At 41.6% G+C, this 144,179-nt stretch overlaps 1 protein-coding gene across 1 annotated transcript; it reads right to left on the bottom strand.

Annotated features, from left to right (window-relative positions):
- Positions 1 to 25,510: 25,510 nt before the first annotated feature.
- On the bottom strand, positions 25,511 to 108,504 carry CNIH3 (cornichon family AMPA receptor auxiliary protein 3). Its single transcript, XM_063441522.1, has 6 exons — positions 107,618 to 108,504; positions 86,018 to 86,086; positions 74,219 to 74,266; positions 31,614 to 31,726; positions 29,975 to 30,118; positions 25,511 to 27,155 (listed from the first exon to the last, which is right to left on the bottom strand). The coding sequence occupies exons 1-6, from the start codon at positions 107,696 to 107,698 to the stop codon at positions 27,128 to 27,130; spliced, it is 483 nt and encodes a 160-aa protein (XP_063297592.1). The 5' UTR covers positions 107,699 to 108,504; the 3' UTR covers positions 25,511 to 27,127.
- Positions 108,505 to 144,179: the final 35,675 nt, after the last annotated feature.

The raw sequence follows: 144,179 nt of genomic DNA, 5'->3' as shown, positions 1-144,179 counted from the left end.
TCTCACAGGTAGAGGCAGGTTGTTCATTTTGCCACTAGGGCAACTTTTTCAACTTTGTAAACTAAAGCTTCCAGAGCAGATGGCTTGAATTTTCTTGCAAACTGCATATTTTGTTATTTGTCTTCAAAATATTTTTCAACTTAAAAACAATGTCACCTTAAAATAATTATGTTACAGCTTTAAATATTTCCCAATAAAGTATCACATGGAACAAACGTTCCATATATAGACTTTTTTTTATTCAAATGTATCTGTATTTTCTTGCTCAGCAATGTATATATGCGAATGCTGGTCATTGATTATGGGGATGTAGTGTATGCACCCCCACCACAAACCCACCTTAATAAACTTAATACGTTATATAATTCATTCTGCCGCTTTGTGCTAGAATGTAATTACTTTACCCACCACTGTGACATGTTAAAAGAGCTAAACTGGCTGTCGCTGGAATCCTGACGCACTCTTCATCTTTCCAGCCTTGTGCATAAGAGCATTTCTGGGAAGCTCCCACCCTATCTGAGTAGAATGCTCTCCCCGGCTGTTCCCACCTCCTATAACTTCCGATCCAGTACTAGCACGATATTTAGCATACCGCAATACAAAAATAAAGTGACTCGATCCTCATTTTCCTACAGAGCACCTCAATTATGGAATAACCTCAGGGACACAGTCAAATCTTCATTCAATCTAAAATCTTTTAAGAGATCTATGGCAACATACCTCAGCACAGAATGCACGTCATGGTTGGATATATTTATTACCTGTTATGTATTAAATTTATATATGTGTGCATGTATATATTTATAGTTTGTATATTGTATTTTTGTAATATTGTATCCTATTGTAACAATGCAATGTTTTGTGGACCCAGGAGAAATCTCAATGTATCCATCCTGGTAAAATATTTTATAAATAAATATGTTTATATGGTATGTCAGTTAGATCCTTGAGCTGCAGATAGTCAATTCATATCAGTTTTCTGATTATTAGTGTGTATTTGTGTAGTAATTAGTTAATTGGGGACAAGGAGATCCTGGAGCGGGTCTTGCAGAGTGATAAATGATGGTCCTGCTGTTTTCATTGCGTTGAAAGACCACCTCGCGTTTGAGTTCACACTGTGCAATAAAAAAAAAAGTTGTACAATACAACTTCATTATACAGCGCAATATCCCAATCCCTATCCTCTCCCACTGTTTCAAGCAAAACTGTTGGAAGAAATAAGCATTAAGATGTCATTAAAACAGCTTGAACACAGGGTCGGAAGCTGCACGATGGCTCGCACGTTTTATTAACATAATTTGATACACTGGCATTGTCTTTCTATAGCTCTGATAGCTAAACAACTCACAAGTGACATATTTATCCGGGCCCCTGTAAAGAGATTTAGGGTTGGTTTTAACACCTCTTACCAAAGAAAAACACATTTTACTCCATATGTCTCTGCTTTTAATTTTTTTTAACACTTCTGAGTCACGTTGAATTCTTCTTTAAAATGAGCAACTTGCCAATCTACTGCCATGAATCATTGCTAGCTGTCAAAATCTGACTACAATCGCAAACAGTCACAGCAAGCCTCCTCAACTTGCATGGCATCAGCAATGCGGATTTTGTGTAAGGTCAAAATCACCTCTACTTGCCCCCTACCTTGAGTTTGCCTACATTTGCTTTGTTGTTCTTTACGTCTTTGGGTAGGTAACTGTTTTTTGCTTTGTTTATTTATTTATTCATTTATTTTTATACATTTGCTACTGTCCAAGAGTAGTGGGAGTCTAAGTCAGGCGCTAATGTCTATGTTTTTGCTTTGCAGACAGGTTAGAACCCCCACGTTTAAATATTAAGAATGAAATTATTCACCAATCCTCCGGTTTTGCGTTACCCAGCCTTGTTACAGTAGCTTCTCCTAGTGTTCTCTCTACAATTAATTCATTTGTAGGATTTCATAAAATAGCTGATTTCTCCTTAAAGGAGATTTGTTGCTTTTAACTAAAAGCCGCAAGGTGATTTGTTAGAGTAGGACTCACCTGAGAGGTTTGCTTTGATCTTGACAGGTGAGATCACATTTTAATTAATATTGCCGTGTTACTAACAATATACATCCCAACAGTCCCGATTTAGGGAGTACAGTCCCAATTACGGAGTCCTGTATTGCCATCCAGATTTGGTTCTATGGTGTCCCGCATATGGCGACGCCATCCTGACACGCCCCATTCTGCCCTTTCTTTGTGGGAGCCGACCATTATGGGCATTGCCAGCGACACAAGTCACACCACCTGCAATGCCCCTCTCATGGCCCACTCACCTGTCCCAATCTCATACCTCCCAATGTTGGGAGATAAGTAAAACGCTGCTGTTTAAGTGAATGTCGTGTCTTGGTTTAGTTAATCTTTTGTTTATGTAAGAAAGTAGTGAGAGGTAATATAAATAGTGAGGGCATAATATCTAACAGAAACATGATCATTTACTAAAATTAGAATTCAAAGTTAAAGGGACACTGTAGACTCAGAAGGTATTATCTCCTGCTCTGTTAATAGCTTGCTAGACCCTGCAGCAGCCTCCTGTTTGTGATAAAAGCTCAAACTACAGATCAGGAAATTAAAACTTCTAAAGTAAGTTAACATATGTTTGAAACCAAAACTATTTTGTTTTCTTGAGGCTGTGTCAGTCACAGCCAGGAGAGGTGTGGCTGGGGGTGCATAAAAAGAAACAAAAGTGATTTGACTCCTAAATGGCAGAGAATTGAGCAGTGAGACTGCAGGGGCATGTTCTATACACCAAAACTGCTTCATTAAGCTAAAGTTGTTTTGGGGACTAGAGTGTCCCTTTAATCCCTTAAGGACCAAACTTCTGGAATAAAAGGGAATCATGACATGTCACACATGTCATGTGTCCTTAAGGGGTTATTCAAACTGTAGGCCAACGTAGCTAAATTGGAAGGATGGCTGTCTTACAGAATGTTTCCGTTTGGAAGTTTTGACCATAAGTTTGGAATTCACTTGGAATTATCACTTTAGTTAATAAACCTGGTAGTGTATGTGCAGCTTTCACTCGTTTCAGGTATCTCTTGGGGTCTAAATGCTATTATACAACCAGGGGCGGAACTAATGTAGAGAGGGCCAAGAAAGTGGTGCAAGAAAGTTTTTTGGACCCCCTCGGCTGCTAGAGTGGCCCCCTTGACCAGCTTCAGGGCGTGTGGCTAGCGGCAAGCAGTATTACTGAGTCCTGACAGAAAATACGCTCTGTCAAGACTCATGAATTAGGTGCTGGAGCCGTGAATGTCATGTTATATCCCCACCGGATGGCACACTGGATCTGCTCCTGGTCACACGCATGCTTACCACCTATGGCTCTAGAAGGGGGTTCTAATCTGGCATCCTGCCTAGAGACCTGGGCATCTTTCATCTGGCTCTGTCTGTGTTAAGGACATAGTACTAAGATTTAGTTATTTGTCCTGGAACTCTGCTGTCCTGGTAATTGTCCTTGATTTGTTTGTTAAAGGGTTAATCTGTCATTGTTTCTCAATATGAGTATAACACGGAGTATTCTGTAATAATTTGAAGCAATAATTTGTGGTTCTGATTGCAGGATACTTTAAACAAACATACACAGAGTTTTACCCTTCAACATTTACTTGCACAACAAATTCTCTGTTTCAGTGTGAGATCTTTGGGTAAATGGTACTCTGGGGAATAATCCTGGCGCGACTATAATTACGTTTAGCTCCATCTCGTCTAATTTGAGAAGGATCACGTCCACGGTCCATGCAACACCAAGATTTAGAGAGTGCCGCCCCCCTGCTGGCAGCAAGACAGTTGTTATTAGCATACTAAACTCACGAACGTCTAATACCAGAGATGACTAATTTTGGCACGGCAGACATTTTACGTTAAATGAGCATCTTGGGAAATGCAGTCCACAATTTCTTCAATCTGCAGTGCCAACTTTAGCCACCAACATCTATACACATTAACCCTATCAATATCAGTCTATCGCTAGGTTACCATGCACATTAACCCTATCAATGCCAGTCTATCGCTGAGTTACCACACACATTAACCCTATCAATGCCAGTCTATCGGTGAGGTACCACACACATTAACCCTATCAATGCCAGTCTATCGCTGAGTTACCACACACATTAACCCTATCAATGCCAGTCTATCTGTGAGGTACCACACACATTAACCCTAGCAATGCCAGCCTGTCGCAGACTTACCACAAACATTAACCCTATCAATGCCAGTGTATTGCTGAGTTACCACATCAGGCACTCAATAAATGTTATATTTTCTTCTAATGAAATTACTGAATGTTGTAAAAAATAATGTAATAAACTACTTGATACTCGTTCATACGTGCGTATGTATGTATGTATATTATTTCTTTTAGTGCATTAGGCCTGCCTCGTATCATATACATACATACATATAAATATACAGCACAATGAGACTTTCCTGACTTTTCTTATAAAAACTGATTTATTCTTGCTTCGCTATTACAAAGTCTGTTCTTACAGCACTATTCATGTTAAAATGATGATCAGCTGGTGTTATTTGCTGGACAATCGGTGTGTTTGGTGGAAACATCCTGCTCTTGATAGTCTGTGTCTCGTTGTCTCCTCTTACGTAGGGTTATGCAATGTATAATTAGAGCACCATAGTGTGATACAAAGGCAATGCTATTGATACACTATTCTCGTAGGCAATTCAAATAACCCTGTTAGATCATCCCGTGTTCAATGGACACTCAGAAATAGAAAAGAACTTGTAACACGTATTATTATCTGTTCATGTCACTCAAGATCAAATAATGCCTCTGTGTGAAATGCATGTAAGAAAAATTTACAAAAACTGAATGGGAACTGAACAGCACATAACAATCTTTAGTGCTATACCATCATAGTGGCTGACATATGGAGTTTATTGCCATGCTTACCTGTTCCCGGGGTTCTTCTCGCCACTTGTGGACGTCTGTTTATATGCGTTCGTGCCCACGTCCTAAAGGCGTTCACCAGAGCACCTATTCGGTGCACACGAACAAAGTCGCGAATGACGCAAAACCAGCAATTAGCCGTCCTCACGTCTTCTGACGCTCCTCTTTGACATTGCGCAACCTAAATAAAGCCACAGGTATTTAAAACCCGGCCTTTCTAGTCCCAATCGCCCAATAGTGCATCTCTGACATTTCTGATCTTCTGTTACTGACCTTGTTTACCGTTTATTCCATTCTATGTGTTCCCAATATGTGGTTTGTCTAATGTTTACTCTAATTTCTCCTACCCTTGACCTAGGCTATCTTTCTGACCATTCATACATTAAATCCGACTGTTCTAATGTCCGGTAATACGATATTACGGTAGTATATTCTCTTGTAGACTAGGGTCTGTGTGTTTGGGGTCTCTTACACATGCTGTGACATATATTTAAGGCTGTGTTTAAGAAACCTTCATTGGCGAAGCAGCATCTCACAATGCTACAGCGTCAATTAAATTCTCGCAGTCAACTTCGTCGGGGATGAAGTGATGATCAGATATATCTTTTAATCAGTACGTTTGCTAGTGATTTCACAAGCATAACATATTTGTTTGCCTGCGAGTGACCTTATCTTTATGCATATTTTCTAATGGCCTAAAACTTGGAATTCCTGACAAATTGCATGTTAGTTAGTGAGCAACCCCTTAATATATATATGCTGTAGAGACATGTCATAAGTTTAACCAGTACAAAAATTTACTGTATGAGGGGAAAAACCAGCAAATATGATCCTTCCATCATATTTTTCCTATTTGCGTTAACTCCCCAATGTCCAAATAATTCATGAAATTGCACGAATAAGCAAAAATAGTAAATAAAATGCAGATAGAAAATATCGCTCACAGTAGAGTGATAAAAGGACACTGTTAGTGTATTCCTATTGTAGGTTCATTCCAATAGTGATATTTACTGCTCACGGTAAATGTAAAACTCTGTTGCAGGTAAGCTATAAATTAATGTAGATAACGCAGTTCTGGATAATTTAGGAGCATATTGCTTAATAGACATTATGTACAATCCCAATAATTGCTGAAATCGTTAAATAAAGAGAATCTGATAAGGTGCACTTTGAAAATAATATCCAATGCGAATGAGTCAGATAATGGCTTCCCCCGGGCTACTGACAAAGGAATATATTGCTCTTGGTATATTAATGAAATACAGTCCAGCTTATGGTAATGACAGTGGTGAAAAGAGTCTCTCTCTTTAAAAGACCATTAACCCCTTGTGACATGTCATGATTCCCTTTTATTCCAGAAGTTTGGTCCTTTTAAAGTCACCAAGATCACTTTATCCCAATAAAATGGTCTGTGTGCAGTGTGCTCCTGTCCTTTTAACCCTACAATGTAAAACATTGCATTTTTTCAGGGTTAAAACCACCTCCAACAGTCGTTTTCCAGACAGCCACTATAGGCACTTCTACTGCAACAACATAATTAAACTAGTTTATGTGATTATGATTTCATAGGAAAGCAGTAGAATTGGATGCGCGTGGAGGGTGGGGGGACCTGCATATTATTATGGACAGGGACACATGTATTCCTGTAATGTACCTTTAATATCTGTAGAGCCATGGATAGACTTATATAATAATATTGAATTTTGCAGATAAAAAAAAAATGAATAAAAATTGAAAACGTGGGCTTGAGAAAGGCAGCAGTGTCTCCAACACATTGGGGTAGAGAGTTGGTGTATGCTTTTTGGTTCTCGATATTGCCATATCGTGATATTAACGGAACACTATAGTCACCTAAATTACTATAGCTAAATAAAGCAGTTTTAGTGTATAGATCATTCCCCTGCAATTTCACTGATCAATTCATTGTCATTTAGGAGTTAAATCACTTTGTTTCTGTTTATGCAGCCCTAGCCACACCTCCCCTGGCTATGATTGACAGAGCCTGCATGAAAAAAAAAACTAGTTTCACTTACAAACAGATGTAATTTACCTTAAATAATTGTATCTCAATCTCTAAATTGAATTTTAATCACATACAGGAGGCTCTTGCATGGTCTAGCAAGCTATTAACATAGCAGGGGATAAGAAAATCTTAATTAAACAGAACTTGCAATAAAGAAAGCCTAAATAGGACTCTCTTTACAGGAAGTGTTTATGGAAGGCTGTGCAAGTCACATGCAGGGAGGTGTGACTAGGGTTCTTAAACAAAGGGATTTAACTCCTAAATGGCAGAGGATTGAGCAGTGAGGCTGCAGGGGCATGATCTATACACCAAAACTGCTTCATTAAGCTAAAGTTGTTCAGGTGACTATAGTGTCCCTTTAATATAATTTAATTTATTTTGCACTGAATCTTGCTATCTTTTGGGATATTTTGTGATGTATAGTGTTTAGTATTTTTTTTGCGTATAAATTGTTGGTATGATTTAATAGAGGAATATTTTATCGTTTTTGTTTGCCGTTCTCTTTTTAGTAATGTTGATCTTTTTTTTTTTTTTTTTTAATATTTAAATTTTTATTGAATTTCATGCAATATAGCAGATATTCACTTCAGGGTATAGTATTCCAATTTGACAAATTCACAGCATTTGATAAGACATATTCCAACAATTGATAGTACTTATTCCAACATTTGATAAGACATATTACAATTAACACGGGTTTAGATATATTTTAAAACATCTTAATTGGCGTATAACTGGGCTCTATTCCTGTGCCTCACAAGTCATCTAGAACAAGGCGCTAGATCTGTGGATGCCTGTGTTGACCCCAGGTGGTAACCTGGACATGTATGTTTCCTTGTGTGGTCTCGTGGTTGGCTAGTAGGTATGTGAGTGTGTATGTGCATGGGTGTGTGCTTCTAACTGGGGTAGTGCTGCAGCGCGGAGAGCATTTAATTATATTATAGGTGTCCCCTGAGTTGTGTTAGAGTTTGGCTTAGTAACGTTCACATTTTGCAGGCTCCCAGTCTATATATCTTGGTCCCTGCTCGCAGTTTGCCTTCCTCAGTACGCCGCTTCTCCTTTTCTTTGCAGCTGTTCATGTTCACTTCGGTCGGTGTGGCTTCTTTGACTAGGCTCTGGAGTACTGTCTCAGGGTCATCCGCTGAGGTGATTATGGTGGTTGTTCCTCCGTTTGTTACAATCAACGCTCCGTCTGCTCCCCATCTGTACCGCATTGATCTGTCTCTTAGTTGTTTTGCCACTGGAGCCAGTTTCCTTCTTTCCAGCAGTGCAGTGAAGGGAATGTCGTTGAAGAATGAGATGACGGCTCCGTCCAACTCCGCACCCCCTAGCTCTCTGGAGCGGGCCATGATGGCTGTTCTGACAGCCGTGTCCCTGGTTACTAGTATTGCATCTCTCGGGGCTTCTTCTGGGGCTGTCGTTGCCTTCCTCACTCTGAAAACAGTGAGTATCATTCCAGGGTCTGCTTCCCCTGCGATGCCTATAGCTGTCAGTAGCCGGCGGGAGTATGGTAGCAGCTGCTCCCCCTTCACCTCTTCAGGTATACCCCGCAGGCGTATGTTGCGGCGCCTATGTCGGGTTTCCAGGGAAGCAACCGTGCGGGACAGATTCTGGACCTGCAGCGTGAGAGTGCCGACTTTGGTTTCGGTAGTTTGCAGCCGGGATTCTTTTGCCGCGTCTCTTCTCTCTACTTCTTGTAGCTTTGACCGCATGTCCCCCATGTCTCGTCGGATTTCCTGGAGATCCGTCCTCCACGTTCTTCGCATCTCCAGAAGCATTTGCTTTATATCTCCTCTGGTTGCTGGGGCCTGGTCACCCTCCGAGTCTTCTGCCCCATCAGAATCACCTTGTCTAGAGGATGTAAGTTCAGTTTCTTCTTCCTCCAGGGATTCCTCCGAGGTCTCGACTTGGCGGATCTCCGCGGACGCCATTTTGGAGGGCGCCGGCGGTGTAGGCCGCCCAAATGCCAGCCTTATATCTTTGGTGTTGGAGGTGCCTGGTCCCTGAGGTTTGCGGTTTTTGCGCCCCATGTTATATTTGGTGGGGTGAGGTTGTGGGTGGTCCGCTTCGGTAATTCTGTCAATGGTTTTTTGGGTTTAATTCTCTGGGTGAAGCGGAGCGCCGCAGAAACACGTCTTTTCAGTCTCGTGGTTGGCCACGCCCCCCAATGTTGATCTTTTTAACGATTAACTAATCTAATTGCTGTAACTGTAATTTGCATCTGAGAACATTACAATGAAAATGAGCAGAAATATGGCGAGAGACATTGAATACACCGTTATGTAAAACAAGCATTAAGCGACTGTGGCAGTTTTCGTGGTACAGATTAAAAATAGAAACCAATATATTAATCTCTGAGTAGATCATTTAGGAAATCTGTTTTCGGTGTCTGTATTTATATTTTCTGCTATTCTTCCCACAAGCATTGCATCAATTAAAGTTAAGTTCTTAATAAATGGAGCATTAGGAAAACTAAACTTAAAATATTTAGTTTTTTTGAGGCAATATTGGAAATGCTGAGTGGGTGATAAAAATGGGACATTAGTGATGAGATTTATTGTGATGCAAGGCACACGCCACTGCCCAAATATAAAAATATGTTTTGAATCACAATTTACGTAGTAGATATACTCCCGATGAAAACATGCACAAGATATCTTGTCTGCAGACTTTGCAAGTCCTCCCCTTCTAACCCTGCCCAGACTTTCTGTGGCTGTCCAATCACGGAATTCTTAACTCAGTTCAATGAGAAGACTTTGCAAGGCAGGTGCCCTGGCAATAGCTGCCTCTTGAGTTTAGCTTCTCTGAGCTAAACAACCAGGAAGTAACAGGACTGGTTCTCTAACAGCCTGGGGGTTTGTAACAAGGGTAATTTATAAAAATGCCAATTTCTATTGAAATCTGCAGTTTTTGTAAAATGGTAAAAAAAAGGACACGCTCTTCACACATTAAGAAGATAAGCTGCTTCAGGTGTTTGTAGTGTTGCTTTAAGTGTGTAGGATAAAATAAGCTTGTTAGAAGCCTTGTTTTTGGCACGGCTTAGTTTCTTTGTTTCTTTGTTGTAGCTGTTGTAGCTGTTTATGTTAGTGACACAATGGATGTCTCCCCCTCATCGGTGATTGTGTAAAGCTGCTATTGTCAGCACGGAGTCCCGTCATTACAACTGAATAAAAACTGAAATAAAATAGCCATGCGTGGAACCTTCGTATCTGCATTATCTTAACACCCCCTGTGACCATATGTTTCTTATTCCAACAATCCAACAGAGTTACAGGCTTGGCATAACTGGATCATTAAACTGCCATATGGTTTTAAAAGGTACAGTGAAAAACACAGTGTGTAATGTCAGATAACATTCTTTTTCTAAGTCCCGCAGGTTCTTTTGAGGAACATTTTTCTCATGAGAAACATTTAAATGTAGAAACACAATGACCATCTAGTATGTCCATTATGAGATCTCACATTGGTTTTACATATTTAGACCTTGATTTAAAGGAACGCTGTAGTTACCCAGACCACTTCAGCCAATTGAAGTGGTCTGGGTGCAAACTCCCATCACCCTTATCCCTGCAGTGGTAATTATTGCAGTTTTTTATAGCCACTAGAGGGACTTCAGGATTCTTAAACTACTTTTAGTCGTCTAAACGACGCTGGACGTTCTCACGCTATGCATGAGGACTTCCAGCATCAGTGGAATCCCCATAGGAAAGCACTGTATAATGCTTTCCTATGGGGAGATCCTAATGCGAGCGTGGTTATTGCCGCGCATGCGCGTTAGGTCTCCGCCAAACCCGTTGGCGGGGAGAGTAGCATGGGCGGAGCTCAGCCAGTGCTGAGGAACATCCCAGGACCCAGGTAAGTGACTGAAGGGGTTATTAACCCTTTCAGTGCCGTGGGATGGGGCCTTGACAGAAGGGGAAGCTACGAGTTGGTTTTCCTGGCACTATAGTTTCCCTTCTATATTTTTGGCTAAACCTTTAAAATTATTTAATACTTTAAAAAAATATTTTGACATTTTTTTTTTATATTATATACTTTTTAATGTATATATATATATATATTTTTACATTTGTGTTTTATTGGAGTTTCCAATTCCAAAAAGCATCTACGTCCAGATATAGTGGTACAATAACAAGTATATAACATATACAACTTCAACATACATCATACATCAATACATAGGTAGGCAGTGACATGTGTATATCAGTTTATGGCTGGGGCTTTGCACTGTAGCCTCTAGGGCTTTGCTCAGTAGTGCGCATATGAGATTAGGAGCAACAAGTGACTCTATAGTACAATGCACTAAAGAATATAACTGGGAATGTGTGAGAACTAATTGTTTATTAATCATCACAGATTGTTATGTGTGGTCTCATCAAGAGACACACTCGCTGGGTGTAGTGTGTAATGTCCCAGTAACTGTCTAAGATAGACTGCGCACAAATAGTGTATAACATGTGAGTATATTTATGGGGTGATAAATATTAAAAATAATATTTTCATAAAAATTATCAAAAATTAATTTAATTGTTATTATATCAAAATTGATATCTTGGCACGGTTCCCCGAATAATAAAGCTGAGAATTACTCACGGTTTTAATTCTCTTAGATCCTAGAGGAAGTTCATTAGAGGATTTGTACTTCACACAGTAAATCACAATATAATTATAAAAATATAATTTATTGTGACAATAATAATAATAATATGTAACATGCGTGACAATCAGTGAATAATTAGTATAACATAGTCATACCATATGGCAATGGTTTAAAAACAATACAGCGGCTAAAAGCGACCAGTTGTCAACAATTTAACAAGATTTATGATAGGGCACTGTTAAGAAATCACTTAAAACCAAATTCACAAAGAAGACAGAACTCCATAGAACACACAGCACAGCCTAAAGCAATACAACTTTGTCTAACCTTCAGATCACACAAAAGACAGCCTTATATCGGGCAGTTTCGGGGGCTCTGGGTACAGGAATCTCCTATGCTTCCTCCCCATGTTGTCAGCTGGTGGGAATTAATGAGAACGGGGTATCCATGGAGCATTTGCGTCTATTTTTAGTAATATATTGCCACTATAAGGTCGGACCTCTCTCGGAACACGTCTGTGTTGCTGCTCAGTGAGCCACACCCCCCCTACTTTTTGATATTTTAATATATTGAAAATAACATTTCAAAAGTTTATCCACAAATATTAAATCAAATAAAATTTTTATCCCAAAATATTAAATCAATGTCTTGGTCTGCAGGATTGACCTTTCTAGAGGACAAATTTCACTCCTTACAATTCCAAACTTGCCCTAATCCCGCATATGTCCTGTAAGTTTTCTTGTAATTGTCCTATTTATAGTTCAATCCCCCCTCTCATAATATTGTAAATCGCTACGGAATCTGTTGGCACTATATAAATGGCACACATAATTTAAGACACACAATTTAGCATAATTACTAATAAAAAAAGGATATATCGACGCTTGTTTATTTGATGATATTGATGCGCTCAGTTGTCCTAATTCATAATAAAGGACAATAAACAGAGAATGTCAATATAAAAATAACATAATTTTTAGCATTGTTTTACACTATTTAAAAAGTGAGGTCCAAACCTAGATCTGTATCAGCCTTGTTCAGTGTGTTATATAGCGGTAAGGAAACTTTGTATCCAGTTTTATACTAACAACCGGGCCAGATCTGAAACTGGTTTATGAAATTTTAATTGAAATCTTTATTTAAACTTTTATGCACTGAAAAATGTGTGGAATTTGTCAAAAACAGATTAACTCAATCCTTCAAGGCTGGTGGGTACAAAGTGTGAAATTGGGATCCAGTCGCACAGTAGGCGACCTACTAATGTTTTCAGTTAACTGCCACAGACAGTATTTGTTCACGTTCTGACCTGATTTCAGGGTTTGTCTGTCTCCCTTCAACACACAGGGACATTTCACACTCATTATTTGTTTTTTTTTTTGTTTTGTTTTTTTTTATAAATTCTTTATTTATAGAGTGCAACGAGATAACACAGTGTTTGGTAAGCCACAACAGCTTCCGCAAACAGAAAGCGAACATGACATTCAATACAGTTTTGTGGCATGCGCATACGTGGCACAATTTTTTAAGGTTTTATAGTACGCTTAGGGTATAGATTAAACAGCATATGTCTGGAAACATTAGTGGCTAAACTTTGCATGGTCAGAGACATGTTGTTGAAACTATGAAAGTAAGTAAAGCCTGAGGCTAAATGGTAGTGAAAACATGCTGTACGGTCTCATTAAACAGTATTGCTGTCTAAATAACAGCCGGAGATGAGTTTTAGGGATTATAACAGGCTTGGTCAACTATTCTGAGTACATGCAAGGAACAACACAATATGCATAGTCGTTAAGGTATGTCTAATGCTTTTCTATGCTTGAGTAGGATACATAATCAGAAGAGGGGCATAGAGGAGAACTTAAGATACAGGTTAGAGTATCTGACTATGTAGCTTTGACAGGTGAAAATTATCCGATGCCCATGCTGACAATTAGAGTCTCATAGTGAGACAGAGTCTCGGCAGACAAGACATAAATAAGAAAAACAAATCAAAACAATAACTCTGACACCTTTTATACAGCTTGGTACCAGTAGGCTGGATTATGGCCATAAGTCCTTGCTCGAGGGTATGTGGCACTGTCAGCCAATACCTCGGCTTGGTAAGACCCTTTCGTCCCCAGGATCTCTCGTGGGCACTTGGGTGGATCGTTGTGGCAATGCGAGGTGTGGTTTGTGCCCGGCGTCCCGCTTGTCCATGGCCTCACTGGAGTGTAGTATCGCTGTTACCCGGTTTTCTGGTATCTGTAATGGGCGTGGGTCTTTCCTCAGGTAGGTAGATTTTTTGGTCGCGTTCGGGGTTCCTTTCCCCATCTCCGGCTGCGGGTATGACCTCGCTTGTTGTCCCCTGTGTGGCTTCCGCTGTGCCGCTTTGTGTTTGGGTGCGTAGCGGTACTTGACCCGCCGCCATGTTGGGATTTTACCCGCTGGTAGAGTTGCCGGCTTGGGAGGGGGTCTCCGCGGTGTGTGGTGAGTAGTAGTCGCCGGTGGAGGGTCAGGACACTTCATCAGCCTTTCTAATCGCCGCCAAAAATTTGTGAAGTGCCGATCTAGTCTGGTGAGGATGTCCTCTTGGTGAGCGCTGGGTCGTGGAGGCCATGTGGCGTCCGCCATGTTAGGTGCTGTGTCGCTTTCCCCTGTCGCTTGGCGAGCTGCTGTGTGAGCTGAGTAGCCCTCCTGGGGCGGACCGGGATCACCCCCCCGGTCCATAAGGGGGGAGTAACGGGGCACTGGTATGTGGCTGGTGTCTTTCTGGCTTCTCCGGTCCAGGGGTTCGGCCGCATCCCCCGCCCGGCGTGCGCCAGGCCGCATCCGCCATTGTAGAGCTGTGGGTTTCCCGACTGCGTGGTGTCCGCTTCTCCTCTCAGTCTGTGAGTTGGAGGCACAGGGTTTCGCTTTCTTTGCCCGGTCTTGAGCTAAATTAGGCTTATACATGCTTTTAGCTGCTAGGCCATGGAGGAGCTGCTCCAAAGCACGTCTGCTCTCCATGGCAGTCAGGCCCCGCCCCCCTTCACACTCATTATTTTAATGTTCTTTAATAAAGAAATGTTCTGTTGATGACAGTGCCTTTTTTCTTTACTCCAATAGATCCTTTGACATGTCACTCGCAAGGGCAATGAGGACGAGGTAGGTATAAAGCAAACTTACATCTGCTTCACTTGCTCCTTTCTGGTTCTGACAGTTTCCTGAGATACTCTGCACTTGCGAATGTACAGATTCAATAAATATAACTGAAGTTTATTCTGAATCTGTGCAGGCTGTTGTGACTACATCCACCTGTTTTCACAGTTCCTATCAGTGGAGCTGGTCCATAAAGACAAGTCAGGTGGTCCTCCCCAGTTCATGTTGCAAAAAATAAAAAATCTATTGGCATTGTAAAGACTACTGATAAGTGTGTGTTACAAAACATTAAATTCCATTTTCAATTATCCACAATTGTTAGTTTAGGGAATAAACAGCGAATAGTTGTAGGATTTGCTGAATAGACTTGTTAAATTGCCAGTGAGTTTTAGTGAATATAAATTTACATAAATGACTTACCCAGCCCTACTTTTTCTACCATAAGCTAGGCACACTTCCAATTTCTGGTACGTGTAAAAATAAAGTTGCCTGTGTGCATTTATCATATGACAATAAATAGTTGTTTTCACTAAAATATTTAACCCTCTATGAAGAACATAATTTAGCAGATCATTGTTAAATCCTTTCATTACACGTTGATTCCCAACCCCATGTGCCGGCCCCCCAGTGCTGAAAAGGTTACATTTTCTAAATCGGAACATAGAGTAATTCATTTGTCTTCCAGTCATGATAATTCTTCATCGTGCTTCATTTGCCGGATATTCACTCTAATCGTGCATTTGTGTGAGCTCCGTGCTGTAGGATATCAGAGAAGCTCTCTGAGGGTAAATTGGCGAATATGACACAGAGCGCAGTATTTCCTGCAAGTAGAATCAAACTCCAAATGCTCAGTAATGTGTGCGGAAGGCAAGGTCATCGGTGCCCTCGCAGATTACAACGTTCTAGGCAAATTGGCGAATCTTTCTATTTGTCTTTAGGCCTCATGTCAGTTTTAATAGTAGAGATAATCCTCACATGGAAATAAATGAAGTGTAATTCATAGAGTTTAGAGAACTGTGTCTATAGCAATCGATCCACATTATTTAACATTACAGGCCGCAGGCCCTTAAACATATAGAAAATGGATGGAAAAGTTGAGATCTTGTCAATTCTCGCTTTCCCTGCACCATGTCCAGTATAATACGTTTTTTAAAAGATTACTTATCATTTTATCATTACATTGAAAAAATAAACCAGAGCACCTACCTAGTCTGTGCCCTGATATAATTAATATGTCACATCTACCACAGGTCAAACATAGGTTTACAGGTAATACCTGAGCCACGAATAGCAAGAAGCTAAACATTCCAAGTAATGTTGGGAACTACATGAATACTGCTGCCGATTTATCTTTTCATTCCAACCACGTCATAACATTAAAGCGACTCTGTCATTTAATTTTTTCTCTGGGCTCCCAGCCTCTCTTTTGCCCTCCTAAGCGCTCCATAGAGGTCTGTTTGGCAAGACCGATTTTACTTACAGATTTTAATGATCTGCTGGTCTCCTCCGTCCTATTCATGTCACTGCTCACGTCTGGCACCGAAACCCTGGCCGGACCACAGGACCTAATGAGGATTGCCAACCAACAAACCCTAAACAAACCTTTTATGTAACAAACAGATTAGCAACTACTTTCAACTAAAAGACATTTGATTATGATGAAATTTAATGTAGAAAAATGCAATGTTATGCACTTCGGGGTAAAGAATGCACAGGCACCTTATACCCTAAATGGTAGTAGTGAATTAGGGATAACAAAACACGAGAAGGATTTGGGAATTGTTATAGACAACAAACTAAAACTAGGCAACAATGTGCAATGTCAATCAGCAGTGGCTAAGGCCAGTAAGGTATTGTCATGCATGAAAAGGGCATTTATTCTCTGGATGAAAATATAATTTTGCCTCTTTATAAATTACTGGTAAGACCACATCTTGAATATGCTGTGCAATTTTGGACACCTGTTCTATAGAAAGATATTATGACACTGGAAAGAGTGCAGATGCGGTCTACAAAATTAATAAAAGGCATGGAACATTCTAGCTATGAAACGTTAACAAATTTAAACCTCTTTAGTTTAGAAAAACGTTGCCTTAGTGGGGATATGATAACATTATACAAATATATTCGGGGCCAATACAAACCATTGTGTTGAAATCTATTCACAAACCGGACTTTACATAGGACATGAGGTAATGCGTTTAGACTGGAAGAAAGAAGATTTAGTCTAAGGCAAAGGAAAGGTTTTTTTTTTACCGTAAGAACAATAAGGATATGGAATTTTCTGCCTTGCAAGTGCTTCAAACAGTTTTTTTTTGCCTTCTTTTGGATCAACAGCAAAAACAGATGTGTGGAAGGCTGTACTTGATGGACACATGTCTCTTTTCAGCCTATGTAACTATGCTAAAGTTGTTTTAGTGCTAACAGTGTTTCTTAAAGCTGAAGTATATGCACATATTACATGATGATATGTTTCAGATACGTTTTAAGGCTGGGGCATAGTAAGATTGGAAGTAGGATTTTGTCCCACTGCAATAACCATTCATCACAAACATAAGGGTCTATCACCCAAAAACCTGCACTACCCAAGTTGTCAGATTACGATTATAGCTGTTACCAACTATCAGAGCCAACTTCCACCATAACTGGTCAAACTGAAGCAATGCATGTTTTTTTTGGAGTGTATATCTACTAAATAGTGATTTATTTTAAACTATCATCGGTGGAATGTTCATTTAAGTACAAACGACACAATTGGAAAACATTTTGAAGTTCAGCTATCTTGGCTTCAATTTTGCAATTCCCTGGTCAATTCAATCCAAGTCATGACCACCTTGTAGACATTATACTCTGTGAGGACAACCTTGATTGGTCTCTCTTTCTGGGTGTAGTCCAAGTGTGGCCAATAGATGAATCGAATACATCGTCATGTTCCTTACCCATACATAATACCGCTACCTGTTTTGTTACATTGTTACATGGGCTGAAAAGAGACATGCATCTCTCAAATTAAACCTTTCTCGCATCTGCTTTTGCTGTTGATCCAAAAGACTAGCAACAAACTAGGCAAAAATTTCTTCTGGATCCCAGAATGCCAGTCACATATCTCTTTGGACCAAAAAGCTGTTACCTCACAGGTAATATATCTTAAAATACTACCTTGGAGGTCCTTTTTTCAGTTTACCTCCTAATTCCCTGAAAGCATTCTTTAGGATCCTCCATTTTCCACTGACTTTGTTAATGGACCATGACAGCCGAGTCATGCCCAGCTCCAATCAATAATCCATCCACTCTGTCAGTAACATGCTGGACCCGAGCTCCCAGGAGACAGCAAACTGTTAAGACGATCAGAGTGGAAGGTTGCCCTATCTACTCTCTTTATAATACAGGCCCCTCTCCCCCCACCACCACAAATTGTCTAGCCTTCCTAACATTCTTAGCACCACCCGTACTAGAGGGGCTGTTCCCTCGACTGTTAGAAGGAGCAGCTTCCTCCAGTATAGCTATTCCTGAGCGGATACTCCCAACATTTTCACTTAAACGGGCAAATCTTTAAAGGGACACTATAGTCACCAGAACAACTACAGCTTATTTCATATGTTCTGGTGAGTAGAATCATTACCTTCAGGCTTTTTGCTGTAAACACTGTCATTTCAGAGAAAATGCAGTGTTTACATTATAGCCTAGTGATAAATTCACTGACCACTCTCGAGATAGCTGTTAAAGATCCTTCCTGGCTCATGGCTGCCTAAAATGCATCCACACATTCAGTATCTCCTCCCTCTGCATGCAGACACTGAACTTTCCTCATAGAGATTCATTGATTCAATTCATCTCTATTATGAGGAGATGTTGATTGTCCAGGGCTGTGTTTGAATCATGCTGGCTCTGCCCCTGATCTGCCTCCTTGTCAGTCTCAGCCAATCCTATGGAAAAGCATTGTGGTTGGATCAGGCCACCACTTCTGATGATGTCAGCAGACAGGTTTTGACTATTGACTATGACTATTCTGAGTCAAACAGCATGCAGAGCTACAGCTTCAGGCTTGAATAAAAGTAAGATTTTGCTATTTTTAGGGAGGGGCCAAGGGGGGCTAGATGGTGTTTTTTTTTTTTTTTATTCTTTATTTTTGTTCTGCAGGTGGTTACAGGGTATCAACAGACGCCACAACAGCGTATTGCAGGATTTACGAAGTTAGGCAGTGGCATGAAAATTCGCACATTTTTCTATATTTTTATAGCAAGCTTGACTAAACGGTTATATTGTCAGAGTAAAAGTAAATAAAACTATTAATGCTTAACAATGCTAGATTAGCTATGTTAGTGTAGTTAGAGTAGGTTAAACATCAAGCTTCAAGATATGCTAAAACAGTTGATTTGCTGGATTTGTATCTATGACTTAATGCAGAACTAAATTAAATAAAAATAAATGATAGACAATGATAGGCTTAAGCTATGCAAGTGGTTTTAACTGTGTAAGTTGTTAAAAGAGAGCATCTGGTTGCATAGATGGCAAGAGTGACAGGAGCCATCCCCTATGACTGCAGCCCAGACATTGAGAGAGTCCCCCTGGCAGGTCATGCTCATCCAACCCCCGATCTGCAGAGTCGGTGGCATGGTAGGAGTGATTTCAGCGTGACTAGTGGTAAGAGGGGTGGGTGCACTCTCAGTGTTTGATCCCTTTTGCCTGCCCTATCCTCCACTGGATTCAGCTGAAATGCGAGGGTGTCGTGTAGGTCGGCAGGGTTAGCAGCGTTGCATAGTGATGGACCGGGTGGCAGGTCCCGACTGCACATTGCCGCAGGAGCAAGGGAATCCCCGTCTGTGGGTCAGGAAGTTGGTGACTTCGCTGTAGTGAAGGGCCACTCTGCTTTTCAACCGTCTGGACAGCCTCGAGGAATCAGATCTGTTGAGACCTGGTGGTCCCTGGTTGCGCCGCCATTTCAGGTTTGCCTGCTGCTTCTGCCATTTTGGTTGCGGGGAGCCCTCTCAGACCCAGGCATTACAGGTCGTGGAGACAGTCTCCTGGGAGCGGGATGACCCCCACCGGTCCAAAGGGGGGGAATACGGGGCCCTTACCGCGTGGCATCCGAGCTCCGAAGGGAAACCGCAGGACAGGATAGCGAGGCAGCGGCCATCCACCTCACTCATCGCTCGGGTAGGCCTCAGATGTAGCTGTGCTGATGTGCCTTCTCAGGGATCAAAACGCTTGTAATCTGAGTGGCCTCAGCTCCAGCACCTCTTTTCCTGCAGGATCGCTGCTGCTTAACTGCATATGGGTAGATTATTTGCTTTTTATAGCTATTAATGTCTTTAGTCTGCAGGAGCTTGTCTTGTATGCGACCTCTCAGCATGGCGGTCCAGCCCCGCCCCCCCTAGATGGTGGTTTTAACACTATAGGGTCAGAATACATGTTTGTGTTCCTGACCCTATAGTGATCCTTTAAAGGACCACTCTAGTGCCAGGAAAACACACTTGCCCCCACCCTCAGGGACCCCCTCCCGCCCGGCTCTGGAAAGGGGAAAGGGGTAAAAACTTACCTTTTTCCAGCGGTGGGCGGAGAGCTCTCCTCCTCCGATCCTCCTCTTCTCCTCCCCGTCGGCTGAATGCGCACGCGCGGCAAGAGCTGCGCGCGCATTCAGCCGGTCACATAGGAAAGCATTCATAATGCTTTCCTATGGACGCTTGCGTGCTCTCACTGTGATTTTCACAGTGAGAATCACGCAAGCGCCTCTAGCGGCTGTCAGTGAGACAGCCACTAGAGGAAATAGGGGAAGGCTTAACCCATTCACAAACATAGCAGTTTCTCTGAAACTGCTATGTTTATGAAAAAATGGGTTAACCCTAGAAGGACCTGGCACCCAGACCACTTCATTAAGCTGAAGTGGTCTGGGTGCCTAGAGTGGTCCTTTAAGGCTGCACAAAGTCAGGATTAGCTAAACCTTTCCTCTTCCCACCAAACCTGCTACCACATGATACTGTTACCCAGCTATGAGCCTGTTCCCCAGCTGTCTTATTTTCTCTCGTTCCACTAGAGGTCCACACTAAACTCTGCACAGTGAGCAGCAGATCACTTTCAAGACTATGAATCTGTCTCAATGTTGTAATTTGCTTCTCCAGATCTCCAATCCGAGCTTCCAGAGAAGCCACTTGCTCACACCTGCCACAGATTTATGGACCTCGGACGGATTTAACCAGGCATGTGTCTCGATAAAGAAGTTTATCAACAGTTAGAAAAGGCACATATTATTATCATGTGTGTTTACTTTTTGCACAGCTAACTTTAAACATCCCGTTTTGAAATCTAATTAAAATGATCTGTTTTTAGAGGTGTATGGCTATTTAAAGACAGTATATGATAATATTTCAGAACTTTAAACATGGTAAGTTGACAGCGTACTCTGGAGGTATGCATATTCTATTAGATACAAAGTTAATACACTTTTTTTAAATGTAAAATCCATTATGCATTATTTTATTGTCATGTTTATTCATAGATTTCATATTTGAAATTTAAAGCTGAAACATAGTGTCGAAATGTAACAGATGAAACTTCTGTCATATCATTCACAACTTAATCATCTAGAGACCTCGCAACACGATACACCGCAAATTTCTTGATAAATCATGCTATTTATTAAGTCAATGATAAAGAATTCATTGGTCAGTTGTATCAAGACTTACCAAAATTGATGGTATCCATTTGACCTTTGAAGCAAAAATTGTAATAATTGTAACATTTATGGCAAGTTCTTGGTTTTGATTTTAGGAATAAAGTCCAGTTTGGATGTAATCTATTTATTTTAAACAACAAATGCTCGCTGTGTCAGGGAGCTTGTTAGTGTATCTGGGTCCTCGGGAAATAGCAGCGGACCGAACCGGTACCAGCACCGCCGGGAGGAGCGAACCAAGCCCAGACACACCCGGTACCAGGATCTACCGCGGGTACCGAGCCCAGCCCTGGACTCACTGCCGGTACCGTATCCGATCTTACTATCCCAGATCCTGGTACCCCGACAGCAGCACCCAGTTCGAACTGTGGCTGTTTCTGCATCTTGAGAAAGTCCCGTGGGCGGGACGAAACGCGTCGATAAGCCACAGCTGTTAGCCCGACACCCTGATCAGCTGTTGCAGGAGGAGGTCGGGTGCAGGAATCCCCGTGAGTGCCAACTTGAAGCGTGTTTTGCTGCTGGCCGGTCTCCGTACACCGCGGTCTTTTTTGAAGGCACCGACCGTGGTGCAACGTGTTTTCCGTTGGAGTGCCTTTTCTACTTACCGCGGTCTTTTTAGAAGATACCGACCGCGGTCCAGCACTACACACCTCACACGTCGGACTTCGTCCTGCTCCCGAGTATTCCTCTTGCTTACACCTCGGTGGGGGCCCCCACCGAGGTAAGGTACTTTTATTGAGTTCTCTCATTTATATTTTGTTTCATTTTTTTATCATTGTGTGTCTTCTACATATCTAGATAGCTATATTATACCATTTATTATATTAATCTAATCAATTATAGATCTATCTAGCTATCTATTGATTTACCTTTTAGTAATAAATATATTTATATTTGTATAAATTTTGGTTATTTTTACAGTTTATTTAGGAGCGCACATGCATTCTATATCGTGAGCTTACACTCAAATTAAGTCGCTTGTATATGTATGTTGCTGCCCACTTAACTTTTTTGATATTAATTACACCGTGTTCTTTGATCTGTTACTTTTCAACAATTTAAGAATCACAGACAAATAGACAACTGGAATTTTTGTGGGACAGACATAGGGGGCTCACAGGAGAAAGACGGTGGTTTTAGAACATGTGACGAACACGGTTCCACTTACATAAACGTCTAACAGTACATTTAATGCTTCACAACAATGTGAGTTCCTCGTGGATTATTTCATAGGTAAAAAAAATCTCAGGACTGCCAAGATTAACCTCTTCGCCACCGAGCACTTTTAATTGAAAAAATATTAGCATAACCCGAGGCATAAATACAAACCACTGGGCCCTGGTGCGAAAATTTCCCTTGGCCCCCTCCATGCATCTCATTTCCCCCCAGGCTCCCCAGGTATCTCATTCACTCGCCCGCAGCCCCTCCATGTGTCCCACAAGAGGCCCCCATGTATCTCATTCCCTCCTCCCAAGCCCCTTCATGTGTCTTATTAAAGGAGGATATAAGGCTAAGGCTATCCTAACTATAAGATAAGACCAGGGACTAATGAAAGTATTTAAAAAATTGGCAGACTAGATGGGCCGAATGGTTCTTATCTGCCGTCACATTCTATGTTTCTATGTTTATTCCCTCCTCCCAAAGACCTTCCACATCTCTCATTCCCTCTGCCCCAAAAGCCGAATTTTATTTCCTTTTCCCCAGTCCCTCCATGTATCTCATTTAATCCTCCCCCTCTTCTCCATGTGCCCCATTTCTCTCTCCCCGCTCCTTGTGTCCCATTCCTCCCCCTCTTCCCTCTCCCCTCCATGTGTTTCATTCCTCCCTCTCTCCCCAATCCCTTCCTGTACCTGGTTACCGCTGCAATTCCTGTCAGAACGCTCAGCCACTCTACACACAGGCAGGAGGAGAGTAGCACAGCTCTCCCCTCCTGCCAGACACCCAGGAACCGTGGGCCTCGGCCCGTGTGGCTGTGCACCGGCCTAGAAGGTATGCCGGGCCCCCTGGATTGATAGGCCGGTCGCAGCGATGACCCTGCCCTGTGACCATGGTAGGTACGCCACTGAGCATAACATTTGTTTGAAGCAAGGGATGCACGGGTAGCATATAAAGATTTCATATCTGCATTTTTATGTGTAGATTGCTTTTCAGAGAAATGTAAAAATTAAATGTAAATTTACACAATTTTATTTTTCACTTATTTAGTCGTTTTTTGTTTTATTAAAAAAAAATATTTAGGAAGTTAAATGCTTTAGACAGTATAAAAAATGCTATATTTTTCACATAAAAGAGGTCTGACAAAAATAGATAAATAAAAATGTTTAAATACCTTGTTTAAGTATTTGCAAGGACCCTTAAGGCATTACTAGCAGCGTAGCATACTGAAAATTGCAACAGGATGTAAAAAACATTGTCTGCATTTGAGCATTGTGCCCACATACAATAAATACAGCTGAATCAAATATTTCTAAAATAAAGGTGTTTTAGGCTTCTATTGTAGTCTTTTACAATCTCTCAACTGCTAATGTAATGCTGACAGTAAAATGGTAAAAAAAAAAAACAGTTTTGACTGTAGTAATGATATGACCCATTGAAACATCCTGTACTTTTCAGAAGCAGAGGATCAGCCGACATTTAACCCCTTAAGGACCAAACTTCTGGAATAAAAGGGAATCATGACATGTCACACATGTCATGTGTCCTTAAGGGGTTAAAGTAACTTGCTGGCAGAGAAATGCATTCCTCTAAAGGCTGGTAAACATAACTAGAGTAAACATGAGGTTGTGAGAGCCTTTATGGACTAGATTTCATGTTTCAAAATACATGAGAATAAAGACATTTATGCTTGATTTTGGTAGTGAATGGCTTAACCATCACTCACTGCTTAGGGCATCAAATGACAATTATACCAACACTTTATCAAACATTCTAAACTTGCTATAGGGTTAATTTTCCATATGACTTTACTAGACCTCCACTCCTGGAAGTGATGTGCGTTTTCTGGATAAGAACACATAAAATCCATTCCCAGATCCATTAGCATTCTGAGCGCACAGCACAGAACAAAATATATGATAATTTAATATCAGACTCTAAGATTACTTAATTAAAACATGCAAGTTTTGACTCAAGCTGATGAATGGAAAATACACGGTAATCACTTGTGACAGGTACAGCAAATCTCGCTCTTCTTCAAAGACATTACCTGTCCATTTATAAAGCTCTCGTGCAAAGCGAGGCGCTCTGAATTAAGTGACATGTCAAGGTGAGCACTTTACAGACAGCGAATAGATATAGTATTTTTATTTAAGTGAAGCCGACTGTCTCATAAAGGCAAAGTGTTAACAGAAAAAAGAGGGTAAAGGACAAAAATATATCCAATAACTGCTGCAGAGTTTCAATACAACATCTTATTTTTTATTTAATATCGCAAAGAAAACAACAGGCAATTAGTAGTATATTCAAGTTTATGTTTCCATCCAACCCTTGTTATAAAATGTAACATTTTGTTTTAGAACAGGCGAATTGCAAAAAAAGACGGTTAAGATAGTGGTGTGAGCCACATTTCCCAAAATACTTTAGTGTGGATCATCATTGAGGGAAATTAAATCCACAAGTATGGCTATCCATAAATGGTCTATCAATATCAACAATTGCTAAACTGTTCCTCATTCAACCTTTGAGGCCTTTGCTTTATCAATAGTCTCTCTGGAACAGACTTGGGGAAAGGTGTGGAAGATGTTAGTCTAGGCCAAGAGATGGTCAAAAGGTAGATCCCTAGCGCTTGCAGAACTTTTATTAAGTTTCTTCTGCCTTAAAAGGAACTGTATGGAAACCATAACAACTTTAGTAAAATGAAGATGTTTTGATATCCAGATGACCCTGGCGCTTTCTTACCCAAAGTTAAACTGTTCATGGAAGGCTGTTCTCCAGTGCCAGATCTACCTTTTACTACTAGCATTTGTTTCTCCAATTCAGTTTGAGGAAACAAAGAGTGCAGCTGAGCAGGAACACCACTGATTGGCTTAGAGCAGGCATAGGCAACCTTCGGCATTGCAGAAGTTTTGGACTACACCTCCCATGATGCTTTACCAGCATTATGTGTGTTAGAGCATTATGGGGGATGTAGTCCACAACATCTGGAGTGCCGAAGGTTGCCTATCCCTGGCTTAGAGTGCCAGCTGGCCGCTCTAGCTCTAATCCTTTTGGGTAGGAATGCGCCAGGGTTCCCTTGGCACCATAACAAATTTGATTAGGTTGTTATGGTGCCTCGAGTGTTAATGGAGACATGGTAGCTGCAGGTTCTCCAATAGCCAAGGATCAGTCTTTTAATCACTTCGGCCCTAAGCAGGAAAAATAATATCAAAGTCCCCTCCAAAACAATTACTCTGCTGTTCCCTTCACTGTGCATCTATTATCAACTTCTATTATAAAGACTTACCTGTTACTTGTCACATCTCCCTCAATAGCTGGTATTCTAGGCATCTCAAACTCTGGTCTTCCTGATGTTACTGAACTACAACCCCCATGATTCTCTGGGCATGTTACATTCAAAATACTGTGGGAGTTGTATGCCATTAACATCTAGGGACACAGTTTGAGATCCTTGGGGTATTAAATCAAATCCCAAAGTATTTGCGACTCATCACACAACAGGTGACTTTGAAGGATGTATGGCGGCTTCTCCACTGGTAAACATAGTATCGAGAAAACAAGGATGAAAAAATATTTAATTTTACTCATTTCGCTTCAGACAGCAGTGAATAACCTCAGCTCAGCACTTACTTATACTACGTTTCCCATGATTCTCTGTAGCATCTGCAGGACCAAGCGTGACTCTCCCTGGCCCAATTAGTCTCATTTAATTGATAATGACGAAATTTATTGCAACTCTGATTTGTGCTATTAATAAAGTTTTGTAACAAAATGTGCATTCTTGCTCAATGACGCAACAAGATGTAGCTGTAATAACCAGCTTAATCACTCAACTGTCAATAAACAACGAACTGGGGATCAGTTAACGCCACAATCATTGATAGGAAACTAAAGAATTATGGCCCTGCGCTATCGAGTTTGTCCCATAAGATCATTCTAAGCACATTTATTGTAATAATATTGGATGCATCGTAGCGCTGCTAACAATTCAATTTTTTCATACACAAGCGCCTTTTCATGTGTAATTTAATATTATCACAATTCCTCTATTGCTAATTGAATGCAGCCCAGGTGAGCTAATGTTGAATGACGGCAGAATCTTCGGGTCCATTACTGACATTCCACAGAAACCTGCTTTTGGTTTTAATTGTAAATCACTATTGCTTTTCTCACATTTCCCTCAGCCAGCCTTTAGAAGGTAGGAAGTATAATCCACAATCCAGATGGTGGGAGAATAATGTTCAGTCACAGCTGTGCTGGGGTATTCGTACTTGTGGATCTAACACAATGTAACGTTTGGCATGTATTGAGAAGCTGAGCACGGCTACCCAGCACCCATTGCCTGTTCTTTGTTTTTCTAGTGAAGAAATGTGCTCTGCAGGTCACTGAATCAAGTACAAGTTACCAATTTTGAGTATTCTGCTCTTGTCGTCCACCATTTCCTGAGGATCATTGATATTGCACATTGTCCTAATCGTGTCACAGCTGGTGACCTTTGTCCAGCTTGAGGTCCACCATATTCATTACGGTCCACATGTACAGAAACGCCATAGCCTTCTCCATCACCCAGAAACAGTGTCCTCAGTAATCCAGTCATTAATACAAACACGGGTTTTCTTGGATATTCTCCTCCCTATGAGCTCATCAGCGTATATATCATGCTGCGGGTATGATAACAAAGTACAGTTAGATATCCAGTCCTGGAAAACCATAATTTATACAGATTATTAAATGAATCCATAGTGGGACAAACGCTAGCTTACTGAAAGCAGACAATTGTGTTAACAGTATCAGTATCAAAACATACCAGGTAAAGAAACACTATAGGGTCATTAATACAAATGTGTATTCCTGACGCTACAGTGATAAAAACAGTATTTAGGGTGCTGGCCACCCTTGCCATACTTAAATAAGATAAATACGATATCTTTATTTCTCTGTAAAAGCATTGGATTGGCTGGGATTGTCAATTCTGATGATTTAAGCCAAGGGGACGGCCAGGGGCGGAGACAAATGTCACGCTGGCCAATCAACATCTCCTTATAGAGATACACTGAATCAATGCATCTCTATGAGAAAAATTCAGTGTGTCCATGCAGAGAGTGGAGTGAATGTCAGACTATGCAGCACTGACCCAGTAAGCACCTCTAGTAGTGATATGAGGAGTGTAAAGGCTGTTAAGGCAGAGTTTACATTAAAAAGCCTGCAGAGACTGAATATACAAACCAGAAGAACTACATTCATGGCATACTATGGTGCCAGGAATACAAAGCTGTATTACTGCCACTAAAGCTCCCTCTGCCTCCCCCTCACTTGCACCCCACGCACCCACCCAGGTGAATAAAGGGTTTGAAACCCTTTTTTTACTTACCATTTCCCAGCGCCAATATCCCTCAGCGCTGGGTCCTGGTTCTGCCCCCTCTGACGTCCCGCGACAAGTGGGCCCTAATGCGCATGCGCACCAAATGCCGCGCGCATTAGACCTCCACGTAGGAAAGTACTGAATCAATGCTTTCCCATGGGAAGAAATCTGACGCTGGAGGTCCTCATGCAGAGTGTGAGGACATCCAGCGTCAGATAATGGTTCAAAGGTAGACAGCCACTGAGGGCAGACTTAAAGCTGCAATGTAAACATTGCACTTTCTCTGGAACTGCAATGTTTAGCATTGCAGCACTAGGTGCAAAAGGGACAGTGTACCCATACCACTGCAATTAGCTGAAGATGTCTGGGTGCCTACAGTGTTCCTTTAAGCTGTAGGTTTTCTGGTGACTATAGTGTCCCTTTAACCACTTTTCAGTGAAGCTGATGAAATTAATTTTTTTATAATCTTATGCAACGTATCAACGTTCATCCGAAAAGCGGAAACTTTTAGCAGAGAGGAATACAATGTAAATGTAGTAATCTGTGAAGATGAGTAAGAGAAGGCACTGGTCCATGTAGTCCTGTAGAATCTAATAGGGTTATTAACCAAAGTGAGAATTCAAAGTGAATTTCACATTTAAGGTCAAAATAGATCAAATGGAAAAATTATTTACGTTAGCTCTGCTTTCAGTTTGGCTACGCCAACGTTAAATTTCGAATTCACTTTAAATTCTCACCTTAGTAGATAAAAATGTTAACGTTCGCTATGGGTTGTGTCACGTTTGGTTAAAGTTCACAAACGTCTGTATTTTTTAATTTCTGTTTAATACCTAGCTGTCCTGGTGCAGTCAGAATAATATAATGACCACGCTGATGTTTGTGAGCCTACCAGGACAGCGTCCATATGGCGCTCTGTGAGTGGGATACTACTGGCGTGTGCAGCTACACTTCTAATCAGACAGAGATACATTATATTAAACAAAAAGCGGGATTAGATTTTCTATTACTCGCTTTCCCACTAGTGCCGGTGTGGACCCTTCCTCTGGGAGGTCAGTTTTAAATATAAGTTTTACTGTTGGATTTAATAAATATTAAACTATAAGGGTTATTCTGATGGTGTTTTATTCCAGACCAATCTAATTTTTAGAGAACACCATATAAATTAACTTTGTTCATAAAATACGTGTGCATGTCACAATGGAAGGAATGTCAAGTGTAAATGCATTTCTCAGCAGCTAGCTATGATCGCACCCAGAGCATCGTGGGCTGACAATGCTACCCTGGTCATAGTAGTGTTGCAAAGGTAAGTGTACTTTTTACTTAAAGGGACACTCCAGGCACCAATACAACATTAATGCAATTGATAGATTTGAGCCCTTATTACCGTAATATGCTGTATTGTTTGCATGTTCAAATCTTTATATTTTTTGCACCAAATAAATAAAGGTTTTGCAGAATTCTGCACTATATCCTGCCTCCTTAACCACGCCTCCTGATGCCAGAATGATGTCCTTAACAAAGGTATGCACAAAGTTTTAGCCCCAACAGAACTGAGTGAGCGGCTTTTAATTCACAACCTGGCTGCAGACAGTCAGAGAAACTACAAACAGGTAGTGATATCCTCACTATATAACTGCCTGGGTGTCCTCTCCTTCTAACGCAGATTGTTTTGTTGTTCAGATCATTCAGTACTGTTAGTGTCTGAGCTGTGTACGTACATTTGATAAGGAAGTATTTTTGTTGGAGTGAGGGGGCGTGGCTAAGGAGGCAGGGTTATGGTACAGAATTCTGCATCTCTGAACATAGAAACATCCCCGAACATAGATTAGCGAACTAGCGACTAGCGACTAGGGCTTATTTTCGAGGCAGTGCTTATATTACGAGCATCCATTAGCTAGAGCTTATTTTCGGGGCATGTCTAATTTTAAGGGGAAAACAGTATTCGAAAATCTTTCAAATCTGGTGTTACAGAGGCCATTAATCATCTAAGTTATATTGTCGTCAGTAATCAATTGCTGAGCAGCACTATTTAAAACCTTCCAAAACAAGGCACACCAGTGATTAAAAAAACATGTTTCACCGCGGAGTACATACATTTATAAGAGCTCTAAATCTTACCAATAAAGATAATAGAAAAACGAGAGGAGGTAAAAGGCTAGCTTGCACCAGGCTTCTTTCTGACAGTAACTCAGTGTATTGGCATTCATTACTACCGGGGGATCATAGGCTAATTCTGGGCTATCAGCGGGGCAGTGGAAATACCTGGAAATAGACGTAAAAATAATTACGTTAAATGAATGCGATAGTTTATTAACTTAGCCACCTCATACTTGATAAACAGTACTTATTTAATTTATTTTAGGAAATATAAATTAAGTGATTCATTAAATAAGCTATTAAAACCAAGAGCATGTTCAGTTTGAGATTAGGATATTTTAGATAAACATTTTTTTATATTATGCCTCATTTCATTGCTGTATCATCTGTTTGTTTTTTTTATGCTCCTGACGGATTAATATTTGTTATCTCAATTCTCAGTTCTGTTCTGTGTAATTTTTCCCCCCTACGTCCTCTGAAAAACTCAAGCCCTATCTCTGTGAAAGTAAATTTAAGGAGTAAAATTTCCATTTCTTTTTCGAGTGGCTAATCCTGCAAGTTTAAGGAAACAGATTAGATACAACCCGAACATAGGCGATGCTGGGGGAGGGGAGCTTTGGGGCTAGAGCCCCCCGGATTTTAGCTTATGATCTCTGCAGTTAGCGGAGAAGGCAGGGGAATATTGTTTTTTTTTTCTCAAAGCTGCCACTTATTACAAAATGAAAGATCATCATAAGGCGAGGGTTGATGCCCCCCAGGAGAACCTGAAATAGCTATAAATGAGATTAATGAATTTATAACAGGGGAAATGCAGTCCCATGACCATGAACTATTCTATGGGGATCTTTGGGAATTGGGATTATAATGCTGGGCTTTTTATCATATTTTGGCAGATGCTTTTTTATTTTCTATGTTTCATAGTAGGTAAAAAATATACACTATTTTGCTCCGATGTTTAAAGGGCAAATATAAAAATTTCTATTGAATGTTCATTATTTCAATATATGCTAGGACACCACATTTACCGCAGCTTGAGGCTGTGCTCCAAGACCAGTTCACAGAGGTAGAAAAGTGGCCTGCAAAAATTACTTTTTCTAAACACTGGCATAACTGTCTTGATCTTTGGAACAGTACCCAAATTATTTAGCATACCGCAATACAAAAATAAAGTGGCTCGATCCTCCTTTTCCTACAGAGCACAGCAATTATGGAATAACCTCCAGGACCCCAGCCTAAAATCCTTAAAAGAGATCCCTCTCTACATATCTCAAAACAGAACGCACCTGTAATCATTGTTGATTATATTTTGTACCTCTTCTGTGATAAATTTATATATGTGTTGTGTATTAATATTATATTGTATTTTTAATATTATATTGTACCCTATTGTAACGATGCAGTTTAGGGGTCTCAGCACATACTTGAAAACGAGAGAAATCTCAACGTATCCTTCCTGGTAAAATATTTAATAAATAAATCATATTTTGAATTGAAGCTGATTTGTACAATATTTTATTAATTTCGTCTGATGGGTACATGCCAACTTTGCTACTAACTAATGGTCATTCTAGGCGTGAGACGCCATGAGGTTATCTGTTACAAAACGTCACTTAGAGGGTTAATGCTTTGAATGTCGCACATATTAAAGGATGAGGCTTACCGCCAAATGTGATAGAATAGCAATGGTGCGTTCAGTCCGAGTGTTAACCATTCCTCTGCGCAGAGAAACATAATACAAAATAGGCTGTGGATGGAATATTCTGGTAGCACCAGCTGGAATTAAAGGAAGATAAGAAAAGAGAGAAAAACACGCAGGTTAATTCGCCGCGCAGTGATTGTCTTGAGTTCATCATTTCGCCCTCTGATTTAAAAAAATGTACATTATCAAACGGAGGGGCTATTATCACATGCAATGTATTTTTAGGTCTACTTTTTTACATAGTCAACATTATTATTATTTTTTTTTTTTAATTCTATATTTATGGATTATGCGACATAAGAGTGCTAATGTGCAGCATCACAAGTCGCGTACAGAATCATATATTAAACCATTTTTATGTCACAGTAATCATTATACAGCTAAGATCAGTCATCATTATACAGTTAAAGTAAAACGCGTTATCTTAACAACGTCATATCTAAAGTAACCCTTTAGTAGTTATATATTTCAGGGATTAAAGGTGATCTGTAAGGCCAATCTATCATTGCTTTGTTAGCAGTTTCCTTAAATGGACACACCACTGCCAAGTACAAAATAATTAAAAATCACTGTTTAGTAGATATGCCCCAGAAGAAAACTTGCATGCATTTAGTAATGCATTTTTTTAATTGAGGTTATATATAAAAACAGCTTGCAAAACCTGCAGATCTCTTGTCTGCTGCCTTTGCATGCCCTCCCCTTCTAACCCCGCCTAGACTTTCTGCGGCTGTCCAATCACAGACTTCCCAATGCAGCTCAATGAGAAGTCTTTGCAAGGCAGGTGCTCTGGGCAATTGCTGCCACTTGAGTTTAGCTCCACTGAGCTAAACGAACCAGGAAGTAACAGGATCGGTTGTCTTATTGTGGCAGCCAGGGGGAGTAACAAGGTTAATTTATAAAAGTGTCAATTCCTATTGAAATCTGAACATTTTGCTAAATAAAAAAAGAGGACACATTCTTCACACATAAAGGTTTTTTTAGCAAGCTAAAGTGCTTTAGTGCCCCTTTAATGGTATTTTTAGAATGAACAACAAAATGAATCATCCTAATTATTGGTGCATTATAATCACTATGCTGTCTTTTTTTATTTTACATTAATCTGCACACCCAGGGATAGGTTACTACAATGGTCTACAGGTATTCATTGGTGAAGGAATACCAACCCCTCCAAATTCTGCATGTGTAGGTGTAAAGTGGGACATGCGCACAATATACAGACCCCTTTTCTGATAAATAGAAATGACAGATGTGTCTGAATTATTTTGTTTACTTGTTTTATAGTGGCAAGTAATATAAAAATCACAATGTTAGGACTGTTAAATAAATGTAGCAGGTTTATGTATATGTCAATATTTCTGTTATTTAGTACATTTTCACCATGATATGAAATGTAATTTAATATACCTTCAGCACCATCAGCACTACATCTCCCTTGATGCTTTGCTAGTATTATGGCTGTATGAGCATTAAAGAAGATATAATCTCTGGCGTGCCGAAGGTTGCCTACCTCTTCCTTAGGGAAACTGTGATCCAGCAGTTGTCCAATGAAGGGTTCTTCCAAACCATCACTAAAAAGGCAACAACCCTGCTACCTCTAATTCTATGATTAAATACAATCTAAAAGATAGATTCCTTCCTCTAAGAACAAGTGTGGTGTCTAAAAGCAAAATAGATTTTAATATTTTTCATCCATTCTCAGGATACGTGATTGTGGAGACCTCTCAGTGGTAACGTTAGATATTAAAGCTGTGCTTGTGAGACCCCAGTTTTATCTGTTACAATTTACTGGGGTAGTCACTTGTGGAATAGTTTGTGAGCGTGCATTTTATTTTTGATACTAGAAGTGAAAATACTATGCAGTTACTTTGTTTTGTTTAGTTTATCCGTTTATGTTCGAGTACCTACATTAGATTTCCTAGACCCGTATGTTCAGAACTCAGTTGTACAAACCACCTGGGGAACAGTTTGTAAATTTGAATTACTTTGTAAACTAGAATTGGCCGATTCCCTAAATACTTGGTTTCATTGAGTCTATCCATTCTTTGTCTGACTATTTACACTAGACTCTCTGGGTCTGTATGCACAGATCCTCAGTTAGAAAATAAATTAGTTTTTGGAGGGTTATTACGCTTTTATGGACTGATTTGAGCAAACCAATCGGTTAGACTCATCTTTTTTTTATTCACGGATAATGTTCCAGAAGGTCCAAGGAATACTCTAGTTAATTAGTGTCCTACAAAAATTACCAATCTTCACGGTCATCAAACATGATATGGTCTTACCAGAGGCTATAATACAAACACTGATTTATAAATGGCATGAAATAGCAGTGGTGGTAGGCATTAGAAATTCTGATTAACACCTTGAAATTAAATATTACCGAGAGTCTCTAGACATAAACACAATCCTTGACATCCCACGCCAATCCCTTCTAGGATACGCGGTTACAGTTATAACCGATATGATAATATACTCTACTGTAACCTCACGCCAATTAGATAAATTTATCAGAAAGTGTCTCTTCGTTAATCAGCCATAAGGGAACGTGAAATATTCTCCCTCCACTGTATGAAGCAGACCGTATAAAATAAAATATTTATCTGCTCCCCGGGCATTAATAATTTGCTTTCAATGATAAGATAAAAATAAACACACCATAAAGACTCCATTAGACGCTGACCTTTCGTTACAACTTCCCCCTCGATTTTCTAGATGCTTAACTGATTAGCTTAGTAAATTCTGACCTTTACAATCTGCCAGTGTGATACATTTCACTGTTACACTCCCTGAAATAAATCGAGATAAGGAGAAAGTGGCCGCACACGTAGGAGTTTTGAGATTCAATCCTAAACAGTTTGGGAAAGTCACAATCGAATTAGAGCAGATTATTGAATCCTGCTTTTCCTAATGATATATATGAATAAAACATAGATTTCTAGTGCTCTAACTTCAAATTCTCGAGAGAAAAAAAGACTACAAAGAGAAATCTCATGAACGTTAGTTTGCTTATAAGCTAGAAATTAAGGCATAACTTAGAGAACTCTTTTGTTTCTTTAAAATTTGCCCAATATTTTTCACTTAAAGAAGCTGTATTCTTAGGAGTACATGTTTAGATACCCATAATTGTATATTTAGAGTTCTTAGTTTTTTTTTTTTTTTTTTTTTTTTTTTTTAATTCTTTATTTTTGAGTGCAGGTAGATTAATACATACACGCCAGTAAAGCCACAACAGCAATTACCGGCCATTCTTGGTTAACAGTAAGAAGGTATTGGATGATACTGCACATTTTTATATTAAGTAAGCGTAGCCTTAAGTAAAAACGTTACTGAGAGAGAAAAGATAAATGAAGAAGACAAAATGATAATGTCACCATACAATAACAATAACATCAGCCCCACAATTCTAAGGATAATGACATGTTTAGGCGTCTGTAGCGGAGGTATACACCTTTGAGTTTACTGGCGTAGCCGGCCTGTTGAGGCATTGCAGGTATATTGGTACATACCCGCCAGTAAAGCCGCGACAGCACTTATCAGCCGTTCTTGGTTAACTGAGAAGCGGTGTCAAGTGGTATTGCCCATGTTTATATTGAGTACACTTAACTTTAAGTAAAATCATTATTGAGAGGGAAAAGATTAATGAAGGAAACAAAATGAAGAAACCAAAATGATAATGTCAACATATAAGGACCTCAGCCCCACAATTCTGAGGATGATGATAAGTTTAGGAGACTGTAGCAGGGGTGTACACCTTTAGGTTTGCCGGCATAGCCGACCTGTTGAGTTATTGCAATATATGAGGGGAACTCCATTTTAGTAGCGCAGATGAACGCAATATATCAACTGACGTCGCAGCAGCGTATGTCAGGTTACATAGAAGTTAGATCGTGGCATAGTAATTAGCACAGTCTTTTATGTTTTACATGCTTAACTAAGCAGGAGGTTGGCAGAGTGGGATTGAATACAATAAAATAAATTAAAATCTAGGTGTTTGTTGCTGAACATTGCTTAAACACCTATGCTAGAGAAGGTATAACATGAACATGTATTGAGGCAGAGCAGTATCTAGCTATAAACGGGATGGCTTAACATTGCTTAGGTTTTTCACTTTAATTTTAGAGATATATAATAAGCAGCGTGATACCTTAAGAGGCGTAATGTGAATGAACACTTTATAAATGAACACTTTATAAATTCCTGGCACATAGAATTTAAATGCCTAGTATTTCCTATTATGTTACAGAAGACAATAGGTTATCGGCTGCACTACCATTGCTCAAAATGCTTGTAACACAATGTGGCTTTCCATAATTTCCACCGCTCCTCTGTAACCTATATAGTGCACCTGCCAGCGCTCCATAAAATCAAAATAATAAGGTACATTTTAAATCTTCCTGTCACAGCTCACAATACTATCGAGTAGCTAGACAGTACATCAACTAAACTTAATATGCTGAATTACGAGCACAAATAATAAATGAAGAACATTATAACATAATATGATAGTTCAACCTTAGAGTCTCTGGAGAGTTCCCCATTCTCTGTCACGCTAGATGTAAAATTAAGCAATCTAGGTGAGTAGTTCTGACATGTGCCCCGGTTCGCGTCTTCGTTGCTTGTGTCAGAGGTTGCCTGTCCTATTGGTCAGGGTTGCCCGCCTTGGGTGGCTGCGGGTTGCGGGTATGCTGTGGTCTGAGCAAGAGTCAAATGATAAATCGTAGACGTGTAAACAATAAGAATATAAACTTTTAGTGGGGAGTCACGGATGGGATCCTTGAACTTGGCAGTGTTGTATGGTTAGGCTTGGTGTCCCCGAGTCACCGTCTGGGCCTCAGGTACCCAGCGTGTTGCGGACGGCCCTCTGTGCTTTAAAGGCGGTAGGGGACGAGGTGGAGGCCCTGGAGGGCTGGAACGCTTGGACCTTGGCCATGTCCCAGGTGTGAGGGGGTTGTTGTCTCGGAGTTTGGCCGGTGCTAACCTGGTTCGTCGTTAGTCCCAGCGCGATCAGCACTGAGTCCATTTCCGCCGCCTCCGTTAGGCGGGTTGTTGCTCCCCCATGGGAGATGATCAGGCTCCTAGGGTATGCCCAGCGATACGGAATGGAGTGTTGACGGAGCTTGACTGTGAGTGGCTTTAGCCGGCTTCTCCACAGCACTGTGGGCCTGGACAGGTCTTGATAGAAGGATAGGGTAGCGTTTTCAAATGGGTGGTTTGCTTTGTTTCTCACGGCAGACATAAAGGTTAGCTGGGCTGCCCGTGTTCGGAGCTGTAGAATGACATCCCTTGGGGTGTCTGCTGGTGCTGTAGCGGCTCTCGGGATGCGGTAGGTCCCTTCTATCTCAGTTAGTTTTGTTTGCTGTGGTGAGAGCAGGGAGGCAAGCAGTCTCCCGGCGTAGTGTGTCAAGTCGCCTGGGGCTACAGTCTCCGGGATACCCCGGATTTTTACATTTCTGCTTCTGTGCTGGTCTTCTATTGCGTCCAGGCGGCTGGTGAGTTGGGACTGAGCGCGCCGCATCTCCATATTCTGGGCTTCCAGTTGTGTGCACCGGGCGGAGAGGTCTTTCGTTTCCCCCTCTGTTGTTTTAACGCGCCCCTCCACTGTTTGTATTTCTTCCCGCAGTATAGCCACATCTGCGGCAAACATTTCGCGGAGGTGGCGTAGCAAGGCTTTGATGTCCCCCTTCGTGGAGGGCAGCTCATTATCCTCGTCGGAAGACGGGAGGTGCAAGCCCCCTGAGCTTGGGAATACATCCAGTTCATCCATCGCTAGATCCTCGGAGGAGGCCGAGGCCGTGTCGCCATGTTTGTTATTAGGTGCGGCGTGGTTTGGGGCCTGTGCGGGTCGGAGGAGAAGATCCCCGATGTCTCGCGCCCCCGTCGGTCTCGGAACTCCTTGGTGCTTTGACTTCTTCCCCATCTCGCTATGACCCGTTAGGGGCTTAGGTTGGAGATTTTCGGGTGAGTAAGTTGCTGATTTCAGGCTTTTTTCTGCGGAGCTCTGCTTGCACACGTCTGCTCGTTATGGCTGCTGGCTCCGCCCCCCTAGAGTTCTTAGTTTTATACCAGTGACAACCAATTCATATTAAACATAAACAAGTATATTTAACATGAAATTAGAAATGCAAACCTTTTTCAGCAATTTGAGTTACACAAAATATAGATAGGTCTTTTTTTTTTTTTTTTTTTTTTTTAGCCTCTTTTGCTATATCTCACAATAGGCATACTTTAATACATGTGAGACAACGAGAGAATTTGTTGTGAATGCTTATGATCTGCTCTTTCTAATTCCTCTCTTGTTTAGGCATCAGCTGCTTTATGTCTCCTACAGACACTGCTATATTAAAATGATGCTCAGAGAACCATAGCAACTTCAATGTCATAAAGTTGCTTTGGTGCCCTGAGTGAAGCCCTTTAATGCTACTTCCAGTTGGAATTCACGTTTAACGTGTAAAAATCCACCCTGCTGTGTTTAGCTGTATTTTGGAATGGAATACTTCCATATTGGCTACTTGTAAATCATTGTTATAAGTTCATCCCTTTTCTGTTAATGAGCAGAGTATATGGGGGATGAGAATATTTTTATTTGTCCTACAATGCAATGTGTGCCCTGTCTGTGCTAGGACTGAACTGGATTGTGTTTACACTTGACTGGACCAATTTTCCCAAAACAGAAAATTTTTCGGGATGTCCGAATTTCAGCCGAATGTCGGTTTGGCTCAGCAAAGTTTCGGTACCAACAACCGTATGAAAGGAACTAAAAGGACAAGAAAATGGGACAATCAATGCACTGCTAAATATATACCTAATATAATATTATTTAAATATTTAGCTGAGTACTGAAGGGAGTGTTTTCCTGCCATTTGGTCCAGACCCCAGATAAAAGTGCACACACTGCACACATTTCTATCTCCATGCTACCTATCTAGAATTCTAGCATTCTACACATCACAAAGAATCAGGGGGTGGGATTGGAGCTGCGGCTTTGTTCAAACATCCCTTTTGGTGATTTGAATTATTAACTCCCAGGTTACCTCTTTTTTGTTTGTTTTATTAAAGTGTTATTTAAAGGGACACTATAGGCACTCAGACTACTTCAGCTCATTGAAGTGGTCTGGTTGCAATATCCCATGTCCCTTAACTCTACAGTGGTAATTAATGCAGTTTGCTGGTTTACTCTACCTTTGGTCCATTATCTGATGCAGGACGTCCTCATGCTGGGAGGGGGGGGGGCGCGAGGGAGGGGGGCACTGCAGGAGTCTATAGTGCCAGGAAAATGGCCTTTAGCATTCCAATAGGAGATGGAGCTATTTAGCCTGCCAAATATCTGCTTAATTCTGTAGATTTATTAGAAATCAGCAGACTCCCTCCAGAACAGAGATATGCCTTCACACAATAAGGAGATATTGATATTGGATGGGAGGAAAAGCAAACAAAATGAAATTTATTTTTATATATTTATAGAATATATATTTATTAAGTATAATTGGTTTACTGTTCCTCCCTTTTCCCTCTCTATGGCTCACTCAGGGCCGCCATCAGGGGGTGACAACCATGACGGTTGTCACGGGCCCGGCGGCCCGGCCACCCGGGCCCCACGTGAAGCGCCGAAACTGCCGCAGGTGCATCTGCACCGGTGCCCATCAGGTGGCCCACGCATTTAGGGCCACCCGATGAGCCCTATATCTTCAGGGGCCTGGTCAGCGCTGCAGCCGTTTAATAGCGTGACCGGGCCGCTTAAAAAAAAAATTGCAGCTGCACCGCAAGTGCTACGGGGAGGAAGTGACGGCTGGTCACTTCCTCCCAGCTTACTCTGCGCGGGGGAAGAGACAGCCGAGGAGAGGAGAAGTGAGGCATGCGCTCCCATCATCCCCAGCCACCCTTCTGCAATGAAAAGGTAAGGAAGAGGAGGGTGGCTGAAAAATGAGGTATGTGTGTGTATGTCAGTATGTATGTATGTATGTATGTATGTATGTATGTGTGTATGTATGTATATATCTATCAGTATGTATGTGTGTATCTATCTATGTATGTATGTATGTGTGTATGTATGTCTGTGTGTGTATGTCAGTATGTATGCCTGTATGTATATATCTATCAGTATGTATGTGTGTATGTATGTCAGTATGCATGTATGTCTGTGTGTGTGTATGTCTGTATGTATGTATGTATATATCTATCTGTATGTGTGTGTGTATGTCAGTATGTATGTATGTCTGTATGTATGTATATCAGTATGTATGTGTATGTATGCCTGTATGTATGTCAGTATGTATTTATGTGTATGTATGTTTGTATGCATGTCTGTTTGTCAGTATGCATGTCTGTATGTATTTATGTGTGTGTGTGTGTCAGTAAATTAGTATGTATGTACATATGTCAGTGTGTGTGTCTGTATGTCAGTATGTGTGTGTGTGTGTGTGTGTATCTGTATCTCCTTATGCATGTTTGTGTGTCTGTATGTGTCTATTTATGTGTGTGTGTCTGTTTCAGTATGTGTGTGTCAGTATTCCTGTATGTGTGTATGTCTGTTTCAGTATTTTTGTCTTTTTGGTGTGTATCTTTCTGTTTGTGTGTTTGTGTCCTTTTGTGTCTGTGTGTGTGTATTCCTTTGGATGGGATTTGGAGGCGGGGGCCCAGACCTTGAGCTGTGTTAGGAGCCCCAAAATTTCTGATGGCGGCCCTGGGCTCACTTGTCACTTTGATCTGTGAATAAAATCAGCATTTAGTCCACTAACCATCAATAATTTTTTGTCCCATAAGTTATCTCATTTTGTGGTGACAAAACATGCTTGACCCCTGCGCTCTTTGGTTGGTTCATGATTTGGGTGTATTTCGGCTCAGCGTTTGGGAAGTCAACAGATCACTCAAATGACCCAAGTACGATCATTTAACATACCGAGCATAGAAAAACAAACAAAGTACCATGTTATAAAAAGGTTAATAAAAGTTACAGGCGATTTTCAATGTTTTAATCAGCGGTGTGATGTCCAGAAAGGTGATGTTTTCTCTTTAAATACATTTTAATAGCTGACCGAATTTCACACCAAGGGCTATATTCCACAACCTCTCTGACTCCTACTTCTGAGAAATTAAGGTGGTCTTTCTTCCTTAAATCCCTGTGCAGTTAACTACTGCTTTTAATATCACTCTTGTAGTCTATCACAAGACCAGGGCCCCCGTATCACCAGAAACTCTTGTACAATATGCATATTTAGGCAATAAAGGTAATGTAAGGTAAAAGATATGTAGTGCACAAACCTAATCTACCGACAAAATAATAAACAGGGGTGTTTGCCATGGGATTCACACCCACGTACCCACACATGCATCATGAAGATTCTTCTATGACAATGTCTTAGCCCGTTCCTTCTCCTGGTACATCACGTATTAAATATTGATGACTTGTCAGAACAGCGACACATTTTGTGCACAGTTTATATCGTTTATATGAGATGCTCTACATTCCAATAATATATCCTAATGAATAAGTCATGAGTTAATGTCACCACCAGCTAGTTAGAGAAATTGCTGGCTCTCTAGATGCCCTCAGATGTTCATTTTAATTAGAGTTTACCCTTTTAATATAATCTTAACAAAAAGCAAAATATGTCCCAAGTGATCGTTTTAACTGGGTAATTGTTTACTCATCAGTGTAATGAGCAAAATGTAGAGCTTTTTAATAGAGAGAGACTTTCGGAGAGGTCGTTAGCTGCCTGTGTCATTTACTTGCAGTGATTTGATACACAGAGCGACATTAACCTTTGTATATTGGGGGCTATTGATGAAACCAAGTTAATGCAAGATCATCTTGAGATGTTACGTAATTGGCTATGCAGTCATGTAGAGGGAAGAGCTTATAGTACTTAAAAATGTTACAGATTTTTCCGTTAGTTATTTGAATTTACATACTGTGTATAAATGTGTTCGCCGCACTGCTAGCAGATGGAAATATAAATGGATCTATCCGGGTCTGAATTTCTAACTGACTTTAAATAAAAGTTGGATGAGGCCTATTTAAGATGGGACGATTAAAGTCTTAACATTCTGTCTCTATAGAATTGAAAACTAGTCTCTGTTCTATTACAAGCCATGTGTGATAAAATGTTACTTTGCATTCGTAAGAAATGTATCACGTTTTTTGAAATTTTTGGACCACACGCTTTTATATTTACCCTTCACTCACCAGACATAGTTGTGCGATAGATGGGACGAATGGCAGATCCCCTTCCCCAAAAGATAAATTATTCAAACTGACAACCCACCACACAGAGATTTTGTAAAGAAATGGCTGGGAAGCCATGTCAGACTACTAACTCTATTTTTTACCTTCACACTTTTTGCGTATAGTGCCAGGGAACTAGAGGGACAATATTGGTTTAACTCCTGGATTACATGGAGTCCAGGAGACTCCTGTTTTATAAATGTATTAACACAGATCAATCACAGATTTTGTATAGTATGAAGCCAGCCTTGCAAATACTAAAATGGGCAGAGCAGTAAAGTCCTGCAAAAATAATCCTCATTATTTAGTTGCTAGGGTACAAATAATTAAAGGACCACTCTAGGCACCCAGACGACTTCAGCTTAATGAAGTGGTCTGGGTGCCAGGTCCCTCTAGGATTAACCCTTTTTTTTTTTTTTTTTTATAAACATAGCAGTTTCAGAGAAACTCCAAATCTCCAAACTCCAAATCCTCTAGTGGCTGTCTCACTGACAGCCGCTAGAGGCGCTTGCGTGCTTCTCACTGTGAAAATCACAGTGAGAGCACGCAAGCGTCCATAGGAAAGCATTGTAAATGCTTTCCTATGCGACCGGCTGAATGCGAGTTCGGCTCCTGCCGCGCATGCGCATTCAGCCGATGACGTCGCGATCAAGATGGAGAGGAGGAGGAAAGCTCCCCGCCCGGCGCTGGAAAAAGAGGTAAGTTTAACCCCTTCCTCTCTCCAGAGCCCGGCGGGAGGGGGTCCCTGAGGGTGGGGGCACCCTCAGGGTACTCTAGTGCCAGGAAAACGAGTATGTTTTCCGGCACTAGAGTGGTCCTTTAACAATAATACCTTCAAGTAGGGGTGACCAGGAGGAACCCGCACAGCTTTTTTCCTATACCCAACATTGTCTGCGTTTTCCCCTAATAACCCTTCGTTCCCAATGGATTTATTAATGATAACAAGTGATGGGGTAAATGGAGATCCCTGTGGTCTCCCCAATCTAATTGCCATATGATCCAATAGTAAGTGATAAACACAGCCAGTCACCATGGTGAGACTGCTTGCTGTTCATGTTGGTTACAGCTCAATTTTCACAGTGACACTGGTGACCAGTGTGGATACATTGTACTTACAGCTTTTTGGAGTTAAATTTTAAAGATTTGCTTATTGGGCCTCTTTCTGTTAATCAAAGGAAGAGGTAGCATTACATAGGCTAAGAGGAATGGCAAATGTTATGGTATCCTGATTAATATGGGGGCACATTAAAGCGACGGGGGAATGGATATACCTTCTGTGTAATTCAAAACTCAAAAGTGGAGACCTTAGTATGCCCCACTCCTGACCCGATCCCTTGTGGATCACTGAACCCCATTCCACAGCCCATTGGATAAAGAAAGGAACAAGTAATTGAATGCTCCCCATGAAGTATCCTTGATTTATACTCCAGCAGAGATTGGGTAGGGGAATAAGCCAAATAAGGAGAATCATTTACAGATCTGTCTAAGGTTAATAAAAGTAACTGGAGTACTGCCACTTGCCTAATCAATCCCTCACATGGCACATGTGGTTTGTGGAACAGGGATGCCATAACACAGGTGCATTAATGGTTAGTAGAGCATGTGGGGTCCCTGCTTGCTTTCATTCATTTATTAACTATTTTTCAATTAATGGTTCTTCAAGGTTTGGTCATCAGGAACATCCATCTAAAATGATGAACTTGATGAGTCAAGCCATCTAGGATATTGTGAGTGGGTGCAGGAAGGATCTTTGTACACAGCCAACAAGGCATAATGAACAGCAAGTTGGCTTTCTGACTGTTCAGGTGGCCCTTTCTGTGAATCAGTAAGATCAGCAACTTCCAAATTGTTGTATTTATTAGTCATGGTCACACTGCACCTCGGCCAGGACACAAATATAATGACTTATAACAAATTACAGACAGACAGTAATCACTGTTATATAATGTAATTCTCGGAAAAAGCTCTCTACCTGTGGACGAGATAATTACTACTTTTAATGGGCAGCAGCTCTCTTACATTCGTAATAAAGAGGAAGGAATAATGCCTCCCATAATTAAACCATTACACAATAATTAGCAAGTTAATTTCTATGAGCTTCCTGTTACCATTAAATGCTACATTTACAACACATTTGGAAATATTGCTTAATTGAAATCATTTTAAAATGTTCATCACATAAACCTCTCAATCACAATAATAATAATTATATGGATGGATACTCTATTCTCCCTGTCATGTTGCATAATTCCATATTGCACAGTTGTGACATCACGTGTGTTTTATTCATCGTAATGCACGGTTTGACTAACACCCTAATGTTTACTAAATTGCAATGCAGCATAAAGTCTATATTCTGGCCAGCCTGTGATTAATAACTATCGGCAGCTGCCACCATTACATCATCTCCACTCCTGATACAGATGGATGTAAAGACGGATGGATGATAAATCTGTCTACAGTGGTACGGTTTGCCTGATTTGGTGGAATTCCCGTGGGATTAAACATAGATATGAGAAAGTACATAACATGGTCTGCTGGGGTGCTGGCAATGTTGGACAGATTATGTGCCCTAATAAAGGTAACATTAACACTAAAGTTATATATATATAGAGTCAGTGTGGAAAAAGTATGCGTGAATATATTAACTTTCCTGGATCTGCTATTCTGTATTAGTGATGTGGTGGTGCATCCTTACACATTTTGTGTACAAATTTGCTCTTAGTCATAGGTACCAAAGATAGTGCCTATGACTAAGTGCACACTGCACACATTTTTATCACCCTACACAGCCTTCACATCCCAAAGAATCGGGGTTTGAGTTGTAGCTCCTGTACAAGTCAAACATCACCTTTTGGTGATTTGAATTAGTAACTCCCAGGTTACCTCTTTTTGTTGGTTTCATTAAAGTGTTATTTAAGGTTCATTTAGCCTTTGGATATGCCCTAAATGCATAATTTAGCATTCCAATAGGAAATGGCTTATAGAGCGTATTTAGCCTGCCAAATATCTGCTTAATTCTGTAGATTTATTAGAAATCAGCAGACTCCCTCCAGAACAGAGATATGCCTTCACACAGTAAGGAGATATGGACATAATGCTCCTTTTTAATCAACTGTACTCATTTCATATCATTCTAAAAAGGATTTTAAAGAGATGCTGGGATTTTCAAACATCTGCTTTTTGGGTAATTATTGAAGTATACGTTAATGACTTGATGTAAACAGAGCGAAACAAGAATCTGGGTATCACAAAATATAGATGGAAAATCTGTTTTAAGTTTACTGGTTGTTTATGAAATTAACATTACGTGCCAATTTATAAAATCAAATAGGAGCTGCTTTGGGGATAAACCAAACTAGAGCTAAATTGTAAGATGCTCTGTACTAGTTTTTATACTGAGTGCGCCTTATTAATTGATTATGGGGATGTAGTGTATGCACCTGCATCGCAAACCCACCTTAATAAACTTACTATGTTGTATAACTCGTTCTACCACTTTGTGCTATAATGTAATTACTTTACCCACCACTGTGACCTGTTAAAAGAGCTAAACTGGCTGTCGCTGGAATCTCAACGCACTCTTCATCTTTCCAGCCTTGTGCATAAGAGCATTTCTGGGAAGCTCTACCTGCGCAAAATGCTCTCCCCGGCTTTTCCCACCTCCTATAACCTCCGATCCAGTACTAGCCCGATATTTAGGGTCTCAATCCTAATTTTCCTACAGAGCACCGCAATTATGGAATAGCCTCAGGGACACAGTCAAATCTTCATTCAATCTAAAATCTTTTAAGAGATCTATGGTAATATCCATCAGCACAGAATGCACCTGTCATGGTTGTATATATTTATCACCTGTTATGTATTAAATTTATATATGTGTGTATGTATGTATATATTGTTTGTATATTGTATTTTTTGTAATATTGTATCCTATTGTAACATTGCAATATTTTGTGGACCCAGGACATACTTGAAAACGAGAGAACTCTCCCTCCTTCCATGGCTCCCGAGAGCGATGTCAGGTGAGCTGCCAAAACAACACCCAACACTGAATGTCACAATGTCCATCTGGAGGAAACTGGCACTGCAAAAAGACATGGCTCCGGAGCTCTCACCTCTCTGTCCCGTATCGCACAACCCAAGATTCCCCCTGGCGGAGGACCCCCGCTACACTACGGCGCTGGGACTACCGACCCCCTGCAGGTTGAAGGACGTGTACAAACAGGGCTCAATCACGCCTCTGGGAGACCTGGTCCCGAATAACCCGCACACCTGGCCACTCCACTTCAAATACCACCAACTAACGAGGTTTCTGAAGACCACACCCGGACTGGACTCAGCAGCCCGTGCACTCACTACATTTGAGACGGTATGCACGAACCCTCCAAGCCCACCACACGCAATATCATTCCTCTACCGCATGCAGATCACACCAACCACCGACACACCTCTCCCCTACTTCACTAAATACTGGGAACGGGACCTAGGATACACATTACCAGCGGAACAATGGACCACAGTGTTTACGCTCATACACAAAGCATCCATAGCCACCAAATTCCAGGAAACTGGGTATAAAATGCTATCGCACTGGTACAGGACACCTGAGAAGCTATCCATAATGACAACCACCTGCGAACCCGAATGCTGGAGGTGCGGAAAGGAACTGGGATCCCTCTTCCACATCTGGTGGACTTGTCCACTTATTAAACCCTTTTGGACGGCGATCCACGCAGTAATAGTGACCATGACGGATGCGAACATACAACTCGTACCAGAAACCTACTTGCTCCAACTAACATCAATCCCCATATCCGGATTTAAAAGATCAGTGATACCACACCTCCTAAATGCGGCACGTAGTCTCATCCCGAAGCATTGGAAAAAACCCACGGCCCCGACACTGAGAGAATGGCTGGCCAGGGTGGAGGATATTAGGCAGATTGAGGAGCTGATCCTCTCGGCGGCGGGACGCACGCAGCGCTACCTTGACACATGGTACCACTGACTCCGATGGCTCGCCTCCCCAGCCGGTACCAGAGACGACACGCAGCCCCCCGGAACGGCCGAAAGGCCCCCCCCTCTGACAGGACCAAGCAGGAACAACGGAACACCAGAGACAGGTTCGGACGAACATGCATCTGCCGGCTCCGGGGGCGGGGGGGCTGGGACGCGGACCCGGCGCGGGCCCCTGAGGCCCACGCCTCACCTCTCACACCCCAGCCCACTCCAACCCTCTGCCACTCCCCACCATCACTGCTCCCCCTATCTACTACCCCATACCGCCCGTAACCCCCTACCAGAGCGACGACTCCAAGAAAGAGAGCCTCTCTGAATACCAGACACACATGACCCACTCCCTCACCTAGACGAGGCCAGCACATACCACATCCCAAGCGGCTCCCAGGGGCCCCGTCGGGGACCCCTGGCAAACACACACTACAGGCCTCCAGTGACGGACCCCCAGACACGCACCACAAAATGACCTACTACCCGAGGACCTCCGAGCCCACTCCCTCATGCGCCAAGCTAAGGCGACTGGAGGGATACCTCGACCCACATCTCCCTGCTGCCCACAGGCCGCCCCCCATTCGTTTTAGATGGAACTCACATTTTCGCCACAACTAGAACTGGCATACATAATGACATCACCTGACTAAATTTGGTGCTGTGAGCTTAGGGTATTCTCTGTTCTACAGTCATTTAATATGCTTGACCATGGAAATGTAAACCTACACATTATCCCTGAAGCACATATCTGCCTTCACTAATGTATGTACAAATACGCAACCAGGGCACTGTTCCCCACGGCTCACACTCGCTACAACCTAATTCGACCTTAGGCTGCTGTCTCTTTAATGATATAAGGCTACAGTTAAACCTGTTAACAATACTAGGAAACGTTTATATGACTAAAACATACGTAAGTTGTTTTCATGCCATAATTTTGTTCAAAACTCTGCGACCATCGCACCTGTTGAAGCTGTTGTGGCTATACAGGCAAAGTTGTAATCTTTTATGCACAACAAAAATAAAGGAACATTTGAATAATAAAAAAAAAAAATTAAAAAAAGAAAACGAGAGAAATGTCAAAGTATCCATCCTGGTAAAATATTTTATAATTAAATAAATGTATCCTTTTCCAAAAGAATAGCATCTGTTTTTGTCTGGATAAATCTCTTCCAATGTGTTGTCATGTTAGCAATTAATCATAGCTAGGAATACAGATTAAAGAATATATCATTTGACAAACTGGTATAAGAAGGTTGGAGTACCGTCAGTGGGATTAAAGCTAACATTTGTAGTACTTTTTATACTATCAAAAAGAAAAACATTTTTTTGCTTTTGTCACTAAAAGTAATATACTACATAAAAAAACAAGGTGCTTGTAAATATCAAAGCTGTGTAAATGTATTCACAAGTTAAACTATTGCAGCATGTTAACTGGCCGTACTATAAAAAAGAAAAACATTAAGGGGTTACTCAAGCACTATGACCACTTCAGTGTTTTCAAATGGTCATGGTGCAAGGCGCCTGTAAGCAGAGATCACTGCCAGGCAGGTGGCATAAACAATTCAAAACAAGTAATTTGCACCATTGGTAAATATGAGCAAAGAAGGATGTGAAAAAATGTCTTTATTGTTTAACCTTTTTTTTTTTTAATCTATTGTTCAAAAAATACTCTGCTCTCATGGATATCAAACAATTGCAAACACAAGACAAGTTTATCCCAAAATAAATAACATCTTTGTTAAATATATGCATATTGGTACCCTTTTAGTCAATACTTTGTGCCACCTCACTTTGCCAAGATATCAGCTCTAAGTCTTCTCGCATAATGCCCCAATGAGGTTGGAGAATACATTGCAAGGGATCTGAGACCATTCCTCCATACAGAATGTCTCCAGGTCCTTCAAATTCTAAAGTCGATGCTGGTGGACTCTCCTATTCAGTTCACCCCACAGGTTTTTATGGAATTCAAGTCAGGGGACTGGAATGGCAAATGCAAAACTCTGATTTTGGGGTCAGTACACTATTTTTGTTTTGATTTTGATGTATATTTTGGATCATTGTCCTGCAACATTTCCAGTTGACTGGAACTTATTGCCCTGATGTTAGAAATGGGAATTTTCAATGTGTTTGCTATTTTCTTATAGCCACTGACCATTTTCTGAATCTTTTTTTATTTATTTTTTTTACGAAGAGGAAAAAAACTGCCAAAAACAAAAGAAAAACAACATCCTAACTTCATTCATACTCCCATTCACACCATACAGTACTGCTACCTTTCTTTCCCCTTTTCTTTGCCCTTTTCTTTCTCTCTTTTCCTCTTCTCAGCTTTCTTATTTCTTGTGCCCTTCTTTTTATTTGTTTATCCTCTTTCCTTTCGTTTTTCTAACTTACTGCCAAGTGAGTTCTATCTCTAGTTTCTCCAAATTTTTGAGCCACTCTTCCCACTTATCAAGTTCTTTATACTGGATCTGGTATTTTAATTGCTGAATAAGCTGTATCTTTGTAAATATTTGTGTATTTTTCCAATTCCTAGCAATAATGATCTTTGCTGCTATTAAGGCATGTGTTGTCAAAATTTGGTTCATTCTACTAAGAGCGGGCCACCTTATATGTAGTAACATCATATCTGGATTGACTTTTATTCCTACTCCATTTAAACTGAGTAATAATGAATTAGTCATAGACCATATGGGAGTTACTTTTTTACACCTCCACCAAATGTGGAGATAATCTCCTCTCTCTTTTCCACATCTCCAGCAAAGATCATTATTGTTATTAAACATTTTTGAAGGGACCAGATACCAATTATTAATCACTTTAAAGTGAGTTTCCAACAGAGAGAGACAGTGTACATATTTATTTGTTTTTGATATAGCATCGTACCATTCCTCTAATTCTATAGTGCATTTCAGAGTTTTTTCCCAGCTTTTTATTGCCGTTGGGCGGTTCTCTGTTTGTATTGTATCGCATACTTTTGTACATTTAGCGAAAAGGTTTTTAAACTCTTTTTTAGAGAATATCACTTTTAAGACATTGTATGTTTCTCCGCTGTTTAAAAAAGTTTTATGCTTCATATAATTCCTAACTCTTAAATAAGAGAAAACCTCTCTATCTGGGAGGAGAAATATCCTTGTCAATATCTCAAAAGTTTTTAATTCACCATTCTGCATTAAATCTTCTACCTTCCCAATATCTACTTCTCTCCATGTTTTTACTTATGTCTATTTCAAGGCTCTCTATATTTTGGAACCCCAGAATCTTATTATTAATATCTGCTTTCTTCTTTATTTTTTCCCATGTAGGGATAATTTGATTCAGCACAAATGAAAGCGAATAGTCGTATGCTTTGTTATTCCATATGATATTAGATAAGTTTTTGGATTGACATACTTCTAATTCAATCTTCCCCCAAGCCTCCTTTAGACATATCTCCCTTTGTAACATTGCAGTGTGGTAGATTATTCCGGCTTCATAGAATTTTTCCATATCTGGGAAACCTAGTCCCCCTTTGTCTGTTACAACTCATTGTTTTTAATTTAATTCTAGGTTTTTTTTCCCTCCACACGAAATTAGCAAAAGAAGATTTAATCATTTTTATCCAAGGTTTAGGGATAGATAATGGTAGCATCCTAAATAGATAAATCCACTTAGGGAGCACATAATACTTCAGAGTATTCACTCTGCCCCACCATGATATCTCCACCTGACGCCATTCCTTTAAGTCTCTATTAGTGTTTTTCAAAAGATGGATAAAATTAGATTCCATGATTCTTTCTAATTTTTTATTTATTCTTATCCCCAAATAAGAAAATTCTTCTGGTTGGGCAAAGTTATATTTATTTTGTAGTTTGATTATCTTATCTGATGACACGTTCCTATACATTGCGGTAGATTTAGAGAGATTCAATTTATAATTAGATACTGTGCTATACTGTTCTATTTCTGTTATGACATGTGGGAGGGATTTTTCTGGATCGGCGATATACAATAGAGTGTCGTCCGCGTATAGAGAGATCTTTAAGTCCCCTTTTGAGATTGGTAGACCCTTGATTAGTATATTTTGTCTGATTTTTGAAGCAAAGATTTCTACTGTTATGACATACAAAATTGGTGACAAAGGGCACCCTTGCCTTGTGCCGTTTTCCAAACTAAACCAATTTGCACATATGTTTTGGCCTATGGATCTTGCCACTGGCTTCTTATACAGGGAACCTATCGCTTCATTTACCCATCCTTTTATATTAAAGGCCTTCAGAGCTTTAAACATGAATCCCCAACTGACCCTGTCAAACGCTTTTTCTGCGTCTAATGACAGGATCAGGAGGGGATTACATGTCTTATCAGACAGGTCCATTGAGTCTAATAGCCTTCTGACATTATTTCCTGAATTTCTACCAGGAACAAATCCAACCTGATCTGGGTTGATAATTTCAGGCAAAACTGTTTTTAATCTTTTTGCAATAATTGAAGCAAAGATCTTGACATCCACATTTATCAATGAGATCGGTCTGTAGCTTTTAACATCTGTTGCTATTTTGCCTGGTTTCAGAATTGGTAAGATGTTGGCTCTTAGCATCTCTTGTGGAAATGCTCCTTCTTTTACGGCTTCATTAAACGATCTTGTTAGTGGCTCAGCAATTATATCTTTCATTAACTTAAAAAACGTATTACTAAAACCATCAGGTCCTGGAGTTTTATAGTTCGCCAAGTTATTTATTGCCTCAATTACTTCTTCTTTTGAGATGTCCTTGTTTATTGAGTCTAGCTGATCTGGGGATATTTTTGGTAGTTCAAGATCTTTTATATAACTGTCTATGGATTCCTCCGTAGATCTGTCTGGTAAATTATAGAGTGATCTATAAAATTGGTTAAAGATCTCTCCAATTTCGTTTGGGGCTCTATATATATTTCCTTCATATACCATTTTATCTATGCGGTTATCTGCCATTCTCTTTTTCAGTTGATTTGATAAGATTTTATCTGCTTTATTTTGTCGATAATAATATCTGATTTTTAATTTGATCATTTTCTTTTCGATGTTTGCTAATATTTTTTTCTTAATAATTTGTTTGAGATTAGTGATCTTTAATTGTCCTTCTTTATCTGGATTTAATTTGTGTTCTCTGAAGACTTTGTACAACTGAATATATAATTCAGATAGACCCGGTCCGTCTTTTTTCCTAACTCTACTCTTAATGTTTATACATTGTCCCCTAATAAAGGCTTTGTATGCACACCAATTATTTAATTCTGAGGTGTCTTCAGGTCTATTGTCTTCTAGAAAATGTTGTGACCCTAATTTTAATGAGTTTAGGTTTTCGTTGTTATATAGTATTGAATCGTCTAATTTCCAAGTAGTTCTAGGATAGGGACGTATCCCATCCTTTATATCCATTATAACGCTATTATGATCTGACCAAATCATTATATTTATACGTATGTCTATTACTTTATCTATTATTTTTGGATCTCCTAGAAAAAAATCAATTCTTGAATGAGTATTATGCGGCCAAGAGTAGAATGTAAACTCCTTTGCGAGCGGGTTCCTGACCCTCCAAATATCATAGAGGTTATTTTTCTGAATTATATTCTGGAAGGAACTAGCGTTTCTCAAGGCATTTTTATCCACACAAATCTTGTTAATATTAGATTTATCCAACTCAAAGTCAAAAACACAGTTAAAATCTCCCCCTATTATCACACAGCCCATGGCTACTCTATCCGCTCTTTCTAATATGTGAGAGAACAATCTCATCGGATTTACATTCGGTAAGTATACATTAATCACTGTATATAGTTCCCCGTTAATTTCACAGATCAATATTATATATCTACCCTCTATATCGATATCCTTATGTTTGATTTCTACTTGAAGTGTTTTGGAAAAACCTATAGCCACACCAGCTTTTTTTTCCTCCTTCTTAGAGGCGGATACTATTAGAGGGAAGTTATTGCCAAGCCACCCAATACTGTCTCCTAACATCCAATGCGTCTCTTGTATCAAAAATACTTGTATTTTCTCTGTCGTTAAATACTCTCTGAAGGCCACTCTCTTATGTGGGATATTTAAGCCCTGTATGTTAATTGTAGCAAATCTTACCATACTCTATTCTGGTTCATTAACTCTTTGCCTTTTTCTCCGGAAGATTCTATAAACTCGTAGCAATACACCTTTCATATTCTTGCACCAGTCACACACATTCATACTAACTTTTATACTGGAGTCTCTAATTATAAGGGACTGTCTTCTGCACATACTTGGTTGCCTTATCAAGGCAATCACTAAGTTCTATTTAGAACTTATGGGCGAGCTGTGTTGGGCCACCGTGGTGGTGTGGGTAATGGAAGGAAAGAGGGGAGGGGAGAAAGAGAAAAAAAAAAAAACTAATTGATTCTATTACGTTTGTGATCAAGTGGTAATCTTCTTTAACTTCCTGTATTGCCTCTCTCCTTTAATAATTGATTCTATTTCAATTTTAGTCAAGTGATAATCTTTCTTAACTTCTTATAGTGCCTCTCTCCTTTTAACTTAATACTTAATTCTATTTCATTATTATTCAAGTGATAATCTTTCTTAACTTCTTGTGGTGCCTCTCTCCTTTTATTTAAGTGTGTCTTATTGGTTCAAATTACTCATACCTTCTTTCCATATATTAAGGCTGTTTCTTTTTATTATGTTGAGTGTTATAGTGTGGTGCCTCTTCCTTCCTTCATCTCCTTCTCTCTCTAATTGTGCTTACTAACTTACCTAATTTATAGGAGTACCAATAGCTTCTAATTGCCCTTGCTTCTATGTATTGGCTCGGTATCCTAGTGTAGTGATATTGGTTCTATATTATTCTATATACATGTGATTGTCTATATACATGTGGGCAAAAAAAAAAAATTAGATTATAGCTAATAGCGACTCTCATTTGTTATCCCTTCTTATTATCTCCACTCTCCCCTCCCACCTCCCCACCCTTCTTGCTTTATCCTATTCCGTCGGCTTCTTATCTTTTAACCATATAACAGCTTTTTCTACTGAGTCTAGGACCACTAGCTGATCTTGTATGTATATTCTTATTGCAGTGGGGATCCCCCATGTGTATTTGATCTTCTTAGCTCTCAAGGTTTCTGTAACAGGGGCGAATGCTTTCCTTTGCATTCTGGTGAGATAAGATAAATCTGAGAATACAGTTATATCGTTATATTCTTCCCCTCGCGGCTTCCTGACTCTGCTTGCTTTTAAGATTTCCTCTTTGAATTGGAATGATTGGAAGCAGCAGATTATATCTCTTGGTTTTGTTTCTGGAATATTTTTGGCTCTATACAGTCTATGACACCTTTCTAGGGAATGGGTGAATTTCTCTTTCTCTATCCCCCAGGCTTTCCATAAGTTATCCAGAAATTCTGGGATCTTATCCTGGGTGATTTTTTCTGGGATATTTCTTAGCCGCAGATTATTTCGTCTAGACCGATCCTCTAGATCTCCTACTTTTGTCTCCAAATTTTTTATTTTTTTTTCCATATGGGTTTGTTGATCTTTCAGTAATTTCTCTTGAAATTCCAGAAAATTTATTTTTTCTTCAGCCATATTTATTTTCTCAGTTAGGAGTTTCACTTGGTTCAGAATCTCCTCTGAATTTTGATTTATTTGCTTCATTAGTGTTTCTGACTGAGAATTTAGACATTTCTCCAGAAATTCTGCTGAAATTTGGTTATTCACACAGATTTCTGAACTGTTTAGTGTCTGGTCTGATCTTGAAGTTGTTAACACATCCTCTTCTGCTTTTTTTTTACTTTCTGGTGAGAAAAAATTAGTTACTTCTCTTCCCATTTTAAGGTTTTTCTTATCCCTTTTTACAGTGACTTTCTCCTGTGTTTTAGAGGCCATCTCTGCTTTAGACTTCTGCTATATAAATCTGCTATTTAGCTATTCCGCCAAAAAAATCCGCCAGAAAAGTGGGAAGAAGTTTTCAAAAAAAAAAAAAGAACTTGCCAACTTGTAGGAGAGGGAGGAAAATAATAGTTGAGGACTTTGTACAGCTTAAACAGGTTTAGGGGCCGGTCCACTCGTTCCTACTATAATAGGGCTATTTGGGTACTTCTTACAGCTTAGTGACTTCCAAGAGTGTTATACAGAGTGTTGTGACTCCTTCTATCCACTCTTTACAATATTTACAGTATTTTTCACTTATTGACTGCTCGGTGTTGCCGGGTACTGTTCACCGCGTAAGCCCTCTCCGAACTTCCCACCACTTCCACTAGCTATTCCGCCAGGAGATCCGTCAGAAAAGTGGGAAGATATTTCCAAAAAAAAACAAAAACTTGCCAGCTTGTAGTAGAGGAGGGAAAATATTAGTTGAGGAGTTTATACCACTTATACAGGTTTAGGGGGCGTCCCACTCGTTACTACTTTAGTAGATCTGTTTGGATACTACCTACGGTTTAGTGACTTCCAGTAGTGTTATTCAGAGTGTTATTGGTGTTATTAAAGTGCCGTTATAGTGCCGTTATAACTCCTTCTATACACTTTATACAATGGTATTTCACTTATCTGCTTATCTGCTTATCCGCTGACGTAGTGCTGCTGTTTTGCGCTTGTCCTCCCCCCTTCCTCTGTAGTTTTCCTCCGTGGTATGTCACCGAGTGCCGGGCACCCTCTCACCATTGACTGCTCGGCGTTCCTGGATACTGTTCCCCGCATAGATCCTCTCCGAACTTCCCGCCACGCTTACCCGCTATAGCCCGTCATAGCTCCGCCCTATCGAGCGCCCGTACGTAGTGTGCCTACGTCATCATCGCGCGCCCTTTCTCCTTTCTTTTTCTGAATCTTAACAACCCTTTGCCACAGATAACAGCTATATTCCTTGGTCTTACCCACTGTGATGAATGACTAAGGGAATGTCTTACCTCATATTTATAGCCTTGTGAAACAGGAAGTCATGGTTGAACAATTTCCTGTTCCTAGTCACCCAGGTGTACTAAAAATGTAATATATCAATGGGAATATAATTCAAATATATTTTTCTCATATAAATTTATAGGGGTGCCACACATATATTTAATAAATATTTTTTGGGTGGGGAGAATAAACGTGTTGTGTTTGCAATATCCATGAGAGCAGAGTATTTGTATGTTATTATTTTTAAACAAAAGATCAAAAGGTTAAACAATAAAGACAATTTTTAACAGCCTTCTTTCTCCTATTTACCAAGGGTGCCAATGTTAGTTAGTTAATTAGTTAGTAGTTAGTTAACGAGAGCACTGCACTTTAGAAAGATATACTCAGTCATGTAAACACTTCCTCCATTCTCCCTAACCTCAAAGAAACCTCTTTTACACTACAATACCACCCCTGCCCCCCTCCTCCAGTTCATTAATAAAACCAGTGATATTAATTAAAGGAATTCAGATACATAAATAGTGTATTGATATTCCCTTTAACTTAAACAGTTGTTGGTGTTATTTTTGTCTGTGGAGTCTGCAAAGGAAGGACCCCCATGGTGTTGCGATGCCATAATAATTTTATTTAAAGATCTAACTCTCCTGCCTCTTGTTATTTTGAAATACAGTATTAATTAGAGAACTGTGTATGGATCATAAAATATATCCGAGCACAAATCCAATTTCTTTTTATTATGATAATATCGAAGATGTTCTAGGATTTTGTAGTTTTGTAATATCTTTCAGACCATCGCCTGCGAAAACAATGTTTTATTTTTGTTTATTTGTATTGAATTGAACAGTACTACCATATACATATTCACATAGTGTATTTTATTATGTACATTCAATTTCCCAACCTTCAGGTTCCCAAAAAAAAGGTGAATTGTTGGGAACTCAAACTGAATGTTAAAATGTCAAACTCTGGGCCAAAATAGCCAAATTGGAAAATTCTCTTTGTCACTTATTTAAAGTTTAAAATGTACTTCCATAATATGGTAAATAACTCTTTGCATTCAGGAAGAGGAGACCTAAGATGCCATTGGTATACATAGATATAATAAGTAATGGTAACATTCTGAAATGCTGATCTTAGGAAGGGTGACCATCTTTGTATAATTATTTCACTTAGTTAGCTTATTCAACCTTTTATGGAAGCCAATTGGTCCAGCTACCCTCAGGATCAGCGATAAGAAGGGTGATAAGCTCACGTTGAGGAATGAATAATTACTAGACATGTGCAATTAGTTTTGTTCCGAATGTGAATTAGAAAGCATTTTGGGCAATTCCGACATTCGCATAATTCCGAATGTCCAAATAGCGGAATTGCCGAAGTTCCGAATTGCCTAAGTTCCAAAATTGCTGAATTTCCGAAGTTCCGAAGTTGCCAAAGTTCGGAAGTGCCAAAGTGTCGAAGTTCCGAAGTTGCCGAAGTTCCAAAGTGTCGAAGTGCTGAAGTTCTGAAGCACAGTATTGCCAAAGTACTAATATACCTACCCAGTGGAAGAATGAAGAATGTTACACTGTATACAAGTTTAAATAAAAAGTATACAAACATAGCCAGGATTCAGCTGTAAGCATTTGCAACACTTACAACAATCAAGTAACACAAATTCATATAAAATGTAAGTTACTTAGCCAGTCAATGGAATGACAGGAATGAGCAAGTACATAACTCCCTAATTCCCACGGTATTAGGGAGCTATCTACTAAAAGGCTGAAAGATCTAAATTGGTCAGGGGTGGGGGCCGGGGAGGAGTACTATAGGTCCCCCCCTTATTGGTTTTTAGGGCCCCCACCCACCACTCAGGGATGGGGGCTAGGGGGGAGGACAATAGGTCCCCCCCTTAATGGTATTTAGGGCCCCCACCCACCACTCAGGGGTGAGGACAATAGGTCACCCTGCTTATTCTAACTTAGGGCCCCCACCCAGCGCTTATGGTGAAAGTCGTGGGGGAGGACAATAGTTCCCCCCGCTTATTCTACTTTATGGCCTCCATCCGCCGCTCAGGGGGAGGGCAATACATCCCCCCTTCAGGTTAGAAGCCCACACTCGCGCGGCACAGGTGGGGGCTCGGGAGGGGGGAAACGTTTTTTTTTGTTCAGGCTGCTCACTGTTTAATAGACATGCCCGTACTCGCGGTATAGCGAGTAGGGGCAGAATTTACTAATACTAAGTAATTTTTACTTAGTATTAGTAGATTTGGCTGAAAGACCAATTAAGGTAGATAACAAATTGGCTGAAAGACCAATTTGGTAGATAACTCCCTAATACCGTGGGAATTAGGGAGATATCTACTAAGCGGCGGCAAGAGAAGTCCGAAGTGCTGAAGTCCCGAAGTTCCAAAATTCTGAAGTGCCGAAGTTTCGAAGTGTCAAAGTGCCGAAGTTCTGAAGTGCCGAACCGAAGTGCCGAACTCCCGAATTGCCGAAGTCCTGAATTTCGGAATGCCAAACCGAACCGAAAATTTTCCCCACGCACATCCCTATTAATTACACAGGGGACATGTAGGTACAAGGTGAATATTTTGCTGGGTGCATTTTTGCTGAGTTTATAATAGTTCAGTCCAAGTATCAATATCGCATCTTCAGAATGACTGTGATCAATGTGTCATTAAACTACAATAAATGTGTTTAGAAATCCATACGATACGTTGCTCTCGTTCTAAATTACTTTTTAGTTGCATAAATTGTTAAATATTTTGGGAACTTACACAAGGGACAGAGATAAAGGGTGCAAAGCATTGATCAATAGATGTAACTGTTTAAAGAGATGGTGAAATGTCTGTGTGGTTCTTTGAAGAAGAGAGTTTATCTCGACCTATACTTGGAGCAACGCTTTGCTGTATATCTGCTGAGTCCGGGAGTAAAACGTTATCCTGGTGAGATGATAAGTTGACATGGAGTGGATGAAGCTGTATAAATTGCATTGTAATGCAATGATAGCACAAAACTAATTAGCAAAATATGCCTTTCATATCTTTAGGGATGTATAAAGAAGATGACACTCTCTAAAATGAGATGCTGTAAAATCTTTAATTCCCTTAAAATAAACCACTACACGGTGAAAAGGTAAACGATGGGTACCTCCAATGATACAGGGATTTATTTTACCCATGCCCCCGATTAGGAATATTGGTGTGTGGATATACCTCTAAAAACTTGGTATACTGTATTATTTTAATGTGCACACTATTAATTAAAGGGGCAGTGCAATTAAGCAGTTTCAGTCATGTAACAGTATGAACTATCATTAATTCTGGTAGCAGATCAAGCACCGTGTCCACAGAGAATCCCCGGATCTTTCACTAGCCGTTACTTAAAGGGACATGCATCACTTTGAGATAACTGTCACATTCAAATATTTTAGCGTGAAAGGTTTGTTGGAAATTCTTATTCAAAATGTGGCTAGTTTCCTCTTGGTTAGGTGTGTCCCCTGGAGACAATGTATCCTATTATTTCCTTGCCTCCCCATAAGAGTTCAGCATTTGTGAAGGTACTTATATGTCCATCCTTGCTTTTAGTGTGGGTGATTTACTCTCAGCTGCTAAAGAAATGTTCTCTTTAACTTGCTTTATACCATGGACCTTGGGATAATCTATTTATCCGTGTCTGCCTCTTTTTTTTTTTTTTTGTCTTGTCTTTCTCTCTGTTTTTCTGTCTGTTTGTCTTTTTGTATGTCTGTCGTTCTGTCTGCTTTTCTCTCTGTCTGTTATTCTGTCTATCTGAACACATTGAGTTTATTAAATGACATTAGTTGTTTCCACATTGTGTCACAATGTAGCAGGTATGCAATTTGAAATTCAAATTTTAACTGCTTATCTAGGCCTGACATGTGAATGTCCAGTACTGTCTTCACATAAGGCATGTGATAAAGAACCATTTGAATTCATTGAAGACCAGTGGCATACACATGACCCATGGGGCCCCGGTGCGAAAATTGATCCGTGGGCCTCCCCACTCCCCCCCCCGCGCTTACTCGGCGCGGGCCAGGGCCGCAACACATGGCGGCGGGCACCTGGTCGCAGGGGTTGCAGGGCCGCGACACCGGTATGTACCCACTGTTGAAGACATTACATTTATTTAGATTATTTTAGTTCAACACCGGCACATACTGTGTTTTGTTGTCTCTACCCAAATATGTGGATGATAAAATTATTTTTTCATATATATAAAATGTTAGTATACATTGTGCTAGACAGATCCCCTGGAAATGTGGAAGATTCAGTCCAGAGCATTCCACAATCCAAAGCATGTACTTGATTTTGGGTGAACATATATCTCCCAGATTTGGCATGAAGTTAGTCAGGCTGCGGTTTGGATGGGCCCAGAGCAAGTGAGGAGACAATAATATGACGCTTGCAGCCATGACGAGTTGTATTATCTGAAAATACAACAGACAGCCTCACAAGGCTGACAACTAGACTGGGATTAAACTCTAAACTTGTTGTAGACAAGTTGTGCTATGTCCCAAATTTCCCCAATTTTGGTGGGAACCAGAAGTATTTATTTCATGGTCATAACGGTGTGAAAGGAAAAGATGCTTATAAGACGGAATCCCAGATCCAGTTCCTGCTTTAGGGAAATATATTAATATTAAATATTGGGCATATTAAACTTCTGCTAGATGATACCTCCTATTGAAATTCCCCACCACAACCACTTACACATCTAGGGTTAGGGGTAGAGTTAGGGGTACAGTTAGGGTAGAGATAGGGGTAGGGTTAGGGGTAAGGTTAGGGGTAGGGTTAGAGGTAGGGTTAGGTACCCGGACTGCCACCACAACCACTTAAACATCTATAGGGCTCCTAGTGCCAGGAATTAGCTGATTGGTCTAGATTCCTGTCATCATTCACGTAATTTTCCCTCCCTCTTTTGTTTTGACACTTTTCAGAAATGCGAAGCACTTCGGCGCTTCCAAAATTTGGCACTTCCGAAATTCGTCACTTCGGCAATTCAGTTCGGCACTTCCAAAATTAGCAAATTCGCCAATTCGGCACTTTGGCAATTCGGCACTTCTGAAATGCGGCAATGCGGAAGCATCCGAATGTCTAAATTGCCAAAATTCGCCCAAATTTACATTCGGAATGAAATGAATTGCACATGTCTATTACCAAATGTATTCCCGAATATAATTTTGACTCTACTTACAAAATAAAGTTCAGTAGTGAAAGTCATCGCAGCTCATACATTTTACCCGCTATACAAAATTACATAAATTCTCTTATCGAACAAGCACAGCACATAACATTTTAAAGTCTACATGAAAAATGACTCACTTGTCCATTCCTTGCAATTGCCAATTGGACACTTAACGGAAGACATTGAAATTCTCGCTCTTCTACAATTAAAATTTGCTATTTAATTCACAGAGCTTGGAAAGTATTAAAACAGGTTTTAGATGTTAATGAAAGGCTTTTCTGGAAGTAATACCAAACTGAAAAATGTGAACACGACTGAATATGCAGCAAATGAAAACCTACAACAAATACAATGTGAGAGCCTGCAACTTTGGAGAAGCTGGATCAGATGAGAGTCTGCACCCTCAGAGAATATGAAACAGACACAATGTGAGAGTCTGCACCCTCAGAGAAGCTGAAACAGATACAATGTGAGAGTCTGCACCCTCGGAGAAACTGAAACAGATACAATGTGAGAGTCTGCACCCTCAGAGAATCTGAAACAGATACAATGTGAGAGTCTGCACCCTCGGAGAATCTCAAACAGATACAATGTGAGAGTCTGCACCCTCGGAGAAACTGAAACAGATACAATGTGAGAGTCTGCACCCTTGGAGAATCTGAAACAGATACAATGTGAGAGTCTGCACCCTCGGAGAATCTGAAACAGATACAATGTGAGAGTCTGCACCCTAAGAGAATGTGAAACAGATACAATGTGAGAGTCTGCACCCTCGGAGAATCTCAAACAGATATCATGTGAGAGTCTGCACCCTCGGAGAATCTGAAACAGATACAATGTGAGAGTCTGCACCCGCAGAGAATCTGAAACAGATACAATGTGAGAGTCTGCACCCTCGGAGAATCTGAAACAGATACAATGTGAGAGTCTGCACCCTCGGAGAATCTGAAACAGATACAATGTGAGAGTCTGCACCCTCAGAGAATATGAAACAGACACAATGTGAGAGTCTGCACCCTCAGAGAAGCTGAAACAGATACAATGTGAGAGTCTGCACCCTCGGAGAAACTGAAACAGATACAATGTGAGAGTCTGCACCCTCAGAGAATCTGAAACAGATACAATGTGAGAGTCTGCACCCTCGGAGAATCTCAAACAGATACAATGTGAGAGTCTGCACCCTCGGAGAAACTGAAACAGATACAATGTGAGAGTCTGCACCCTTGGAGAATCTGAAACAGATACAATGTGAGAGTCTGCACCCTCGGAGAATCTGAAACAGATACAATGTGAGAGTCTGCACCCTAAGAGAATGTGAAACAGATACAATGTGAGAGTCTGCACCCTCGGAGAATCTGAAACAGATACAATGTGAGAGTCTGCACCCTCGGAGAATCTCAAACAGATATCATGTGAGAGTCTGCACCCTCGGAGAATCTGAAACAGATACAATGTGAGAGTCTGCACCCGCAGAGAATCTGAAACAGATACAATGTGAGAGTTTGCACCCTCGGAGAATCTGAAACAGATACAATGTGAGAGTCTGCACCCTCGGAGAATCTGAAACAGATACAATGTGAGAGTCTGCACCCTAAGAGAATGTGAAACAGATACAATGTGAGAGTCTGCACCCTCGGAGAATCTCAAACAGATATCATGTGAGAGTCTGCACCCTCGGAGAATCTGAAACAGATACAATGTGAGAGTCTGCACCCGCAGAGAATCTGAAACAGATACAATGTGAGAGTCTGCACCCTCGGAGAATCTCAAACAGATACAATGTGAGAGTCTGCACCCTCGGAGAATCTGAAACAGATACAATGTGAGAGTCTGCACCCTCGGAGAATCTGAAACAGATACAATGTGAGAGTCTGCACCCTCGGAGAATCTGAAACAGATACAATGTGAGAGTCTGCACCCTCGGAGAATCTGAAACAGATACAATGTGAGAGTCTGCACCCGCAGAGAATCTGAAACAGATACAATGTGAGAGTCTGCACCCTCGGAGAATCTCAAACAGATACAATGTGAGAGTCTGCACCCTCGGAGAATCTCAAACAGATACAATGTGAGAGTCTGCACCCTCGGAGAATCTCAAACAGATATCATGTGAGAGTCTGCACCCTCGGAGAATCTGAAACAGATACAATGTGAAAGTCTGCACCCTCGGAGAATCTGAAACAGATACAATGTGAGAGTCTGCACCCTCAGAGAAGCTGAAACAGATATAATGTGAGAGTCTGCACCCTCAGAGAATCTGAAACAGATATAATGTGAGAGTCTGCACCCTAAGAGAATCTGAAACAGATACAATGTGAGAGTCTGCACTCTCGGAGAAGCTGAAAAAGATACAATGTGAGAGTCTGCACCCTTGGAGAATCTGAAACAGATACAATGTGAGTGTCTGCACCCTCAGAGAATCTGAAACAGACACAATGTGAGAGTCTGCACCCTTGGAGAATCTGAAACAGATACAATGTGAGAGTCTGCACCCTAAGAGAATGTGAAACAGACACAATGGGAGAGTCTGCACCCTCAGAGAATCTGAAACAGATACAATGTGAGAGTCTGCACCCTCGGAGAATCGGAAAGAGACACAATGGGAGAGTCTGCACCCTCGGAGAATCTGAAACAGATACAATGTGAGAGTCTGCACCCTCGGAGAATCTGAAACAGATACAATGTGAGTGTCTGCACCCTCGGAGAATCTGAAACAGATACAATGTGAGAGTCTGCACCCTCAGAGAATCTGAAACAGATACAATGTGAGAGTCTGCACCCTCGGAGAATCTGAAACAGATACAATGGGAGAGTCTGCACCCTCAGAGAATCTGAAACAGATACAATGGGAGAGTCTGCACCCTCGGAGAATCTGAAACAGAAACAATGTGAGAGTCTGCACACTCGGAGAATCTGAAACAGATACAATGTGAGAGTCTGCACCCTCTGAGAATCTGAAACAGATATAATGGGAGAGTCTGCACCCTCGGAGAATCTGAAACAGAAACAATGTGAGAGTCTGCACACTCGTAGAATCTGAAACAGATGCAATGTGAGAGTCTGCACCCTAAGAGAATCTGAAACAGATACAATGTGAGAGTCTGCACTCTCGGAGAAGCTGAAAAAGATACAATGTGAGAGTCTGCACCCTCAGAGAATCTGAAACAGATACAATGTGAGAGTCTGCACCCTTGGAGAATCTGAAACAGATACAATGTAAGAGTCTGCACCCTCTGAGAATCTGAAACTGATACAATGCGAGATTCTGCAACTTCGGAGAATCTGAATCAGATATAATGTGAGAGTCTGCACCCTCGGAGAATCTGAAACAGATACAATGTGAGTGTCTGCACCCTCGGAGAATCTGAAACAGATACAATGTGAGAGTCTGCACCCTCGGAGAATCTGAAACAGATACAATGTGAGAGTCTGCACCCTCGGAGAATCTGAAACAGATACAATGTGAGAGTCTGCACCCTCGGAGAATCTCAAACAGATACAATGTGAGAGTCTGCACCCTCGGATAATCTGAAACAGATACAATGTGAGAGTCTGCACCCTAAGAGAATCTGAAACAGATACAATGTGAGAGTCTGCACCCTCGGAGAATCTGAAACAGATACAATGTGAGAGTCTGCACCCTCGGAGAATCTCAAACAGATACAATGTGAGAGTCTGCACCCTCGGAGAATCTGAAACAGATACAATGTGAGAGTCTGCACCCTAAGAGAATCTGAAACAGATACAATGTGAGAGTCTGCACCCTCAGAGAATCTGAAACAGATATAATGGGAGAGTCTGCACCCTCAGAGAATCTGAAACAGATACAATGTGAGAGTCTGCACCCTCAGAGAATCTGAAACAGATACAATGTGAGAGTCTGCACCCTAAGAGAATGTGAAACAGATACAATGTGAGAGTCTGCACCCTCGGAGAATCTGAAACAGATACAATGTGAGAGTCTGCACCCTCGGAGAATCTGAAACAGATACAATGTGAGAGTCTGCACCCTAAGAGAATCTGAAACAGATATAATGGGAGAGTCTGCATCCTCGGAGAATCTGAAACAGATACAATGTGAGAGTCTGCACCCTAAGAGAATGTGAAACAGATACAATGTGAGAGTCTGTACCCTCGGAGAATCTCAAACAGATACAATGTGAGTGTCTGCACCCTCGGAGAATCTCAAACAGATATAATGTGAGAGTCTGCACCCTCTGAGAATCTGAAACAGATACAATATGAGAGTCTGCACCCTCAGAGAATCTGGAACAGATACAATGCGAGATTCTGCACCCTCAGAGAATCTGAAACAGATACAATGTGAGAGTCTGCACCCTCGGAGAATCTGAAACAGATACAATATGAGAGTCTGCACCCTCGGAGAATCTGAAACAGATACAATGTGAGAGTCTGCACCCTCAGAGAATCTGAAACAGATACAATGTGAGAGTCTGCACCCTAAGAGAATGTGAAACAGATACAATGTGAGAGTCTGCACCCTAAGAGAATGTGAAACAGATACAATGTGAGAGTCTGCACCCTAAGAGAATCTGAAACAGATACAATGTGAGAGTCTGCACCCTAAGAGAATCTGAAACAGATACAATGTGAGAGTCTGCACCCTAAGAGAATCTGAAACAGATACAATGTGAGAGTCTGCACCCTAAGAGAATGTGAAACAGATACAATGTGAGAGTCTGCACCCTCAGAGAATCTGAAACAGATACAATGTGAGATTCTGCACCCTCAGAGAATCTGAAACAGATACAATGTGAGAGTCTGCACCCTCGGAGAATCTGAAACAGATACAATGTGAGAGTCTGCACCCTCGGAGAATCTGAAACAGATACAATGTGAGAGTCTGCACCCTAAGAGAATCTGAAACAGATACAATGGGAGAGTCTGCACCCTCGGAGAATCTGAAACAGATGCAATGTGAGAGTCTGCACCCTCGGAGAATCTGAAACAGATACAATGTGAGAGTCTGCACCCTCGGAGAATCTGAAACAGATACATTGTGAGAGTCTGCACCCTCGGAGAATCTGAAACAGATACAATGTGAGAGTCTGCACCCTAAGAGAATCTGAAACAGATACAATGTGAGAGTCTGCACCCTCGGAGAATCTGAAACAGATACAATGTGAGAGTCTGCACCCTAAGAGAATGTGAAACAGATACAATGTGAGAGTCTGCACCCTAAGAGAATGTGAAACAGATACAATGTGAGAGTCTGCACCCTAAGAGAATCTGAAACAGATACAATGTGAGAGTCTGCACCCTAAGAGAATCTGAAACAGATACAATGTGAGAGTCTGCACCCTAAGAGAATCTGAAACAGATACAATGTGAGAGTCTGCACCCTAAGAGAATGTGAAACAGATACAATGTGAGAGTCTGCACCCTAAGAGAATCTGAAACAGATACAATGTGAGAGTCTGCACCCTAAGAGAATCTGAAACAGATACAATGTGAGAGTCTGCACCCTAAGAGAATCTGAAACAGATACAATGTGAGAGTCTGCACCCTCGGAGAATCTGAAACAGATACAATGTGAGAGTCTGCACCCTCAGAGAATGTGAAACAGATATAATGTGAGAGTCTGCACCCTCGGAGAATCTGAAACAGATACAATGTGAGAGTCTGCACCCTAAGAGAATCTGAAACAGATATAATGGGAGAGTCTGCATCCTCGGAGAATCTGAAACAGATACAATGTGAGAGTCTGCACCCTAAGAGAATGTGAAACAGATACAATGTGAGAGTCTGTACCCTCGGAGAATCTCAAACAGATACAATGTGAGTGTCTGCACCCTCGGAGAATCTCAAACAGATATAATGTGAGAGTCTGCACCCTCTGAGAATCTGAAACAGATACAATATGAGAGTCTGCACCCTCAGAGAATCTGGAACAGATACAATGCGAGATTCTGCACCCTCAGAGAATCTGAAACAGATACAATGTGAGAGTCTGCACCCTCGGAGAATCTGAAACAGATACAATATGAGAGTCTGCACCCTCGGAGAATCTGAAACAGATACAATGTGAGAGTCTGCACCCTCAGAGAATCTGAAACAGATACAATGTGAGAGTCTGCACCCTAAGAGAATGTGAAACAGATACAATGTGAGAGTCTGCACCCTAAGAGAATGTGAAACAGATACAATGTGAGAGTCTGCACCCTAAGAGAATCTGAAACAGATACAATGTGAGAGTCTGCACCCTAAGAGAATCTGAAACAGATACAATGTGAGAGTCTGCACCCTAAGAGAATCTGAAACAGATACAATGTGAGAGTCTGCACCCTAAGAGAATGTGAAACAGATACAATGTGAGAGTCTGCACCCTCAGAGAATCTGAAACAGATACAATGTGAGATTCTGCACCCTCAGAGAATCTGAAACAGATACAATGTGAGAGTCTGCACCCTCGGAGAATCTGAAACAGATACAATGTGAGAGTCTGCACCCTCGGAGAATCTGAAACAGATACAATGTGAGAGTCTGCACCCTAAGAGAATCTGAAACAGATACAATGGGAGAGTCTGCACCCTCGGAGAATCTGAAACAGATGCAATGTGAGAGTCTGCACCCTCGGAGAATCTGAAACAGATACAATGTGAGAGTCTGCACCCTCGGAGAATCTGAAACAGATACATTGTGAGAGTCTGCACCCTCGGAGAATCTGAAACAGATACAATGTGAGAGTCTGCACCCTAAGAGAATCTGAAACAGATACAATGTGAGAGTCTGCACCCTCGGAGAATCTGAAACAGATACAATGTGAGAGTCTGCACCCTAAGAGAATGTGAAACAGATACAATGTGAGAGTCTGCACCCTAAGAGAATGTGAAACAGATACAATGTGAGAGTCTGCACCCTAAGAGAATCTGAAACAGATACAATGTGAGAGTCTGCACCCTAAGAGAATCTGAAACAGATACAATGTGAGAGTCTGCACCCTAAGAGAATCTGAAACAGATACAATGTGAGAGTCTGCACCCTAAGAGAATGTGAAACAGATACAATGTGAGAGTCTGCACCCTAAGAGAATCTGAAACAGATACAATGTGAGAGTCTGCACCCTAAGAGAATCTGAAACAGATACAATGTGAGAGTCTGCACCCTAAGAGAATCTGAAACAGATACAATGTGAGAGTCTGCACCCTCGGAGAATCTGAAACAGATACAATGTGAGAGTCTGCACCCTCAGAGAATGTGAAACAGATATAATGGGAGAGTCTGCACCCTCGGAGAATCTGAAACAGATACAATGTGAGAGTCTGCACCCTCTGAGAATCTGAAACAGATACAATGTGAGAGTCTGCACTCTCGGAGAATCTGAAACAGATACAATGTGAGAGTCTGCACCCTCGGAGAATCTGAAACAGATATAATGTGAGAGTCTGCACCCTCAGAGAATCTGAAACAGATACAATGTGAGAGTCTGCACCCTCAGAGAATGTGAAACAGATACAATGTGAGAGTCTGCACCCTCGGAGAATCTGAAACAGATACAATGTGAGAGTCTGCACCCTCGGAGAATCTGAAACAGATACAATGTGAGAGTCTGCACCCTCGGAGAATCTGAAACAGATACATTGTGAGAGTCTGCACCCTCGGAGAATCTGAAACAGATACAATGTGAGAGTCTGCACCCTAAGAGAATCTGAAACAGATACAATGTGAGAGTCTGCACTCTCGGAGAATCTGAAACAGATACATTGTGAGAGTCTGCACCCTCGGAGAATCTGAAACAGATACAATGTGAGAGTCTGCACTCTCGGAGAATCTGAAACAGATACAATGTGAGAGTCTGCACCCTCGGAGAATCTGAAACAGATATAATGTGAGAGTCTGCACCCTCAGAGAATCTGAAACAGATACAATGTGAGAGTCTGCACCCTCAGAGAATGTGAAACAGATACAATGTGAGAGTCTGCACCCTCGGAGAATCTGAAACAGATACAATGTGAGAGTCTGCACCCTCGGAGAATCTGAAACAGATACAATGTGAGAGTCTGCACCCTCGGAGAATCTGAAACAGATACATTGTGAGAGTCTGCACCCTCGGAGAATCTGAAACAGATACAATGTGAGAGTCTGCACCCTCGGAGAATCTGAAACAGATACATTGTGAGAGTCTGCACCCTCGGAGAATCTGAAACAGATACAATGTGAGAGTCTGCACCCTAAGAGAATCTGAAACAGATACAAAGTGAGAGTCTGCACCCTCGAAGAATCTGAAACAGATACAATGTGAGAGTCTGCACCCTAAGAGAATGTGAAACAGATACAATGTGAGAGTCTGCACCCTAAGAGAATGTGAAACAGATACAATGTGAGAGTCTGCACCCTAAGAGAATGTGAAACAGATACAATGTGAGAGTCTGCACCCTAAGAGAATCTGAAACAGATACAATGTGAGAGTCTGCACCCTAAGAGAATCTGAAACAGATACAATGTGAGAGTCTGCACCCTAAGAGAATGTGAAACAGATACAATGTGAGAGTCTGCACCCTAAGAGAATCTGAAACAGATACAATGTGAGAGTCTGCACCCTAAGAGAATCTGAAACAGATACAATGTGAGAGTCTGCACCCTAAGAGAATCTGAAACAGATACAATGTGAGAGTCTGCACCCTAAGAGAATGTGAAACAGATACAATGTGAGAGTCTGCACCCTAAGAGAATCTGAAACAGATACAATGTGAGAGTCTGCACCCTAAGAGAATCTGAAACAGATACAATGTGAGAGTCTGCACCCTCGGAGAATCTGAAACAGATACATTGTGAGAGTCTGCACCCTCGGAGAATCTGAAACAGATACAATGTGAGAGTCTGCACCCTAAGAGAATGTGAAACAGATACAATGTGAGAGTCTGCACCCTCGGAGAATCTGAAACAGATACAATGTGAGAGTCTGCACCCTAAGAGAATGTGAAACAGATACAATGTGAGAGTCTGCACCCTAAGAGAATGTGAAACAGATACAATGTGAGAGTCTGCACCCTAAGAGAATGTGAAACAGATACAATGTGAGAGTCTGCACCCTAAGAGAATCTGAAACAGATACAATGTGAGAGTCTGCACCCTAAGAGAATCTGAAACAGATACAATGTGAGAGTCTGCACCCTAAGAGAATGTGAAACAGATACAATGTGAGAGTCTGCACCCTAAGAGAATCTGAAACAGATACAATGTGAGAGTCTGCACCCTAAGAGAATCTGAAACAGATACAATGTGAGAGTCTGCACCCTCGGAGAATCTGAAACAGATACAATGTGAGAGTCTGCACCCTCAGAGAATGTGAAACAGATATAATGGGAGAGTCTGCACCCTCGGAGAATCTGAAACAGATACAATGTGAGAGTCTGCACCCTCAGAGAATGTGAAACAGATACAATGTGAGAGTCTGCACCCTCAGAGAATGTGAAACAGATACAATGTGAGAGTCTGCACCCTCAGAGAATGTGAAACAGATACAATGTGAGAGTCTGCACCCTCAGAGAATGTGAAACAGATACAATGTGAGAGTCTGCACCCTCAGAGAATGTGAAACAGATACAATGTGAGAGTCTGCACCCTAAGAGAATCTGAAACAGATACAATGTGAGAGTCTGCACCCTCAGAGAATGTGAAACAGATACAATGTGAGAGTCTGCACCCTCAGAGAATGTGAAACAGATACAATGTGAGAGTCTGCACCCTCAGAGAATGTGAAACAGATACAATGTGAGAGTCTGCACCCTCAGAGAATGTGAAACAGATACAATGTGAGAGTCTGCACCCTCGGAGAATCTGAAACAGATACAATGTGAGAGTCTGCACCCTCGGAGAATCTGAAACAGATATAATGTGAGAGTCTGCACCCTCAGAGAATCTGAAACAGATACAATGTGAGAGTCTGCACCCTCAGAGAATGTGAAACAGATACAATGTGAGAGTCTGCACCCTCGGAGAATCTGAAACAGATACAATGTGAGAGTCTGCACCCTCAGAGAATGTGAAACAGATACAATGTGAGAGTCTGCACCCTCGGAGAATCTGAAACAGATACAATGTGAGAGTCTGCACCCTCGGAGAATCTGAAACAGATATAATGTGAGAGTCTGCACCCTCAGAGAATCTGAAACAGATACAATGTGAGAGTCTGCACCCTCAGAGAATGTGAAACAGATACAATGTGAGAGTCTGCACCCTCGGAGAATCTGAAACAGATACAATGTGAGAGTCTGCACCCTCAGAGAATCTGAAACAGATACAATGTGAGAGTCTGCACCCTCAGAGAATCTGAAACAGATACAATGTGAGAGTCTGCACCCTCAGAGAATGTGAAACAGATACAATGTGAGAGTCTGCACCCTCAGAGAATCTGATACAGATACAATGTGAGAGTCTGCACCCTCGGAGAATCTGAAACAGATACAATGTGAGTGTCTGCACCCTCAGAGAATCTGAAACAGATACAATGTGAGAGTCTGCACCCTCGGAGAATCTGAAACAGATACAATGTGAGTGTCTGCACCCTCAGAGAATGTGAAACAGATACAATGTGAGAGTCTGCACCCTCGGAGAATCTCAAACAGATATAATGTGAGAGTCTGCACCCTCGGAGAATCTGAAACAGATACAATGTGAGAGTCTGCACCCTCGGAGAATCTGAAACAGATACAATGTGAGAGTCTGCACCCTCGGAGAATCTGAAACAGATACATTGTGAGAGTCTGCACCCTCGGAGAATCTGAAACAGATACAATGTGAGAGTCTGCACCCTAAGAGAATCTGAAACAGATACAATGTGAGAGTCTGCACCCTCAGAGAATGTGAAACAGATACAATGTGAGAGTCTGCACCCTCAGAGAATGTGAAACAGATACAATGTGAGAGTCTGCACCCTCGGAGAATCTGAAACAGATACAATGTGAGAGTCTGCACCCTCGGAGAATGTGAAACAGATACAATGTGAGAGTCTGCACCCTCGGAGAATCTGAAACAGATACAATGTGAGAGTCTGCACCCTAAGAGAATCTGAAACAGATACAATGGGAGAGTCTGCACCCTCGGAGAATCTGAAACAGATGCAATGTGAGAGTCTGCACCCTCGGAGAATCTGAAACAGATACAATGTGAGAGTCTGCACCCTCGGAGAATCTGAAACAGATACATTGTGAGAGTCTGCACCCTCGGAGAATCTGAAACAGATACAATGTGAGAGTCTGCACCCTAAGAGAATCTGAAACAGATACAATGGGAGAGTCTGCACCCTCGGAGAATCTGAAACAGATGCAATGTGAGAGTCTGCACCCTCGGAGAATCTGAAACAGATACAATGTGAGAGTCTGCACCCTCGGAGAATCTGAAACAGATACATTGTGAGAGTCTGCACCCTCGGAGAATCTGAAACAGATACAATGTGAGAGTCTGCACCCTAAGAGAATCTGAAACAGATACAATGTGAGAGTCTGCACCCTCGGAGAATCTGAAACAGATACAATGTGAGAGTCTGCACCCTAAGAGAATGTGAAACAGATACAATGTGAGAGTCTGCACCCTAAGAGAATGTGAAACAGATACAATGTGAGAGTCTGCACCCTAAGAGAATGTGAAACAGATACAATGTGAGAGTCTGCACCCTAAGAGAATCTGAAACAGATACAATGTGAGAGTCTGCACCCTAAGAGAATCTGAAACAGATACAATGTGAGAGTCTGCACCCTAAGAGAATGTGAAACAGATACAATGTGAGAGTCTGCACCCTAAGAGAATCTGAAACAGATACAATGTGAGAGTCTGCACCCTAAGAGAATCTGAAACAGATACAATGTGAGAGTCTGCACCCTAAGAGAATCTGAAACAGATACAATGTGAGAGTCTGCACCCTCGGAGAATCTGAAACAGATACAATGTGAGAGTCTGCACCCTCAGAGAATGTGAAACAGATATAATGGGAGAGTCTGCACCCTCGGAGAATCTGAAACAGATACAATGTGAGAGTCTGCACCCTCAGAGAATGTGAAACAGATACAATGTGAGAGTCTGCACCCTCAGAGAATGTGAAACAGATACAATGTGAGAGTCTGCACCCTCAGAGAATGTGAAACAGATACAATGTGAGAGTCTGCACCCTCAGAGAATGTGAAACAGATACAATGTGAGAGTCTGCACCCTCAGAGAATGTGAAACAGATACAATGTGAGAGTCTGCACCCTAAGAGAATCTGAAACAGATACAATGTGAGAGTCTGCACCCTCAGAGAATGTGAAACAGATACAATGTGAGAGTCTGCACCCTCGGAGAATGTGAAACAGATATAATGTGAGAGTCTGCTCTACGCCCTCGGAGAATCTGAAACAGATACAATGTGAGAGTCTGCACCCTCTGAGAATCTGAAACAGATACAATGTGAGAGTCTGCACCCTCGGAGAATGTGAAACAGATACAATGGGAGAGTCTGCACCCTCAGAGAATGTGAAACAGATACAATGTGAGAGTCTGCACCCTCAGAGAATGTGAAACAGATACAATGTGAGAGTCTGCACCCTCGGAGAATCTGAAACAGATACAATGTGAGAGTCTGCACCCTCGGAGAATCTGAAACAGATATAATGTGAGAGTCTGCACCCTCAGAGAATCTGAAACAGATACAATGTGAGAGTCTGCACCCTCAGAGAATGTGAAACAGATACAATGTGAGAGTCTGCACCCTCAGAGAATGTGAAACAGATACAATGTGAGAGTCTGCACCCTCGGAGAATCTGAAACAGATACAATGTGAGAGTCTGCACCCTCGGAGAATCTGAAACAGATATAATGTGAGAGTCTGCACCCTCAGAGAATCTGAAACAGATACAATGTGAGAGTCTGCACCCTCGGAGAATCTGAAACAGATACAATGTGAGAGTCTGCACCCTCGGAGAATCTGAAACAGATATAATGTGAGAGTCTGCACCCTCAGAGAATCTGAAACAGATACAATGTGAGAGTCTGCACCCTCAGAGAATCTGAAACAGATACAATGTGAGAGTCTGCACCCTCAGAGAATCTGAAACAGATACAATGTGAGAGTCTGCACCCTCAGAGAATCTGAAACAGATACAATGTGAGAGTCTGCACCCTAAGAGAATCTGAAACAGATACAATGTGAGAGTCTGCATTATCTGAGCAGTTGAAGCAGACATCGAGAAGCAGGAGCATCACATGTATGCTTCAATCTCTTCAAACAAAGTATTTTGGAAACACGATATAGTGCACTCACCTTTCTGAGCAGAAAGCAAATCCGTTCAATGTTTCTAAGGCGTTCCCGCTGTTAAAGAAAACAGAATATTTAGACAGCAAATTTTGAAAGGACAGATGAGCTACAAACACAAACATACGTTTGTTATCATAAAATGATGTGGGGACGAAATGTGTAATAACCGTATAAACAGAAATTTTCAATAATATCTCATATCTACTTATTTTTATTTTATCAAAATTAAGTTGTTATGGTGCCAGTAGGTCCCTGGTGCTGGCTTACTTTTAGGGATTAAACCATTCACATCACGGCTGAACCTCAAAGTATGTGCTCCCGCACCAGGGACCTCCTGGTACTATAACAACCTAATTTAACCCCTTAAGGACACATGACATGTGTGACATGTCATGATTCCCTTTTATTACAGAAGTTTGGTCCTTAAGGGGTTAAAGTTGTCATGGTGCCAAAACTGCTCCTTTAAATACAATGTTTTTTTGTTATACCGATTTAGTTCAATCCTCTGTTATCTTTGTTCGACAAGTCTGCTCCATGTTCTCTAGAAGGACGTACTGCAGAATGAGACTTTGTAACAATCCTAAGTCTTTGCACTTGAGGTCAGAAACTGAAATGTCAAACTGATTTAAAATTCATGATTTTGGATCGGGGGGGGGGGGGGGGGGGGGGGGGGGGTGTGATTTAATATCTCCTGAAATCCTCTTGCTGACCTTTCTACTTAAATCAGATCCCTTCTTTATTAACTGAGTGCCTCCATGTGTTGAATGAGATACAGTATTATTTAACTGGATACAAGGTTAGTTCTACTTGGATTTAAAGTTAATTTGAATTGTTTTGTCAAATAAATTTAAAAGTAAAAAAAATAAAAACATTTTATTTGAAAAACAGGTTTAGCAGCACTTGCTAAACAAAATCAGATATGGATCAGCGCTAGAATGCCACAAAAAGTAGTTAAATTGTAAATATTTAAGGCAGCACACCTGTAGGGAGAGGGGTCCCCTCTAGTCCCCACTAAGATAAACATAATAGAGAGAGAATAAATGCAATGAGGTAGTGCCTATAGAAGTGGAATATATACAATAGATCACTTTATATGGTAAGTACAGTGGTGTATCCTGGTTTTGTGCTGCCCTAGGCAGGACAAAACTCAGGCGTCTCCCCTTCCCCCACCCCCCCGACCCGCGCCACCCCCACCCAACCCTTCCCCCCCGTCCCGCCTTCTAAATACACACACACACACATTCACTGACAGATACGCATACACTAGCTAACAGACAAACACACTCACAGGCAAACACACTCACACTAACAGACACACACACAGTCAGACACATACACACTCACTAGCAGACACACACACACACTCACTAGCAGACACACACACACTCACTAGCAGACACACACACAGTCAGACACACACATATTAACAGACACACACATTAACAGACACACACACATTAACATACACACACACACATTAACAGACACACACACATTAACAGACACGAACACATTGACAGACACACACACCCAGTCAGACACACACACACACAGTCAGACACACACAGTCAGACACACACACACAGTCAGACACACACACACACTCACACACACACAGTCAGACGCACACACACACACAGTCAGACACACAGTCACACACACACACAGTCAGACAAACACACACACACAGTCAGACACACACACACAGTCAGACAAACACACACACACAGTCAGACACACACACACACACAGTCAGACAAACACACACACAGTCAGACAAACACACACATTAACATATATATATTTATTTATTTATATATATATATATATTTTTTTTTTTAATTTAACCTACCCCCCAGCCTCCTTACCTTTAGGAATGCTGGGGGGGTCTCTTTCTCCCTGGTGCTCCAGTGGCTGCCTCCAGTGGCTTACATTCTATAGGAGGTGGGGTGTAAAACACATTAGGACAGGAATTTGCAGTCAAATAAGGTGGGCTGCCCTTTAGGAGAGGGCAAGAGACAGGTATGTGAGGTAGGGGTTAGTCTTGGAGGCCATAAGCTTTCCTAAAGAGATGGGTTTTAAGGCACTTCTTAAAAGATGCAAGACTAGGGGAGAGCCTGATGGCGGTAGGCAGGCTATTCCATAGGAAGGGAGCCGCCCACGAGAAGTCCTGCAAGCGTGAGTTGGCCGTACGGGTGCGGACAACAGACAGGAGGTGGTCACGGGGAGAGTGGAGAGACCGAGGAGGGACATACCTATGGATCTGTGAGGAGATATAAGAGGGGCAAGAGTTGTTCAGTGCTTTATAGGTGTGAGTTAGTACCTTGAATTGACTCCTATAGCATACAGGAAGCCAATGTAAGGACTGGCAGAGGGGTGAGGTGTGAGAGAAATGACTAGAGAGGAAAATCAGTCTAGCAGCAGTGTTCATTACGGACTGTAGGGGTGCAGTACGGCTTTTGGGAAGACCAATCAGGAGAGGGTTACAATAATCCATGCGGGAAATTACTAGAGCATGGGCAAGCTCCTTGGTAGTATCTGGTGCAAGAAAGGGGCGGGTGCGGGCTATGTTTTTAAGATGGAATCTACAGGATTTGGCAACATGCTGGATGTGAGGCTCAAAGGTGAGACCATTGTCAAGTATGACGCCAAGACAGTGCGCGTGCAAGGATGGACTGATGTGGGTAGCACAAACTTGAAGGGAGAGCGAAAGAGGAGGATCAGTATTAGGAGGAGGAAAGACAAGGAGCTCAGTTTTAGAGAGATTGAGTTTCAGAAAGCGGGAGGACATCCAGTCAGAGATGGAAGAAAGGCAGGCAGTGACACGTTGCAGGACGGCAGGGGAGAGGTCCGGGGAGGAGAGATATAACTGGGTGTCATCGGCGTACAGATGGTAGCGGAATCCAAAAGAGGTAATAAGTTTGCCAAGAGAGGCAGTATAAAGAAAAAATAGAAGGGGACCAAGGACAGAGCCTTGGGGGACACCAACCGAGACAGGACGAGGCGAGGAGGTATCATTAGAAAAAGAGACACTGAACGAGCGTTAGGAGAGATAAGAGGAAAACCACGAGATGACAGAGTCACAGAGACCAAGCGATTGAAGAGTTTGAAGAAGGAGAGAGTGATCAACGGTGTCAAAGGCCGCTGAGAGGTCAAGAAGAATTAGTATGGAGTCGTGGCCTTTGGATTTAGCTGCGATTAGGTCGAGTGGAGAGGGCGGAAGCCAGATTGAAGGGGGTCAAGGAGAGAGTTGGAATTGAGGAAATGAGACACACTGGTAAAGACAAGTCTTTCCAGAAGCTTTGAGGAAAAAGGGAGCAGGGATATGGGACGGTAGTTAGAGGGGGTGGATGGGTCGAGATATTTTTTTTTAGTATAGGTACTACAGTGGCATGTTTAAGGTCAGCAGGGACGATGCCAGAAGAGAGAAAGCAGTTGAAGATGTGTGTTAAAGAAGGCACGAGACAAGTGGAGAGAGATCTGATAAGGTGAGATGGGACAGGATCGAGTGGGCAAGTGGTGGGGCGAGAGGAGCAAAGAAGAGCAGCCACCTCTTGGTCAGTAGCTGGGGAGAAAGTCTGAAGGTAGGAAAGGCATGATCTATGTGTGGTTGAGAAACAGAATGGCAAGGAGGGGAGAATTCTTTCCTTAGCTGTTTAATCTTGTCAGTGAAGTAACATGCAAAGTTATCAGCAGTAAGGTTAGTTTGGGGGGTGGCCACAGCAGGGCGAAGAAGACAATTAAAGGTGTCAAAGAGACGCCTGGGGTTGCGGGAGCATGAACTAATGAGAGAGGAAAAGTAGGACTGTTTGGCAAGGGCAAGGGCTGCACTGTATGGACACAATATGAATCCAGGGCCGGTGCAAGGATTTTTGCCGCCCTAGGCAAAAGTAAAGTTTGCCGCCCCCCCCCCCATATGACATCACAATGCCCCACCCATATGATCTGCCATGTTAACTAACGCAAGTGCTGCAGTGCCGCCATGTTTACATTAAAAGGCCTGCAGGGACAGGCTATAGACACCAGAACCACTACATTAAGCTGAAGTGGTTCTGGGGACTATAGTGTTTCTTTAATGTGAGGTAAATTAGAGATTATTGTCACGAATAATATACTAGATTGCCTACTTACAACCAGATGAGGATGATGATGGGCTCTAGCTGCAGTCTGGCTCCACTGGTCTGGTGTAGAACAGGCTCTCTGGAGGCTGTTTGTAACTGTGGTCACAAAAATCAATGTTCTGGGAGAACGGGAAGCAGCTCCATTTTTTTAACGCCCTTTACACAACTCAAGGTCTGGGTCCCAGGGTCCACCTTCATGTTCCACCAATGAGTTTGTTCACAGGAGGTGGAGTAGGGGATGTCCTGATGTGTGTAAGGAATGCATTGTGTGAATCTGTGTTTGTATGTGTAAGGGCTGCAAGGTGTGTTTCTGTGTATGTACGGGATGCAGTGTGTGCGTCTGTAAGGGGTGCATTGAGTGTGTGTAAGGGTTGCATTGCCTGTGTGTGTGTCTCGGTGTGTGTAATGCATTGTGTTTTTCTGTGTGCAAGGGGTGCATTGTCTTTGTGTGTAAGGGGTGCATTGTGTGTGTGTGATGGATGTCAATCTCTCCCCCCTCCCTTGTCACTCTCTTCTCCCCCTCTCCCTCCCTTGTCACTCTCTTCTCCCGCCCCCCCCTTGTCCCTCTCTTCTCCCCCTCCTTTGTCACTCTCTTCTCCCCTGCTTGTCCCTCTCTTCTCCCCCCTCCCTTGTCACTATCGTCTCCCCCGTTGTCACTCTCTTCTCCCCTCCCAACCCCGTCAATTCCCCTCCCTGTCAATGTCTTCCCCCCCACCTTGTCAATTTCTTTCCCCTCCCTTTCAATTTATTCCCCCCTTTCAATTTATTCCCCCCACCCTCCCTGTCAATTTATCCCCCCCTGTCAATTTATTACCCCCCCTCCCTGTCCATTTATTACCCCCCTTCCCTGTCAATTTATTACTTCCCCCTCCCTCCCTGTCAATTTATTCCCCCCACCCTGCCTGTAAATTTATCCCCCCCTCCCTGTCCATTTATTCCCCCCCCTGTCAATTTATTACCCCCCCTGTCCATTTATTACCCCCCTCCCTGTTCATTTATTACCCCCCGTCCATTTATTCCCCCTCACTCCCTGTCAATTTATTACTTCCCCCTCCCTCCCTGTCCATTTATTATCCCCCTCCCTGTCTATTTATTACCCCCTGTCATGTATTACCCCCCCGTCCATTTATTCCCCCTCCCTCCCTGTCAATTTATTACTTCCCCCTCCCTCCCTGTCAATTTATTACCCCCCTTCCATGTATTCCCCCCCTTTCCATTTACCCCCCCCCTCCCTTTCCATTTATTCCCCCCCACCCTCCCCTACCTATGTTGTAGCGTGGTCGAGCTCTGTATGGTCCGCGGGTACAGGGAGCTTTTGTTTCCTGTACCCAGCCGGACTAAAAGCACAATAAAGGACCATACATGGGCTCGGCCACGCTACAGTGAGGGAGTGACAGGAGGGAGCGCTGAGTGCTGAGCGCTTCCCTCCTGTCAGCCCCTCTCCTCATGCTGCGCCCGGGCGGTGCGCCCTCATGGACGCACCAGCCCGGGCAAAGCTGCAGCCGCCTGAGCCTCTCTGCAGAGCACTCGGGCGGCTGCAGCATGAGGGGGGCCGGCGCTCCTGGCGGCGCCCCTTCCCAAGGGGCACCCTAGGCGGCTGCCTAGTCCGCCTTACAGGTAGCACCGGCCCTGTATGAATCTATTATGGAGAAAGTCTGACTGGGTGCGAGACTTCCTCCAGGAGCGTTCAGCACAACGGGAGCATCTTTGCAGGTAGCGCGTTGATTTAGTATGTCATGGTTGGGGGCGGGTCCTCCTCGAGGTGCTTGTTTGGAGTGGCGCTGCAGCGTTCAAGGCAGATGTAAGAGTAGAATTATATGTGGAGATGGCCAGTGAAGGACAGGAGAGGGAAGGGATGGACAGCAGTCGTGAATCAATATCAGCTGACAACTGCTGGAGATCAAGAGAATTAAGGTCCCTCCTGAGTTGAGGGGGGTTAGGCTGAGATTGTTGGGTGAGGGGGTATGTGAGAGCAAATGATAAGAGGTGGTGATCAGAGAGTGGAAATGGAGTGTTGCAGATATTAGTTACTGTACATGCATAAGTGAAGATTAGGTCAACGGTATTGCCAGCTGCATGGGTGGGAGAATTTGCCCACTGCGATAGCCCGAGGGAGGAAGTAATTGAAAGTAGTTGAGTGGCTGCAGAGGTCAAAGGTGGGTTTATAGGAATATTGAAGTCCCCGAGTTCACTATATGAACCCTTGCAGGAGGCTCTGTTGAGCATGTGAGCTAGAGACACCTTCCTTTTTAAATATCCAACAAATAGATAATAATACAATATGCTCCTTTAGACTCAATAACCACAGACACAGAAAAGTAAACTAGTTAATTGCAAATGTCACTATTTTGCATCGCTTGTATAAATTGACTATTTGTCTGTATATAAAGAGCTGAGTCAAATTTTACTTCACCCACCAGGTATTCTATAAAAACTGTAAAGTAACAATGATGCTTTAATCTTCAACTGTTACAGTGCCGAACGCGTCGTCCAAACACACATCTGCACATTAGCTGTAATGATTACCCTTAATGCATTGAATGCAATACTTCCTATATATTGCGGTGAATTGATGTTATTTTGGTGAATTATGAGCTGGTTGTACTTTTGTTGCAACTTAATTTCACTATGTTAATGCCATTTTTAGTGGATTAGAGAATTTATGATGCTTGGTATATTTATTAATGGATGTTAGCAGGGGCTGACTGAGCACAGTGTTTAGAATATTAAATGTCGCTGGTGCGTGCTAATAACCCACACGAGTGTCTGCTATCACAAATTAATAAATATAAAACGTGCAGTTGTTTCTCAGAGAAGCAAGCTTTAACATTCTGTCATTTCAATCATTCAGCATAAATTGACTGAAATATTCCAAACAGATCAGACGTTGAAAGAAAAGATTAACACTAAAAAGAATAATAAATGGCTCTCCTAATAACTGCAGCGCTAATTAACAAACGATGCGCATACAACATACAAACAAATGAAACAGAGATATTACCACTTGCAGTTAGGAAGATACTTTTCAATAATAAAAAGGAGGAATATTGAAAGTGGAAAAAGTCTGCAAATCTCAACTTAATCCACTTTGCCGTCAACAATATATAAACATGATTGAGTTTTCCTTTTGTATTGAATTGCAAACTTAAATACACTTTCCTCGCCCTTTGCTCCTGTGTTGTTCCTCACCAATTAAAGAACACATTTTTCCTGTCAGTCTTTCTGTCTGATACAGTGGAATTGTAAGTGATGTAATTTCTCCCTTGCTCTGAATTGTACGACTCAGTCAGAGAAGAATTGGGGGGCTATAGGGAAGCACTGAGTGGGCTACTGCACATGCGCGGTAATCACGGTACTGCGCCCAGCAGCATGTCATCATAGAGATATATTATGGGGACTTATCAGCATCTGTCTGACAATCACTAAAGGTGTCCTGGGGAAGCAATGTAAATATTGACTTCTTTTTATAGAATGCCCCTTTTACATATTTTTGTTATTATTATTTGAAAATAATAAGTAGTTAAGGGGCCAGGAAACTGTGGCCAGTGATGACTCTATATATAAAAATAGAATCCAGTAAACATTAGAAAAGCACTCTATCAGGGTGCAAGAGCTATCCGGAATTCGGAATAACTAATCTACAATTTAAATGTAACGTTCTAAACATTTGGAGTTCAGAGGAAGAATCCATATGTTTTATGAATGTCTATTTACTGAGCAATGATCTGGTACTGTCAAAGTTAGAGCGACTCACCTGGATTCTGACAGAATTTGGTCCTGACAACTAAATCAAACTCCTATATGTAGTGAGTTCTCACTGTCTTTATATCTATTTGGATGAAAGATAAGAGGTAAAAGGGGGATCATCCCGCTTTAGTCATTATCGGGAATGTAATATAAATGATAGAATGTTAGTAAACATTATGCCTATTCACATTTAAAAGTAATATGTTCCTTTGACAATATTGCATTATCCTGGCTGCTTTTGATTAATGGGGGTTATAGCGTTGTTGCAATATCTGATTTACAGACTATATAGCCCCAGCTTTAATTCATTATCCACGGTGTGAGAAAACCACTATGTCTTCTAAATACTGTTGACGGTATCCATTAAAAAGTTTTATATAAAGATAAGTAACCTTGTTTCTTAGAATAGACTTGTTTTATTGTGATAATGGAATGTATTCAGCTCTTCCTGAGATTTTTAGCTTAATTCCCCAAGAGTCCAGTGGCACAAATACATTGAAAATATAACCTTAAAGATACACGTATACACTTCTAGAATAACAACCAAACGTACAAATTGTGTAATCTAAAAGTGATATGTAATCTATGGTAGGAACATACAAAATATATATATATATATATATATCATAATAATTACATGCCCTTTAATGTGTGCAGGGGAACCTTAAAAGAGAAATATTAACAAAAATGTGTTATATTATGTTTACGTCTTCCCTGTGTTTAAAAAAAAAACGTGTTTGTAAACAATAAATGATTAGATATTAGATAAATAGATATTCACACTACTGTATTTGGCTCAATCCTAGAACTGATGACGAATTCATGTCGCCTCAACCGTCAATCATTCTTAAAAGCTTTGCTCCGTTCTCTCATTGCACTTAGTATGTGAAGGTGAAGAGACAATGTTTAAACTTCTCCAATGCAAGATGTGCGATTAAATATCTAAATATATGCAGGGCTGGCCTTAGGCAATTAGGCGCCCTGTGCCAAAAATCTTTACATTGCCCCTCCCCCTCCTGTCATTCCTCTTCATCATGTATAGTGTGTGTGTATAGGGGTGCAGTGTTTGTATAGGGGATTTATTAAATTAATTATTATTTCAAAACAAATATTATTCCCCCTTCCCTGTTGGTACCTTGCAGATAGGGAGGCATGCTGATCTCTGGTGGTTCAATGAGCTGGGAATCTGTCACACACACATACAGGTGATACTCAAAACATTTGAATATTGTGCAAAAGTTCATTTATTTCAGTAATGCAACATAAAAGGGGAAACTAATATATGAGATAGACGCATTACATGCAAAGCAAGATAGTTCAAGCCGTGATTTGTCATAAGTGCGATGATTATGGCTTACACAGGAGGGGAAAAGGATTGCACAGGAGGGGAAAAGGGCTACATAAAGGGACAATAGGGGAGGGGGCTGAAGAGGGCACAGGAGGGGGGCTGCATAAGCGGACAGGAGGGGGGGTAAAGAGGGCATAGGGAGGGAGGTGGCTAAAGACGGCACATGAGGGGAGGGGGTAAAAGAGTGCAGAGGAAGGGAGGTGGCTAAAGAGGGCACACAATCGAAGGGGGCTAAAGAGTGCACATGGGGGAGAAGGGCTACATAAAGGGACAATAGGGGAGGGGGCTAAAGAGTTCACAGGAGGGGAGAAGGGCTAAATAAGGGGACAGGAGGGGAGAAAGGGTACATAGGGCACAGAAGGGGAGGGGGCTAAAGAGTGCACAGGAGGGGAGAAGGGCTACATAAGGGGACAGGAGGGGAGAAAGGGTACATAGGGCACAGAAGGGGAGGGGGCTAAAGAGTGCACAGGAGGGGAGAAGGGCTACATAAGGGGACAGGAGGGGAGAAAGGGTACATAGGGCACAGAAGGGGAGGGGGCTAAAGAGTGCACAGGAGGGGAGAAGGGCTACATAAGGGGACAGGAGGGGAGAAAGGGTACATAGGGCACAGAAGGGGAGGGGGCTAAAGAAACATACAGAGATATTGGGGGAAAAAGGCATACAGATGGGCTGAGATGGGACAAAGACACACAAAGAGGGGCTGAGTTGAGACATAGAGACAGACATAGGGGCTGGGGGCACAAAGAGACACATAGAAGGACTGGTGGGACAAATAGAAACATAGAAGCACGTGGGGGCAAAAAGACAGAGGGGCTGGGGAAGGGGAAAAAGAGACACAAAGGAGTTGGGGGAGAAACAGATGGACAAATTGGCTGACAAGCTCTCTGAGGAAAACAAATGTCACTAATAAGCAATTTTGGGACAACAATGACACTGGCCAGTGATTTGGGCACAAAATGGAACTGATAAGCTATTTGGACACAAAAGTGGCACTAATAAGATGGGGACAAAGATAATTTGAGACTAAGATGGCACTGATTAGCCATATTGGGACGGAGAGATGGCACAGATTAGCTATTTTGAGACAAAACTGGAACTGGGAAGCTGTATGGGGACGGAGGCGGCACTGGGAAGCTGGGCACAAATATGGCACTAATAAGCTTTTTGGGGGCAAAGCTGGCACTGTAGGAAGTCAGTGACATGTTCTGGGTTGGGGGTGGAGTGGTTTCCATAGAAATTGGGTGTGGTTAGAAGTGTTATGTTTGTAAAGAGGAGGGGTTAGCAATATAGCCACACCCACAAATAAAATAGTAGCACAACGCATTTCAATATGAAATGGGTCTTCCTCTGGTGCAAGTTTTCAGGTTAAACAGCATTGTGCTACTATTTTATTTGTTTTCTCCTATATGTATTAATAAATACTCACTTTTATAGTTCCTGATTTCAACAGTACTGAATTCCTGGAGTATCTATTACTGGAGAATTTATCCTGTGTCTCTGATGATATGCCTAGTAAGTTCAGAGCCAACTTCTAATAGCCTCTGAAAATTTTGATAATTTTTGTTACCAAAAAAATATATTGTAAGGTAAATAGAACCTTGTGCACAAACCACGTTATTCTGTTTTTAAAATGTCTGTTTAGTTTGATCAGTAGAAGAGTATAATACCTGATTCCAGTGACCGTACCTTCATGGTAGGCTACCCATGTTTCCAGAAAACCCTGCCTTTCATTATTTAAATATCCAGCGTCCCTCCCTTCAAGGTATGTCCTGATCTTTCTCACCTGGACCTATTCCTTAATATATTTTACTAATATCTCCTTCCTTCATAACAGAAAACCCTCTCTCTTCCATAACTTATATCCTTCATTATAAAACCTTCAATGACAGGTCTACCATTCCAGAAATAACTTCTTTCAATTGAGGTCCATCTCAAACATACCCAGATGTTGGGTTACAGGACAATATACCCTCACCTGAACAGCCAGAGCTATGACGGTGTAAGTTAAACTGGCTGCATACCGATGGATACAGCACGTGTGATGCCAGAACATGGTCACGGCACACGGACTGCTGTGGTCTGTCTGTAGCTGGGTCCACATGCATTATTATGGATTTGAAGACAAATGGAAAAAAAATACAGCGTTTATCAGGCAGAAGTAGCAGCTGTTTTTTGCCCCTGATGAATGTGTGGGATAGTCCATAGCTGCCCCTTTTGCCCTACCTTAAAGATGGCTCTGTTAAGCAACACTGAAAGTCACAATAGCGTTCTGTGTATATGAGAGTCTATCACAGAGCTCCACAGCAGTGAAACTCACAGTAATCTGTGTTTTAGACACGTTAAATGTGTTTGTAACGTAATCTGTCTAAATAGAAGGCTTTGGCCTTGAGTTAATATTTGAGAGTAAACTTAGTATAATAAAGATCAGAAGTCTGGCGTATATACCCCTCCAACTACTGAGTGGAGCTTTGAAAGTGTTAATAGTAATGGACAAACCTTTCTGATGGCTGCAACGTGTGTTATACTCAATTTACCAAAGAGCAGTACAACAGCTAACAGTGTAATAAATCATGTGATTGCGTTACTTACCGCGTGCGCAGGATTACACTGATCAATTGGGCTTTTGAAGTCTGTTCTTAATTCATCAAAGGCAATTATCTGAAAAAGAAACGATTAAGAAGAGCTAAATCGTGCATCTCTCGCTGCTGAGCATACCATTTGCAGGCATTTTAGGAAACTTTCCATTGAAAGGGGCTATTTTTAACCATCAAAGCATAACCCACACAGCTTCCGTGACCTCAATTCCTCAGGTTATTTCATAAGAAAACATCAATACTGAAACAAAGTCACTAATTTCAGGATACAACGGCGCTATCCCGCTGTAAATTGTCACCAAGGACCATTGTTGTAAAAACCAAGCTGATCTCATTGCCATTTAGTATTATTATTCCCAATCATTTGGGCAATTCATCCATATTAATTAAAGCGATTTTTCTAAATAAAAACAATATTTTTTTAATGCATTGTAAAGGTAATGATTTAACAAAATGCCTATGGGCACCGATCTGCTCCCATAAACCTCTCCACAGCTGGTGAGAAGCAGAATGCTGCATACATTCTGGAACCTTTTCTCTGTGTAAAGGAGAAAGCCAGAAACCTTTTCTCTCTGTAAAGGAGAGAGCTAGAACCTTTTCTCTCTGTATAGGAGAAAACTGGAACCTTTTCTCCCAGTAAAGGAGAGAGTTGGAACCTTTTCTCCCAGTAAAGGATAGAGCTGGAACCTTTTCTCTCTGTCTAGAAGAGAGCTGGAACATTTTCTCTCTGTCTAGGAGAGAGCTGGAACCTTTTCTCTCTGTCTTGGATAAAGCTGGAACCTTTTCTCTCTGTCTAGGAGAGAGTTGGAACCTTTTCTCCCAGTAAAGGAGAGAGCTGGAACCTTTTCTCTCTGTCTAGGAGAGAGCTGGAACCTTTTCTCTCTGTCTAGGAGGGAGCTGGAACCTTTTCTATCTGTCTTGGATAAAGCTGGAACATTTTTGCTATACTTAGGAGAGAGTTGGAACCTTTTCTCCTTGTATAGGAGAAAGCTGGAACCTTTTTTCTCTGTATAGGAGAGAGACGGAACCTTTTCTTCTGTGTAGGAGAAAGCTGGATCTTTTCTCTCTGTAAAGGAGAGAGCTGGAACCTTTTCTCTCTGTATATGAGAGAGCTGGAACATTTTCTCTCTGTCTAGGAGAGAGTCGGAACCTTTTCTCTCTGTCTTGGATAAAGCTGGAACCTTTTCTCTCTGTCTAGGAGAGAGCTGGAACCTTTTCTCTCTGTCTAGGAGGGAGCTGGAACCTTTTCTATCTGTCTTGGATAAAGCTGGAACATTTTTGCTATACTTAGGAGAGAGTTGGAACCTTTTCTCCTTGTATAGGAGAAAGCTGGAACCTTTTCTCTGTGTAAAGGAGAAAGCTGGAACTTTCTCTCTCTGTAAAGGAGAGAGCTAGAACCTTTTCTCTCTGTATAGGAGAAAACTGGAACCTTTTCTCCCAGTAAAGGAGAGAGTTGGAACCTTTTCTCCCAGTAAAGGATAGAGCTGGAACCTTTTCTCTCTGTCTAGAAGAGAGCTGGAACATTTTCTCTCTGTCTAGGAGAGAGCTGGAACCTTTTCTCTCTGTCTTGGATAAAGCTGGAACCTTTTCTCTCTGTCTAGGAGAGAGTTGGAACCTTTTCTCCCAGTAAAGGAGAGAGCTGGAACCTTTTCTCTCTGTCTAGGAGAGAGCTGGAACCTTTTCTCTCTGTCTAGGAGGGAGCTGGAACCTTTTCTATCTGTCTTGGATAAAGCTGGAACATTTTTGCTATACTTAGGAGAGAGTTGGAACCTTTTCTCCTTGTATAGGAGAAAGCTGGAACCTTTTTTCTCTGTATAGGAGAGAGACGGAACCTTTTCTTCTGTGTAGGAGAAAGCTGGATCTTTTCTCTCTGTAAAGGAGAGAGCTGGAACCTTTTCTCTCTGTATATGAGAGAGCTGGAACATTTTCTCTCTGTCTAGGAGAGAGTCGGAACCTTTTCTCTCTGTCTTGGATAAAGCTGGAACCTTTTCTCTCTGTCTAGGAGAGAGCTGGAACCTTTTCTCTCTGTCTAGGAGGGAGCTGGAACCTTTTCTATCTGTCTTGGATAAAGCTGGAACATTTTTGCTATACTTAGGAGAGAGTTGGAACCTTTTCTCCTTGTATAGGAGAAAGCTGGAACCTTTTCTCTGTGTAAAGGAGAAAGCTGGAACTTTCTCTCTCTGTAAAGGAGAGAGCTAGAACCTTTTCTCTCTGTATAGGAGAAAACTGGAACCTTTTCTCCCAGTAAAGGAGAGAGTTGGAACCTTTTCTCCCAGTAAAGGATAGAGCTGGAACCTTTTCTCTCTGTCTAGAAGAGAGCTGGAACATTTTCTCTCTGTCTAGGAGAGAGCTGGAACCTTTTCTCTCTGTCTTGGATAAAGCTGGAACCTTTTCTCTATGTCTAGGAGAGAGTTGGAACCTTTTCTCCCAGTAAAGGAGAGAGCTGGAACCTTTTCTCTCTGTCTAGGAGAGAGCTGGAACCTTTTCTCTCTGTCTAGGAGGGAGCTGGAACCTTTTCTATCTGTCTTGGATAAAGCTGGAACATTTTTGCTATACTTAGGAGAGAGTTGGAACCTTTTCTCCTTGTATAGGAGAAAGCTGGAACCTTTTTTCTCTGTATAGGAGAGAGCCGGAACCTTTTCTTCTGTGTAGGAGAAAGCTGGATCTTTTCTCTCTGTAAAGGAGAGAGCTGGAACCTTTTCTCTCTGTATATGAGAGAGCTGGAACATTTTCTCTCTATCTAGGAGAGAGTCGGAACCTTTTCTCCCTGTCTAGGATAAAGCTGGAACCTTTTCTCTCTGTCTAGGAGAGAGCTGGAACCTTTTCTTCTCTCTGTCTAGGAGAGAGTTGGAACCTTTTCTCTCTGTATAGGAGAAAGCTGGAACCTTTTCTCTCTGTATAGGAGAGAGACGGAACCTTTTCTCTCTGTGTAGGAGAAAGCCGGATCTTTTCTCTCTGTAAAGGAGAGAGCTGGAACCTTTTCTCTCTGTATAGGAGAAAGCTGGAACCTTTTCTCTGAGTATAGGACAGAGCTGGAACCTTTAATCTTTGTATAGGATAGAGCTGGAACCTTTTTGCTATGTAAAGGAGAGAGCTTGATCCTTTTCTCCCTGTATAGGAGAGAGCTGGAACATTTTCTCTCTGTATAGGAGAAAGCTGGAACCTTTTATCTGAGTATAGGACAGAGCTGGAACCTTTAATCTTTGTATAGGATAGAGCTGGAACCTTTTTGCTATGTAAAGGAGAGAGCTTGAACCTTTTCTCCCTGTATAGGAGAAAGCTGGAACCTTTTTTTCCCTGTATAGGAGAGAGCTGGAACCTTTTCTCTCTGTAAAGGAGAAAGCTGGAACCTTTTCTCTGTGTAAAGGAGAGAACTGGAACCTTTTCTATCTGTATAGGAGAAAGCTGGAACCTTTTCTCTGTGTAAAGGAGAAAGCTGGAACTTTTTCTCCCTGTATAGAAGAGAGCTGGAACCTTTTCTCTCTGTATAGGAGAAAGCTGGAACCTTTTCTCTGAGTATAGGACAGAGCTGGAACCTTTAATCTTTGTATAGGATAGAGCTGGAACCTTTTTGCTATGTATAGGATAAAGCTGTAACCTTTTTTTTCCCTGTATAGGAGAGAGCTGGAACATTTTCTCCCTGTATAGGAGAGAACTGGAACATTTTCTCTCTGTGTAGGAGAAAGCCGGATCTTTTCTCTCTGTAAAGGAGAGAGCTGGAACCTTTTCTCCCTGAATAGGAGAAATCTGTAACATTTTCTCTCTGTAAAGGAGAAAGCTGGAACCTTTTCTCTGTGTAAATGAGAAAGCTGGAACTTTTTCTCCCTGTATAGAAGAGAGCTGGAACATTTTCTCTCTGTATAGGAGAAAGCTGGAACCTTTTCTCTGTGTAAAGGAAAAAGCTGGAACTTTTTCTCCCTGTATAGAAGAGAGCTGGAACATTTTCTCTCTGTACAGGAGAAAGCTGGAACCTTTTCTCTGTGTAAAGGAGAAAGCTGGAAATTTTTCTCCCTGTATAGAAGAGAGCTGGAACCTTTTCTCTGAGTATAGGACAGAGCTAGAACCTTTAATCTTTGTATAGGATAGAGCTGGAACCTTTTTGCTATGTAAAGGAGAGAGCTTGAACCTTTTCTCCCTGTATAGGAGAAAGCTGGAACATTTTTTTCCCTGTATAGGAGAGAGCTGGAACATTTTTTTCCCTGTATAGGAGAGAACTGGAACCTTTTCTCTCTGTGTAGGAGAAAGCTGCATATTTTCTCTCTGTAAAGGAGAGAGCTGGAACCTTTTCTCCCTGTATAGGAGAAATCTGTAACATTTTCTATCTGTATAGGATAAAGCTGGAACCTTTTCTCTGTGTAAAGGAGAAAGCTGGAACTTTCTCTCTCTGTATAGGAGAGAGCTGGAACCTTTTCTCTCTGTATAGGAGAAAGCTGGAACCTTTTCTCCCAGTATAGGACAGAGCTGGAACCTTTTATCTTTGTATAGGATAGAGCTGGAACCTTTTTGCTATGTAAAGGAGAGAGCTGGAACCTTTTCTCCCTGTATAGGAGAAAGCTGGAACCTTTTCTCTATGTAAAGGAGAAAGCTGGAACCTTCTCTCCCTGTATAGGAGAGAACTGGAACCTTCTCTCCCTGTATGGGAGAGAACTGGAATCTTTTCTCCCTGTATAAGAGAGAGCTGGAACCTTTTCTCCATGTAAAGGAGAGAGACTGAACCTTTTCTCTCTGTGTAGGAGAAATCTGAAACCTTTTCTCTCTGTAAAGGAGAGAGCTGGAACCTTTTCTCTCTGTATAGGAGAGAGCTGGAACCATTTCTCTCTGTAAAGGAGAGAGACGGAATCTTTTCTCTCTGTATAGGAGAGAGCTGGAACCTTTTCTCTCTGTAAAGGAGAGAGCTGGAACCTTTTCTCTGTGTAAAGGAGAAAGCTGGAACTTTTTCTCCCTGTATAGAAGAGAGCTGGAACATTTTCTCTCTGAATAGGAGAAAGCTGGAACCTTTTCTCTGTGTAAAGGAGAAAGCTGGAAATTTTTCTCCCTGTATAGAAGAGAGCTGGAACATTTTCTCTCTGTATAGGAGAAAGCTGGAACCTTTTCTCTGTGTAAAGGAGAAAGCTGGAACTTTTTCTCCCTGTATAGAAGAGAGCTGGAACATTTTCTCTCTGAATAGGAGAAAGCTGGAACCTTTTCTCTGTGTAAAGGAGAAAGCTGGAAATTTTTCTCCCTGTATAGAAGAGAGCTGGAACCTTTTCTCTCTGTATAGGAGAAAGCTGGAACCTTTTCTCTGAGTATAGGACAGAGCTGGAACCTTTAATCTTTGTATAGGATAGAGCTGGAACCTTTTCTCTCTGTAAAGGAGAGAGCTGGAACCTTTTCTCTCTGTAAAGGAGAGAGCTGGAACATTTTCTCCCTGTATAGGAGAGAGCTGGAACCTTTTGTCTCTGTATAGGAGAGAGCTGGAACCTTTTCTCCCTGTATAGGAGAGAGCTGGAACCTTTTCTCTCTGTATAGGAGAGAGCTGGAACCTTTTGTCTCTGTATAGGAGAGAGCTGGAACCTTTTCTCTCTGTAAAGGAGAGAGCTGGAACCTTTTCTCCCTGTATAGGAGAGAGCTGGAACCTTTTGTCTCTGTATAGGAGAGAGCTGGAACCTTTTCTCCCTGTATAGGAGAGAGCTGGAACCTTTTCTATCTGTATAGGAGAGAGATGGAACATTTTCTCTCTGTATAGGAGAGAGCTGGAACCTTTTCTCTCTGTATAGGAGAGAGCTGGAACCTTTTCTCTCTGTATAGGAGAGAGCTGGAACCTTTTCTCCCTGTATAGGAGAGAGCTGGAACCTTTTCTCTCTGTATATGAGAGAGCTGGAACCTTTTCTCTCTGTATAGGAGAGAGCTGGAACCTTTTCTCTCTGTCTAGGAGAGAGCTGGAACCTTTTCTCTCTGTATAGGAGAGAGCTGGAACCTTTTCTCTCTGTATATGAGAGAGCTGGAACCTTTTCTCTCTGTATAGGAGAAAGCTGGAACCTTTTCTCTCTGTCTAGGAGAGAGCTGGAACCTTTTCTCTCTGTATAGGAGAAAGCTGGAACCTTTTCTCTCTGTATAGGAGACAGTCGAAATCGCTTGCTCCAGCTTTAATTTCACACCTTGGTTTAGCCCTATTCTTCTTGCCAAAAGGATTGATTTGTTTCTTATTTACTTTACCTCTATAACTGTCATATCATCAACACGTCTCCTTGGCATGATCTAAAAATATATATCGACATCTGCATTTAAGATCTCTAATGTAAACAAAACATTTCATAGAACAGCAAATAATTCTTTTACAGAAAAATTGTGTCAATATATATTTCAATGTTTTATTTATTTATTATAAAAGTTGTGTTTTGCTTCAAACAAAACAGTATTTGAACAATTCCTTAAAGGCATACCAAATATTTCCACCCCCGATTTTAGTATATAAGTGCTTTAATACACACAAACCAATAGTTTTGTGTTACATAAAGTGTGAATACATATATATAAAACATTTCAAGTGCAGCCAAACTGCAAAACACAACAAACTCTTCACACATAAAGCATTTTATAGGTAAGTGGCACCAAAAAAGTGCCAATGCAAAAACTATTAAAATATAAGTGTTATGCTTTGTTAATACTTGGCAATATATGGAAGTTCCACATGAATTTAGAAAGATACAAATAATAACATAATAGTGCAAACTGTGTAATACAATGAAATGATATATCGCAATATGCTTTAAAACCATATAAATTATAAAAATGTTACGAACCACTCACACATTCAAGAGCCAGAGATCAGGCTCAAATCAGAGCTGAATTCCAGGCTCTAGTCCATGTGAGTGAGCACCTAAAAGGGATAAACGTGAAGAATGAGCAAAAGAAGAAAATGGGGCACCGAGGAGAGAGAGAGATCCAGCTGTTCAAGTAAGCATATCTACCTTCCCCCTCTCTCCCAGTAGTATCCATTTAAGTAGACATGTCACACTGGGGAAGGCAAGAAATGCAAATATCCGACAAAAGACCCACCTTAAAATGTTACTCCAACCACCATGACCACTTCTGTGATTTGAAGTGGTTATAGTGGTAGAAGTATGTATTTGCAATGTATACAAAGCATTTACTGAAAACCAAAGGGAAGGCCTTCTCTGTAGTGCCCAATAGGGCATTTTACAGAGGAAAGGTCCCCCCCCCCTCCTCAGAAGGCTTGAAGTAGCCCTTTAAGACCGTGTGCACCATCTTGAATAGGTCTGCTATCTCAGTGCTGCCTCTGTGTGATGTAAGGATGATAACATCACCTCCATCAGTGATATATTCCACAATGCACACAGTGCTGTGAATGCACTCCATTCTTAAAGGTACACTATAGGCATCCAGACAACTTCAGCTCATTGAAGTAGTCTGTGTGCAGTGTTCCAGGTTCCTTAACTCTGAGCAGGTAGTTATTGCAGTTTTTTTAGAAACTTCAATAATTACCTTTATGGGTTAACTCATCATCTAGTGGCTATCTACCAGACAGCCACTAGAGGGACTTACGGGTCATTATGCGACTTTTGGTTGCATATTTGACGCTGGACATCCTCACGCTATGCATGACGTCCAGCATCACCCAAAACCCCACAGGAAAGCATTGAATAATACTTTCGTATGGAGAAATCCTAATACGAGCGCGGCCATTGCTACACATGCCTCCCCCAGGTCCCACAGGTCTCCCCCAGTGGCTGACTTCGGTGGGTGAGGATTATTACAGATCACAATGGCATGTAGCCTTTCTTACCACTTAATCAACTAGAATACCTAATATTATACAGTTACACCATCTGTGTATCAAGATACAAAGTGTATTTAGATTAAATACATGTTATTGTTGTTAGTAAGGTTCCCTAATTATGTTAATTAAATAAGTAAAGTTAGAATCAGGCCACCCTCACAACAAAGGAACACACCAAGAAAGGAAGGACAGAATTCAAAATGGCTTCCACATCCAAGTCAGTGCAACATCAGCATCCAACACCATCATTGCTGCTTCCAGTTACTGTGATACACCAGATCCCTTGCTCACCGTGGATCCTCATATCCACAGCCCGCTATATGTAATCAATCCAACTTGCTAGGGTGGTGGCCAGACAAGCAGTAAAGCCACTGCTGTCGCCCCCCCCTAAGTGGGCGCCCTACCTAGCCTATAGGACGTGCCGGCCCTGAACCTATTGGCCCGTATTTGTGCCACCCATTAGAAGGGCACAATATCATTATAAATCCCTCATTGTTGCTGGGGCCATCCTAATTCTATTAACCCTTTAAATATTCTAGATGTGAAAGAATTAACAGACACAAGTATCCAAAGTATGTCCAGATTCAGCGCTCTCTGCCACTGACATCATAAATAATTTTGCTAAATAAAAACATCTATCACAGCACATATCGATAAAACTAAAAGCCAGCACGGTCTGATAGCTGGAGACTGTAATGGTTTATAAATCCATTTTGTTTTGCGGTAACGTGCCTCCATTTAATTGACCACAACATAGTCATTAATACTAATGTGAGTTTTTTTTCCGACAGATTAATTTTATATGAAATGTTTTCCCCAGGGCGTGCAAAACAAACCAAAAAAAATAAAAAATTATCTGAGAATTCTAAAGTCCTCGTAACCTTGCGTCGCTTGTATAGAAAGAAAATAAAATATCCTCAAGCAGTCAAAATGTAAAACTTCTTGTAAACTTTCTGGCCTTTCAAAATGTTTTCATTTTCTTTTGCCTGAAATGTAATTTTATGCTTGGAGCAGTTGTGCATTTTGATTTTTTTTTTTTATGAATCCTAATTTGTTTAATCTCAATAATGTATTTGTCTTTTTTTGTTATATAAAATCTGCCGTTTTTATATGAGTTTGGTTTGCAGATTTCAAATAATGTCTGAAGTTTTATCTAACTTAACTATTTCGTAGATTTTTTTAGAGTTTTTATAAACCGTGGCAGAGATATGTGGTTTCATTTTCTTTAAGGATTTTCTAAATGGTTTTATAGCCTCTTAGATCTCCTTATTGCTCTATTCTGTGTCAATTACATACACCAAAACCTATCCAACGTATTTGGATAAAGTGCATAATGTATCCAGACAATTAAAGGGTTAAAGGACAAGTCACCTCAAAACTATTTTTTTAACATAATAATCCTTTCATCGAATTTTACAAGGAAATAGTTGTTTTTTTAAATTAAGTGGTGTAGGTAAATAAAATGTGAAAATCTCATCCCTATCTTGAGGATATGACAGGATCCTTCAGCCATATAAATGCAGTTAGTCTCTATGGTCTCCCTTGCTTTTGTGCAAGGAGTGAAGTAGGGAAAACCATAGAGACTTACTTTTGATTTTCAAACAATGTCTGATCCAAAGTCAGGGTCAGATTAAGAGCCCATTGGGCCTGGTGCTGACAATTATGATGGGCCTAATTACAGAATCTTATCGACCAAAAACACTAAAACCGTCATACCTCCAAAGCGTCATGTATCTGATGGAGATGGTGTTGGAGGGAAACTCAAAGGATGCAGCTATAAGAAAACACATACTCTATGCTAATCTCTCTCTAATTTATGCTTTCATCTTTCAAATAAATCCATACCCCCTAACAGCAGTGTCCAGTGAAGCAGGAAGTCAATGGGCGGGGTGGTGGGCCACTGATGCGAATCACGTGACCAGAACTGTGAAAAGGGGCAAACATGCCCCAAAAAAAGTGCATGTCTGTCCAAAGAATTGGAAGGCCAGTCTGGCATCAGTGTCCCTATGTATCACAGTGTCAGTGTCCCCACGTCGCCCAGTCCCCTAGTCTCCCAGTGTCTCAGTGTCCCCATGTCTCAGTGTGTCCCGTGTCACTAGGATACTAGGAGACACTGAGAGACATGGGGACACAGTGAGACCCGGGGACACTGAGACACTTGGGGACACAGACATTTGGGGACACTGGGAGAAATGGGGACACAGAGACATGGGGACACAGACACTGGGATACATGGGGACACTGGGACACTTGGGGACATGGGGCACTAGGGACACTGAGACACATGAGGACACTGAGACACTAGGGACACTGGCTGGGAGACATGGGGACACTGAGACACTAGGGACACTGGGAGCCATGGGGACACTGGAAGCCATGGGGAAATTGAGACACTAGGGACACTGAGAGACATGGGGACACAGACACTGGGAGACTAGGGGACACTGGGAGACATGGGACACAGACATTTGGGGACACTGGGAGACATGGGACACTGGGAGCCATGGGTACACTGACACACTAGGGACATGGGGGACACAGACACTGGGAGCCATGGGGACACTGAGACATTAGAGACACTGGCTGGGAGACATGGGGACACTGGAAGACATGGAGACACTGTGTCCCTAGTGTCTCTGTGTCCCAATGTGTCTCCCAATGTCCCTATGTCTCACAGCGTCCCCATGTCTCACAGTGTCCCCTAGTGTTTCAGTGTCCCCATGTCTCCCTGCCGCCTTTCCCCTCATCCCTCACTTCCCTGAGCTGAAGTCTGTCTCTGCACGCTGGGAGCTGCTGTCTGAATTCTCTGTGCTCTGTAGCTCCTCTCCCGTGGATCAGTGAGTAGAGAGAGGCAGTGAGCTAAAAGTGGTTCTGTCCCCAGATACGAATCCAGGGGGGGTTACCTGGGAAAATGACCCCCATGTCCTGGCTTCTTGGCTTCCACTGGCTTCTGCAGAGCTGGTGCTCGATGGATTCCATAGCCAGTGGAGAGATCAAAAATCACTCTTAGCAGCCAGGCTGCCCTGATGCCTGGGGTCGGAGGGGAAAATTTGGATGACCCTGCGGGGTTGGAAGTTGGAAGGAGCTGTATCCACCCGCCGGGGGTACAGACATGCTGCATCTCCCACTGAACCACCAGTGATCAGGACTCCCCTTCCCTGGCCCAGGTTAGGCCTCAGGGAGAGGTGAATAATCTTTACACCCTCCATAGGTAGAGGTATTCAGGAAGTCTATCTGTTTGTCTTTCCATCTGTCTATCAATCAATCTGTTCTCAAATAACCACAACTTGCTCTTTAGAGAAGAGACATGATAGACCCCAGCAAAGCTTAGTTCTGTGCAGTTATGTAATACAGAGAGATTGGCCTCTTTATCCTCCATTGTTTTCTGGTGAGATAGCTCAGTGGGCTGGTGCATCAGTAGAATCTTTTCAACCCTTGGGTCGCAGGTTCAAATCTCAGCCCTTCATCCTTCCGAGGTAGATAAAATGAGTACCATTAAATTGGGTAATTGGATGTTGGGCTAAGGTAACATCCCCAGGACGTACTTGAAAACCAGAGTAATCTGAATGTTCCTTTCCGTATTAAATACTTTATTATTATTATTATTTTCCCTCTGTCGGTTACTTCTTCTCAATTGACATGAGAATGTAGTACACTGATTGGCCAGTATTCACCTCATTGTTTTGGATAAAACTTTAATGGACCTATGTGTCTAGTGTCCAGCAGCAACGTTTCGACCCTAAGGTCTTTTTCAAGCTTGAAAAAGACCTTAGAGTTAAAACGTTGCTGCTGGACACTGTGGTTCTAATAAAAATGCCTATCTAACCCTTGGAGTGCCTGGACCTGTCTTTGATGACTATTAAAGGGACACTATAGTCACCTGAACAACTTTAGCTTAATGAAGCAGTTTTGGTGTATAGATCATACCCTGCAGCCTCACTGCTCAATCCTCTGCCCTTTAGGAGTTAAATCCCTTTGTTTATGAACCCTAGTCACACCTCCCTGCATGTGACTTGCACAGCCTTCCATAAACACTTCCTGTAAAGAGAGCCCTATTTAGGCTCTTTATTGCAAGTTCTGTTTAATTAAGATTTTCTTATTCCCTCCTATGTTAATAGCTTGCTAGACCCGGCAAGAGCCTCCTGTATGTGATTAAAGTTCAATTTAGAGATTGAGATACAATTATTTAAGGTAAATTACATCTGTTTGAAAGTGATACCAGTTTTTTTTTTCATGCAGGCTCTGTCAGTCATAGCCAGGGGAGGTGTGGCTAGGGCTGCATAAACAGAAACAAAGTGACTTAACTCCTAAATGACAGTGAATTGAGCAGTGAAATTGCAGGGGAATGATCTATACACTAAAACTGATTTATTTAGCTAAAGTAATTTAGGTGACTATAGTGTTCCTTTAACTATTTATTGGGCCTTGGAGCTGGCCCCTGGTTTGGTTGCACCCAGGTTTTTATTAATGGATTGAGTTCAGTTCCATATTTTGGTTTCTAGCACGCTTTCTCTAGCAGTCACAGCACATTCAGTCTGTATTTTCTACTTGCACTGGTTAGGAATCATAGTGCCATATCTAGTTAATGTCCAAAGTTTTACTAAACCATGAATGTCAAACATAAAGGAAAGCCTACAGAATCTTATTATTCATATATGCTCTTAGGTTGGATCCAAAATACACGTTTTTTTTGTCGTCTATGGAAAGGCTGGCTCAGCTTGATGGGAGCTGTAGTCCACACTGTATTGCCAAGGATTGTCTACCTCGATATGTGAGCGGTTTTCTCCAAAGCATGAGAGTATTTTTTCCTAAATTCCTCCAGCTGTCCCTTTCATTTTATCAGGTTTTTTTTCTCTTTGCCTAGAGTCATATTACAATAAAGCTATAATCCTGTCTTCTCTTGTCTGCAAACCTGCCTCTCTCTCGTTCCCTCTAACATTGCACAAGCTGGCTTCCTATAAAAATATAAAAGTCTATTTTCTCCCGTGAACACTATGCAAAGCTTCCTACAGTCCGAATGATTAAACAGCTCCTGCCAGCAAACAGGAATCTGCATTTTTATTTATTCATCTATCCAGGTTTATATTGGTCTTATAGATAGGGCATTTTTCATGATAATAACCGAAATTATCTGTTATAACAAAAAAACTAAAAAATAATACTAATATCCCTGCTACAGCTAGAAAGTGTAAAAAAAAAAAAAATCCTCATTTGGGAATTATAGTTTATGTATAAAGTCTAAAGAGCTAATAGTTAAGACAGTACAAAAAAAAAAAAAAGTAATACGGTACATTTTTTTTTTTAAAAAGTAATAATTTCAAAGTATAAGAACAGCAAATGTGCTCTTAGCTTGATTTTCAAACATGTCCTGGGGTCTAGATTATATGTGTGCACACAGGATGGGCCAGATGTGCCCACGCTCACCCTAATGCGACAGGCAACCTCACCCCCCTCAGCCACCACTACCAGTCCGACATGCACACACAAAACATTTTCTTTATCTCGTCCCTCTTATTTCGTCTGGTATTGCACTTATAGGGACACAAGAGACAAGTCACTTGTTAACGCATAACAAACGTGTCAGGGCAGAGCTCGTCAGCAGGGCTCTGTAAATTGGCTGCCCATTAGTTGCATCAAACAATACAACAAACCCTCTCTAACTGGCCAACCCTCTTGTGTTAGGTTGTTCTGCCTTTAGTTGCCTGGCCCTGGGTCAGGTATTTTGTCCCAGTACTGCCCTGGTAGCTAGGGAATTCATGGCCTGCACCTCAGGCAAGTGAAGATCACTGTGTGAGCTTCCTGGACCAGAAGGAGCTCTTTCAGTGATCTGTAACTGCAACCAGCTGACTTGCAGACCACAAGCTCCTCCGATGGAACCACCAGGGACCTGAATTGCAGGACTCATTGTCCCACTGGCCAACAGTGAGCAGCACCATTATAACAGCCCCATGGATCACCAGGGAGAAGCACCATTATAACAGCCCCATGGATCACCAGGGAGCAGGGCTATGACCACCAGACAATCAAGATTATAGATACCTAGGTCATACGAATGAGGGTCCAGAAAGGCATACATTCATTTTAATTTTTTTTACAATACCAATGTGAGTTCCTTTTCCCTCTCTGTGTTGTCTCTATTGCTCTTCAAGCCTCTGCACATCTCTGAGCTCAGTGTTGCAAAGATCTTCAAAGGCATGTGGCCGCGATATCAGTGCGGCCAGCTTTTTTCTCTTAAATTACTTTCAGGAGAGCCTGCCCGATTGTCCTCCCAACCAAACCCTCCAACATTGCCTTTACCTCAAGGCCAATGTCGAAAAGTTATCCTTCCAGAATCTGTGTAGCAATATAAAAACTAGTTTTTTTTTTCTGGTATGAAGCGAGGTATGGAAGGATTCTTTATTGCTGAGCAACTCATTCGCCATCATGGTATTATTATTATGTTATTATTTATAATATGTATAATAGTATATTTGACTGCTCTTCCGCAAGCAGTGCCATTGGGATGAATTGATCAGCCTTCTGCATCACATTACAGAGGCTACTATGTTCACTGTCTGCCATTAAAGGAGGCTACCTAACATCAATCATCGTGACTTTATTTTTCTTAAAAATCTGGATGGCTAAATGGACAGATGGATGGATGTAAATTCAGATTTAGCCTACAAAAAAAATAGCATTTTTTAAACTGACATAAATTACAAGAATTACTGTCCAAATGGGCTATTTTCTGCGAATTTGCTAGAGTTCACGGCACAGTAATTTCCTGGCATTGTAGACTTCAACATCATTTTAAACTGACATGACAGGACGATCCAATGATACTAAATTATCCAGCAGTGCAAATACCTTCTAAGAAATGGAGCCTCAAATGAAAACTTAGCATTAATTATTAATTACAAATGGTCTCCGAGGCCAGGCCATAAATGAAATGACAGGTGGTCATCGGCATAATGCAGAACCTGGCAGCGGCAGCAGGAAACGCGCCACCACTTAGCGCACAGATTTCAATGAAAAACTGATTGATTTGCACATGGTACACGACCCATGAATCACACAGCTGCTGTCTGACATGAAAATGAGAGAAGGTTTCCTTAATTGGTGAGTTTCCCCAGTGAGATATCAAAGAAAGTTATCCCATATCAGCTAACTAGATTCCGTCGGAACAGAGCCGTCCCAAGATAACTCAATAGGGCACGTTTTAAGGCTTTCAGAGCTGAATGAGCGTGAAATGGTTGCTGTTTACAGTACATTACACACAAATATCCCGCTTTCAGCCTTTATCTCCAGGTGGTCTTGGCATCATCATTGGATTTATCAGTTGGAAAAAAGAATTGACGACGTGAAGCGATGACATCTAGGTTGTGTGTCACATTGACTGGTCCCAAATCCAGTTCTAAAAGCACACTGACAGTCTAGGACTCTGGCATTTCCCAGTTTGGTTAAAATGAGTATACTGACAAACCCTGGACTGTTGATGTGCCTTAAGGACTTGGTTGGGTACCCCAAATCTCTACAACCGGGTACCCGGAGCTTGGGAATCAGTTGTAGCCTTTGGTCTGGGTAAAATTTCCTTCTCCATGAAGCTGAAAAATTCCAGATAGGGACATTTATCAAAGTGATCTGAAAAGAATATTTTATTGTTGGCCTTTCATCTGTTCATATTTGTTAAATTGTTCTAAAAATGGCCTTCAAAGTGCTGGCTTTCCTCTGCCTAAATTTCTCAATTTTTCCACAGAAAAGTAAACTTCAAAAAAGTCTGCTAAGTTGATAGTTGCCTACTGTCTCATGTTTGCCGGCTCCTGGGAACTGTCCCGAATGCCAAGCATCCAAAGTTGTTCTTCCATGGTGGGCTGTGGAGGGAGGAAGCGATTACACTTTACTTCCTCCTGGCACACAGTGAACTGTGCATTGGACACACTGTAACATGGACACCTCGTTTAATGCACTCTATCATGGAGCAAACGACCCTCCATATGGGGAATATTAATGTCCACCTTGTGCAGAGACAAGAGTTTGTTGTCACATTCTAATTAGAATGTCGGTAAAAACGCGTGTGTAAATATGTCACTGTAACTATCTGTGTGTACGTGTGTGTGTGTGTGTGTGTGTATTTTAGTGACTATATCTGTATGCACACATTTGAGATTTATTAAACCCAACTCAAACATACAGTCCCAACTCTTGTCTGTCTTTTATTTGTCCACATTTCCCCAAAAATTAACCTTGTTAGATGGTCATTATTTCTTAAATAACAAATAAGTAAACATAGAAATATCAAATGTGATGGCAGATAAGAACCATACAGTCTGCCCAATTTTCTAATACACAAAACAATCAATAAAATAATACCACACTCACAAACTATTGATGCTTAAAGATATATTCTGTATTTATTTCCCAAAACACTAAATAATAAAAAAAATCAAAAGTCACCCTTGCCAACAAAGTAGATTGTGATGTACAGCAATAAAGTGTTAATTCGATACTAACGGTGTATATACACCTTGTCAGTTAGCAAAATAAAAACAAACTTATGTTATAAGTACCCTAATTATAGTATAGTCCGAAGTCATGATGCTTAAAAAGTGAAAACCCAAATTTGATTTCAATTAAAGTAAAATAAAAACAGCAATGTATCGTTGCATAAATGGGAAATATATCCAGGCAGAGGAGAGAGATAGAAAGGGAAAGAAGAGGTGGGGGAAAAGAACAGAGGACCCATATAGGGCAGGGGGAACATGGTAAACAGAGAATGGTGGAGACACCGGAAAAAAAAAGAATATAGGAAAAAGAACCCTGGGGTGAGCACAATGGGGTGACAAATTGAATCTTTGCCTAGGGTGGAAAAAAAATCTTGCAATCAACAGAAAGTTCAGTACCTACTCCCCCCCCCCCCCCCCCTTCTCACACACACACTACCTTACCTACTTCCACAAATCTCATTTTCTATCCTCCCTCCCCCTGTATGATATATATTTAAAAATGATGGAGAGGGTGCATCAGGTGAAAACTGAATTATTTAATAAATGTAACCAAATATTTTCTCTCTGTAAAGTGCTGCAGAATATTGTTCGTGCTATATATAAATAATAAGAGGCTGACTTGGTATGGCTTTGTTTTATCACAGTTCTCTTGAAACATAGAATTTATCAAGCAGATACAACAGTGTTACAAATTTACTTTGAGGCATGTCAGATTTTCAGCCTGTGTCTCTCACTCGTCACTGTCTTCAGAGATGACACAAACAGGTCATCTCCAGCTGCGGGTATTAGGCCCACTTCTCTGCATGTGCCAAACATCATGAACTATTCATTTTTGTTTTCCATCATTTATTTCCAGACCCAAATCAGAACAGAGCGCGCGGCGCACTTCTCGTAACCTTGGCGTCTCAGAGATTGCACACGCTGCACACACTCTCTCTGTCCATTGTGAGGAAATCACACCAAAAGACCATTTCCCAGAGAGAGAAGCATTAAAGAAATATTTTGATTTTATTATTGCGTTCACGTTAAGCATTGAGCGCTGGTTACTATGGAGACTTCACATGTTATAGATGTCCTATTTATTGGCTAAAATGGTATGGTCCACAATTCTGATGTCAAGTGCAATTAGAGGCCCTGGCTCTTTCCTTTCCATTCCATCGTGTGTCTCATACAGTCCTTAGAAATTGTTTATAATAATGCACTAATATTTAATGTGACCACGTCTTATTTTTATATATACAAGAGAGGAGAAGATTCTCTCTACACTTATACACAATTTGTTAGTTCATTTATAAATGGCTTAGGGCATCTGGAAAGCTATATAGCAGGCTTCCCCAAACTCCGGCCCTCTGGATGTTGCTGAACTACAACTCCCATGATTCTCAGCCTATTTATTTCATTCATAGAACCATGGGAGTTGTAGTTCAGCAAAATCTGGAGGGCCAAAGTTTGTTGAAGCCTGCTATATAGCATCAAGCCCTTCTATATCCAGGTTTTTAAGATTTCTGGAAAAATGTGATATTTCACCCTGTATGTTAGTTTATCATAGTTAGAGTGACATTAACATTGACCAAGTTAGGAGTTCAGGTTAGGAGTCAGAGTTATGGTGAGGCGTTAGGATTTAGAATGAATGTAGGGTTTAAGCGTAGTGGTTAGTGGCTACGAGTTAAAGGAACACTCCTGGCACCATAACAACGTCATTGACGGTTTGATTAAGTTGATATGGTGCCCATAGTGTTCCTTTAAGAGTAAGGAGTCACTGGATAGGGTTAAGAGTCAAAATTAAGAATTAGAGCTGGAATTGGGAGCTGGGGTTGTTATAATGGTTATTAGTAAGATAAAAGGAATTATATAGTGTCAGGAATACAATTCTGTATTCCTAACACTATAGTCCCCTTTGTCCGCCCCTCCCTTGCGCCACCCTGGCAAACCCTTTATTTAATCACATGATGAGGGACAGTGGCACTGGGTCTGGTAGACAGCCACTAGTGGCAGTCTTAGTCCTGCAATGTCATTATTTAAGTGAATGTTTTACATTGCAGAATTAAAGGAGACAGGGACATTGCACCCAGACCACTTCAATGAGATGTGGAGGTCTGGGTGCCTATAGTGCCCCCTTTAAGACTGACACAGGGTTCTTCCCTAAAGTTAAAACTCCAGGTGAATTAAAAGTGAATATTAAATTCAAGGTAAAAATAGCCGAGCTTGAAATATTCTTTAAATGGGCTACGATTCCAGTCTGGCTACTTTGGCCTTAAGTCCTAGATTCACTATGAATTCTCTCTTTAGTAAGTAACTCTTAGTGAAGAATTCTTGTTAGGAGGTTAGGAACTGTGTTTAGCAATTTAGTTGACTGGGTTTAGGAGGTTCGAGTGAGGATTAGCTGTGATACAGATTGACAGTTAGACTTTACATTATGAAAGTGATGAAGCTCTGGACCACACAGTGAGCAGAGAAATTGTGATGAAAATTGTATATTGGAAGAAAGAGAGGAGGAATAATTGAAAAGGACGCTCTGCAGCTCGTTGGAGCAGCTAAGTGACCCTTCGGTTTAATGTTAAACCATTAGTTGCCAGGCGATTGGCTGACAGTACTGGTTACAAGTCAACACAGCATTCTCAGAACATCAGCACTGTCCAGATTGGAGGACATTGACATTGATATTGCACAACACCCAACACTCTAACACCTACATTTTACAGAAAACACCTTGGGGTTTATGGTGAACTATACAGGTTTTAGGCCAAACAAGCTCAGTTACAGATCTCAGATTACCTTTTTTTTATTAGATTTGCCACAACTCAACACTTACAGAATTAGTCACTGAATTCTGAATTGTAGTTAAAGGAACACTATAGTATCAGGAATACAAACAAGCATCTACTAACACTGTCTACAGCATTAGGTCCCTGGCCCCACTTTCTCCAGAGATTAAAGGTGATTTTATTCACTTTTTTTTCTCATGCCTCAGCTTGCGTGGCTGAGATCATCAACATTTCCCATAGGAAAACATTGAGTGGCTATTGCGCATGCGTGGCAAAATGCCATGGAGCATCAATCAGCATCTCCTCATAGAGATGCATCACATCAATGCACCTTTATGCAGAGAATATAAACCAAACAAAAGAGTTACGTGTGCACTATCCCAAATACCTATGCATATTTAAATAACTGGCTGATTTTTTTCAAATCACATGCAGAACATGGAGACACTGATCCAGGAAGCACCTCTAGTGACTGTCTGAGTGACTGCACCTAGAGGCCTAACTACCCAGCAATGTAAACACTGCCTTTTCTTGGAAAAGGCAGTGTTTACATTGCTAAGTCTGCAGGGATTGACTATAGACCCTAGAACAACTGTATTAACCTTTAATACAAATGGCAAATGTTAGGCAAACATAAACTATAGCTGAGATCAGTTATTTTCACGTAAGTGTTGGATTTCAGTACAATTTAGTGAATAATCTCTTTTAGTAAATAACCACCTACCCCATCCCATGTTTCAATACGGCTGTATGATCAGATAGAATGTAGCAGCTGTAAATTCTGCTTCTTCTCTGTGTCTTGCTGGTTAGTCTGTGTCTGTAAAGCCTTTGTCTGGGGCTGAGAAGGAATATTAAAAAAAGGAAAAGGCCATGCTTGCTTTAAACCGAATGTCATTTATTTCCTGGGGCTTTTCTGGGAGATTCAGGGGGAGATTTCAATATTCTTTTCCTATTCTGCAGTCGATGCTACAGGCTGTGATTCTTAAAAGAGGCATTCCTTCAATATTTATTATGCTCTGAGAGGTATAGGGACAGAAACAGCAGACACAGAGAAACACAGACAATACAGACAAATATAAAAACAGACATACAGACAGCCACCATTTAAATTTCCTGGGTCCCCTTGGCATGTGCCCAGCTGATGTAAAGTCATTTTGGCTGCCTAATTAATGGCAGTGTTTTGTAACATTTAGAAAACATGGAAACCCTATTAAAGTGTTGTTGTGATACTGTAGAATTTGGGCAGCCTGGTATTGATTTGTGATTTTAAGATACTTCAAACCAGGAAGAATATCAACTACGGCCCCTGATGTAATGATGGTACCTGAATTACAGATCTGCAGCACAAAAAGCTCTTCAGAACGCAGATCAGTTTTAATAAACAAGAATGAAAGAAGCCATGTAAACTCAGATCAGATAGAATACTCCATAACCTTGCAGGTAGGTGATGACTGGAATCAATTGGAACTGTATGTTGTATCCATTGAAACACCTGAGATCCCAGAATGAGACATCACTTGTTTTAATGAACATTTTTGGAAACTGTATCCAGGTAAGACTCAACTCACCTCAATACAGAGAATAAACAAACGTGTGCTGGTGAAGATATGCTGTACATCCCTCATCACTTTAATTCGTTTTTTTTTTATATAAAGTTAAAGCACATGTATGATATACATCAAGGGGGTTTCTGAAGACTCCCAGTGAGATTCCAACACAGTCAATGTGAGTATTTCATAAAGATCTGATTTTTGGTGTTGCTTTATAGAATGCCCCAAAGCTATGCCTCAAGGGGTGAAGAAAGCACTGCTCCCCACTCTGCAGGTGGATGGCATGAAGTACCAATGCCATATCCCTAATGTAAGCTGGCTCTTGTTCCATAAACTGGCACCCATTGAGTGCCAACGTGTTTAGTAACAGTAAAACAAAGGATTTAATGAGTTCTGCCAAGTGACAGGTTCTTGGTTAATAGGGTGAAACCTGAGCATCATGGATGGACAAAGCTGGGATCCCAGAAAACGCCCACCTCTGGTAATATATTAAGACATTAATTTAAACCCTGTAATGTCAATACCATCATTACATCCTCTGTTGGTTGTGACATGGGGCCCTGCTATTTGCCATTCCATCCATAATGACATCCAATATCATGCCATGTCTACCAACACCTGCCTGGTCGACCCCATGGAACTGATCTGTGCCCTCTCTTAGCTGCTACTAATGTCTCATCAAACCCATCCTACTACCCTGGAGTCCTAAATGATACCATCATTAATCAGCTGATGTCACTTGGACCATGCTACCTTCTGTGAGTCACATGCCACATGTAGTTGAAATTGTTAGCACTGTCTCCTTGATCTGATTAACATTTTCACAACTGAAATTGTATCCTTTTCTTAGGATAATTAATTTAAATAAATTAGTATTTCACCTTTCTGCGATTGAGACCACTATGGTACCTTTTCCCAGAGGGTCCCTACCAATAAACCTTTAATTAACCCTTCCACCAAGTAGAGACATTTTCATATGTCATATCCCCCTCTCAGCATACCATCCCCTTTACTCACATGCCATATGGCGAAGAAGATGAGAGCAGCACAAAGGACCAGAGACAGCATATAGCAGAAAGCAGCAAATGTGAAGGCCATTGCCAGAGCTGTGGGTGATGTGGACAACCAGGCAGGAGGAGACAGTGGTCCAAGTCAATGAGGCAAAACCTCTCAATGTCAGCCTGTGTGTGGTGGCTGGGGGGACCTTGGTCTAGTGCAGCAGAAGACACTTGGTGACAATCATTGTTGGATCCCCTGGAATTGACCTCCTGTCTGTGTCTCCAGAGGTCCCTCAAGATGTACAAGTTGAGATAAAGGATCAGATCCAGGAAAAGGTCCAGAAGGTAAAGCTCAGGAAGATGTCAAGGGAAAGGGGTCCTAGGAGTAGTCCAGGGAGGTCTAGAAGGCATAAGTTCAGGGTGGGATTATAAGAGAGGATCATGGAGAGGGATCTTAGGAGAGGTTCAGGTAGAGGGGTCCTAGGTGAGTATCAAGTTGAGGTCCTAGTAAGGATCAGGGAGAGGGGTTTTAGGATAGGTTCAGGGAGAGAGGTCCTAGCAAAGGTTCAGGGAGAGGGGTCTCAGGAGAGGTTCAGGGAGAGGGTCCTAGGAGGAGGTCCCGAAGGGAGAGGTGTCTTAGAAGAGGATCAGGGAGATTGGTCCTAACAGGGGTTAAGCGAGAGGTTCAGGGAGAGGGGTGCTAGGAGAGGATCGGGGAGAGGGGTCCTAGGAGAGGATAAAATAGAGGGGCCCTAGGTGAGGATTAGGGAGAGGTCCGGAAGGGAGAAATTCGGGGAGAGGTCCAGACAGATGTCCTTATTCCTTAGAAGTTTCCATCACATGAATGTGCTGCTCCCAGCTCTCTGTGAGATGCCCTGACAGTCCACACAAAGTGACTCACTCCGAGCACACCAGGGCTTCCAATGAGGAGAAGAGCTCACATGGCCGAGTCTGAGACGAGGGAGGGGGTCTCACATGGCTGAGGGTATTGTCAGAAGGGAAAGTCTCACATGGCTGAGGGTATTGTCAGAAGGGAAAGTCTCACATGGCTGAGGGTATTGTCAGAAGGGAAAGTCTCACATGGCTGAGGGTATTGTCAGAAGGGAGAGTCTCACATGGCTGAGGATCGTGTCAGAAGGTAGAGTCTCACATGGCTGAGGATCGTGTCAGAAGGGAAAGTCACACATGGCTGAGGATCCTGTCAGAAGGGAAAGTCTCACATGGCTGAGGGTCCTGTCAGAAGGGAAAGTCTCACATGGCTGAGGGTATTGTCAGAAGGGAGAGTCTCACATGGCTGAGGGTCCTGTCAGAAGGGAGAGTCTCTCATGGCTGAGGGTCGTGTCAGAAGGGAGAGTCTCTCATGGCTGAGGGTCGTGTCAGAAGGGAGAGTCTCTCATGGCTGAGGGTCGTGTCAGAAGGGAGAGCCTCTCATGGCTCAGGGTCGTTTCATTAGAATGGTCTTCAAATGGCTGAAGATAGTCTCAGAGAAGGGGGTCTCGCGATCTTGTGGCTGAAAGTGAGAATCTCATAAGTTTTAAAGTAAATGCCTCACCTGGCTGGCTGTCTGGGAGTAGTGAGAAGATGGAAGAGGGGGTCTTGCCTGGCTGGGAGTAGTGAGAAGATGGAAGAGGGGGTCTTGCCTGGCTGGGAGTAGTGAGAAGATCTTGGCTGGCTGGGAGTAGTGATGGTGTCTAGAAATAGAGGGATCTGCTGCTCTCCCCTCGCTGAGAGTAGTTTTTCTCACTTGGCTGAGATTCGTCTGAAATTCTCTCTGTCAGAGATGAGAACCTGCCTGTAAGACGGAGGATGCAGATGGGAGTGTGAGTCTGAGTCCCACCAACTGAAATAATTCACTCAATCACTTACTGCACTCTCTGATCCATTGGGTGTATGATATACTGCTCTCACTGCACGGGGGACAGGAACGAGTTAATCTCCGCCATCTGGAACATGACAGCTACGGGCTGCTCATCCACTGGCAAGCTCAGAGTTAATAGCACAGACCCAGTGTCTGTAGGATGCTGTCTGAGTCTGCTGAGAGAATTCAGAGAAAGAAGTCACTGGCTCACACAGGGGACTCAGGACCGTTTTCCCAGCTGTTCAGCTGCTGTGGACTACCCATCCCACTGTGCTCAGCCACCAACAGCGTTGATGGAACATTCTGCGTGTCCTTCAGTTGCCAGAGATTGCCTCTTTGCTCAGTTGCCTGTTGTGGCTTTTGTTTATAAACAGTAATTCTGGGGCAGCGTTCTAGAACGCAGCTGTAAGCGGTAACATTCCATTGTTTCCATGGTGACTGCTCCACTATTAGAACTTTGCCCCTGAGTCACTCTTTTTACGTAACCTCCATTGTCTTCATTCTGAATACAGAAAGACAGGGAACTCCATATTTGGACTGCTTCGTGTCAGAATGATGGGAGTTTCATTCATTAGAAGATGAACGGATACAGTCAGTCAATGTTTCCAGGCTCTGTGCTTTGTTCGGTTACTGGCTGGCTGGACATCATGGGGTTCGAAGACCTTAGCAGATGGTGTGTTGGACTTTTACTATTGCATTAGTGTTTACTGTGTAGCTGAGTCCAAGTTCGTTTGGGCAATTATGTCCTATTCCTACTGAGGAGGAGAAATGCATGTGTGCTAATTCTAGTATTCCCTCTGAGCAGCCCACCTGAAAAACATGGATTATAACACACTGCATCCAACTATACACCTGCATTCATACACACACACACTGCATCCAACTATACACCTGCATTCATACACACACACACACTGCATCCAACTATACACCTGCATTCATACACACACACACACACTACATCCAACTATACACCTGCATTCATACACACACACACACTGCATCCAACTATACACCTGCATTCATACACACACACACATTGCATACAAATATGCACCTGCATTCATACACACACACACTACATCCAAATATACACCTACATTCATACACACAGACATTGCATTCAAATATACACCTGCATTCATACACATACACTACATCTAAATATACACCTGCATTCATACACACACACTACATCAAAATATACACCTGCATTCATACACACACATATTGCACACAAATATACACCTGCATTCATACACATTGCATCCAACTATACACCAGCATTCATACACACACATTGCATTCAAATATACACCTGCATTCACACACACACTAAATCCAAATATACACCTGCATTCATTCATACACACACACACACACACACACACACACACACACACACACACACACACACACACACACATTGCATCCAACTATACACCTGCATTCATACACACACACACACATTGCATTCAAATATACACCTGCATTCATACACACACACACTACATCCAAATATACACCTGCATTCATACACACACACACACACACTGCATCCAACGATACACCTGCATTCATACACACACACATTGCATTCAAATATACACCTGCATTCATACACACACACACACTACATGCAAACATACACTTACATTCATACACACACATCTTGCACACAATAATACACCTGCATTCATACACACACATCTTGCACACAATAATACACCTGCATTCATACACACACACACTGCATTCAACTATACACCTGCATTCATACACACACAAACATTGCATTCAAATATACACCTGCATTCATACACATACACTACATCTAAATATACACCTACATTCATACACACACACTGCATCCAAATATACACCTGAATTCATACACGCACATTGCATCCAAATATATACACACACACAGCATCCAAATATACACCTGCATTCATACACACACTGCATCCAAATATACTCCTGCATTCATACACACACACTGCATACAAATATACACCTGCATTCATACACACACTGCATCAAAATATACAACGGCTTTCATACACACACACACACACACACACTGCATACAAATATATATCTACATTCATACTTTATGCAAATAAAATGCTGCACATGCAAACACTGACATTACACACAAATATATTTCTACATTAACAACCCTTGCCTTCACCAAACCTGAATTCACCCTACATTCACATTTTGCACACACAGGTGTATTACTAGCACATAAAAAAAAACAACAACAAATAATCGACAAACTAATGCAAAGAAGGGACACTGCAAGGAGGTAAAAAAAACTTGAGCCTAAGGGTAAATATTAATGTCTCTAATTATAAATTGATGTAACCCACTCCTAAAACCCCACCCTACACCATAGCATGCGTACTACCCGAAACCTTAACACGTTCTATGAATCTTGTTATGAAAACAAGACTTTAAATAAATTCAGAGTATTTTTTATACATTTGTGCTTCTTAACCCCAAACCTGCTATATTAACCCCACACCTGCTGTATTAACCTCACACCTGCTGTATTAACCCAACACCATGCTGTATTAACCCCACACATGCTGTATTAACCCTACATCTGTGTTTCACTCTGAGCCAGGAACATTAACCCCAAACTTGTAGCATTACACATGCATTTTAGATTGTAAACTCAGTTGAGCTTTGCACTCTTTACCTATTGTTCCCATTTGCCAATCAGATTTTGTCTCCTTTAACCTATTGTACAGCACAATCTACAACCTACACAAGCTACCTCATGTCTAATACAATCCTTACCATTTGTGTCACTATACCCACTCTCTCTAGCATGTAAGCTCATTGAGCAGGCCCTCAATCCCTCTGTTACTGTGTCACTATACCCCACTCCCTCTAGCATGTAAACTCACTGAGCAGGGCCCTCAATCCCTATGTTACTGTGTCACTATATACCCAATCCCTCTAGCATGTAAACTCACTGAGCAGGGCCCTCAATCCCTCTGTTACTGTGTCACTATACCCCACTCCCTCTAACATGTAAACTCATTGAGCAGGCCCTCAATCCCTCTGTTACTGTGCCACTCCCTCTAGCATGTAAACTCACTGAGCAGGGCCCTCAATCCCTCTGTTACTGTGTCACTATATCCCACTCCCTCTAACATGTAAAGTCACTGAGCAGACTCTTAATCCCTCTGTTACTGTGTCACTATACCCCACTCCCTCTAGCATGTAAACTCACTGAGCAGGCCCTCAATCCCTATGTTACTGTGTCACTATATACCCAATCCCTCTAGCATGTAAACTCACTGAGCAGGGCCCTCAATCCCTCTGTTACTGTGTCACTATACCCCACTCCCTCTAACATGTAAACTCATTGAGCAGGCCCTCAATCCCTCTGTTACTGTCACTATACCCCACTCCCTCTAGAATGTAAGCTCATTGAGCAGGCCCTCATCAACCCCTCTGTTACTGTGTCACTATACCCCACTCCCTCTAGCATGTAAACTCACTGAGCAGGGCCCTAAACCCCTCTGTTACTGTGTCACTATACCCCACTCCCTCTAACATGTAAGCTCACTGAGCAGGGCCCTCAATCCCTCTGTTACTGTGCCACTCCCTCTAGCATGTAAACTCACTGAGCAGGCCCTCAATCCCTCTGTTACTGTGTCACTATATCCCACTCCCTCTATCATGTAAACTCATTGAGCAGGCCCTCAACCCCTCTGTTACTGTGTCACTATACCCCACTCCCTCTAGCATGTAAACTCACTGAGCAGGGCCCTAAACCCCTCTGTTACTGTGTCACTATACCCCACTCCCTCTAACATGTAAGCTCACTGAGCAGGGCCCTCAATCCCTCTGTTACTGTGCCACTCCCTCTAGCATGTAAACTCACTGAGCAGGCCCTCAATCCCTCTGTTACTGTGTCACTATATCCCACTCCCTCTATCATGTAAACTCACTGAGCAGGGCCCTCAATCCCTCTGTTACTGTGTCACTATACCCCACTCCTTCTAGCATGTAAACTCACTGAGCAGGGCCCTCAATCCCTCTGTTACTGTGTCACTATACCCCACTCCCTCTAGCATGTAAACTCACTGAGCAGGGCCCTCAATCCCTCTGTTACTGTGTCACTATATTCCACTCCCTCTAGCATGTAAACTCACTGAGCAGGCCCTCAATCCCTCTGTTACTGTGTCACTTTACCCCACTCCCTCTAGCATGTAAACTCACTGAGCAGGGCCCTCAACCCCTCTGTTACTGTGTCACTATACCCCACTCCCTCTAACATGTAAACTCACCGAGCAGTGCCCTTAATCCCTCTGTTACTTTGTCACTATACCCCACTCCCTCTAGCATGTAAACTCACTGAGCGGGGCCCTCAATCCCTCTGTTACTGTGTCATTATACCCCACTCCCTCTAACATGTAAACTCACTGAGCAGGGCCCTCAATCCCTCTGTTACTGTGTCACTATACCCCACTCCCTCTAGCATGTAAGCTCACTGAGCAGGGCCTCAATCCCTCTGTTACTGTGTCACTATACCCCACTCCCTCTAGCATGTAAACTCACTGAGCAGGGCCCTCAATCCCTCTGTTATTGTGTCACTATACCCCACTCCCTCTAACATGTAAGCTCACTGAGCAGGGCCCTCAATCCCTCTGTTACTTTGTCACTATACCCCACTCCCTCTAGCATGTAAACTCACTGAGCAGGGCCCTCAATCCCTCTGTTACTGTGTCAATATACCCCACTCCCTCTAGCATGTAAACTCACTGAGCAGGGCCTCAATCCCTCTGTTACTGTGTCACTATACCCCACTCCCTCTAGCATGTAAACTCACTGAGCGGGGCCCTCAATCCCTCTGTTACTGTGTCACTATATCCCACTCCCTCTAACATGTAAACTCACTGAGCAGGCCCTCAATCCCCCTGTTACTGTGTCACTATACCCCACTCCCTCTAACATGTAAACTCACTGAGCAGGTCCTCAATCCCTCTGTTACTGTGTCACTATACCCCACTGCCTCTAGCATGTAAACTCACTGAGCAGGGCCCTCAACCCCTCTGTTCCTGTGTGTCCAACTTGTCTGGTTACAACTACATGTCTGTTTGTCCACCCACTGTAAAGCGCTGCGGAATTTGTTGGCGCTATATAAATAATAACTGAAAAACAAGGGAGGTGTACCAGAGAGGGACTTTGATAAATAGGATGCATACACAAATTAATTGATTCATTGAACTGGGATTTGTGAAATTTGCCACTTATTTTTATATTGCAAGCTAATATCGCTAAACTGAAAAACAAAACAAAAAAAACAACTCCACTTCCAGGTCAAGTATTGTGACCTAAATGTTTAATTTCTCTGATAATGCTCCAATGTGTGTTAAACAGCCTCAGGGTTTATTCAGAGAGCAGATACTTGTAGTGAACCGAGAGTCTTGAAATGCAAGCTGAAATAGACAAACTGTGATGGGAGCAGACCTGGAGAAATTTTACAAATCAGCTATTTTGACCTAAATGTTTCAATTAAAATTTAAAATTATTACAAGTGAACCTTTCAGCGACTAATTCTGTGAGTATTTGTGGGTGCGTATATTTGACATGAGGACCTAAGTTTGTCAAGAGGGCCCAGAATGTACAGAGGTATTTTAGAAACAAAAGGGAAAATACTGCAGCGTAGAACGAGAAAGGGGGTAGAGAAAAAGTAACTATGTAAAAAAATAAAACTAAAGATGAAAAAAGCCAAGCAAGTCAATACTGCATCTAAAATGCATGGGAACCTGGAATGCCCCTTCAAGGGATTGAGCCCAAGGTTGAGTGCCCCTTTAAGGGATTGAGCCGAAGGTTGAGTGCCCCTTTAAGGGATTAAGCCCAAGGTTGTGTGTCCCTTTAAGGGACTGAGCCCAAGGCTGGGGACTACTGTGATAGAATCTCTGCTTTCCTGACATTTCTCAGTTACTCTGTTTCAGCACCATAGTCAGCTACCACAAACCAGCTCAATGTGTGTCCACTGGCAAACTGAGTTCATCCATCATCCAGCAAAATATGTGTGTCCAGGCCAGTAAAATGTGTCCACATTTCCAAATATTCCTACAAATTTGGCTCATGAACAGAGCCACTGTTATAGGATCAATGCTGGCAAACTCATTAAATAATATCCGCACACTTTCCTTGTACTAACTTCACAATGTGTCTGGCCAGTGAAAGTGGTCCATTATTCCATTTTTTTTCAATTAACAGTTTCATTTTTGACATTGAAAGAATACACGTTAGCATGGTAAAAGTTACAATATAAGGAAGACGCAATCAGTGCAAAACAGATTTTTTTTTTTTGAATGATAAAAAATTCTGTAAAAATCACCAGGAAAAAAAGTTTTTTTTTGTTTTTTTGTAAGAATATATTAGATAAGATAACAGGATCCTGAGGAAATCAAAGAAAATAATTGGTGTTTCAATATATGACTATTTAATGTAGTGCATTAACATAAATATTTCCTTTACAAAACAAAGTATTTTATGTCAGATTAATTTTAGTAATAATAAAAAAAATTACTGTGAATTATGAAAATTCACAATTTTCTATTCCACTCACACCTGTCAATCCTTACATTGGCTTCCTGTACCCTGTAGGATTTCATTCAAAATACTAACCCTTACCTATAAAGCTCTAAACAAAGCATGCCCCTTCTCAGTCTCTATGCTCTGCCGGCAGGGCCGGACTGGGAAAAAAATTCGGCCCAGGCATTTTTCAATCACAGCGGCCTGATGAAAGTCCACAAGATGGACTGAAACATTGATCTGTTTTAGAAATTGGAATAAAACTTATATTTTTAATGGAAATCCGAGAGTGCAACCAACTATTTTTCTGTTTGGATGTTTAAGCCCTGGTGCTGCACCCGGTTTGGCAAAGTTTGGAGCCTAGGTGCAAGGTACAGTTTAACCTTTTTTTTAATATATATATATATATATATATATATATATATTTGGACGTATTATATGTGTGAAGGGCGCAGTGTGTTGTGTGTGCTGTGTGTATGTGTGAAGGGTGCAGCATGTGTGTGAGGATTGCAGTGTGTGCGTAAGAGGGGTGCTGTGTGTGTGAGGGTGTTCTTATCTACTGTCACATTCTATGTTTCTAATTTTTTTTGTCTGTTAACTTACTGAGGGTTATTTTATATATTATGCATACGTGTGTGTGTGAGAGTGTGAGAGTGTGCTGTCTGTGTGTGAGTGTGTTGTGTGACTGAAGGTGATGTGTGTGTCTGAGGGTGCTGTGTGACTGAAGGTGGTGTGTGTGTCTGAGGGTGCTGTGTGTGTGTGCTGTCTGTGTCTGAGGGTGATGTTAGTATGAGTGAGCTGTGTGTGTCTGAGGGTGATGTTAGGATGAGTGTGCTGTGTGTGTCTGAGGGTGATGCTAGTATGAGTGTGCTGTGTGTGTCTGAGGGTGATGCTAGTATGAGTGTGCTGTGTGTGTCTGAGGGTGATGTTAGTATGAGTGTGCTGTGTGTGTCTGAGGGTGATGTTAGTATGAGTGTGCTGTGCGAGTCTGAGGGTGATGTTAGTATGAGTGTGCTGTGTGTGTGAGAGGGTGTTGTTAGTATGAGTGTGCTGTGTGTGTCTGAGGTTGATGTTAGTATGAGTGTGCTGTGTGTGTCTGAGGGTGATGTTAGTATGAGTGTGCTGTGTGTGTCTGAGGGTGATGTTAGTATGAGTGTGCTGTGTGAGTCTGAGGGTGATGTTAGTATGAGTGTGCTGTGTGTGTCTGAGGGTGATGTTAGTATGAGTGTGCTGTGTGTGTCTGAGGGTGATGTTAGTATGAGTGTGCTGTGTGTGTCTGAAGGTGATGTTAGTATGAGTGTGCTGTGTGTGTCTGTGTCTTGTACATATAGAAAGTAAAATTAAATTATTTAATCTTCTCTGTCACAAATGTCTGGGTTTAGAATTTATTCTATTCCATTAGCAATTAGACAGTCTCTTATCACTTGGTTTGTTTATACTATGCATTCCTTTAGCTCTGGCAAAGTGGTTAGTTTTACAGAAAGGATAGAAATTTTGTGTCTCTTTGTTAACTTGAAAATAACAAAATGGAGTCTGGTCTGTTCAGAGTGAATATACATTTTTAATTTCTATCATAGCACAAAATGTCTGCCGATATAAATACCCTGACAGCTCAGACCTCGCTCAGACCTCGCGAGAGGACCCGGCGGAGCTGCTGGCTAGAGCTCCACCGGGTCCTCTCTCCTCTCCCTCCCCAGCAAGTGGCCGCATCTCAGTGCCTGTGGGCCGGTGAGGGAGATCTTTGATCTCCCCACCGGCCCATGGAGGCACACAGCAGGGCCGACGCTCGGATAGTGCTGGCCCTGCAGGGCCCAGCCGGGGAGATCCTGTGATCTCCCCTGCCGGCCTCGGCCCATGTCCATCGCGGCCCACCGGGTATTTGCCCGGTGTGCCCAATGGCCAGTTGGGGCCTGTCTGCCGGTGACCTTAACCTGTCTGCTGTTTGCATCCTTACTGCGAACGCGCTACTTTTTTATTTGGAACAGCCTGCCTACCCCCATCTCTCCTAGTCTTCACTCATTTAAAGGGATACTATAGTGCCAGGAATACAAAGCTGAATTCCTGGCGCTATAGCTTCCTCTGTGGTGGTCAATAAAAGATTAATAAAGGGTTACTTACATTACCCCTCCTCGTCCTTCGTCGATGCTTTCCTGTGAGGAAAAAATCTGTCTCTGGGTGTCCTCATGTAAAGTGTGAGGACGTCCGGCGTCAGATACCAGAGCAAAGGTCTGTTTGGATGCAGGAAGCGCCTCCAGTGTCTGTCTGGTAGATAGCCACTAGAGGTTGACTTAGTACTGCAATGTAAACACTGCAGTTACTCTCTGGAATTGCAATGTTTAATATTGCAGCACTAAGGGCAATAGGGACACTGCACCCAGACCACTTCAAAAAGCTGAAGTGACTTGGGCGCCTGTAGTATCACTTTAAGAAGTCCCTCAAATATAATCTGTTCAGAAATGCTTATGGCCTCCCAGAGTAACCTCTATCTCACAAACCTGTCTCTTGCTCTCTCTTAAAGGGCCACACTCCACTCTCACCTCCAGTCCTGCTACTTTCCCTCCTTCTCGCTTAGTTGCGGTCCCCCTCAATGCCCTTCTTGTTGTGTTTTTATAACCACCTCCTCTAGATTGTAAGCTTGTTTGAGCAGATCCATCTGCCTATTGTTCTTCTAACATTTTGTAATTGCCTCATTTATTGTTAAATTTCCTCTTTGGTGATTACTTCTTCAGAATTCCTCTGAAATACTCTTTTTAGGTTCCACTCTTTCCCTATTTGATAGATTTGTGTTTGATCAATTTCAAGACTTTTTACCAGAGTTTATAAATTGATTTCCTTTCCAGTTCACAGTGAAACCCAGTTCCTGTATTATTATTATATCGTTTACCTATTGGACTGAGTCTGCAGACTTAAAGAAACACTATAGGATCAGAAACACAAACATGTATTCCTGACCCTACAGTGTTAAAACCACCATCAACACCTCATTAAATATAGTAAAATCTTACTTGTAATCAAGTCTGCAGCTGCTGCCTCTGCCCCTGGTCTGCCTGCTTGGCTGACATCATCAGATGTCATTCTGTGAGCCAATCACAATGCTTCCCCATAGGATTGGCTGAGACTGACAAGGAGGCAGATCAGGGGCACAGCCAACACAAGTCAAACACAGCCCTGGCCAATCAAAATATCCTCAGAGAGGGGGGGCGGGGCCTGACCGCCGATCGGATCAGACGTGCTTCGTCTGAGCTCCTGCACCCGGACCAGAATATCGGAGCTAACTTCGTGCCGTAAGCAGATACAGCCCTAAATCGGCGCCCATACTACTCACCTGCAGACGGTGAACACGGAGATACCCGGCATCAAAGTAACCCGATTGAGGCCTGAGGCCTAGGAAAGCTTGAGCTGGGGTGAGACGGCCTCTCCCCACAGTTCTCCGACCGGCGCTTTGCCCCCCCCCCCCCAGACCGGCGGGGGTCATCCCGGTCTCCGCGACGGACCACCACTACACTCGCCTGGGAATTACTACCTGCCATTCCGAGAATCATGGGCTGGGAGATGTACCCCAAGATGGCTGCTTACCAACTGCCTCGTGCTCACTATGGCGCGGAAACAGAACAGAATCAGAGTGTGCAACAGCACATGGCGAAGGCGTGCAACAACCTCTGGAACAAGCTCTTTGCCCACCTAGAAGCACCTAAAGCACCGACCCCGGGGAATAAATGGTTGGGAGGAGAGCAGGAGATGTTCAAGACCCCCCTGGGTGCTCCCCCCACGACACCCCACATAATGGGCCCACCCGGGCTGAAGGCCACCGGGGACACACACACGGGGCGCCGGCCATCACCGCTGAAGATCTGATGCCGCAGGCGGCGATCACCCACCGGGATCCAAAGCAGGCCCCTGCAGGGGAAGACCTCGGCCTCCCACGTGAGTGACCAAGTACAAAACCCAGAAGCGCAGGCCTTCACGACGGCTCGGGGCTGTGGGGAGGAATTGCTTGGACTCTGCCTCCTATCCACACACCACCCCCTAAGCCTGAGACCGAACTGGGGCATAGGCTGAGCCAGTACCTTGCAACTCAAGCACAGACAGCCGGCGGAATTGCCCGCACGATGGACTACCTCCCTACAAGCGACATGTCTGCCCTGTGCCTGATTCCGCTGCCGGAGAACTTTGCCACCCAGATCTTGGACGCTTGAGTATCACCCATGCCCACAAGTCAATACTGTATAAATACGTATGTTTGTTAAGGCAATAACCCTTTTTTAAGTTCAGCAATGAGCGCTAGGGCAGCCTAGTTAAACGTGTTATCAATCCTGTTATTATTACCTGATGACCCACTCCTGATATGGCTTCAGAGTAGCGGTGCATTAGGTTTATCTTTACATGTCGAAACTCACGCAATCCAACCCATTAAGACAGGCATAAAACCTTTCATAGCCTAGTATTATTCTTGCCAATCACATACCTGACCGGCACTCACCACTGAGACCAAGCATTGTGCAGCCTGTTTATTTTGACCTTATTCAGCATTAAGATGCCATAGCCTAGTACTAGCTTGTATTTAAATAATCTGCAACTGAATAATCGCTTTACTTTGACTTATGTATATAAATGTTTGAGCCGCTACTAGCCTGGGACAACGCAATCTTCCCTGCATATATACTTAATCATCTGGAAGCACCTGGCGTTAAGTTAAGCTTGTGACTAATAACCTGTTAGGGGTTAAAATTGCGCAGATACTCGTGCCATGGTTAGACTTGTTAATATCTATGTTTACGCAGTTGTAACACATTATGTGACTCAAAAAATGAAAAAATGTGCATGTCTCTCATGTAACCCAATGTAGAACCTGCAAATGAAACGCTAGAGGATTGCCTCTGGGGTACCTCATAAGCGGATGTTAATTGCTTATGCACAACAAAAATAAAAAATTCAAAAAAAAAAAATATCCTCAGAGAGATCCATTGAATCAATGCATCTCTATGAGTAAAGTTCAGTGTCTGCATGCAGAGGGAGGAGACACTGAATATTTGGATGCATTTTAGGCAGCCATGACCCAGGAAGGACCTCTAACAGCCATCTGAGGAGTGGCCAGTGAAGTTATCACTAGACTGTAATGTAAACACTGCATTTTCTCTAAAAAGACAGTGTTTACAGCAAAAAGCCTGAAGGTAATGATTCTACTCACCAGAACAAACTCAGTAGCTGTAGTTGTTCTGGTGACTATAGTGTCCTTTTTTAATGTCTTATTGTTTATGTTGCAGTCCCAAAACTCCCTAAATAGAAACAAAAGCTTAAATGATCACAGCAAGTCTAAATAACATAATATTACTCATTTATTGGGCACAGATCATATCAAATCAATGTTTCCATGTAGAAGACAATGTTTTTTTCAAAAAAAATTTAGTCTAAAATTGGGAGTTGTCTTATACACGGAATGTCACTGCAGGGGTTAAAAAAAAACACTTGCGCGCGGGGCCTAAGTTAAGATGGCGCCTGACGTGTTTCCGTGTGCCATGGCCCACACACATACCTGGCCTCCATCCCACCGATCCCCTTCTGAATGCAAGGAGGAAGAGGTCCCTATATGTGTTGGTAGACATCAGCACTTACCACCAATAGAGCTCCAGATACGTGCCAAACCATAAAAGGATCAGCCATATTAAGGTTTACTCCACCTCAGTTGGCTCTTGCTTTCTGATTTATATTTATGGGGAGGAGATGGGGATCAGGGAGCAGAGGGAATACTTCTGTGATGTCCCAGCATGCCCTCACACCACCTGCTGTATTGTGGGAGCTGTGGTTTCCCAGCATGCACTATAGAGCTATTAACTTAAGAGTACCATAGCACAGAGGAGGCATGAGAATCAGAAGTGTGTTGTTCTCCTCAGAAGTCACCTCTAAAATATCAAAGTTGTTCTTTTTGATGTTTAAAATATGGTGTAACGGACCGTTTCACTTACAGGAGGATAAAACCCAGTTTAGGCGATAATCCCCTTTCCAGATGCACAGGCAGCTACTGCAAACACCATTCTCCCGACTGGAACCACACGAACACTGGAACAGCTGAACAAGAAAAGCAGACATCGGCTTACACTCTTGGCAGTCAGCATACAATCCCATTCCCCCAAAGACCGAGACGACACATCGCTTTGAGGGTTAAACAAGAACTGTGGACTGGGACACCCAGTCTGGCTTTTATTACAACCAAGTACATACAGGACACTCCCAGGGGGAGGATGAATTTAACCAATCACATGGATGTACCTCCCACACATTTCCTCCCCTTAGATTAGCACTTAACATAATTATACCGTACACCTTTTTCCCCAATTCCTGGATGTACCCCAAATACATATGCTACACCTCCAAAACAGGTATCCCCTGATAGCCCTTATTCAGGGGGACAACATATTCAAGAATCAGGTCATTCGGATGAATGGTTCGGGAGATATGAGGTTCCAAAGATTTGACCGACCGCATGGGTAAAGTATCCGAAAACAGTTCCATGCATTTTGGCCCTGCGGTCGGTCACAAACAAGTGAATGAAACAGACGAATTACTTGGGTTATAGAGACTAAGGGGGATTCGCATGAATCCCCTAGTTCGTATGTTTCTTTCTACCGAACGGCGGGTCATTCGGTAGTTTCTATATGAATTTCTGGGAGTATGGAGGTCTCAGCGGTGTTTGCCTAGTCAAGTGTCCGATTTCAGTTCCAGACACTCGACGACAAAACACCGCTGTTCGGTAGTTTAAGATGGCCGCCGCCACGTGTTTGTTTCCCGAATGGCGGCCACCCAGAGGACAAAGAATACATTACATGGATTGCCAATTACCTGTTTGCAACATTGTTGCAAACTGTAATTGGAGGCACACTTATTCCTGGGTGGTCTGGTTGTTCGGTAGTTTCACTCAATATAATGAATGGAGTGATTCTACCGAACAATCAGATGAATGCTGCATACATATCACCCAGGTTAAACTTAACACATGAATACATATACAATATACAGGCAGTACAATAGAATATGCTTCACAGTCTTAAAGGGACAGTAGTCCCAAAATGTCCATCGCTGATTTTAAAGGGCCAGTAGCAGCAATATAAATTATTACATGCCCAATTATAGTTTTGAAAGTGCAATATGTCCAGGGGCCATAGTCAGCGGGCAGGAGGCTAGCAACCAGGCCTCTCCAGTTCACAGTGGCGAAGCTGGTTTCGCCACATATGGATCTCCTAATATTTGGTTTAAAAATAGGGGTAGTCATATACATGGGGATATTGTTCACAAATCTGTCTAAATCTGTGTTAGTGAGCATGTCTCCTTTGTCGAGATAATCCATCTACCTCACAGGTGTGGCATATCACGATGCTGACAGCATGATTATTGCACAGGTGTGCCTTAGGCTGGCCACAATAAAAGGCCACTCTAAAATGTGCAGTTTTACTGTATTGAGAGGGCCCGGGGGGGTCAGAAAACCAGTCAGTATCTGGTGTGACCACCATTTGCCTCACGCAGTGGAACAAATCTCCTTTGCATAGAGTTGATCAGGTTGTTGAATGTGGCCTGTGGAATGTTGGTCCACTCCTCTTTAATGCCTGTGCGAATTTGCTGGATATTGGCAGGACCTGGAACACGCTGTCGTATACGCCGATCCAGAGTGTCCCAAACATGCTCAGTGGGTGACATGTCTGGTGAGTATGCTTGCCATGCAAGAACTGGGATGTTTTCAGCTTCCAGGAATTGTGTACAGATCCTTGCAACATGGGGCCGTCATTACCATGCTGCAACATGAGGTGATGGTCGTGGATGAATGGCACAACAATGGGCCTTGGGATCTCGTCACCTTTATCAATGTATTTTATATGTATAGGGAGAGTGTATGCCAAAATCCACTACATTTTTTGAATGCATACAATGCATTATCATCTTAAAACAATTTGTATTAACAAATGTTTGCGTAAAGATCTTCAAAATATCTTTTTTTCTTTCTCATCAAAGTTGCAACATTATCAACAACAGCAAAATATTTCTGAATCCAGGGTTATGTATCTAGTGGAATTCCCTCTGCCACTATCCATTCCTTTTCTCTTGGTCACAAAGAGCATTCTAAGATATCAGTAACAAAGCATTGGTTCTCCCATTGTGTTATCTCGAGTGTCAGTTGAAACTGCAGGTTTGATTTTTGAAAGTTTTTTGTCCCTGCGTTTGGTAAAATTGGCGCCATTCAATTGGGTTACAAAAACCTTCAGATCGCAGAACACAACTGGAAACCAGTGAAAGCTATATGTAGCCTACCTGTTGTCACGATTCGGGAACCAAACACGCTAACAGGTCACAGAAGGAAAGGGTGCAATACCGGTCCTTAGAGTGGCCGGGTTAAGCACACTAAGAATAGTCAGGAGACAAGCCAAGTAAAGGGAGCCAGAAAACAGGAGAACGAGAAACAAGCCGAGGTCAAAGGAATGGAGAATACGGGAAAGTCGGAATAAAAAGCCAAATAATCGGTAACCAGAGAGAGACGTACGAGCAAACTGCAATACAGGTATCATAAGACCACAACAGGGCACTGAGAGACAGGAACGGTGAGTATATAACTCCTGTGCTTAATTCTGATTGGATAATTTCCAATCAGAATTAACAATCACACATGGGAGGTATTTACCCCTCCCACTGTGATTATTGTGCTGTTGCTTTAACGCCGGGTCATGTGAGTGACCCCGGCATTCGGATAAATGTGCCGGTTCCCAGCGTGCAGCGTTATACATGCTGCCGCTGGGAGGAGAGGAGGAGGACACGAGTGGCGCGTCAAGCAGAGAGGACGCCGCTCGCTGATATAACCCCCCCTCGAGGACCGCCTGGAGGGCAGGAAGCCAAAGGCTTCAAAGGAAACTGCGCATGAAAGGAGCGGATCAAAGAGGGCGCGTCCAAATCAGAGACAGAAACCCAAGACCGCTCCTCAGGGCCGTAACCCTTCCAATCAACCAGATACTGTAACCGACCTTGAGAGAAACGAGAATCAAGGAGAGCAGCCACCTCGTAGACGTCATCAGAGACCGCGCGGAGGGCATCGGAACGCCTGAGAGACCCAGAGAACCGATTACAGAGCAAGGGCTTCAAAAGGGAGGTGTGAAAAGTGTTAGGAGCCCTGACACCTGTCTAAAATCAGTGTATTATTCTTCATGCCGCTACAAGTGGTACTACTCGTGTCCTTCTTGTGATAACACGTAAAACGCAAAAGTTGTGTGATGAATTCTGATCTATTAAATAAATGGATAAAGACTGAAATGTTTCCAGCATTCAATTATTTACATATTAATTAAGCGCTTTCCATGCTTTGCAGACAACACAGAGAATCAATCTATTTTGTAAATGACACAGTGTGAATCAGTCAGGCTCTTTATTACATTATGCAGTGTGTGCACGACCCGGTTATTGCTGTCCCGTTGCAGACAGCTGTGGTTATTACGCATGATGTAATTAATAGAAAAACACCCGGCTTTTATTGGTGGAAATTGCTAAATCTGCGTTTTGGGTTTTGTTTGGAATTTACAAAGCATCTTGCAGGACAAAAGCGTTTGAGATAAGTCGGTTATGAATATTTACCTTGCGGCAGCGCAGTCCACAATTCATTGAAAGAAATAATTTAATGTTGTGACGCACCGCCGTCACGGAGTACCATGCCCACATGTGCCCCCTTTGTTCGCAAATCATGTTTGGGCTGATTAGAAGGTTGTGCTTGTCCCATTCTGAATGTAATAGAAATGAGGCTGTTATTAATCTGTGGGTAAGTGTTGGTGTCTCTGGAACTCAGCTATAATATAGAGTGATATATAGTGATACGGAGTGCTATAATACAGTGTGATACAGTATGCTATAATCCAGTGTGATATATAGTGATACAGAGTGGTATAATCCAGTATGATACAGTATGCTATAATACAGTGCGATACCGTATGCTATAATACAGTGTGATATATAGTGATTCAGAGTGCTATAATACAGTGTGATACAGTATGCTATAATACAGTGTGATATATAGTGATACAGTATGCTGTAATACAGTGTGATACAGTATGCTATAATACAGTGTGATATATAGTGATACAGTATGCTGTAATACAGTGTGATACAGTATGCTATAATACAGTGTGATATATCGTGATTCAGAGTGCTATAATACAGTGTGATACAGTATGCTGTAATACAGTCAGGGCCGGTGCAAGGATTTTTGGGTACATAGGCGAAGATGTATTTTTCCACCCCCTCCCCCCCACCCAAAAAAAATAACATCTTCACCTATGTGCCTCTTAACCAGCCCCTCTCCTCCCCGTCCATTAGTGGTCCCCTCTTTTCCCTGTCTCTTGGTGTTTCTCTCCCCTCCCTGTCCCTTGGTACGCTCCCCACCCCCTTAGTGGTCACACTCCCCTTCCTGTTGTGCCTCCTACCTCTCTTGTAGCATTGCCGAGCGGAGCAGATCCCCTACAGGAGCTTCAGTTTTCTGTACCCGGCCGGACTGACAGGGAGTGCTCTCTCAGTCAGCACCTCCTGTCAGTCTGGGTGGGTACAGGAAACAGAAGCTCCTGTACCGCGCTCCACCACGCTACACTTAGTGGTGTATACACTCTGACAGTCACACACACTCAATGACAAACACACAGACGTCACTGACAGACACAGACTCACTGATCTGACACACACTCATTCATTGACACACACACACACACTGACAAGACACACACTGATTGACATTCATTGACAGACACACTGATAGTCATACACAGACTCAATGACAAACATACTCTCACTGATTTGACAGACACTCACAAACACACACTGACAGACACACACATACACTGACAGACACACCCCTACACTCACATATACACTCACATGCACACACACTCATACAATCACTCACAGACACACTCACTCACACACACACACATACACTCAGTTACTCACAGACACACATACACTCACAGACACACACACTCACTCACACATACACATCACATACACTCACTAATTATTATTTTTAAAAATAAACATTTTCCACCCAGCCTTCCTACCTGGAGAGCTGGGGTGGAACTTTCCCTGTGGTCCAGTGGGGCTGTTGCGCGGAGTGCGGCAGTGGTATGATCAGAGGCGGCGAGGGAGCTCTAATCTGTCCACTCTGCTCCCTCGCGAGTTGTTGACGGACAGCCAGACAGACACTGTCTCTATATGACAGTGCACGAGGGAGCAGAGCAGGGAGATTAGAGCTCCCTCGCCGCCTCTGATCATACCACTGCCGCATGTCACGCCAGGGGTCCAGAAGGTGGCCTGGCAGGAGAGAGAGCTTCCCTCCTGCCGGTCACTGAAATCTTGCGCCCCCAGAGCCGGTGCGCCCTAAGGCGGCTGCCTGTGCTGCCTTATGGTAGCGCCGGCCCTGAATACAGTGTGATATATAATGATACAGAGTGCTATAATACAGTATGCTGTAATACAGTGTGATATATAGTGATACAGTATGTTATAATATAGTGAGATACAGAGTGATACAGGATGATGCAAAATAATATCATCCAGTGTGATATATAGTGATACAGAGTGCTATAATACAGTGTGATACAGTATGCTATAATAGTGTAATACAGAGTGCTATAATACAGTGTGATACAGTATGCTATAATAGTGTAATACAGAGTGCTATAATACAGTGTGATACAGTATGCTATAATAGTGTAATACAGAGTGCTATAATACAGTGTGATACAGTATGCTATAATAGTGTAATACAGAGTGCTATAATACAGTGTGATACAGTATGCTATAATAGTGTAATACAGTATGTTATAATACAGTGAGATACAGAGTGATACAGGATGATACAGAATCATATCATACAGTGTGATATAGAGTTATAGTGAATGCTATAATACAGTACAGTGTGGTACTATATAATGCAGAGCATACTGTGATATGGAATTCTATTGTACAATGTAATTCTGGAAGGCTAAAGATCATTAACATTTCAAAGAAATTAACTCATCAATTAAGTGGTACAGGCCATATGGCTGAAGGCATTTAGTTTACATTAACTGGAACTAGAAAGCCTGTGTAGAGGGTGTAGAATTTCACACCTTGCAGAGGCTTTGATTAATCGAAGGATCAATCCATATTGTAAACAGTCTGCCCCCCTTCACATTCAAATTGGCCCCTTTTGAAAATGTATTTTTGGAGTGTCTCAGAATATTGTACATTTTTCTGTAGAGGATACTGGGATTGAAACCCATGTTGTCTTGTATTGTAAACCCCTTGTAGGGGACTGGGCATAAAAGCTGTGTGTGTTCCAATAAACCTCAGTAGAGTTGTACTCCCAGAACTGTGTGTCGTCCGGTTACTGGGGGAAAGGGATGCCTGTTTATTTTAAGGGTTCCAGAGTGGCTGAGGGAAGGAATTAGCGGAGGTAACTGGCTGGGTTACCCGTGGTCCGCTACAGATGTCATTCAACTTTTTCCTTTTTTTTTTTTTCTCACTGTAACTCTTTACTTAGGTCAGTTTTCTTTTTACGACCTCTTCCAATTTGCGTACAAGTCCAATTTGTCTATATAGAGTGGATTGACTTAGGGTTACACCAGGTTCTAATGATCCAGTAGTACCAGGACTGGTTGCCCCCTTCATCTCGATACATTTATTATCATACTATTATACTCTGGATTTGCTTTTCTGGTTTTCATTTGCTGAATGTATTCTACTCATGTGCTTCTTCTCAAATACTAGAATGATAAATAATTAAGTACAGCAGGAATGTGGCAATTGGTCACTTTGTGTTTTGGGTCGGTCAGCCCTAATAAAATACAAGAAAATGTGGAGCGTCATGATTGTAATGAACAATGTTGGCGGCATTAATACACTGATAACATCAAACATGTTGTGAAATGTATGCTATGTATCAACCAAACATCTATTCCTGCAAACTGTATACACTTAACCCTAAACCAAACTGTTTACTGTCAGGATCGGGACAGGGATCCAACACGCAGAGTACAAACAGGAGAAGTTACGTATACCGGACCTTAGAATGGCCGGACTAACGTAAGGAGTAAGCAAAGAATGGTCTAGAGACAAGCCGTGGTCGAGGGAACGAGAGAGCAGGTAAACGAGAGACAAGCCGGGTCAAAATGGTATTAGAGGTAAGCAGGGTAGAATAATACAAGCCGGGTCAGAACCAAAGAGACAAATAGAAATAAGAGCGCTGAGTGACTAGACTAGCTAGAACCACGACAGGGCAATGAACCAATACACAAAACCTTATTTTATACCCTGGTTCTAAATAGATGATCACGCCCCCGACGAGTCCTGATTCGTGCTCAGGACTTGATTGACAGGTCGGAACGGATAGTCGTCATGACGTCGGCTACTAGAGCCGCGTCATAAAAGGAGGCGGATCAGAGGCGTCCGGCGTGTAAACGGCCGAGAGGACTGCGAGGAACGAGTGAGTCAGCCCCTCTGAGAGGGCGGAATTCTAAGTGTCTCACCTCCTCTGAGGTAGAGACAACAGGTACCCTGACATTTACTTAACCCTAACCTTTACCCTAACTCTACAGCTATCTCTGACTCTATCCATAGACCTAGCTCTCTCCCAACCCCTAGCACCAGAATCATCAAACGTAGGTAGTGGGGCCGGTTCGCCCCAAGTGATAGACAGCAGGAGTTTGCACAGGGGGGTCTGCAGGACAGGTGCAATGCGGGGGTACTCTGTGGCTGCTGCCTGATCTTCCTCTGTCCTGTGGCTGCGGAGGAGGAGATGAAGAAGTTGCTGAGATTTTAACATTCTGAGTCCAGCTCCCTTCAGGGCCCTGAACTAATGCTGGAGCCAGGATGTGACAATACCCCAGCTCCGACATCAGTACGGAGCAGAAGGGAGCTGGGAAATCAGTACAGAGACTCCACTCCAGCTTCCTTTCAATGTAATGCACACAAAATGGGGAAAAAAAATCTCTATTGCATGTAATGGAAATAAGTATTACATATAATCTTGGGCAGACAAAGAACTTACAACACACTTTATTCACCAAAGATGCAGCCATGAGCAGACGGGACATTGCGCTGATGGTCCCTGGGCTGTTACTGAGCCATTGAGTTTTATGGTTTAGTAGAGTGACAGCAGTTCTAAGAGTAACTGTGTATCAGCTCCCATAATGACCTGTTACACCAGGGATGGCTGAAAAGGACATGATATTAATTAAATGTTTAACCATTTTTTTAGCAGTTCAGCACGGAAAGAGGGTCCCTGGATTTTCATACTTCGCCCACACTGGAGGCGTAGCTAAGTCAGAGATTACACACTTCCTTCTAACCATACCACTTCATACCATGTCAGGGTATTTATATCGGCAGACATTTTGTACTATGATAGAAATTAAAGTGTATATTGCCTAAATCATTCTGAACAGAGCAGACTCCATTTTGTTATTTTCAAACTAACAAAAGACACAAGATTTCTATCCCTTCTGTAAAACTAACCACTTCGCTAGAAGCTAAGGAATGCTTATGATATACAAACCAAATTGATAAGAAATGAGAACGGGGGATGGACAGACTGTCTAAATGCTAATGGAATATAATCAATTCTAAACCCAGACATTTGTGACAGAGAAGATTAAATAATTTAATTTTACTTTCGATATTGTATGACGTCCCATTGTAAGTTTAGGGGTCATACATTTAGTTATAACTGTCCTATTAGAAATTATAGCAGAACACATAGTCTGAAGAAAGCCCAAAGAAACTCTTTGATCTGACAGTAAACTTAAATTATAGACAACTATAAAGATAAGGTAAATGACGTCAAAATAGCCACCAGGAAAAGTTAACTCTTTCCTGAATAGGAATGTTTAGTGGGACGAGACTGCCCTCTATAGACCAAATACTTAAATTGCTATCTGGAAGTAAACCACACCTCCAGTTTTCTATTGGTCTATCACCTAGTGACGAACAGAGAATTTTTCCCTTTAAAAGTTAAGACAAAGGGAAGAGAGAGGTATGCAAAGGAATGCAAAGGAAGCAAAGAAGCAAGGAGGTGAGCAGTCGGAAGCAGGCTAAGTCAGGAGACAGAGAAAGAGACCCATGACATTCAAATTCCAAAGAATACCTAAGAACATCTGATGAGAACATCTCTTTAACTGGTACTTATACTGGTTTCATTGAATTAATCTAAATTAATTAAAATTTTCTAATAGCATGATGTATGACTGGATAAATCACGATCAGATTTCGATATTTAGAAATCTTAGTTATTAAAGAATATATAATTAAGCATTCTATTCTGCAGATGGAATTACAATAATTATGTATTTATGTGACATATCACATGTTAGCATATCGTGATATTTATCCAGGTGTATTGATTTGCCCTAAAATAAGATAAAATATCTATTTAGGCAAGTTAAGATTCTGCTTATAGAACATGGTAGATTACTCTTATTGGATGGTTCCAGGAAATGACTAATGAGCTGGTTTAAATGTTATTTTATTTAAAATTACATGAGAATAGGTCCTTGGAGGTCTAGCCAGCATTGAAAGGGTTATTCTAACTGTTAGCTAAGTTTTATGGCCTTAAGCTGCAAGCTCTGTGTGTGTAAGTTTCACTTTCTTTCTGTGAACTACCGTCATAAATCATTGTCTTGACAATTGCTATGTTAACCATTGGAACGTGTTTTAGCATTGCCATTTGTATTGCATACTCATGTTATACTAAATATTCATTGATTATTATCACGCATGTTACTTATTATTATTATTTAAATTGTCACAATAAATTGTATCTATTTTTATAATAAATTGTGATTTTTATGTATATGGAATACATTTCACTTACACGATAACGATCTTTGGGATCTGAGAATTTAAATAGTGGGCAATTCTCAACTGTTTACTATTATTATCCCATAAATATCCCCACAACCAGCAATGGGCACTTAGATAGGCTGAAGAGGTCACCCATTGAGACTGAAAGAAAGGTGTTTCCACTTAAAGTAGAGGAAAGGGTTCTTTATATAAGGAGAAATCTGATTGGCATTGTAGAGTGAAGAAGGATTTTTTGGGCGGAAATGGCTACAATTGTTTTTTTTTTTTTTTGCCTTCTTTTGGATCAGCAGCACAGAAGAATGGGTTTCAAGGCTGAACATGATAGACTTTGGCCTATGTGACTATGTAACTGTAGGTTTTAGCACTATCGTGGCTCTACGGAACCTTTTTAGCACTTTTTAGCTGTAGTACGTTTACAAACAGCACTTTATCTGTGTCTCTACCCAATACCAGCATCTTACAGAAGTGCAATTAGGAAATGTGGTCATTCTGTGGAAACTTGTAGATTGCTAACTATTGACTAAGTGTAAATGTCATTTGTGCTATATGATTTAGTATATTATATATTATATTGTGTCACTGGATGTACCCGTCCATGGTCCATACCTCTGTGATGGTTGTGTGCGAGTGGCTTCTCTGGAAGCTCAGATTGGAGATCTTGAGAAGCAAATCGCAACTTTGAGGGAGATCGACAATCTTGAGAGGAGTCTGCTGCTGACTGAGCAGAGTTTAGTGGGGACAGGTAGTGGAGAGGGAGGAGATATGACAGATGGGGAACAGGCATGTAGCTGGGTGACAGTGGGGCGAGGAAGCAGGGGGGGAGGGAAGAGGAAAGGGCTAGCTAGTCCTGATTTGGTGCAACCTAGCAGATTTGCCCGTTTGAGGGAAGATGTTGGGAGCATCAGCTCAGGAGTAGCTGTATTAGAGGAAGCTGTTACTTCTAACAGCCGAGGTGACAGCCCCTCTAGTACGGGTGGGGATCAAAATGTAAGGAAGGCAAGACAGGTTGTGGTGGTAGGGGACTCTATCATTAGGAGAGCAGATAGGGCAATCTGCCACTCTGATCGGCTCAACCGGACAGTTTGCTGTCTCCCGGGTGCTCGGGTCCGGCATGTTGCTGACAGAGTGGATGGATTATTGGGAGGGGCTGGGGATGACCCAGCGGTCATGGTCCATGTTGGTACCAATGACAAAGTAAGAGGAAGATGGAAGGTCCTAAAGAATGATTTCAGGGAATTAGGTAGCAAACTCAAGAAAAGGACCTCCAAGGTGGTATTCTCTGAGATATTACCTGTGCCACGTGCTACAGTGGAAAGGCAGCGGGAGATTAGAGAGGTTAATGCGTGGCTGAAGTCTTGGTGCAGGAAGGAGGGTTTTGGGTTTTTAGAGCACTGGGCTGACTTTGCGATTGGGTACAACCTATATAGTAGTGATGGATTGCACCTAAACGGAAGGGGGTCTGCAGTGCTGGGGGATAGGATGGCTAGAAGGTTGGAGGAGATTTTAAACTAGTAGTAGGGGGGGAGGGTCATAGCAATCTACAAAATGGAGATAGGACAGAAAGGAGATGGGCTTTAGAACAGTATAAGGAGGGTGGAGACGGGGGGAGGGGCAAGCTCAGAACAGAGAAGCTATGTAATGTTGGTAATTCACAAAATAAACAAGAGACGCATGATATTAAATGTATGCTTACTAATGCAAGGAGCCTAAATAACAAAATGGGGGAACTAGAGGCATTAGCATACACTAAACAATATGATATAATAGGCATAACTGAAACATGGTGGGATGAGACACATGACTGGGCAGTTAACTTAAATGGGTACACATTATTTAGGAAGGATAGGAAAAACAAGAAGGGTGGTGGGGTATGTTTGTATGTCAACCATGATTTAAAGCCAAATCTTAAGCAAATTGAATGCGATGAGGAAAATGTGGAAGCTTTATGGGTAAATATCTGCTTGGGGGAAAAGAAGGGAAACCAACTATTGGTTGGGATATGTTATAAACCACCTAATGTTAATATTGACGAGGAACAACAGCTGTTTGAGCAAATTGAGAAAGCTGCAAATCTTGGTAACACTTTAATTATTGGAGATTTTAATTACCCAGACATAAATTGGGACATAGGGACTAGTAGCTCAGCAAAGGGAATTAGGTTTTTAAACTTGTTAAATGACAACTTCATGTCACAACTTGTACAAGCACCAACTAGAATGGACGCTTGTCTGGACCTGGTTTTAACAAACAACGTTGATCTTTTGACCAACATTCAAGTAGGTGAGCACTTGGGAAATAGTGATCACAATATAGTGTCCTTTGAAATAAACTCAAAAAAACAAAAGCACATGGGGTAAACTAAAACATATAATTTTAAAAAGGCTAATTTCAATAAGATAAGGGAAGCTTTACAATATATTGACTGGCATAAACTCTTTAGTGAAAAGAACACTGAGGATAAATGGATCATCTTCCAACAAATATTAGAAAGGTACATTTCTCAGTATGTACCATTGGGAAATAAGTATAAAAGAAACAAATTAAAACCAATGTGGCTTAGTAGAGAAGTAAAACAAGAGATTAAAAATAAGAAAAGGGCATTTAAAGCATTTAAATCAGACAAATCAGATGCATCTTATAAAAGATATAAGAAAGCAAATAATGCGTGCAAAAAGGCAATTAAACTTGCTAAACTTCAAAATGAAAAAATGATAGCTAAAGAGAGCAAAACCAACCCCAAAGCATTTTTTAAGTACATAAATTCCAAAAAACCCAAAAATGAAAGTATAGGTACACTTAAAACTGAAACGGGGGTGTTAGTTAATGAAGACCAAGAAAAGGCAGGAATTCTAAATAACTATTTCTCCTCCGTATATATTAAAGAAGAACCCATGGCAATAGATGTGCAAATGATTGCTACTAAAAACTTGCAGAATAATTGTAATTGGTTAACTCAAGACAATGTGCTGCAGCAACTAAAGAAAGTTAATATAAACAAAGCTCCAGGGCCTGACGGTATCCATCCACGTGTACTTAAGGAACTAAGTGTAGAAATAAGTGAACCTCTGTTTTTAATCTTTCAAGATTCTTTTCTTTCAGGAAGTGTTCCGGAGGATTGGAGGAAGGCAGATGTGGTTCCTATATTCAAAAAGGGTTCAAAATCCTTGCCTGGAAATTATAGACCTGTGAGCTTAACTTCTGTGGCTGGTAAAATATTTGAAAGGTTATTAAGGGATAATATTCAAGAATTCCTTGAGAAGAATATGGTTATCAGCAAAAATCAGCACGGTTTTATGAAGCACAGGTCATGTCAAACTAACTTGATTGCGTTCTACGAAGAAGTAAGTAGAAGTATAGATCAGGGTGTTGCAGTGGATGTGATCTATTTGGATTTTGCCAAGGCATTTGATACAGTTCCACACAAAAGATTAGTGTTCAAACTCAAGGAAATCGGTCTCGATGAAAATGCTTGTTCTTGGGTAGAACATTGGCTTAAAAACAGAATACAAAGAGTTGTCGTTAATGGTAAATTTTCAAGCTGGACAGAGGTGGCAAGTGGTGTCCCTCAGGGGTCTGTTCTGGGACCCCTTCTATTTAACATTTTTATAAATGATCTTGAAGACAGCATTGAAAGTCATGTTTCAGTGTTTGCAGATGACACAAAACTTTGTAAAATAATACAATGTGAGCAAGATATTACTTTGCTGCAGAAGGATTTAGATAGACTGGAGGACTGGGCACTCAAATGGCAGATGAAATTTAATGTTGAAAAATGCAAAGTTATGCACTTCGGCGTAAAGAATACACAAGCAACGTATACCCTTAATGGAAGCGAATTAGGGATAACAACACACGAAAAGGACTTGGGAATTGTTATAGACAACAAACTATGCAACAATGTGCAATGTCAATCAGCAGTGGCCAAGGCCAGTAAGGTATTGTCATGCATGAAAAAGGGCATTCATTCTCGGGACGAGAATATCATTTTGCCTCTCTATAAATCACTGGTAAGACCACATATTGAATATGCTGTGCAATTTTGGGCACCTGTTCTAAAGAAGGATATCATGGCACTAGAAAAAGTGCAGAGGCGGGCTACAAAATTAATAAAAGGAATGGAACATATCAGCTATGAAGAAAGGTTAACAAATTTAAACCTATTTAGTTTAGAAAAACGTCGCCTGAGAGGGGATATGATAACATTATACAAATATATTCGGGGCCAATACAAACCATTGTGTGGAAATCTATTCACAAACCGGACTTTACATAGGACACAAGGCCATGCGTTTAGACTGGAAGAAAGAAGATTTCGTCTAAGGCAAAGGAAAGGTTTTTTTACTGTAAGAACAATCAGGATGTGGAATTCTCTGCCTGAAGAAGTGGTTTTATCAGAGTCCATACAGATGTTCAAACAGCTACTAGATGCATACTTGCAAAGACAGAATATTCAAGGATATAATATTTCAATGTAGGGTAATAACTGCTTGATTCAAGGATAAATCTGACTGCCATTCTGGGGTCAATAAGGAATTTTTTGTCCTAGCTTGTTGCAAAATTGTGCTTCAAACTGGGGTTTTTTTTTTTTTGTTTTGTTTTTTTTTCTCTCTTTTGGATCAACAGCAAAAAACAGGTGTGAGGAAGGCTGAACTTGATGGACGCAAGTCTCTTTTCAGCTATCTAACTATGTAACTATGTAACTGATGCTTATTACTATTTTCAATTTATTATTTTGTTCAATATTATTTTTTTATAGTGTGCCCCTACTATTTATTTTTTCATAAATTAGGATCTTATATTTTAGATTGCATTTAATTTAATAAATATATTTTTATTTAATGAGTGCCCCCTTTTATATATGGTTGTTTAATATATCTTGGTACCATTTTTCTTAAAGGGATAGCGGTTCATTTTGTAATTTTATTTTTATTTTTTTCCCCGTTATTTAGTTGCTACTCTGTGTAAGGTCTGGTTATATATTTCTTATGATATAGTGAAGGTCCTTATGCTATGATGCAATGTCCCTTGAATCTTTGTGAAACTGTTTTTGAATGATTTTATAGAAGCCCAGCTCTCCCGGCCCTTAAAAGTTTCTCTCCTGTTCCATAAGTTTCTCTTCAACATAATCTTATTTTTTTTTTTTACTTTAATCTTCAAACCACGACCTTAGCCGCACAGCTAGCTCTCTGTATAAATGATATTTATTTGCAGATGAAATCGGACCTAGCTATACTTCCCTTTTAGTTTTTCCATCCTAATTTACACCGTAGGAGGACGTAAATGTAACATAAATTACAAGAAAACAAAGTTTAAAATGGCAATTTCTTTCTGAGCTCTGAGAAATGTCCAATTTATAGTGAAAAATAGCCGAAAGACATTTCTTATACTATTAACATGATCTAATTTAACAAGCCCCAGCATGGACTCCGCTGCTCTGTATATTCCTAATTATTATTTCGTTTCAGCAGTATTTAAAGGCGGTATATAAAGAGTTGGTATCTATTCTCTGCGTCTTAATTAATGAAAAGCACTGGTTACATGTTAGAATGTTTGCAATTAATTAGGGATTGCTTTCTTTGTCTCAGAAGAAAATATTCTATTGGAGTCATAGGGATCACCCAGGGCTGCATCAGAAATCTCTGAAAAGGCAGTGTTTACATTACTGCCTAGGAACATCTCTAGTGGCAGGCACTCAGACGACCACCAGAGGTGCTTCTTGGGTCAGTGCTGCACACTGTGCAGCAGTGGCGGTCAGCATCTCCACACTCTGCATGGAGGCACTGAACGTTCCTCATTAAGATGCATTGATTCCATGTATCATTATAAGGAGATGCTGACTAGCGCAACTTGGCGATATGCTGTATGTGTGCAATAGCCTCCCAATGCTTTCTTATGGGAAAGGATTGGATTGGCTGAGATCATCAGGTTTGATGATCTCAGCCATTGAGGCAGAGCAGGGGCGGAGCCATCCAGCTGCCATGAGACCCGAGTAAAACACCTTTTCAATGGGGGAGAAGGGGGGCCATACCCCTAAATGGCGATCTTAGAATTATCGTGTCAGGAATACACATTTGTATTTCTAACACTATAGTGTTCCTTTAAAGTAACCCTGTCATCTTGCGACATGCTTTGTTTAATGTGGCTACCCTCCTTGACTTATATCATACATAATTCACATGTATTCCATTCCTTTAAGATTTTAATTTACTCCCTGTCAGAATGGTGTATATCCAGAAGCCCATGTGAGTGGAGCTATATGACTGATCGCTTTAAACTGTAACAGGAGAAACTGGTGACCCCATTTTAAAAAGTGTTTTGCAGTGCCTGACCGCATTATCGGCAGCTATTAATGAGGTGATTGTGAAACAAAAATGTAGAAATAATGAGGAAAATGAAGGTATAATAATTAAGGTACAGGTTTGTCCATATTAACATCACAGAAAGCAGTGTATATTTAAACAGTGGTCAAGCTAAAGGTTGGTCTTCTCTGAACTTCTGGCCTTATTTTCCAACAGTCAACCTTTATCTATCCTAAAATAGGGTGATTTTACAGGACATGTGAGTGCATTCAGGCGTTACCTGGGATTTTTTTTATATGAGCATCTTGTTTTGTAGGTCAACATTTTAGGAACAGGAATTGAATAAAACTGTTAAACAGATTGTAAAAGGGTTTATAAAAAAAACAAAAGTGTTTACATGTTTAAATTTAAACTTCTTGTTGTTGATATATTATAACACAAACTGTAGAGGAATGGGTATTAGACATTTATGCAGGCACAATAGTTATCTGTCATTAAATAATTGTTAAATAAGTGTTTGACAGCCAGTTCGTTACACTTTTACTTCTGCAAAAGAATGACGCATACTCTGTGCCTGCTCACCATTTGTGTCGCACACCGGGTGCTAAGAGAGTTAAAGGGACACTCCGGGAAACTGCTAAAACTGCGTCTTTTATAGAGGAGGCCACGCTTGCTGAAGATCAATTAATCAAGGGTATTTGATTAGCACACCTGTCTGCTACAGTGAGGGAAAAATGTATTTGATCCCTGCTGATTTTGAACGTTTGCCCACTGACAAAGAAATGATCAGTCTATAATTTTAATGGTAGGTGTATTGTAACAGTGAGAGAATTATAAATTGATTTGCATGTCAATGAGTGAAATAAGTAAATGATCCCCTATCAATCAGCAAGATTTCTGGCTCCCAGGTGTCTTTTATACAGGTAACGAGCTGAGATTAGAACTCTCTTAAAGGGAGTGCTCCTAATCTCAGCTCGTTACCGGTACAAAAAGACACCTGTCCACAGAAGCATTCAATCAGATTCCAAACTCTCCACCATGGCCAAGACCAAAGAGCTGTCCAAGGATGTCAGGGACAAGATTGTAGACCTACACAGGGCTGGAATGGGCTACAAGACCATTGCCAAGCAGCTTGCTTAGAAGGTGACAACAGTTGGTACGATTATTCGCAAATGGAAGAAACACAAAATAACTGTCAGTCTACCTTGGTCTGGTGCTCCATGGTTCTTACCTCATGGAGTTTCAATGATCATGAGAACGGTGAGGAATCAGCTCAGAACTACACGTGAGGATCTTGTTAATCATCTCAAGGTAGATGGGACCAAAGTCACCAAGAAATCAATTGGTAACACACTATGCCGTGAAGGACTGAAATCCTGCAGCACCCGCAAGGTCCCCCTGCTCAAGAAAGCATATGTAAAGGCCCGTTTGAAGTTTGCCAATGAACATCTGAATGATTCAGAGTAGAACTGGCTGGGTGAAAGTGTTCAGATGAGACCAAAACCAAGCTCTTTGGCATCAACTCAACTCGCCGTGTATGGAGGATGCTGCCTATGACCCCAAGAACACCATCCCCACCGTCAAACATGGAGGTGGAAACATTATGCTTTTGGGGGGGGGGGTTCCCGCTAAGGGGACAGGACAACTTCAAAGGGACGATGGACGGGATTCCGTCAAATCTTGGGTGAAAAGCTCCTTTCCTCAACCAGGGCATTGAAAATGGGTCGTGGATAGTTATTCCAGCATGACAATAACCCAAAACATACAGCCAAGGCAACAAAGGAGTGGCTCAAGAAGAAGCACATTAAGGTCCTGGAGTGGCCTAGCCAGTCTCCAGACCGTAATCCCATAGAAAATCTGTGGAGGGAGCTGAGAGTTTGAATAAACGTCAGCCTTGAAACCTTAATGACTTGGAGAGGATCTGCAAAGAGGAGTGGGACAAAATCCCTCCTGAGATGTGCGCAAACCTGGTGGCCAACTACAAGAAACATCTGACCTCTATGATTGCCAACAAGGGTTTTGCCACCAAGTACTAAGTTGAAGGGGTCAAATACTTATTTCACTCATTGACATGCAAATCAATTTATAACTTTTTTGACATGCATTTTTCTGGAATTTTTTTGTTTTGTTGTTATTCTGTCTCTCACTGTTAAAATACACCTACCATTAACATTATAGACTGATAATAGACTGATCATTTCTTTTTCAGTGGGCAAACATTCAAAATCATCAGGGGATCAAATACTTTTTCCCCCTCACTGTATTTGACTTTGGATTAATACCTGATATGCTAATTCCTTCTGGATTTTTTTCCCAGGTTTTTACTTTCATTGATGCCCCTCTGAAGGGTATATATACCAAGCTTATTGCTTCTGATAAAGTCTCATTACGAGACAAAATGGGTAGACATCCAGTCCATCCTTTCTGGGAACTCTCTGTTTTAGTTTCTGTCTCTTTAATAGTGCCGCAGGCTTTTTCGAAGTTACCGGCCACGGCCCTGATACGTGGTGACCGATTGGTGTTCAGATTTGCGAACACTTTGGTGCGAACAGGGTAAGCTGTGTCCCATTCAGTCACAAGCTCCATTTTTTTATGAGAGGTAGTGGCAGCTCCCTTAGCAATCCTAACTTCAGGCTGTGGCTTTGAACTCTCTGTCCATCAGTGCATTTGGATCTTCACTGCCACTCTACCAAGTGTGATCAAATACCCAGCATCTTTCTCAGATTTCGGTGTGGAGGGGGGCCCCTCACGGAAGGTGCTGTGAGTGCTTACTCTCTATTGATTCTCCATATATTCTATTTATTTAGTAATTACCTTATTTATGATATATATTTTAAAGTGGGTTAATTTATTTATTCTGTATATTTTATTGTCAATCCTGTGTTTGACGGCTTAGCTGATCTACCCCCTCTTGTGTATATTAAACTTGGATTTATTGTATATCTATTTATTTTTTGTGAGACGATTGTTCACGTTTAGATTGAGTTTTATTTAATTTGGAGCGCTCACGTTTGATATCATTTTGTATTTTTACTATTTCTAAGTCGCTCAAAGATGTTGTGAAGCAGACCGTGGTTTATTATTTTATTTACCTACTGAATTTGATTTGTTTGACCTCTGTGATTGCCAACAAGGGTTTGGCCTCCATGTACTAAGTCGAAAGGGGTCAAATACTTATTTCACTCATTGACATGCAAATCAATTCACAACTTGTTTGACATGCGTTTTCTGGATTTTTTTGTTTTTGTTGTTGTTCTGTCTCTGACTGTCAAAATACACCTACCATTAAAATTATGGACTGATCTTTTCTTTGTCAGTGGGCAAACGTTCAAAATCAGCATGGGGATCAAATACTTTTTTCCCTCAGAGTACTTAGCCTCTTAATTCCTGTGGAAGCAGTAAGGGTGTACTTAGTTTCTATTCTCCATGTTGGCTTTATTTTTGTTAAATAATTCATAACATGGTGTAATATGTCATGTGTTGTTGTTCATCCTGAGGTTGTATTTACCTAATTTTAATATCTGCTAAGGAACAGATGATTGTTATTATGTCCTGATATGTAAAACCATAGAATTCAAAGAGGATGTGCTCTCTTTTTCCCATGCCTGACACCAACGTGTGCATCCGAGCCTAGGCTTGTGGCAGGTAGCATTGGGTACTGCAGATATTGTGGACTGCATTTCCCATGATTCTATGCTAGATGTCTCCTGGATGGAGAAACCTTTTATCCTACAATCACGCATTCAGCGTGACTAACTGACTCGCCCTCAGACTCCAGACTATGCCAGTCTTAGAATCCTTTTGCTATAAAATGTTTAATAATTGATATCTGCCACTGACAATCATTCTGTTTTCTCTTTTCTTGATAACTTTATAAAAAATGTGCAATTATACCCTAAACCACAACTGTTATTTCTTGTTTATATCGATACATGCTACTGCTGTTGTGGCAAGGCATGAAAGCTTGTGTATATTAACTCATGCACAAAAAAATAAAGAATTAAAAAAATAATTGATATCGGTATCGCATGGCGACTTTAACATTTTATGATTAGCCAATAGTCAGTAATATATTAAGTGGAGGCTAGTCCGTATTGGCAGAAACATTTTTGTTCTAACAAAAAAAAGTTCAAAGATCTATTGTTGTAGTAAGGACTAAGGACTACAGTTTAGTTACCCCCTCCATGTATTTATGGCTGGGAATGCTACCAAAACCCGAGCAGCTAGTCACATCAAGATTTTGAGGCTTTTTTTTTTTTTTTTAATGCCCTATTCACTGGTTCTAAACCTCTTAGACATGCTTTGTCCACTGTGACAAAATATGTGACATCACCCATTGGATTTGCATTGGAAGCCCTAAAACACAGGGTCTCATTTTGTTCCATCTTCCAAGGCTTATTATGATGTCTAATTGGGTGAGGGCTTGAGTAGGTAAAATAGGTAGAGCACAAAAAGTTAGGGCACAGATTGCTTATTGGGGTACAATCTAACACCCCACCATATTTAAACTTCACCGATTACATTTCTTTCTATTCCGCATATTGAGAATTATACATTTGAAAACTCACAAGTAATTATCATAGGTCTCTCACTATAAAGAAGGGAGAAATGGCAAAAATGCTACAATTAGTTTAAAAACCAGGTCCCACAGGTTTTAACCCTGCAGCTGTAAGCATAGCAGTTTCAGAGAAACTGCTATGTTTACGTTTCAGGGTTAATTCAGCCTCTAGTGAGTGTGTTAATGTGAGTGTGTCTGTCAGTGAGTGTGTGTGTCTGTTAGTGAGGGTGTGTGTGTGTGTGTGTGTGTCTCTTAGTGAGGATGTGTGTGTGTCTGTTAGTGAGTTTGTGTGAGTGTTAGTGTGTGTGTGTGTGTGTTTATTTCTGTTAGTGAGTGAGTGTGTGTCTGTTAGTGAGTGTGTGTGTCTGTTAGTGAGTGAGTGTGTGTGTATGTCAGGGAGTGTCTGTTAGGGAGTGTGTTACTATGTGTGTGTCTGTTAGTGAATCTGTGTGTCTGTTAGTGAGTGTGTATGTCTGTTAGCTAGTGTATGCGTGTCTGTCAGTGAATGTGTGTGTGTGTATTAGGAAGGCGGGGAATGGGGTGGCGCTGGGGGGGGGGAGGGGGCACCTGAGCTTTGTCATGCCTAGGGCAGCACAAAACCAGGATACACCACTGATGGATTGCAAAGCAATGCTTAGGGGTTACACTGATCAATGCTGAGCTTCACTTCTTACTTTAAATCTGCATAATGGCTTACATGGGGCACTGTCACGTGAGCTTTTGAGTTTTATCTGCATTAACTTTTCCTCTGCATGGTCAAAAACTGTCAAACTACCGGAATGGTTATAGTAAATTTGAAAAACGTGTTATTGTTGCCAAACGTTTGCAAATCAGTTTCCAATTTAGTGCAAGGTGATATTTACTTAATAAAATCCAATGTGAGCCAAACTAAAATGGAGAAAGAGGAATGGTGTGTTATATTCATGAGCAAGAGATAAACGGCACCTCGATATATTGTGCGCTACCAAAGAATACAATGTTCTCAAGAAGAGAATGAAAAAAAACAATAAAAATAGCCAAAGGATATTAGAACAAATTATTAATCCTCTCCAAAAACAATCGGTCTAAATCTAATATGGTTTTCTTTTAAATGAAGGCCACTTTTCAAAGCCGTGACCTGTCAAAAGGAAGATTCTGATAAATGAAAAAAGGGAGCCAAAACGGCAAGATGCTGTCAGTATAAGATATTCAAAGTGAGAGTCTGCTATTTAATGGTAGAGCAATATTATGGCGGGTACCGACACAGAAAGGCATTGATCCGGTTGAAGGAGCATCTCATACGAGCCCCGTGTGGTCAAAGTAGATAGTACATCAAACAGCTGGAGGCAGACGCGAAGCAGGATGTCTGCTGATAACATGCCCCCAGGTATTTTAATAAGGATTCAATTCAGAGAAAGGAAAAGCTAAAAAAGATTAAAACTTAAAATATATCTTTTATACT

The sequence above is a fragment of the Pelobates fuscus genome, chromosome 2, assembly GCF_036172605.1.
Source record: "Pelobates fuscus isolate aPelFus1 chromosome 2, aPelFus1.pri, whole genome shotgun sequence".
Taxonomy (NCBI): domain Eukaryota; kingdom Metazoa; phylum Chordata; class Amphibia; order Anura; family Pelobatidae; genus Pelobates; species Pelobates fuscus.
This window is presented reverse-complemented; position numbering and strand designations above follow the sequence as displayed.

Bases quoted from the DNA above. Each gene is read 5' to 3' on its own strand.
- CNIH3 (XM_063441522.1), bottom strand. From the start codon at position 107,698: ATGGCCTTCACATTTGCTGCTTTCTGCTATATGCTGTCTCTGGTCCTT. The intron at 30,119-31,613 runs GTAAGCCTCATC...GTCTATTTCCAG, and splicing joins CTATTCTATCACATTTGGCG to GTATTTCCACTGCCCCGCTG. The intron at 27,156-29,974 runs GTAAGATTTAGA...TCATACCCGCAG, and splicing joins TTTTTCTATTATCTTTATTG to CATGATATATACGCTGATGA.